The sequence below is a fragment of the Somniosus microcephalus genome, chromosome 4 (genome assembly GCF_052327205.1).
Source record: "Somniosus microcephalus isolate GS21.2 chromosome 4, FLI_Smic_1.0, whole genome shotgun sequence".
In the NCBI taxonomy this organism is placed as follows: Eukaryota; Metazoa; Chordata; class Chondrichthyes; order Squaliformes; family Somniosidae; genus Somniosus; species Somniosus microcephalus.
The window spans coordinates 76,771,265-76,915,443 of record NC_140990.1 but is presented as its reverse complement, the minus strand read 5'-3'; the positions used below and the strand labels follow the sequence as shown (position 1 = coordinate 76,915,443).

At 48.4% G+C, this 144,179-nt stretch overlaps 2 protein-coding genes and 1 long non-coding RNA gene across 4 annotated transcripts; all 3 read right to left on the bottom strand.

Annotated features, from left to right (window-relative positions):
- Positions 1-35,623: 35,623 nt before the first annotated feature.
- On the bottom strand, positions 35,624-48,405 carry LOC147119280 (uncharacterized). The gene is made up of 2 exons (XM_085984948.1): positions 48,090-48,405; positions 35,624-36,935 (listed from the first exon to the last, which is right to left on the bottom strand). The coding sequence occupies exon 2, from the start codon at positions 36,826-36,828 to the stop codon at positions 35,737-35,739; it is 1,092 nt and encodes a 363-aa protein (XP_085841074.1). The 5' UTR covers positions 36,829-36,935; positions 48,090-48,405; the 3' UTR covers positions 35,624-35,736.
- Positions 48,406-57,595: 9,190 nt separating this feature from the next.
- Positions 57,596-63,709, bottom strand: LOC147119279 (uncharacterized). Of its 2 annotated transcripts, none has more exons than XR_015078012.1 (2): positions 63,086-63,709; positions 57,596-59,016 (listed from the first exon to the last, which is right to left on the bottom strand). It is a non-coding gene; the product is annotated as an uncharacterized LOC147119279 (long non-coding RNA). The 2 variants fall into 2 exon arrangements; XR_015078011.1 differs by lacking the exon at positions 63,086-63,709 and adding an exon at positions 60,461-63,078.
- A 14,053-nt stretch (positions 63,710-77,762) lies between these two features.
- LOC147119278 (uncharacterized) lies at positions 77,763-141,124 on the bottom strand. The gene is made up of 3 exons (XM_085984963.1): positions 140,399-141,124; positions 78,631-78,725; positions 77,763-78,545 (listed from the first exon to the last, which is right to left on the bottom strand). The coding sequence occupies exons 1-3, from the start codon at positions 141,065-141,067 to the stop codon at positions 77,879-77,881; spliced, it is 1,431 nt and encodes a 476-aa protein (XP_085841089.1). The 5' UTR covers positions 141,068-141,124; the 3' UTR covers positions 77,763-77,878.
- Positions 141,125-144,179: the final 3,055 nt, after the last annotated feature.

The window sequence follows — 144,179 nt, the reverse complement described above, 5'->3', positions numbered from 1 at the left end:
GAGCAATTCCTGGGTGGGCATGTGTGCTGTGAGGAGGATGCCGAGAAACTCCAGTATGATTTGGACAGGTTGGGCGATTGGGCAGATGCATGGCAGATGCAGTATAATGTGGATAAATGCGAGGTTATCCACTTTGGTGGCAAAAACAGGAAGGCAGATTATTATCTGAATGGCAATAGATTGGGAGAAGGGGAAGTGTAAAGTGACCTGGGTGTCCTTGTGCACCAGTCGCTGAAGGTAAGCATGCAGGTGCAGCAGGCAGTTAAGAAGGCAAATGGTATGTTGGCCTTCGTAGCGAGAGGATTCGAGTACAGGAGCAAGGATGTCTTGCTGCAGTTGTACAAGGCCTTGATGAGACCACACCTTGAGTATTGTGTGCAGTTTTGGTTGCCTTACCTGAGGAAGGATGTTCTTGCCATGGAGGGAGTGCAGCAAAGATTCACCAGACTGATACCTGGGATGGCAGGAATGACGTACGAGGAGAGATTGGGTCGATTGGGCTTACACTCGCTGGAGTTTAGAAAAATGAGAGGGGATCTCATTGAAACTTATAAAATTCTAACAGGACTAGACAGACTAGATGCAGGAAGGATGTTCCCGATGGCGGGGGAGTCCAGAACCAGGGGTCACAGTCTAAGGATAAGGGGTAAGCCATTTGAGACAGAGATGAGTGTGTTGTTTTCTTTTTGGGTTCAATAAAGACTCATTTATTGGAAGAGAAAGTTGTTTTAATCTAAAGTCTATTCAACTCTTTTTAACAGCCTTTTTACAGAACACTCTATACTGTGATGCAGCTAGAATCAAAGTGAAAGTAAAACTCTCTGCCTTGCTTCTCTCGGTCACATGACCTCTGCTGGTCAGGCATAAGTAATCAATACCTGCAATCATGCTATTAAGACATCATAATCGAACAGGCAAATAACATCACTATTTGCTGATATCATTACATCTCCCTTTCTTAAAACAAAAGTATTTTACTTTTAACTAACAACATGTTTTCTTTGTATTAATCTGCATTTTAACTGTAACACTTAATGAACTTACATTATCATTATCATGATCAAGGTTTTTTACCCTTGCTTTGTGTGTTCACATGAAATATGTCAATACACTAGAACTAGAAGAATGAATAAGATAACATTACTTCCTTCTTTAACAATAGTCCTTAAATTTGCTCAATGAGTCTCTCAGGAGGCTTCACGTGTCTTGAGGATTTTCTGATTGATTGTCCTTGAATCTGAGTTGTTGCCTCAGATGATTGGTTCTCAGCTGTGTGAGCAGGTTGTTCACCAATATCAGTCTCTTGACCTGCTGTGGCTGGTCCCATGAGAAGATCTCGACGATTTCTTCTCAGAACAGCACCCTCATCTGTCTGAATGGTGTATGATCTTGGTTGAACTTCACTCAGGACAGTTCCCTTCTGAGTCCATGTGTTTGTTTTGTCTTTCAACCTTACTTGGTCACCAGTGTGGAGTTCAGGTAGGTTTTGTGTTCCTTGGTCATAGTAGTACTTTTGCTTTTCTTTCTGTTGTTCTTTGAACTTCCTCACTTTCCCCCCCTCTTTTGTTTTCAGGAGGTTCTCCGGGATGGGTAGGTTTGACCTTAGCCGACGTCCCATCAGGAGTTGGGCTGGTGACATACCACACTCGAGCGGCGTTGTGCGGTATACAAGCATGCTTTGGTAGAAGTCAGTTCCACTGTCTTTTGCCTTGTACATCAGTCTTTTCACTGTCTGGACTGATTTTTCCACTAGTCCATTGGACTGTGGATCGTGAGGACTTGACGTTGTGTGGACAAAGTCCCACTCTTTGGCAAAGTGTCGGAAATTTGCATTGTTAAACTGGGGTCCATTATTTTATCTAGCTTCATTTTGTCTCCATCAACAGCAAATGTGAAGTTATTATATACCTCCAGCGCTTCATCACCCACGACATGTAAGAACACGGACGATTTTTGTTTATCACTTTTCTCGTCAGCTCCGATTGCCGCTAAATACAACTCTAAACGTTGTTTGAACCTTCTCCAATTTTCAGCCACATTACCTGTTAATTGAAGAATCGCCGGTGGGTGTAAACCTTCCATGTTTTCACTTCGTTAGCTATTCTCTAATGGTAAGCAACGATTTTCTCTTTAGGCTTGCTAATCTGTGGAGAGCTGATTTCGCTTACTTGCCACAACTGCTTGCACTGTCCCATCAAGTTGCTAACTTCAGATTTTTTCTTTCTTTTTCAGCCACTTCTGACATCATGTTTTGTTTTCTTCTTGGGTTCAATAAAGACTCATTTATTGAAAGAGAAAGTTGTTTTAATCTAAAGTCTATTCAACTCTTTTTAACAGCCTTTTTACAAAACACTCTATACTGTGATGCAGCTAGAATCAAAGTGAAAGTAAAACTCTCTGCCTTGCTTCTCTCGGTCACATGACCTCTGCTGGTCAGGCATAAGTAATCAATACCTGCAATCATGCTATTAAGACATCATAATCGAACAGGCAAATAACATCACTATTTGCTGATATCATTACAATGAGGAGGAATTTCTTCACCCAGAGAGTGGTGAACCTGTGGAATTCTCTACCACAGAAGGCAGTGGAGGCCAATTCATTAAATATATTTAAGAAGGAATTAGATATATTTCTTAAGGCTAAAGGGATCAAGGGATATGGGGAGAAGGCAGGGACAGGGTACTGAGTTTGGATGATCAGCCATGATCACATTGAATGGCGGAGCAGACTCAAGGGGCCGAATGGCCTACTCCTGCTCCTATCTTCTATGTTTCTATCATAATCAACACACAGCTGAGCAAATTAACAGAAGTATATCGGTAAGTGCATTGATATTCCTTTGTGTATTTAGTCTCTTTAAGTTTGACTTAGTAAGGATTTATTAGTGCAAGTAAGTGTACCCTTTTTCATGCACACTTAAACAAATAAACTGTAACTAATAAAACTTTATAATGAAACTTAACAAATTAAATTAAAATGTGGTTGTCGGGGGTGATGATGCACTCCAGTCCCCGCGGTGCCCACCGGTCTCGGAAGGCCTCGAGTGTGCCGGCGGACACCGCGTGCTCCATCTCCAGGGCCACCCGGGCGCGAACGTGGCCGCGGTGCAAGTAAGTGTAAGTCAAAGGAAAACGATGTAAGTGATTAAATTCTAACTACTTTTAAAGATGCTCATAACTGATAAATAGCGAAGTAATTAATCACAGTTCAAGAAATAAACTACAGATAACAAAAAATGAATTCATTCATTCATTAATAAAGACCAGGCAGTGTGTGGGGATTGTAGTATGTGGGAGTTTGTGAACAACGAGACTGTCCCAGACTGCCACATCTGCAGCAAATGTCTCTGCCTCATGACATTCCAGCTCAGAGTCAGTGAGCTGGAGTCCGAGCTAGAGACACTCCGACATATAAGGGAGGAGCAGGAATTACTGGATAATTTACTCGAGTACAGTCACACACCAGAAGAAAGCACAGGTGCAGGAAGGGGAGAGTGTGACTGTCAGTCAGCCGGGTAAGGGGAATGTAGGAGAAGTAGTGAAGGAATTCCAGCAGACACTGCTCCTGCCCAACAGGTACAAAGTACTCAATACCTGTGAGGATAAGGAGAAAGACTGGGAAGGACAGCTAGAATGCTGCCTAAGGCACCATGAAACAGGAGGCTGTCCAAGGGGTGGAGGAGCAGAGTGGAAACATTGTAGTATAGGGGAGTCTATAATTAGAAGAATAGATAGTTGTTTTTACAGTCAGGATCGAGAGTCCTGAAGGGTTTGTTGCCTTTCTGGTGTCAGGGTAAGGGACATCTCAAAATGGCTGGAAAAGAATCTGGACACCAAATCCAGGGACCACTTACATTGTGACACCAAATCCAGGGACCACTTACACTGAGACACCAAATCCAGGGACCACTTACATTATGACACCAAATCCAGGGACCACTTACATTGTGACACCAAATCCAGGGACCACTTACATTGTGACACCAAATCCAGGGACAACTTACATTTTCACACCAAATCCAGGGACAACTTACATTCTGACACCAAATCCAGGGACCACTTATGACAGCAAATCCAGGGACCACTTACATTATGACACCAAATCCAGGGACAACTTACATTATGACACCAAATCCAGGGACAACTTACATTATGACACCAAATCCAGAGACCAGTTATGACACCAAATCCAGGGACAACTTACATTATGACACCAAATCCAGGGACCACTTATGACACCAAATCCAGGGACCACTTACATTGTGACACCAAATCCAGGGACAACTTACATTATGACACCAATTCCAGGGACCACTTATGACACCAAATCCAGGGACCACTTACATTGTGACACCAAATCCTGGGACCACTTACATTATGACACCAAATCCAGGGACAACTTACATTATGACACCAAATCCAGGGACCACTTATGACACCAAAGCCAGGGACCACTTACATTGTGACACCAAATCCTGGGACCACTTACATTATGACACCAAATCCAGGGACAACTTACATTGTGACACCAAATCCAGGGACCACCTACATTGTGACACCAAATCCAGGGACCACTTACATTGTGACACCAAATCCAGGGACCACTTACACTGAGACTATAAATGGAAATCAGAGAGCCTCAGTATGGAGAATGGTCATGGTGGTGAAAAGTGCTCTAGTGAGGGCGAAAGGCGGTTACTGGATGAAGATATGACGCTGGAATCAGATGGTGACAAGTTATTTTCAGAAGCACTTTTCAGGCAGGCTGATGATTGGATGTAACCAGCCAAACACCTGGATCCGTTTGTTCTTATCCCCAAATCCCAAAGTCTAATGTCCCTGATGTCTTTTTCCGTGAGAAATGTAGAGATGTGAAAGAAGAGAAAAAATCAGGCTCCAGCCAGAAAGAATGTTCCTTAAATGAACAATTCATGAGGCTGTTTTGTGACTCGTCTGCGTGAGGTTAAAAAAAATGAAATGAAAAAAGATGTTGTTAATAGTGGTTTCGAACCCTAATCACTAAATCCTAAGCCTAACCTCCAATTGACGAGCCCCAACCACTAACCAATAACCACTAGCCCCAACCACTAACCCCAATCCTAATCAATAACCACGAGCCCCAACCACTAACCCCAATCCTAATCAATAACCACGAGCCCCAACCACTAACCCCAATCCTAATCAATAACCACGAGCCCCAACCACTAACCCCAATCCTAATCAATAACCATGAGCCACAAACACTGACTCCTAAGCCTACACCCTAACCCCAGCCCCTAACAAAGGATCATAGACAGGGATCAATGGAGGAGTTAAAGACCTGATAAAGGAAGTATTTGAAATAATTATCTCGATGAAAGAAATAGTGCAAGGTATGTTAGTAACAAGAGATTAAATCATCGAGACCATCAAGCTCAGAAATTACTATTACAAAGATCAGAACCTTTCAAAGGTTATCACATGCAGTACGTGTGGAGGAGTTTTACTAAATCGAATCCACAAAGCGTAATACAGATACAGATACAGATGATAACACATTTCAAAACTTATGCAAGATTATTCTATAAAGCTATGGCTTAAAGGAATTGCAGCTGAGTGTACTCTTTTGTGCAAACAAATAAACTGTAACTTAACTTAAAACATTAAAGGAAACTTAATAAATTAAATTAACATTTAATTACCTGTGGTGATGATGCACTCCAGTCCCTGTGGTGTGAAGATGAGTGTAAGTGAGACACTAGAGTTCAGTCTATGACACCCACAAGTCATGTCCTCAAACGGAGCAAGCTTGGGGTTTGATGTGATAGAAGGTGAACTAGATGAGAACGGAAATAATCTAGAGTAAGGAAAGGCCCAAAAATTAAACAGTCGGTAACAGATCGTTAATTATTCTTCTCTTATCATGGAGAAATCAAATATTTGACACACTGTGTGTTTGAAACAAAGCTGATTTATTCACTATTTACAGAATATTAATCTTCAGTGCAGGTTATTAAGATCAGCAGAAACAAACCATAACTGCGAGAATGAACATGGTTCAGTCCTCAATGCAATCACAGTAAATCATGTTCTGGTCACTAATATGGTCTTTCCGGGGGCTTTTACCCAGCATTCCCCGTGGTGGGCAATGTGCCGCACCCAGAATGCAGGAGCCCAGTGCGCAGGCGCGGTAGGGGAGGGTATATTGAGCATGTGCAGTGTGATACTGGAGACGGACAGATGGAGAGGAACCGAAGCCGGGAACACGATTCCGCAGCGGGTAAGAATCGAGGAGCGCAGAAGAATAATGGTCCGGTAGGTAGGTGAGGCGGCTTTCTAAACAACTGGGGTAGGCCGGAAGCCCTGAATAATAATGTGAAAATCCCATGTTTGCAACTGCGGGGATTTCTTCCGCTAACAGGCCCAGGTTAACGTCGCCTTCTTTGTAAAGGAGTGCGGAAAGTTCTAGTGCGACGCCATTTTGATTCATTGTGTAACAGAGTGCATGCGCGGCCATCTTAGTACAGGAACATAGAGTGGGCGGGGCTTCAGTGTCTGCTTCCATCCGGGTCCCAGTGCCCGGGAGAGACAATCAATGTCTCAGTTATTTTATCCTCACTCTCCACACAGGGCATTTCTCACCATCTCTCCTGAAGGTGCTGGTAAGTGCCAAGCTTAGAGTTTACATGCCATAGAATTGTAAAAGAAGAGTCCCAGAAGGTTGTGGGTTCAATACCCACTCCAGAGACTTGAGCGCAAAAATCTATACTGACTCTCCAGTGCAGTGCTGAGGGAGTGCTGCACTGTCAGCGGTGCCATTTTACAGATACGACGTTAAAACAAGGCCCCGTCTGCCCTCTCAGGTGGGCACAAAAGATCCCAGGACATTATTTCAAAGAAGAGCAGGGGAGTTATCCCCGATGTCCTGGCCAATATTTATCCCTCAATCAACATCATTAAAAAAAAACAGATTATCTGGTCATTATCACATTGCTGTTTGCAGGAGCTTGCTGTGCGCAAACTGGCTGTCACCTGACCTACACTATTATGTTCATTAATAACCAGTAGTTTTTATTAAGAACACAGCTAGCTTCTTAGCTAGTCACTTATTAGTATATGAGAACTTCAGTACATGAGGACTTCTACAGCTTCTTTCTAGAGGCTTCCATCTTGACTACTGCCTTGTGGATAGCCTAGTGCCTTATGGGTAATGTAGTCTTAATATGCATACAGCTGGGTAGTGTAGTCTTATGCATACAGCTATATTAAGCTCTACACAGCTCTACAGCTCCACCTAGTGTCCACTATAGAATGACATGTTATTGATCATTACATCCCCCTTTCTTTGAGGTTTAACAAAATCAATATCAATCAACTTTCAAGAAAACAATAAAGATAATATCAGTAACACTTTTGTTAGTGCTCTATAAACATAAACATTTTCAAAACAGTCAACACATTTTCAAAGCTTTACATTGTACTCAAAGATTAAGTCTATCAGGCTTTTTCACTTCACGTGTGGATCTTCTCAACACGGGTAAGTCTGATGTGTCTTCATGAGATTGTTCTGGCGGTGAATGACAAGATGCAGTTGCGGCATTGTCATCAATCTGCTCTTGTATAGATCGAGGTCTCCTTGCGAACTTTGCTTGGAGAGGGTTTCAGTGTTTCCTTCACTCTTCATGCCATAACTCTCAATGTAGTCAATGCACTCTCGAAAAACTGCTGGCAGCTGGACCCCATCATACAGCATAGTCCTCTCAGCAGCCTCGGCTAATGGAACACCAAAGATTGGCCTGAGGGAAGAAGGAGTATCCACCGGAACTGTTTCCTGCTCTGGTGCAGGCTTCTTCTTTTTCTTTTTCTCTTTCCACTGCTTAACAACATCTGCTGCGGTTATATCTTTGGACTTTTTCTCCTTGTGTTTTTCCTCTTTGTGCTTTTCTTCCTTTGGCTCCTCTTTGACCTTAAAGTCTTTTTCTTTCTTCTTGGAGAAACTAGGCTTTTTGAAGACATGGATACCCTTTGGCCTTTTCATCCTTGATGGGCTCTCTGCTTCATCGCCTGAGTCATCTGGTCTGCTTATGACACAGTTTATACGGTAGACTCTCTTGACCAGTTCCAAGTCCTCACAAGCTTTGTCACCCAGTAGTGAATCAAGTCTTTCAGCCACAACAGAAAACATGAGATGATGCACTTTGTCTTTGACTGTCACTTTAAGCCTGCATACACCTAAGCTATCTATTTTCTGTCCATTATAGTCCTTCAGTAGTACTGACTTTTTCTGTATTTTGGGCTTTTCTTTCATATTTTTTATGTCACTCATACTGATTAAGTTTGCTTTTGCCCCAGTGTCCAGTTTCAATGTAACTAATGCTCCATTTATCTGCAGTGGGATCATCCATTTGTCCACTTTTACTGCATTGACTTTATGTTCAGCATTGACCATTTCTGAGGGCTGCACATTTTCTGTATCTTTTTTGATATCGTCACATGACACCATTCCTACAAAAAATGTCTCACTTAAATCAGTGTCCTCAATTACATTAACTCGTTACCCTTTCTTAGTTTTTACTTTTGAAAAGCATTGTTTGGCAAAGTGATTCTTTCCATTACACTTTGTGCACATTTTTCCAAACGCTGGGCATTGTCTTAACTGGTGTTTGTAACCACAGCATTTACAATTAAAAATTTCATCCTCCGATTGCTTTTCATTTCTGTTCTGCCCATGTTTCTTCCCCTTGTAGGACACAGCACTGACAGCAGCATTATCACTCATTACAATCGCATCATTATTGATTTCACTGAAAGTCTTTGCGTGCTTTCGAGCTAGCTCACTGGCTTGGCATATTTTCACAGCATTTTCCAAATTTAGTTCGGTTTCTCTCAACAGACGTTCCCTGACTTTTTTTATCATGAATACCAAACACAATCTGGTCACGAATCATGGATGCTTTGAGCTCAGAGAAATTACATGTCTGTGCTTTCAGTTTCAGATCAGTTATAAAGCTATCAAAAGTCTAATTTTGTTGCTGTGTCCGAGAACGGAAGATGTATCTTTCATACGTCTCATTCTTTTTGGGAGAGCAATGTGCATCACATTTTTTTAGCACATCTTCTCATTTTTCTCTGTTCTCCTCTGGATTAAATACAAATATATTAAATACCTCTATCGCCTGTGGGCCTGCAACCGTAAGCAGCAATGCTATTTTCCTTGCGTCTGGATTCGTACCGAATCCGATGGCTGCAATGTAGAGTTCGAATTGTTGTTTAAAAATCCGCCAATTGTAGTCGACATTTCCCTCGAGATTCAAACGCTCTGGTGGCTTCAAATTCTCCATGTCGCTTTTCACAATTTTTTAGCAGATATTTACAACTCTTGGTATCCTGGTACCATATTATGTTCATTATTAATAACTAGTAGTTTTTATTAAGAACACAGCTAGCTTCTTAGCTAGTCACTTTATTAGTATATGAGAACTTGAGTACATGAGGACTTCTACAGCTTCTTTCTAGAGGCTTCCATCTTGACTACTGCCTTGTGGGTAGCCTAGTGCCTCATGGGTAATGTAGTCTTAATATACATACAGCTGGGTAGTGTATTCTTATACATAAAGCTATATACAGCTCTACACAGCTCTACAGCTCCACCTAGTGTCCACTATAGAATGACATGTTATTGATCATTACATACACTGAACAGTGACTACACTTCAAAAAGTACTTCATTGGCTATAAATCGCTTTGGGACATCCAAGGTTGTGAAAGGCACCACAGAAATGCAAATCTTTCATTCATGCAGAGCTGCGCCCCCATGTACAGTCCCAGGCTTAAAAGCCCCATGTACAGTCCCGGGGTTAGAATCCCAATGTACAGTCCCAGGGTTAGAATCCCCATGTACAGTCCCAGGGTTAGAATCCCCATGTACAGTCCCAGGGGTAGAATCCCCATGTACAGTCCCAGGGTTAGAATCCCCATGTACAGTCCCAGGGGTAGAATCCCCATGTACAGTCCCAGGGTTAAAATCCCCAAGTACAGTTTCAGGGTTGGAATACCCATGTACAGTCCCAGGGTTAGAATCCACATGTACAGTCACAGGGTTAGAATCCCCATGTACAGTCCCAGGGTTGGAATCCCCATGTACAGTCCCAGGGTTAGAATCCCCATGTACAGTCCCAGGGTTAGAATCCCCATGTACAGTCCCAGGGTTAGAATCCCCATGTGCAGTCCCAGGGTTAGAATCCCCATGTGCAGTCCCAGGGTTAGAATCCCCATGTACAGCCCCAGGGTTAGAATCCCCATGTACAGTCCCAGGGTTAGAATCCCCATGTACAGTCCCAGGGTTAGAATCCCCATGTACAGTCCCAGGGTTAGAAGCCCCATGTACAGTCCCAGGGTTAGAAGCCCCATGTACAGTCCCAGGGTTAGAATCCCCATGTACAGTCTCAGGGTTAGAATCCCCATGTACAGTCCAAGGGTTAGAATCCCTATGTACAGTCCCAGGGTTAGAATCCCCATGTACAGTCCCAGGGTTAGAATCCCCATGTACAGTCCCAATGTTAGAATCCCCATGTACAGTCCCAGGGTTAGAATCCCCATGTACAGTCCCAGGGTTAGAATCCCCATGTACAGTCCCAGGGTCAGAATCCCCATGTACAGTCCCAGGGTCGGAATCCCCATGTACAGTCCCAGGGTTAGAATCCCCATGTACAGTCCCAGGGTTAGAATCCCCATGTACAGTCCCAGGGTTAGAATCCCAATGTACAGTCCCAGGGTTAGAATCCCCATGTACAGTCCCAGGGCTAGAATCCACATGTACAGTCCCAGGGTCAGAATGCCCGTGTACAGTCCCAGGGTTGGAATCCCCATGTACAGTCCCAGGGTTAGAATCCTCATGTACAGTCCCAGATCTAGAATCCACATGTACAGTCCCAGGGTCAGAATCCCCATGTACAGTCCCAGGGTTAGAACCCCCATGTACAGTCCCAGGGCTAGAATCCACATGTACAGTCCCAGGGTTAGAATCCCCATGTACAGTCCCAGGGTTAGAATCCCCATGTACAGTCCCAGGGTTAGAATCCCCATGTACAGTCCCAGGGTTAGAATCCCCATGTACAGTCCCAGGGTTAGAATCACCGTGTACAGTCCCAGGGTTAGAATCCCCGTGTACTGTCCCAGGGTTAGAATCCCCATGTACAGTCCCAGGGTTAGAATCCCCATGTACAGTCCCAGGGTTAGAATCCCCATGTACAGTCCCAGGGTTAGAATCCCCATGTACAGTCCCAGGGTTAGAATCCCCATGTACAGTCCCAGGGTCAGAATCCCCATGCACAGTCCCAGGGTTAGAATCCCCATGTACAGTCCCAGGGTTAGAATCCCCATGTACAGTCCCAGGGTCAGAATCCCCATGCACTGTCCCAGGGTTAGAATCCCCATGTACAGTCCCAGGGTTAGAATCCCCATGTACAGTCCCAGGGTTAGAATCCCCATGTACAGTCCCAGGGTTAGAATCCCCGTGTACAGTCCCAGGGTTAGAATCCCCATGTGCAGTCCCAGGGTTAGATTCCCCATGTACAGTCCCATAAGAACATAAGAAGTAGGAGCAGGAGTAGGTTATACGGCCCCTCGGGCCTGCTCTGCCATTTAATAGGATCATGGCTGATCTGAACCTAGACTCACGTCCACTTCCCTGGCCGTTCCCCGTAACCCCTAATTCCCTTATCTGCTAGGAAACTATCTATCTCCGTTTTAAATTTATTTAATGTCGCAGCTTCCACAGCTCTCTGAGGTAGCAAATTCCATAGATTCACCACCCTCTGAGTGAAGAAGTTTATCCTCATCTCAGTTTTGAAAGGGCAGCCCCTTATTCCAAGATCATGCCCCCTAGTTCTAGTCTCACCCATCAGTGGAAACATCCTCCCCGTATCCACCCGATCAAGCCCCCTCACAATATTATATGTTTCGATAAGATCGCCTCTCATTCTTCTGAATTCCAATGAGTAGAGGCCCAACCTACTCAACCTTTCCTCATAAGTCACCCCCTCATCTCCGGAATCAACCGAGTGAACCTTCTCTGAACTGCCTCGAGAGCAAGTATATCTTTTCTTAAATATGGAAACCAAAACTGTACGCAGTATTTCAGGTGTGGCCTCACCAGTACCCTGTATAACTGAAGCAAGACTTCCCTGCTTTTATACTCCATCCCCCTTGCAATAAAAGCCAAGATTCCATTGGCCTTCCTGATCACCTGCTGTACCTGCATACTAACCTTCTGTGTTTCATGCACCAGGTTCCCCAAATCCCTTTGTACTGTAGCACTTTGCAGTTTCTCTCCATTTAGATAATAACTTGCTCTTTGATTTTTTCTGCCAAAGTGCACAACCTCACACTTTCCAACATTATATTCCGTCTGCCAAATTTCTGCCCACTCACTTAGCATGTCAATGTCCTTTTGCAGGTTTTTTATGTCCTCCTCACTCACTGCTTTCCCTCCCATCTTTGTATCATCGGCAAACTTGGATATATTGCAGTTGGTCCCCTCCTCCAAATCATTAATATAGATTGTAAAGAGTTGGGGTCCCAGCACTGACCCCTGCAGAACACCACTAGTTACTGATTGCCAACCCGAGAATGAACCATTTATCCCAACTCTCTGTTTTCTGTTAGATAGCCAATCTTTCACCCATGCCAGTATATTACCCCCAATCCCGTGATTTTTTATCTTGTGCAGTAATCTTTTGTGTGGCACCTTGTCAAATGCCTTTTGGAAGTCCAAATACACCACATCCACTGGTTCCCCTTTATCCACCCTGTTTGTTACGTCCTCAAAGAATTCGAGCAAATTTGTCAAACATGACTTCCCCTTCATAAAACCATGCTGACTCTGTCCGATTAAATTATGCTTAGCCAAATGTCCTGTCACTGCTTCCTTAGTAATGGACTCCAACATTTTACCAACCACAGATGTTAGGCTAACTGGTCTATAGTTTCCAGCCTTTTGTCTACCTACCTTTTTAAATAACGGCGTTACACTAGCAGTTTTCCAATCTGCTGGGACCTTTCCTGAATCCAGGGAGTTTTGGAAAATTACCACCAATGCATCCGCAATCCCTACCGCCACTTCTCTCAAGACCTTAGGATGTAAGCCATCAGGTCCAGGGGATTTATCCGCCTTAAGTCCCATTATCTTACCGAGTACCATCTCCTTAGTGATTTTAATCATGTTTAGCTCCTCCCCCCCATAGCCCCTGTTTGTCCAGTGTTGGGATATTTTTAGTGTCCTCTACTGTAAAGACTGAGACAAAATATTTGTTCAGCGTTTCTGCCATCTCCGTGTTCCCCACTATTAATTTCCCGGTCTCGTCCTCTAAGGGACCAACATTCACTTTAGCCACCCTTTTTCTTTTTATATAACTGTAGAAATTCTTGCTATCTGTTTTTATATTTTTTGCTAGTTTACTTTCATAATCCATCTTCCCTTTCTTAATTAATCTTTCAGTTATTCTTTGCTGGCTTTTAAATGCTTCCCAATCTTCTATCCTCCCACTAGATTTGGCTACTTTATATGCCCTTGTTTTCAGTTGGATACTATCCTTTATTACTTTACTTAGCCACGGATGGCTGTATTTTCTTTTATGCCCCTTTTTCCTCAGTGGAATATATTTTTCTTGAAAGTTGTGAAAAATCTCCTTGAATGTACACCACTGCTCATGTACCGTCTTACACCTTAATCTAGTTTCCCAGTCCACTTTAGTCAACTCTGCTCTCATACCTTCATAGTCTCCTTTCAGTCCCAGGGTCGGAATCCCCATGTACAGTCCCAGGGTCGGAATCCCCAGGTACAGTCCCGGGATCGGAATCCCCATGTCTAGTCCCAGGGTCAGAATCCCCATGTACAGTCCCAGGGTCAGAATCCCCATGTACAGTCCCGGGGTCAGAATCCCCATGTACAGTCCCAGGGTAAGAATCCCCATGTACAGTCTCGGGGGTCAGAATCCCCATGTACAGTCCCGGGGTCGGAATCCCCATGTACAGTCCCGTGGTCAGAATCCTCATTTACAGTTCCAGGGCTGGAATCCCCATGTACAGTCCCAAAGGTTTGAATCCCCATGTACAGTCCCGGGGTCAAAATCCCCATGTACAGTCCCGGGCTCATAATCCCCATGTACAGTCCCGGGCTCAGAATCCCCATGTACAGTCCCGGGGTCAGAATCCCCATGTACAGTCCCAGGGTAAGAATCCCCATGTACAGTCCCGGGGTCAGAATCCCCATGTACAGTCCCAGGGTAAGAATCCCCATGTACAGTCTCGGGGGTCAGAATCCCCATGTACAGTCCCGGGGTCGGAATCCCCATGTACAGTCCCAGGGTTCGAATCCCCATGTACAGTCCCATGGTCAGAATCCTCCTGTACAGTCCCAAGGTTGGAATCCCCATGTACAGTCCCAAAGGTTGGAATCCCCATGTACAGTCCCAGGGTTCGAATCCCCATGTACAGTCCCAGGGTTGGAATCCCCATGTACAGTCCCAGGGTTCGAATCCCCATGTACAGTCCCAACGTTGGAATCCCCATTTACAGTCCCAGGGTTCGAATCCCCATGTACAATCCCAGGGTTGGAATCCCCATGTACAGTCCCAGGGTTGGAATCCCCATGTACAATCCCAGGGTTGGAATCCCCATGTACAGTCCCAGGGTTAGAATCCCCATGTACAGTCCCAGGGTTACAATCCCCATGTACAATCTCCGGGTTACAATTCCCCTGTGCAGTCCCAGGGTCAGGAGGTGGGGTAGCATTGCTGGTTAAAGAGGAGATTAACACAATAGTAAGGAAGGATATTAGCTCTGATGATGTGGACTCTGTATGGGTAGAGCTGAGAAATACTAAGGGGCAGAAAACGTTAGTGGGAGTTGTATACAGACCCCCAAACAGTAATGCAGAGGTTGGGGATGGCATTAAATGGGAAATTAGAGATGCGTGCAATAAGGGCTCAGCTGTTATCATGGGTGACTTTAATCTACATATAGATTGGGCTAACCAAATTAGTAACAATACTGTGGAGGAGCAATTCCTGGAGTGTATACGGGATGGTTTCCTGGACCAATATGTCGAGGAACCAATTGAGATTAGGCCATCTTAGACTGGGTATTGTGTAATGAGAAAGGATGAATTAGCAATCTTGTTGAGTGAGGCCCCTTGGGGCGTAGCGATCATAATATGATAGAATTCTTCATTAAGATGGAGAGTGAAGTATTTGACTCAGAGACTAGGGTCCTGAATTTAAATAAAGGAAACTACGATGGTATGAGGTGCGAGTGGGTAGGATGGATTGGGGAATGTTACTTAAAGGGTTGACGGTGGATAGGCAATGGCAAACATTTAATGATCGCATGGATGAACTACAGAATTTGTTCATCCCTGTTTGGCATAAAAATAAAACAAAAAAGGTGTCTCAACTGTGGCTAACAAAGGAAATTAGTGATAGCATAAGATCCAAGGAGAGGACATTTAATTGGCCAGAAAAAGCAGCACACCTGAGGATCGGGAGCAGTTTAAGATTCAGCAAAGGAGGACAAAGGGATTAATTAAGAGGGGGAACATAGAGTATGAGAGTAAGCTTGCATGGAACATAAAAACTGACTGTAAAAGCTTCTATAGATATGTGAAGAGAAAAAGATTGGTGAAGTCAAGCGTAGGTCCCTTGCAGTCAGAATCAGGGGAATTTATAATGGGGAACAAAGAAATGGCAGACCAATTAAATACATACTTTGGTTCTGTCTTCACAAAGGAGGACACAAATAACCTCCCAGAGATGTCAGGGGACATAGGGTCTAATGAGAGGGAGGATCTGAATGAAATCAGTATTTGTACGGAAATAGAGTTAGGGAAATTGATGGGATTGAAGACCGATAAATCCCCAGGGCCTGATAATCTACATCCTAGAGTAATTAAGGAAATGGCCCTGGAGATAATAGATGCATGGCCGGTCATCTTCCAAAATTCGATAGACTCTGGAACAGTTCCCATGGATTGGAGGGTAGGTAATGTTACCCCACTATTCAAAAAAGGTGGTAGAGAGTAAATGGGGAACTATAGGGCTAAAAATTGGCCTGAGGTGCCCAAGCGGCACAAAGTTCGCCTGGGCGCTGGAATTTGCGCCGCGATCGCCACATTAGCGATCGCCGCAAATTCAGCTTGAGCACCCCAAGAGGGACACGGGGCGAGGCTCGAGGTGCTCCGCGTCCCTCTTAGGGCGCAGAAACTGAATTTTGCAGCGCAACGTGCTGCGATACTGCAGGCCTTCCTCCCACTGTTAAGGGGGAGGGGCCTGCAACAGCGCGATCCCCGATCACGGGTGCCGGCAGAAGAGCTCGGCACCAAGGAGAAGTGCCGGGCTCTTGGGAAACAGCCGGCATTGCCGCGGCGGGGGGGGGGGCCATGAGGCGGGGGACGGAGGTGCTGGCAGGCGGCCGCTGAAAAAAGCGGCCGCCCCGCACCTCCAGCTTAACTTGCGCCTCTGCCGGCGCAGCAAGTCCCCGGGAACCTGGCGCTGTAGCGCCGTTCGCAAACAAATTTCCCGATCGGTGCGCTAATGGGGTGCTGCGCACACCGATGACGTCATCGGTGGAGGCGCAGCACAGCAGGCTAACACCACCATTAGCGCCCCCGCTGAATATCGCGGAAGGAGCAGCCAGTGGCGCTACAGCCACTGACTGCCTCTTTGGGTGCTAAAATGTGGCGCTAGTCACCCAATTTTTAGCCCATAGACCGGTAAGCCTGACATCGGTAGTGGGGAAAATGTTAGAGTCCATTTTAAAAGATGTAATAGCAGAGCACTTGGAAAACAGTGACAGGATCGGACAAAGTCAACATGGATTTACAAATGGTAAATCATGCTTGACTAATCTACTGGAATTTTTTGAGGTTGTAACTGGTAGAATAGCTAAGGGAGAACCAGTGGATGTGGTGTATTTGGACTTTCAGAAGGCTTTTGATAAGGTCCCGCATAAGAGATTAGCGTGTAAAGTTAAAGCACAAGGGAATGGGGGCAAGGTACTGACTTGGATAGAGAACTGGTTGGCAGACAGGAATCAAAGAGTTGGAATAAACGGGTCTTTTCTGAGTGGCAGGCAGTGACTAGTGGGGTACCGCAGGGATCGGTCCTAGGACCGCAGCTATTACAATATATATTAATGAACTAGACGAGGGAACTAGATGTAATAGCTCCAAGTTTGCAGATGACACAAAGCTGGGTGGGCATGTGTGTTGTGAGGAGCATGCTGAGAAAATCCAGTATGATTTGGACAGGTTGGGTGATTGGGCAGATGCATGGCAGATGCAGTATAATGTGGATAAATGTGAGGTTATCCACTTTGGTGGCAAAAACAGGAAGGCAGATTATTATCTGAATGGCAATAGATTGGGAGAAGGGGAAGTGCAATGAGACCTGGGTGTCCTTGTGCACCAGTTGCTGAAGGTAAGCATGCAGGTGCAGCAGGCGGTTAAGAAGGCAAATGGTATGTTGGCCTTCGTAGCGAGAGGATTCGAGTACAGGAACAAGGATGTCTTGCTGCAGTTGTACAAGGCCTTGATGAGACCACACCTTGAGTATTGTGTGCAGTTTTGGTCACCTTACCTGAGGAAGGATGTTCTTGCCATGGAGGGAGTGCAGCGAAGGTTCACCAGACTGATACCTGGGATGGCAGGAATGACGTACAAGGAGAGATTGGGTCGATTGGGCTTACACTCGCTGGTTTTAGAAGAATGAGAGGGGATCGCATTGAAACTTATAAAATTCTAACAGGACTAGACAGACAAGATGCAGGAAGGATGTTCCCGATGGCGGGGGAGTCCAGAATCAGGGGTCACAGTCTAAAGATAAGGGGTAAGTCAATTTGAGACAGAGATGAGGAGGAATTTCTTCACCCAGAGAGTGGTGAACCTGTGGAATTCTCTACCACAGAAGGCAGTGGAGGCCAATTCATTAAATATATTCAAGAAGGAGTTAGATATATTTCTTAAGGCTAAAGGGATCCAGGGATATGGGGAGAAGGCAGGGACAGGGTACTGAGCTTGGATGATCAGCCATGATCTTATTGAATGGTGGAGCAGGCTCGAGGGGCCGAATGGCCTACTCCTGCTCCTATCTTCTATGTTTCTATCATAATCAACACACAGCTGAGCAAATTAACAGAAGTATATCGGTAAGTGCATTGATATCCCTTTGTGTATTTAGTCTCTTTAGTGGTTAAGCTTGACTTAGTAAGGATTTATTAGTGCAATAAGTGTACCCTTTTTCATGCACACTTAAACAAATAAACTGTAACTAATAAAACTTTATAATGAAACTTAACAAATTAAATTAAAATGTGGTTGTCGGGGGTGATGATGCACTCCAGTCCCCGCGGTGCCCACCGGTCTCGGAAGGCCTCGAGTGTGCCGGTGGACACCGCGTGCTCCATCTCCAGGGCCACCCGGGCGCGAACGTGGCCGCGGTGCAAGTAAGTGTAAGTCAAAGGAAAACGATGTAAGTGATTAAATTCTAACTACTTTTAAAGATGCTCATAACTGATAAATAGCAAAGTAATTGATCACAGTTAATGAAATAAAATACAGATAACAAAAAATGAATTCATTCATTCATTAATAAAGACCAGGCAGTGTGTGGGGATTGTAGTATGTGGGAGTTTGTGAACAACGAGACTGTCCCAGACTGCCACACCTGCAGCAAATGTCTCTGCCTCATGACATTCCAGCTCAGAGTCAGTGAGCTGGAGTCCGAGCTAGAGACACTCCGACATATAAGGGAGGAGCAGGAATTACTGGATAATTTACTCGAGTACAGTCACACACCAGAAGAAAGCACAGGTGCAGGAAGGGGAGAGTGTGACTGTCAGTCAGCCGGGTAAGGGGAATGTAGGAGAAGTAGTGAAGGAAGTCCAGCAGACACTGCTCCTGTCCAACAGGTACAAAGTACTCGATACCTGTGAGGATAAGGAGAAAGACTGGGAAGGACAGCTAGAATGCTGCCCAAGGCACCATGGAACAGGAGGCTGTCCAAGGGGTGGAGGAGCAGAGTGGAAACACTGTCGTATAGGGGATTCTATAATTAGAAGAATAGATAGTAGTCTTTACAGTCAGGATCGAGAGTCCTGAAGGGTTTGTTGCCTTTCTGGTGTCAGGGTGAGGGACATCTCAAAATGGCTGGAAAAGAATCTGGACACCAAATCCAGGGACCACTTACATTATGACACCAAATCCAGGGACAACTTATGATGTGGAGATGCCGGTGTTGGACTGAGGTGGACAAATGTAAGAAGTCACACAACACCAGGTTATAGTCCAACAGCTTTATTTGAAATCACAAACTTTCGGAGCGCTGCTCCTTCGTTAGGTGAAGTGGAGACATGCACAAGAAAGCAGACAAGATCCCGAAAGGACTACAGATCACGAACCCACTCAAGTCGACTTACAACACAGACTACGCTGAGAGGCTCTGCCGTCGTACCTCTCACGCACTCCTCAACCATCTCGTACACCAGCTCTACAGCAGACGCCGCAACCTCGAAACCAAGATAGAGTCCATGTTCTCAGCCTGTGCTCAGGACACAACAGACCAGCTACGAGACACCGCCAAACAGACGAGGCAACGGAACTACGCTGCCTACATGCACACCAAGAACAGGAAGCTTGAGAAACTCGGCATCACCACCAGCAGCAACCAAGCCTCTCCCGGTACCACGGTTGAAACCACAGGGACGTCTATCGTCAACTTGTCCGACCACACCCTTCAACCAGATGAAATCGAAGTTCTCAGCCGAGGGCTCAATTTTCTGCCCCACCACCAAAATGGACCCTATCGGTCTCGCGGCAGACACAGAGGAATTCATCAGGAGAATGAGGCTCCGGGAATTCTTCCACAAATCCCAAGATGTCAACAGTGAACCCAATGAGACAATCAATGATCCGGAACAGCAGGCAGAGGGATCCGCAGTGCAGCAACCGAAGAAGAAAGAGTCAAATTGGACCCCTCCGGACGGTCGCTGCCCTAAGCTTGACATGTATGCTCAAGCTGTCAGGAGATGCATCAATGCCAGATTCATCAGCCGCATTCACAAGACAGTCCAGAATGTCACCCGAGCACAACGCAATGCCATCCATGCTCTCAAGACCAACCGCAACATCGTCATCAAATCAGCAGACAAAGGAGGAGCCATCGTCATACAGAACAGAATGGACTATTGCAAAGAAGCATACCGACAACTGGACAACCAGGAACACTACAGACAGTTACCCGCAGATCCGACCAAAGAACACACCTGCCAGCTCAACAGACTGATCAAAACCTTCGATCCAGACCTTCAAAGCATCCTACGCGCTCTCATCCCACATACTCCCCGCGTGGGAGACTTCTACTGCCTCCCAAAGATACACAAAGCCAACACACCCGGACGTCCTATCGTATCAGGCAACGGAACCCTGTGTGAGAACCTCTCTGGATATGTCGAGGGTATCCTGAAATCCATCATACAGGGAACCCTCAGCTTCTGTCACGACACTACAGACTTCTTACAGAAACTCAGCACCCACGGACCAGTTGAACCAGGAACACTCCTCACCATGATGGACGTCTCGGCACTCTACACCAGTATCCCCCATGATGACGGCATCGCTGCTACAGCCTCAGTACTCAACACCAACAACATCCAATCTCCAGACGCCATCCTGCAACTCATCCGCTTCATCCTTGACAACAGTGTCTTCACCTTCGACAACCAGTTCTTTACCCAAACACACGGAACAGCCATGGGGACCAAATTTGCACCCCAATACACCAACATCTTCATGCACAAGTTCGAGCAAGACTTCTTCGCTGCACAGGACCTCCAACCAATGCTAAACACCAGATACATCGACGATATTTTCTTCCTATGGACCCACAGCGAAGAATCACTGAAAAGAGTACACAATAACATCAACAAGTTCCATCCCACCATCAAACTCACCATGGACTAATCCTCAGAATCGGTTTCATTCTTGGACACACGAATCTCCATCAAAGACGGACACCTCAGCACTTCACTCTACCGCAAGCCCACGGACAACCTCAGGATGCTCCACTTCTCCAGCTTCCACCCTAACCATGTTAAAGATGCCATCCCCTATGGACAAGCCCTGCGAATACACAGGATCTGCTCAGATGAGGAGGAACGCGATGGACACCTACAGACGCTGAAAGACGCCCTCATAAGAACGGGATATGACGCTCGACTCGTCGATCGACAGTTCCGACGGGCCACAGCGAAAAATCGCATAGACCTCCTCAGAAGACAAACACGGGACACAACCAACAGAGTACCCTTCGTCATCCAGTACTTCCCCGGAGCGGAGAAACTACGCCATGTTCTTCGCAGCCTTCAACATGTCATCGATGATGATGAACACCTCGCTAAGGCCATCCTCACGCCTCCACTACTCACCTTCAAACAGCCGCCTAACCTCAAACAGACCACCGTTCACAGCAAATTACCCAGCTTTCAGGAGAACAGCGACCACGACACCACACAACCCTGCCACGGCAACCTCTGCAAGACATGCCAGATCATCAACAGAGATACCATCATCACACGTGAGGACACCACCCACCAGGTACATGGTACATACTCATGTGACTCGGCCAACGTTGTCTACCTCATACGTTGCAGGAAAGGATGCCCCGGAGCATGGTACATCGGCGAGACCATGCAGACACTGTGACAACGGATGAATGGACACCGCACAACAATCGCCAGGCAGGAGTGTTCCCTCCCAGTCGGGGAACACTTCAGCAGCCAAGGACATTCAGCCTCCGATCTTCGGGTAAGCATTCTCCAAGGCGCCCTTCGAGACGCACGACAACGCAAAATCGTCGAGCAGAAACTGATAGCCAAGTTCCGCCTCAACCGGAATCTTGGGTTCATGTCACGCTACATGTAACCCCACCTGACGTAGAGTCATCCAGACTCGAGTCGTCGTTGGCTTGTTCTCTCTACACAGATGTGGCTGGACCTGCTGTGATTTCCAGCAAAAAATTGTTTTTTTTATTATTGTTTTTTGTTTGTTTTTTGTTTTTCATACAGACCCCAGCATCTGTAACATTTGACCCCTTGTGACCCCACCTCATTGTTCTTTGATGTAATGTTTTCCTGACTGACCTGTTTGGACACCATTCACACCTTTGATTGATGTGATTATCTCTCTGCCGAGGTGTGATAAAGGGCAGTTAGAAAGATTACCTGTAATCATCTGGCAGTGTTCTCTGACTATATAAGCTGTGTCTTTATGCATCCCTTCACTTCACCTGACGAAGGAGCAGCGCTCCAAAAGCTTGTGATTTCAAATAAAGCTGTTGGACTATAACCTGGTGTTGTGTGACTTCTCACATCTGCACCAAGTTGGCCGCACAGCGAAGATTCCCACTCTCCTTTACCAGGATGGCGGCCGTTAACCTGGGCCTATTACCGGGAAAAAGCCCCGCAGCAGCAATCGCGGGACCATTAGGTTATTAATCAGGGCTTGCGGCCTACACTAGGTGTTTATGAAGCCTATCCGCCCACATGCCGGGTTCATTACTCCCCCGAGCCCCGCCATCCATTACCCGCTGCCGATGCAACTCTCCAGCCTTTGTCCTTTTCCACCACTCGCACTGCGCATGCCCCATCGCTGTCCGGTGCGGCGCCTGCGCACTGGGCTCCTGCAGTGTGGATAGGGCACATTCGCCCGCGCGGGGAATATTGGGTAAAAGCATCGCCATTGAAAGACCGTATTAGCATGTAGAAAATTATTATCTGTGATAGGCGTGAGATTGGAGCCGGAGGGCCAAGCCATAAAATTAGGAAGCAAATTATACAGAAACCCAAGTGCACGGGCCATCCGCTATAGTTCTGTCCTGGATATGATTAATATCAGCAACAGCAGAATCCAACCCCTGCAGGCACTTGTGAACTCGCTGGTGTTTCAGCAGGTGGGTAAACGGTAATGTATATACCTTTAAGGGGGGAACTACTTTTTACAGCTCATGTATACTGTAGTACCGGCAGTGACCACACCTGTATATAGCACTGAGTAGTAATCTGTACAGTCAGTTCCAGAGTGAGCCACGTTGAGTAAATACCTGTTGTACCGTTCTCCTGCAGTCTGTGTCTTACTACTGACGGACACAACATTGGCGACGAGGCAAATTCGATCCTACCTGCAACTCTGCATCACCTCCCAGGGATTCATTCCTGGAGACCAGTAGATTGGAGGTCAAGGCCAGAGACACGGGCGTCGACCACGGGCAACCACCCAGTCATCCAGCAGAGACTCGAGAATTGCGGGGGAGGCTGTTGAGAGCCAGGCTTGGCTTTCCAGTCGCGGTGGTCCAGCGAAACTGGCTGGCAACAGGTAGTGCGCAGACCCTTCCCGGACAGCGGCGGGCTAGAGCCCGACCGAGCGGCACAGCAAAGGGCCGAGCAGCGTCGACGGGAGAGAGCGAGAGAGAGGGCAGAGCACACAGGACGCAGCCGGTGTTCAGGGGCCGAGCAGCATCGAGGAGAGGGAGAGAGACGTGCAGAAACCCGCGAGGCACCGCCATTGCCACGAGGACCGCCGAGAGCGGCGTTGGCAGCAGCGCAGAAGCGCGCAAAACCTACAGGGCACCGCCATTGCCACGAGGACCACCGAGAGGGGCGTTGGCAGCAGCAGGGGAGGAAGGAAAGCACGGGAGATGCCATTTTAAGCCATTGTAAACCACACCCAAAATGCCGAAGAGTGGCAGTATCACTGCATTTGACAATGAAGTCGAAGATTGGACTACATATGTCGAACGAATAGAGGTATACTGCAAGGCAGATGAGGTGTCAGATGACAAGAAAGCGCAGGTATTGTTAAATTTAATGGGTGCAAAGACGTATGGCTTATTATGAAATCTAGTAACCCCAGCGAAGCCAGTGGAAAAGAGTTTTGGAGACATAGTGACGATACTACAGGAACATTTAAACCCACACCGCTGCTGATAGCAGAAAGATTCAAGTTTCACAAATGGAACCAGCATAAGGATGAAAGCAATGCTGAATATTTAACAGAACTGCGCAAACTATCGAAACACTGCCAGTTTGGAACGGGACTGGCAGATACCTTAAGGGACAAGTTTGTGTGTGGGCTTCAAAGTGAAGGAACCCAGAAATGGCTTTTATCTGAAAAGGACCTTATGCTGGACAAGGCTTTCAGCATTGCAGTATCATATGAAGCAGCAGCACGGGGCGCTGCAGAGATACAACAGAGACCGCAAGAATATGGCACAAACGAAATGTCATACAGAACAGAGAAGTGCTATCGCTGCGGCAGAACAACACATGACCACAATGATTGCTGGTTCAAAGACAAAGTGTGCAGACAGTGTTGAAAAGTAGGACACATAGCATGAGTCTGCAGGTCGGGAAAGAAAACCAGCAATAAGAAATCTCCAAAAGAAAAGTACAAGAAGGTACATAGGGTGATGGAGAATAGTTCAGACGAACAAAAGAGTGACACGGACTCCGAAAACAGGGAGCTGAGTTGTCTGAAACTGCATAATGTGATCAAAACGGAGGATCACCGAACCATTTGGGTCACTCTCAAGATAGCAGGAGTCCAGGTAAAAATGGAATTGGACACAGGATCAGCCCTAACAGTCATAAACCGACGAGACTACGAGCGGCTATTCTCACACATACCCTTGAGAGACACAAAAATTATTTTGAAGACGTACACGGGGCAAAAAGTCTACCCCAAAGGAAAAATAAGGGTGACCGTTATATATAACGGTAAGGAAACACAAAAACTAGACCTGTATGTATTGCAAGATGGAGGACCACCATTACTGGGACGTGAATGGATCCGGAAAATACAGCTGGATTGGCATTCCATACAAGCACTGACTGTGGCTGCCAAAAAGGATGACGACGTCACACCTGGGCAACCGTCAAAGATCCTAACTGACACGCAAGAAGTGTTTCAGCAAGGACTCGGAACACTAAAAGGCATGACAGCAACAATTAAAATCGAAGAAAACGCAAGCCCAAAATTTTTTAAGGCCAGACCGGTGCGTTATGCAATCCGCCCAGCCGTCGAAGCAGAGCTGGAGAGTTTGGAACGTTCAGGAGTACTGTCCAAGGTAGACTGGAGCGAGTGGGCTACACCCATCGTCCCTGTGATGAAAAAGTCGTTGAGCAGCACGCCTGGGGCTGGTAAACTACTACCATAAGTTCTTGCCAAATTTGTCTACAATACTACACCCACTGAACACCCTACTGCAAACTGGAGTGCCATGGAAGTGGAGTGACGAATGTAAACGAGCTTTGCAGAAGAGCAAAACACTAATCACATCGAAAGAGGTATTGGCCCATTTCAACCCAGCACTACCAATTCGGTTGGCGTGTGATGCGTCACCCTACGGTATTGGAGCGGTGCTGTCGCACAAATTCTCAGATGGCTCAGAGAGGCCAATAGCCTTTGCGTCACGATCACTAACCTCAGCCAAGCGTAACTACGCCCAGATTGACAGGAAGGCCCTCAGCCTAGTGTGGGGAGTGAAAAAGTTCAATCACTATCTGCACGGGCAGAAATTCACCTTGCTGACTGACCACCAGCCTCTTGTCTCCATTTTTAATCTGAAGAAGGGCGTTCCGGTGATGACTGCGCAATGACTACAAAGATGGTCACTTTTTCTAGGGGCGCACCACTATGAGATTGAATATAAGGGCACGAAACAGCATGGAAATGCTGATGGGCTATCACGCCTGCCACTGCCTACTGCGGAGGAAGCACCAGCAGTGGATCCTGTCGAAATATTTCATTCGACTATAGTTGAATACCTACCGGTAACTAACGCTCGTATAGAAAAGGAGACCCGAAATGACCCGACACTGTCTCGGGTATATGATTTGATGGTGAAGGGATGGCCAGCACATGGCGACTCACTGTTGCCAGCATTCTCGACAAGAAGAGAACAGCTGTCAGTGTGCCGGTGGACCTTGATGTGTGGATCCCGAGTGGTAATTCCACCCAAGTTAAGGGATAGAGTGCTCAATGAGCTTCATGAGGGTCATCTGGGAGGGGTAAAAATGAAAAGCCTTGCCAGGGCTTATGTGTGGTGGCCGGGAATCAATAAACAAATCAAGGACTTGACCAAGAGCTACTCAGGATGCCAGAAAGTCCAAAATGCACCACCACATGCCCCTCTACACCTATGGGAGTGGCCCTCATCTCCATGGCAACGGGTGCATATTGATTTTGCTGGTCCATTCATGGACTCAATGTTTTTAATAGCCGTGGATGCGCACTCGAAATGGCCTGAGGTCATCAAAATGTCCTCCACCACCACGGAGAAAACTATTGCAGTCCTACGGACCATTTTTGCCAGGAACGGCTTGCCAGAACAGATTTGCTCCGACAACGGACCACAGTTTGTGTCCGAAGAGTTCCGGAGGTTTATGCAGAAGAATGGGGTAAGGCATTACACATCCGCCCTGTATCATCCAGCCACAAATGGATTGGCTGAGAGGTCCGTACAAACCTTTAAGAAGGCAATAAAGGCTATGTACAATGACAACATTCCGCTGCAGCATAAGGTGGACAATTTCCTGTTCGCCTATCGGAATGCGACACATGCAGTCACCAACCAGGCCCTGGCCATGATGTTCTTTAACCAAAGGTTAAGATCTTGCCTGGATTTGCTCAGACCAAACGTACGAAGAGATGTTGAGAGTAAGCAATTCCAGCACATCCATGAGAAGCCAACAAGGAGCTTCAATGTAGGGCAACCAGTCTTGGCCCGCGACTACCGAACAGAAAAATGGCAGTCAGGAACGATATGCACACGGCAGGGCCCACTAATGTACACAGTGGACGTTGGGGAGAACGTCGTGAGACACCATGCTTACCAGATCATAGAGTCACAGGAACAAGTCAACCCCATGCCTCGCCCATACGTACCTGGTGATGATCCCGACGTACAAGTCGCATCTACCCCAGAAACAGTTGCATCGGAAGCTGATGAACCAACCGACGACAGGGGGCCAGAATCACCTCCGCACCAAGAGCAAGACACTCGGGAAAGGCGCTATCCAGAAAGGATCAGGAAGCCTCCCCAAAGACTGAATATATAAATGGACTATTTTCAGCTAACATTGTATGTTAAAAGTGTTAATTGTAATTAGTTTGATATTTAATTGTTAAATGAGTGTTATGGTACTGTTAATCTAAAAGGGGAGGAATTGTAATGTATATACCTTTAAGGGGGGAACTACTTTTTACAGCTCATGTATACTGTAGTACCGGCAGTGACCACACCTGTATGTAGCACTGAGTAGTAATCTGTACAGTCAGTTCCAGAGTGAGCCACATTGAGTAAACACCTGTTGTACCGTTCTCCTACAGTCTGTATCTTACTACTGAATTTCTTCCCACACACACAGTTAAACAGCCTTTCTTCAGTATTGTGTCTCAAATCCTTTGACCTTTTAACGCTGGAGTGTTAATAGGTGGGAAAACTGAGTAAATTCCTTCCCACACGTGAAGTATCTAACTGATCTCTCTCTGGTGTGACTGTGCTGGTGTGTCAGTGAATGGGATGACCAAGTGAATCCCTTTCCACACACACAGCTGCTGAATGGCCTCTCCCCTGTGTGAACATGCTATTGTGTCAGTAGGTGAGATGAGCGAGTGAATCTCTTTTTAAACTCAGCTGGTGTGCGGCCTCTCCCTGGTGTGACTGTATCCATGAGTTTCCACCTCAGACGGGCAACTGAATCCGTTCCCGCTGTCAATAACAACAACAACTTGCATTTATATTGTGCCTATAATGTAGAAAAAACATCCTACGACCTTCGGAGTTATCCCACTGTCCTGGCCAATATTTATCCCTGAATCAACATCACAAAAAATAGATCATCTGGTCATTATCACATTGCTGTTGTGGGAGCTTGCTGTGCGCAATGTGGCTGTTGTGTTTCCAAAAATACTTCATTGGCTGTAAAGTGCTTTGGGATGTCCTGAGGTTGGTAAAGGCGCTATATAAATGCAAGTCTTTCTTTCTTTCACAGGAGCATTAACAGTCCCCACATTAACACTGTAGATTCTTGGCACGTCTGTGCTTCTGTCTGGAATTTGGTCTTCCAATCACTGCTATAATTTCCATGCAATAAACATGGAAATACACATATTTTGCCAACTTAAATCAGTGGCTCTGATAAATGGTCCGTTACATCGTGTAACATCCCTACGGTTGTAAAACAGCAGATCCTCTGGCCCAGGATGAGCCGTGCCTTGGTAGATCTGCTGGTGATGTAATACAAACGGTCATTGTTTGTGTATTCCATGTTTGTTGCATCACACCAATTTATTTTAGTCAATTTTCTCACAGCTGATTGTCTCATAGGTGAACTTATTCCAGCAATCTTAATAATTCGTGTTCCTTTTACCAAGGTGTTTACCAAGAAAGACGACTTCGCCAAAGCCACGGTAAACGAGGAGGTTGCTGGGATACTGGATGATATAAAGGTAGATATAGAGGAGGTACGAGAAAGGCTGGCAGTACTTAAAGTGGATAAGTCACCCGGTCCGGATGGGAGGCATCCCAGGTTGCTGAGGTAAGTGAGGGTAGAAATTGTGGAGGTGCTGGCCACAATTTCCAAATCCTCCTTAGATACCGGGGTGATGGCAGAGGACTGGAGGATTGAAAATGTTACACACTTGTTCAAAAAAGGGGAGAAGGATAAATCTGGCAATTACAGGCCAGTCAGTTTAATGTTGGTGGTGGGGAAGCTTTTAGAAACAATATAATCTGGGAGAAAGTTAACAGCCACTTGGACAAGCATGGACTAAAAGGCGAGCCAGCATGGATTTGTTAAGGGCAAGTCATGTTTGACTAACTGGATTGAGTTTTTTGATGCGGTAACAGAGAGGGTGGATGAGGGCGGAGCAATTGATGTTGTGTATATGGACTTTCAAAAGGCATTTGATAAACTACCACATAATGGGCTTGTTAGCAAAACTGAAGCCCATGGGATAAAAGGGGAAGTAGCAGCATGGATACAAAGGTGGTTACAGGATAGAAAACAGAGAGTTGTGGTGAATGGTTATTTTTCGGACTGGAGGGAGGTATACAGTGGTGTTAGAACATAAGAACATAAGAAATAAGAGCAGGAGTAGGCCATACGGCCCCTCGAGCCTGCTCCACCATTCAATAAGATCATGGCTGATCATCGACCTCAACTCCACTTTCCCGCCCGATCTCCATATCCCTCGATTCCCCTAGAGTCCAAAATCTATCGATCTCAGCCTTGAATATACTCAAAGACTCAGCAATCACAGCCCTCTGGGGCAGAGAATTCCAAAGATTCACAACCCTCTGAGTGAAGAAATTCCTCCACACCTCGGTCTTAAATGGCCGACCCCTTATCCTGAGACTATGCCCCCGTGTTCTGGACACTCCAGCCAGGGGAAACAATCTCTCAGCATCTACCCTGTCAATCCCCATCAGAATCTTGTATGTTTCAATGAGATCACCTCTCATTCTTCTAAACTCCAGAGAGTATCGGCCCATTCTACACAATCTCTCATCATAGGACAGTCCTCTCATCCCAGGAATCAATCTAGTGAACCTTCGTTGCACTGCCTCCAAGGCAAGTATATCCTTCCTTTGACAAGGAGACCAAAACTGTGCCCAGTACTCCAGGTGTGGTCTCACCAAGGCCCTGTACAATTGTAGCAAGACTTCCTTACTCTTATACGCCAACCCCCTTGCAATAAAGGCCAACATGCCATTTGCCTTCCTCATTGCTTGCTGTACCTGTATGCTGGCTTTCTGTGTTTCTTGCACAAGGCCACCCAAATCTCTCTGAACACCAACATTTGAAAGTTTCTCACCATTTAAAAAATATTCTGTTTTTCTATTCTTCCTACCAAAGTGAATAACCTCACATTTCCCCACATTATACTCCATCTGCCACCTTACTGCCCACTCACTTAGTCTATCTATATCTGTTTGCAGACTCTGTGTTCTCCTCACAGCTTACTGTCCCACCTAGCTTTGTAAATCAGCAAACTTGGATACATTACACTCGGTCCCTTCATCTAGGTCATTAATGTAGATTGTAAATAGCTGAGGCCCCAACACTGATCCTTGCGGCACCCCACTAGTTACAGCCTGCCAACCTGAAAAAGGTCCGTTTATCCCTACTCTGTTTTCTGTCCGTTAACCAATCCTCTATCCATGTTACTATATTAACCCCAGGGTTCAGTACTAGGACCACTGCTTTTTGATAGACATTAATGACTTGGACTTGGGCGTACAGGGCACAATTTTGAAATTTGCAGATGACACTAAACTTGGAAGTGTAGTAAACAGTGAGGAAAATAGTAATAAATTTCAAGAGGACATAGACAGGCTGGTGGAATGGGCGGACACACGGCACATGAAATTCAACACAGTAAAGTGTGAGGTGATACATTTTGGTAGGAAGAATGAGGAGAGACCGTACACACAAAATGGTACAATTTTATAGGGGGTGCAAGAACAGAGAGACCTGGGGGTGTTTGTGCACAAATCTTTGAAGGTGGCAGGACAGGTTAACAAAGCATTTGGGATCCTGGGCTTTATAAATAGAGGCAGAGAGGACAAAAGCCAGGAGGTTACGCTGAACCAGTATAAAACACTAGTTCGGCCTCAGCTGGAGTATTGTGTCCAATTCTGGGCCCCACACTTTATGAAGGATGTGACGGCTTTGGAGAGGGTGCAGAAGAGATTTACTAGACTGGTTCCAGGGATGAGGGATTACAGTTACGTGGGGAGACTGGAGGTCTGGGGTTGTTCTCCTTGGAGCAGAGAAGGTTAAGAGGAGATTTGATAGAGGTGTTCAAAATCATGAACGGTTTTAATAGAGTAAATAAGCAGAAACTGCTTCAAGTGGCAGAAGGGTCGGTAACCAGAGAACACAGGTTAAAGTTCTGATGAAGGGTCATCGACCTGAAACGTTAACTCTGTTTCTCTCTCCACAGATGCTGCCTGACCTGCTGAGTATTTCCAGCATTTTCTGTTTTCATTTCAGATTTCCAGCATCCGCAGTATTTTGCTTTTGTAACACAGATTAAACACAGAGGCGACTTGAGGAAAATGTTTTTTTACACAGCGAGTAGTTAGGCCACAGCTCTAGAATACTGTGTGCAGTTCTGGTCACCACATTACAGGAACGATGCGGTTGCGCTCGAGAGGGTAGAGGAGATTTACGAGGATGTTGCCAGGACTGGAGAATTTTAGCTGTGAGGAAAGATTGGATCGGCTGGGGCTGTTTTCTTTGGAACAGTGGAGGCTGAGGAGAGACCTTATTGAGGTGTATAAAAATATGAGGGGCCTAGAATAAGGACATAAGACGTAGGAGCAGGAGTAGGTCATTTGGCCCCTCGAGAGAGTGGACAGGAAGATCCTATTCCCTTAGCAGAGGGGCACAGATTTAAAGTAATTGGTAGGAGGTTTACAGGGGATTTGAGGGGAAATGTCTTCACCCAGAGTGTTGTGGGGGTCTGGAACTCACCGCCTGTAAGGGTGGTAGAGGCAGAGACCCTCACCACATTTAAAAAGTGCTTGGATGTGCACTTGAAGTGCCGTAACCTGCAGGGCTACGGACCAAGAGCTGGAAAGTGGGATTAGGCTGGAGAGCTCTTTGTCGGCCAGCGCGGACACGATGGGGTGAAATGGCCTCCTTCCGTGCTGTAAATTTCTATGATTCTGCTGATGTTAATAACCCCGATAACTGGGCTGGAGTTTAATATTCTGGATATATAGCCGATTGTGTTCTCGGGGCTGCAGTGTCCCTTTAGGAACCGCTCTCTGTGATCTTTCCCCTTAATTCAGGGACTCTCATCAGAAATTATTTCACAATAAAATTATGAACTTTTACTTCAATCCTAAATTGATTTTTGGTACAAAATCTACAATTCAGCATCTGAAAGGTTCCACTGATTAACATCTCCAATTAGAAAGTGCTGATTAATCCTCGCTGACAATTCTTACTGACTTGCACATTACACACAGTGGCACCTGCATTATCCACCAGAAAGAAGGGGAATGGGAATTGGTGGAGAATCGAGAGTCCCCAAATGTTGCCCCTCTCGTCTGGTACAGCAATCCCCTCGGCACGGGAATGGAGACAAGTCCAGTTATAGTGACGGGATGAGTTAAAGGTATTTACTCAGACAGGCGGAAGGCGGGAAGTGGTGTTCCACGGGGATCAGTGCTGGGACCACTGTTGTTCACCATTTACATGAATGATTTGGACTCGGGAATCAGAAGTACAATTTCAAAATTTGCAAACGACACTAAATTGGGGGGTGTAGTTAATACTGAGGAAGACTGCGATAACATCCTTGTAGAATTACTCAGTTGTGTTCAGTAAATAGCAGCATCTTTTAATTTGCTTTGACTGATCACATCACTATATAGTTACGTGAAAAACAGAAATCATTAACAGCTCCCAATTTCAGAATTGTCAGATTCAAACTCAACTTCATCCAAGTACAATCTAACATTTCAAAAATTGTAATGAATGTAGGCGAGATATTAGGACTGTTGTCCAACACAATCCAAACACAGTGACACACAAACAGATGGGCAGGTGTAGCTTCACAGCGAATCCTTTCAAGCCTCACTAAAAAGTGGCAGACTGGCAATCCATTGTTCACTAATGGAGTTGTGATCTTTGTAAATTAAGAAATGGAAATGTGTTAAAGAGTTGATTAACAGAGTGGGGCATCATCTCACTTTGATTTCTATTTCTGACACCAGGCAACAGAAAAAGGTCATTACAACACGACATAAACAGACTCTTCAGGTGTGAGACATCAGACTTCAGAACAACACGTCTGCCAGCTCTGGCCACAAACCTCAGTACAGTCAACCTTTCAGCAGCTGCAGCCCTGATTAAATAACTAGTAGTTTAACATGTCTAGTAGAGCTTTTGTGTCAAAATAGAAGAAATGTATTTGTGACACACACACAATTAATAATTAAATCACAATGTGATCGTGAGGATCGATTGTCGCCTCTTGATACCTTCCGTGCCCACCAGTCGAGGAAGGTATCAAGTGAACCGGTGGACACCGCCTGCTCCCTCTCCAGGGCCACCCGGGCAGGGACAAGACCACGGGAGAGAGGCAGGCAGCCAGAGTGACCCCCCCATGGGCCCCGCCCATCCTGGACCTACAAATTGCTGTTTTCGCCAGGCCCAAGAGCAGGTCCAGGAGAAGATCCTCCGACTTACCCACCCCCCTCCGCACCGGGCGGGCAAAGATTAGGAGCGTGAGGCTAAAGTGTAACCAAGAGTTGAGGAGCAGCCCCTTCAGGTAACTATACAGGGGCTGCAACCTCTCACACTGAATATACACACGGCCCATGGACTCCTCTAGGCCGCAAAAAGCACATCTGGCCTTGGAGTCTGGAAAGGAGCTTAAAAGCTGTTGCACACGACAGCTCCCTGCAACAATCTCCACCCCAGATCCCCAATGGTGCAGGGAAGGACCCCCGCGTAGAGAGCCCTCCATTGGGGAACCTCACCTCCGCCGGACAGCAAGATGACCCGCCAGTCTGATTGAGATTGGGCAATAAACAAAATGAATCAATAAATGATACAGAAACCCGAGTCCCCGGGTCCTCAGCCCTGGTGTGAAGTACGCTGGCCACCAATTTTCCGTTACTAACTCGCACCTCAGGCCCCGCCCAGTCTGGTTTAATTACTAAATGTTTTCTAACTCGGGTTCAGGCCTGTCATTCTGAGGTAAACAAGGCCTCAGTTATTGGTGTGTCCCACCCGAGCGGCTGTTAATGGCTTTAATAAACTGGCAGCAAGGTTTTTTTTAAAGGTGGAAAGTGGTGAAAAACGCCACTAGCGATGCCTCAAAACTCACAGACAGAGAAATCCACTTCATCAGCGCCCCTGCCACAGGACTCAATATCCACCCCCTCCACCACTGGTGCACTGTGTCTGCAGTATGTACGGTCTACAAGATGACCACGGTCAGGCTGTGTGGAGTCAAAGGCCAGGCAGCAGAATGGATGGAAAGATCGCAACAAACTTCCCTTAACTCCAACCCTCTGATTTCTGTTTTGTAGCCATCTTTCCATCCATTCTGCTGCCTGGCCCTTCATTCCACACGGCCTGACCTTGGTCATCTTGTCGATCTTACAATCTGTTTATGGATAGCAAGCTGGTTACAAAACAGGAAACAGAGAGTAGGGGTTGGGAGTAGCTGCTCAGACTGGCAAAAGGTGGGAAGTGGTGTTCCACAGGGATCGGTGCTGGGACCACTGTTATTCACCATTTACAGAAACGATTTCGACTCGGGAATCAGAAGAACAATTTCAAAATTTGTCGATAACACCAAATTGGGAGGTAGAGTTAATACTGAGGAAGACAAAATGCAAAAAGACATTAATAAATTTCAGAATGGGCGTGTAATTGGCAAATGAATGTCACTATAGATCAGTGTGAGGTGGTGTGTTTTGGTGGGAAGAATAAGGAGGCCACACACTGCTTGGACAAGGGGGTGAAATTGGGTTGCTTTGTGCCTCCCGCAATATTCAGCGGGAGGTTAGCGGCGGCGGAAGCCGGTAGCGCCCCGCGGCACTGCACCGCCGGCAATTACGTCATCACCGTGCGCAGCGCCCCGGCTGCCCCCTTGGGTTGCGACCCCTGACCTATCGCCGGACGATATGTCCGACAGGGTCAGGGGTCATTCCTGCAGCCGCCGCGACGCCACTTAAAGGGCAGGTATTGGGCGGCAACTTTTTATTTTGGCCGACTGCCAGCACCTGCCCCCTTCCCCTTTCTTCTTTGGGGTGTTGGCCGTGATCGCTCAGCCCGGCGCTCCTCTTGATCAGACACCCCGCTCCCCAGTGGTCCAGCAGGGCCCCGGTGCGCTCAGTGCTAGGCCCCTCCCCTTTAATCCAGGAGGGATGTCTGCTATGACGCGTTGCTATGAGCCGACGGGCATGGCGCTGTTACACGAAGCACCGTGAAATTCACTGGTAGCACCTCAAGAGGGGAGCGCTTCCAGTAGCACCCCGTCTCCTGCCTGGGGCGCTACCACTGAATTTAATGCACAGGGGCGCTAACTTTTTCGGGGCGCTAAAATTAGCCACAGCGACGTTAGCGACCCAAAGGGGACGCCACCGAATTTTCCCCCTAAGCGTCTAAATGGGCTGGAGGAGCAGAGGGATCCAGGGATACAGATACACAAATCACTAAAAGTAACGGCACAGGTTAGTCAGGCCATTAAAAAAAAAGCACTGGGCTACATTCCTAAAGGAGCCTCCTGTTCCATGCCTAGGAGCTCTGATCTATGGCAGAGAGCGGCTGGGACACTTTTCTCACACGCCTCAAGATTAATCCACACGGAGCCTTTGCTGTCAGTGAAGAGAGACGAGAAAGACCAAAGTGCCGTTTGCCCCTCTCAGTGTGGCCCTGAAGGACTGTGTCCAGGCTGAAGTTCTGTTCCCCCCGTACGATCCTCCCCCAGATTGTCCTTTCTGAGCTCCAGCCAGGTGATGCTAAACACTCAGGTGGGAAAGAAGAAAATCTACAACAATGTGTTTAAAACAAAGCTGATTTATTTGACATCTATCCAGAATATTAAACTCCAGCCCAGTTATAGGGGTTATTAACATCAGCAGAAACAAACCCCAACTGACAGAATGAACATGGTTCAGTCCTGGATGTGATTAACAGCAGCAACAACAGCAGAATCCAACCCCTGCAGTGACTTGTGAACTCGCTGGTGTGTCAGCAGGTTGGATGACTGAGCGAATCCCTTCCCACACACGACGCAGGTGAACGGCCTCTCCCCAGTGTGAGTGCGCTGGTGTCTCAACATGCTGGATGAACGAGTGAATCCTTTCCCACACTCAGAGCACCTGAACGGCCTCTCCCCAGTGTGAACACGTTGATGGCATGTCAGTACCCCGGAACTTTTATAGCACTTCCCACAGTCCGAGCATTTAAAAGGTCTCTCATCAGTGTGAACAAGTTGGTGTTTCAGCAGGTTGGATGACTGAGTGAATCCTTTCCCACACTCGGAGCAGGTGAACGGCCTCTCCCCAGTGTGAACATGCTGGTGTTTCAGCAGGTCGGATGAACTCCTGAATCCTTTCCCACACTCGGAGCAGGTGAATGGCCTCTCCCCAGTGTGAACTCGCTGGTGTACAGTGAGTTCTGATGATTGCTTGAACCCAGTCCCGCAGTTAGAGCATCTGAACGGTCTCTCGTCAGTGTGAACACGTTGATGCTGTGTCAGTTCCCCAGAACTTTTATAGCACTTCCCGCAGTCCGAGCATTTAAAAGGTCTCTCATCAGTGTGAACTTGCTGGTGTTTCAGCAGGCCGGATGACTGAGTGAATCTCTTCCCACACACGGAGCAGGTGAACGGTCTCTCCCCAGTGTGAGCGCGCTGATGATTCAGCAGGGTAGATGACTGAGCGAATCCCTTCCCACATACGGAGCAGGTGAACGGCCTCTCCCCAGTGTGAACTCGCTGGTGTGTCAGCAGGCTGGATGAATCAGTGAATCCCTTCCCACAGTCAGAGCAGGTGAATGGCCTCTCCCCAGTGTGAGTGTGCTGGTGTGTCAGCAGGTTGGATGAACGACTGAATCCCTTCCCACACTCAGAGCAGGTGAATGGCCTCTCCCCGGTGTGAATGCGCTTGTGTGTCGATAGGCCAGAGGATCGGCTGAAGCCTCGTCCACACACAGAACACGTATACGGTTTCTCCCCGCTGTGAGCGGTGCTTTTTGCTTCCATGTTCAGAGGCCGATGATATTCAGTTCCTGATGAATCGAGTGACTGTCAGATCTTGACGTGATGTGTGATTTGAGTTTCCCGTCTGCAAATTCTCCCCTTCTAATACCCTGTAAAATTAATTTAAAACAGGGAGCGTGAGAGAGAACCCACTAAAGAGGCAGGTTGTGAAATTGAGCTCAATTAATCTGGTCATTTGTGGGGCTGGCACCAGAAGAAAGTGACCATGAAAGCTGCCGGATTGTTGTAAAATCCCACTGGTTCACTAATGTCCTTCAGGGAAGGGAATCTGCCACCTGGTCTGGGCCTACACACAACTCTGGCCTCTATGGGAGGAGAGAGAGAGCGAGAGGTGGGAGTGGGAGGGGGAGGGGGCGAAGGAAAGGAACTTTATACATCTGCAACTTGACCAGAACTTTGACAGAACCTCCAAAACCCGCGACCTCCACCACCTAGAAGGACAAAGGCAGAAGGTGCATGGGAGCACCATCACCTCCAAGTTCCCCTCCAAGTCACACACCATCCTGGCTTGGACATATATCGCCATTGCTACATCATCACTGGGTCAAAATCCTGGAACTCCTTACACAACAGCATTGTGGGAGTACCTTCACCACACGGACTGCAGCGGTTCAAGAAGAAGGCTCACCACCCCCTTCTCAACGGGAAGCTGGGGATTGGCAGTATATTCTGGTCTTGTGAGCGACGCCCACATCCCAAGAATGAATTAAAGCAAATCTGTATATGTAAACTGGATTAAAAGCCTCCACAGAAATACTTGTTCCTAAAACAATATTCTTTTACATTGAAGGGACAGTGTCTGTTTAACTACCTAATCTCCCCCAGAATCCATCTCCCTTGACAGTCCCACATTGGAAATTGTTGGGTCCTCCTGGGCTCAGAAGTACTGGGGGTTAAACCCAGCAGCTCCTCCTCCATCTCCACTCCAGCTCAAACTGAAGCAACAAAAAGACCTAAACAGGCGGCCAGGGACCGACTTCCGTCAGCCTGCAATAAAACTCTTCCCGACAGCCGCTGACTAATGGCGGCCGCAGCACCCATAATTCCCCGCACCCCAGAAACCGCTCTATCCAAGAGACGCTGATTTCCCCGCTGAGAGTACACATGCTCCCCGGGGCCGCGGGCTATTCTGGGAGCCTGGCTCCTGTCCTTTGTCCCGATTCAGACTCGGTGGAACCGGCTGAAGAAACCGGGAAGCGGCGGCTCGGATGGGGGAGGCGCTGCACCCTGGGTTTCCTGGTGCCGGGGCCCTGGCCGAACGTCCGCTGGGCCCGGCCGCTCTGATTCTGATTGAGTTTTTGATGAGGTAACAGAGACAGTTGATGAGGGCAATGTGGTTAACGTGGTGTACATGGATTTCCAAAAGGCGTTCGACAAAGTGCCACATAATAGGCTTGCCAGCAAAGTTGAAGCCCATGGAATAAAAGGGACAGTGGCAGCATGGATATGAAATTGGCTAAGTGACAGAAAACAGAGAATAGTGGTGAACGGTTGTTTTTTGGACTGGAGTAAGGTACACAGTGGTGTTCCCCAGGGGTCGGTACTAGGACCACTGCTTTTCTTGATATATATATATATATATTAATGACTTGGCATGGATGAACTACAAAATTTGTTCATCCCAGTTTGGCATAAAAATAAAACAAAAAGGTGACTCAACCGTGGCTAACAAGGGAAATTAGGGATAGCATAAGATCCAAGGAGAGGACATATAAATTGGCCAGAAAAAGCAGTAAACCTGAGGATTGGGAGCAGTTTAGGATTCAACAAAGGAGGACAAAGGGATTAATTAAGAAGGGGAAAATAGAATATGAGAGTAAGCTTGCAGGGAACATAAAAACTGACTGTAAAAGCTTTTATAGATATGTGAAGAGAAAAAGATTGGTGAAGTCAAGCGTAGGTCCCTTGCAGTCAGAATCAGGGGAATTTATAATGGGGAACAAAGAAATGGCAGACCAATTAAATACATATTTTGGTTCTGTCTTCACAAAGAAGGACACAAATAACCTCCCAGAGATGTCGGGAATCAAAAGGGAATTGGATAAATACCTGAAGTAAAGAAATTTGCAGGGTTACGGGGAAAGGGCGGGGCAGTGGGACTCGCTGAAGTGGTCTTGCAGAGAGCCAGCATGGGCTCGATGGGCCGAATGGCCTCCTTCTGTGCTGTAACCATTCTATGATTCTATAAAATATTAGAAAATTTGTTCCACAGAAGCACGGGGTTTATCTACTTTTATTGATGAATTTAAAAAGTCTCTATTAAAACCTGAGCCAGTGTGTTGTGAGACAAAGAGCCTTGTGTACAATAAGGGGAATAAAGGCCCACAGCATCCCCTGGCCCCGGGCCCTGAACAAGGGACTGGAGAAACTCGCTGCCCTGCGGATCAGACAATCAGCCGGTGCTAGTCCCACCCCTCGGGCTCCCCGATTGGTTGGAGGACCCGCCGCCGGCTCGCTCCTCCAGCCCCGCCCCGCTCGCTCCCTATTGGTCAGAAGCTCCAGTCAATCAGGCCGTGGGCCCGGGTCCCGTGTCCCCGAGGAGATCACGTTCCCGTCCAACTGACGCCGCTCGGTCCGGGGCCTCGCGGACTCTCAGGTTTTTCTATTTCTCTTTATTCTCTCCCGATCCACCCCTCCCCCCACCCCGCGCGATTCTCCACCCAATCGGAGCGCAGAAAACTCACTTTGCATCACCGATCGCGACTCTGGAACCGACACCAAGGCCTTTCCCCGGAATGCCCCGCGCCGACTCCGTCCGGCAGGATCCGAGTGCGCAGGCGCAGCTCCGAGTGGGGTAGGGGGGTTGGTGTCCTCTGGGCATGCGCGGTTATTACCCTTGGTGACCGGGAGGGGTCGCCGTGCCGGACTCGACCCAAACCGCCGCCCCGCGTGAGCATGCGCGGACTCTCGGCTGTCAATCAATTAACAGCCAGAAGAGGTCGCTGGTGAGACCAGTGAAGAAAGAAAGACTTGCATTTATATAGCGCCTTATACCACCACCGGACGACCCAAAGCGCTTTGCAGTCAATGAAGTACTTTTTCAAGTGTAGTCACTGTTGTAATGTAGGAAAGGCGGAAGTCAATAAGCGCACAGCAAGCTCCCACAAACAGCAATGTGATAATAGAAACATAGAAGATAGGAGCAGGAGTAGGGCATTCGGCCCCTCGAGCCTGCTCCGCCATTCAATGCGATCATGGCTGATCATCCAAATTCAGTACCCTGTTCCTGCCATCTCCCCATATCCCTTGATCCCTTTAGCTTTAAGAAATATATCCAACTCCTTCTTGAATATATTTAATGAATTGGCCTCCACTGCCTTCTGTGGTAGAGAATTCCACAGTTCACCACTCTCTGGGTGAAGTAATTCCTCCTCATCTCTGTCCTAAATGGCTTACCCCTTATCCTTAGACTGTGACCCCTGGTTCTCGACTCCTCGGCCATCGGGAACATCCTTCCTGCATCGAGTCTGTCTAGTCCTGTTAGAATTTTATAAGTTTCAATGAGATCCCCTCTCATTCTTCTAAACTCCAGCGAATATAAGCTCAATCGACCCAATCTCTCCTCACACGTCATTCCTGCCATCCCAGGTATCAGCCTGGTGAATCTTCGCTGCACTCCCTCCATGGCAAGAACATCCTTCCTCAGATAAGGCGACCAAAACTGCACACAATACTCAAGGTGTGGTCTCACCAAGGCCCTGTACAACTGCAGCAAGACATCCTTGTTCCTGTACTCGAACCCTCTCGCTACGAAGGCCAACATACCATTTGCCTTCTTAACCGCCTGCTGCACCTGCATGCTTACCTTCAGCGACTGGTGCACAAGGACACCCAGTTCTCGTTGCACTTCCCCTTCTCCCAATCTATTGCCGTTCAGATAATAATCTGCCTTCCTGTTTTTGCCACCAAAGTGGATAACCTCGCATTTATCCACATTATACTGCATCTGCCATGCTTCTGCCCAATTACCCAACCTGTCCAAATCATACTGGAGTTTCTCGGCATCCTCCTCACAGCACACACGCCCACCCAGCTTTGTGTCGTCTGCAAACTTGGAGATATTACATCTAGTTCCCTCGTCTAGATCATTAATATATTTTGTGAATAGCTGGGGTCCAGTGGCTCAGTGGGTAGCACTCTCGCCTCTGAGTCAGAAAGTTGTGGGTTTAAGTCCCACTCCAGGGACTTGAGCACAAAATTCCAGGCTGGCACTCCAGTGCAGTACTGAGGGAGTGCAGAGGTGTCGATTTTTGCATGAGACGTTAAACTGAGGCCCTGTATAATGACCAGATAATCTATCTTTTTGTTATGTTAATTGAGGGATAAACATTGGCTAGGACACTGGGGGATAATTCCCCTGCTCATTCCCACATTACAGCAGTGACTACACCTCAAAAGTACTTCATTGGGTGTAAAGCACTTCAAGACGTCTGGTGGTCCTGAAAGGCACTATATAAATGCAAGCCTATCTTTCTCGAAATAGTGCCATGGGATCTTTTATATCTACCTGAGAGGGCAGACAGGGTCTCAGTTTAACGTCTCATCCAAAAGACGCCACCTCCAACCGTGCCGCACTCCCTCAGCACTGCACTGGAGTGTCAGCCTGGATTTTTGTGCTCAAGTCTCTGGAGTGGGACTTGAACCCACAACTTTCTGACTCAGAGGCGAGAGTGCTACCCACTGAGTCACTGGCTGACACTAAAGAATAAGCAGCTCTGACGAAAGGTCATCGACCTGAAACGTTAACTCTGTTTCTCTCTCCACAGATGCTGCCTGACCTGCTGAGTATTTCCAGCATTTTCTGTTTTTATTAAAGAAACGAGGGAGTGATTGCTGACAGGAAGAATGTTGGATCGTCCTGCACATGCGCACCTCCCTGGCGGCTGAGGCGAAACACCGACTCGCCCCCACCTGAGCCGCGCATGCATACCAGATGTTGCGGCTCCGCATGCGCGCCCGATGTTCCAACCACGGGGTTTTGTGCGCTGAGCATGCGCGTTGCGGACCGATCGGGACGGGCGATTGTGGAGCAGGAGGGAGAGCGCGGGGGCCATGAGCACATGTGCGGGATTCAGAGTCAACAGAGCGCTTTCTGGAGCGCCGGGTCTTGTGGGTATTACAGCCGCCATTACTGTTGATCCTTTCAACCAACCTGTGCAGCAGCTGGGGCCTGAAAATCAGCTTCACTGCCCCTAGGATCGGAAAGGGGAAAATTAAACAACAGTTTGCATCTGATCCTTTTCTGAACTCATTTTACAGGGTTATAGAAGTGGAGCAGTTACAGGCGGGAAGCTCAGACCAAACATCACGTCACGAACTGGCAGAGTCGCTCGATTCATCAGGACATGAATATCATCGGCCTTTGCACATGGAAGGAGAAAGCAGCGATCGCAGCGATGACAAACCGCACACGTGTTCGGTGTGTGGACGAGGATTTAGCCGATCGCCTGACCTGGTGAGACACATGCACCGTCACACCGGGGAGAAACCGGGTAAAGGTGGGGACGGTGGGAAGGGATTCAGTTCCCCGTCTGCAATAGAAGTTCAACGGCGCAGTCACATCAGGGACAGTCCGTTCACATGCTCTGTGTGGAAAGGGATTTGTTTGTTTATCCCACGTGCAAACACACCAGCGAGTTCACACTGGGGAGAGACCGTTTAACTGTTCTGACTGTGGGAAGAGCTTTAAAAGCCCCGGGGAACTGAAGGGACACCAGCTTGTTCACAATGATGAGAGACCATTTCAATGTTCTTACTGTGGGAAGATCTTTAAAAGCTCCAGGGATCTGAAGGAACACCAGCTTGTTCACACTGCGGAGATGCCATTCACCTGCTCCGTGTGTGGGAAGGGATTCGCTCAGCCCTCCAGCCTGCTGGTACACCAGCAAGTTCACACTGACGAGAGACCCTTTAAATGTTCTGACTGTGGGAAGAACTTTAAAAGCTCTAAGATCCTTAAGAGACACCAGCGTGTTCACACTGATCATAGAATCTAACAGCACAGAAGGAGGTGATTCGGCCCATCGTGTCTCTTTGAAACCCCAGCTTTATCCCCAGAACTCTGCAAACTAGTCCTCTTCAAGGACATGTCCAATTACCGTTGGAAAGTTCCTGTGGAACCTGATTCCAGCATCCTTTCAGATGGTGCGTTCCAGATCTTAACAACCCTCTGTGTGAAAACAATTCTCCTCATTCCCCTCTAGTTCTTTTAGCAACTATTTTAAATCTGTGACCTTTGGTTACCGACCCACCTGCCAGAGTGAACAGTTTCTCCCTACTTGCTCGATCAGAACCCCCCATCATTTTGAACACCTCTATTAGGTCTCCTCTTAACCTTCTCTGCTCTAAGGAGAACAATCCCAGCTTCTCCAATCTCTCCACATAACTGAAGTCCCTCATCCCTGGTACCATCCTGGTCAACCTCCTCTGTACCCTCTCCAAGGCCTTGACATCCTTCCTAAAGTGTGGTGCCGAGAACTGTACACAAGACTCCAGCTGAGGCCAAAACCCTGCAGCTGTACAAAACCCTGGTTAGGCCACACCTGGAGTACTGTGAGCAGTTCTGGGCACCACACCTTAGGAAGGATATATTGGCCTTGGAGGGAGTGCAGCGTAGGTTTACCAGAATGATACCCGGACTCCAAGGATTAAGTTACGGGGAGAGATTACACAAATTAGGGTTGTATTCCCTGGAATTTAGAAGGTTAAGGTGTGATCTGATCGAAGTTTTCAGGATATTAAGGGGAACAGATAGGGTAGATAGAGAGAAACTATTTCCACTGGTTGGGGATTCTAGGACTGGGGGCATAGTCTAAAAATTAGAGCCAGACCTTTCAGGAGTGAAATTAGGAAACACTTCTACACACAAAGGGTGGTAGAAGTTTGGAACTCTCTTCCGCAATCGGTCATTGATGCGAGATCAATTGTTAATTTTAAATCTGAGATTGATAGGTTTTTGTTAACCAAAGGTATTAAGGGATATGGGCCAAAGGCAGGTGTATGGAGTTAGATCACAGATCAGCCATGATCTCATTGAATGGTGGAACAGGCTCGAGGGGCTGAATGGCCTCCTCCTGTCCTATGTTCCTAACTAGTGATTTGTAAAGGTTTAGTGTAACTTCCTTGTTTTTGTGTTCAATGGCCCTATTGACAAAGCCAAGTATCCCATACGCTTTCTGAACCGCCTCACCAACTTGCCGTGGCACTTTCAAAGATTGGTGAATATGGACCCCCAGGTCCCTCTGCTCTTGCACCCCCTCAAAATAGTCCCATTTAGATTATACGGCCTCTCCCTGTTGTTTCTCCCAAAGTGCATCACTTCACACTTATCCTCATTTAATTTCATCTGCCTTGTGTCTGCTCATTTCACAGTCTGTCTTTGTCCTCCTGAAGTCTGCTACTACTATGCTCACTATTTACTACGTTGCCAAGTTTTGTATCATCCGTAAACTTCAAACTGGTACACCTATACCCAAGTCCAGGTCAGTTATATATAACAAGAAAAGCAATGGTCCTAATCCCGACCCCTGGGGGAACCCACTGCATACTTCCCTCCAGTCAGAAAATCATCCCTCAGCACTGCTCACTGCCTCCTCTCCCTTAGCCAATTATACCCAAATTACCATCAGCCCTGTAATTCCCTGTACTTCTATTTTCCGAGTAAGTCTCTTATGTGGTACTTTATCAAAAGCCTTTTGAAAGTCCGTATATACATCTGCTGCACTACCTTCATCAACCCTCTACAAAGAATTCAATCAGTTTAGTCAGACACGATTTACCTTTAACAAATCCATACTGGCTGCCCCTTATTAACCCATGCTTCTCCAAGTGAGAATTAATTTTGTCCTTGACAATGGTCTCTAGTCATATGCCCATCACTGACATTAGACTGATTGGCCTGTAGTTACCAGGTTTATCCCTCTCCCCTTTTTTAAACAGGGTGTAACATTTGCAATCCTCCAGTCTTCTGGCACCACTCCCATATATCTGAGGGAGATTGAAAGATTGTGGTCGGAGCTTCTGCTATCTCCACCCTAGCTTCCCTCAGCAATCTAGGATACATCCCACCTGGACCGGGTGACTTGTTAACTTTGAGTGATGACAACCTATTTAGCACCTCCTTTCTATCTATTTTTATCCAATTTCTCTACTCCCCCCTCCTCTACTGCGACATTAACTTCATCCTCTTCTTTTGTGGAGACAGATGCTAAGTACTCATTCAGTACCTCAGCCACGCCCTCTGCCTCCGTATGATGAGCTCCTATTTGGTCCCTAATCGGCCCCACCATTCCTTTAACTATCCTTTTACTTTTCATATGTGTATAAAAGATTTTTGGGTTCCCTTTTACGTTACCCACTAATCTTTTCTTGTACTCTCTCCCTTGTGTCAGCTGTGTCTCAGTGGGTAGCACACTCGCCTTTGAGTCAGAAGGTTGTGGGTTCTAGTTCCACTCCAGGGACTTGAGCACATAAAGCTAGGCTGACGTTCCAGTGCAGGGCTGAGGGAATGCTGCACTGTCGGAGGTGCTGTCTTTCTGATGAGACTTTAAACTGAGGTCCCGTCTGCTCTCTCAGGTGGATGTAAAAGATCCCATGGCACTATTTTGAAGAAGAGTAGGGGAGTTATCCCTGGTGTCCTGGCCAATATTTATCCCTCAACCAACAGAACAAAAACAGATAATCTGGTTATTATCACATTGCTGTTTGTGGGAGCTTGCTGAGCACAAATTGGCTGCCGTGTTTCCCACATTACAACAGTGACTCCACTTCAAAAGTACTTCATTGGCTGTAAAGAGCTTTGAGATGTCTGGTGGTCGTGAAAGGCACTATATAAATGCAAGTCTTTCTTTCATATATCCTTTTTCAATTTCCCCCACAGTCTCTGTATTCTCCTGGTTTTTGACCGTATTCTACTGGAATTTTTTGAGGATGTAACTGGTAAAATAGATAAGGGAGAACCAGTGGATGTGGTATATTTGGACTTTCAGAAGGCTTTCGATAAGGTCCCGCATAAGAGATTAGCGTGCAAAATTAAGGCACATGGGATTGGGGGCAAGGTATTGACTTGGATAGAAAACTGGTTGGCGGACAGAAAGCAAAGAGTTGGAATAAACGGGTCATTTTCTGAGTGGCAGGCAGTGACTAGTGGGGTACCGCAAGGATCGGTCCTAGGACCCCAGCTGTTCACAATATATATTAATGATGATCTGGACGAGGGAATTGGATGTAATATCTCCAAATTTGCAGACGACACAAAGCTGGGGGAGAGGATATGCTGTGAGGAGGATGTCGTGAAACTCCAGCACGATTTGGACAGGTTGGGTGATTGGGCAGAAACATGGCAAATGCACTATAATGCAGGGCAGCACGGTGGCATAGTGGTTAGCACTGTTGCCTCACAGCGCCAGGGACCCGGGTTCGAATCCGGCCTCGGGTGACTGTGTGGAGTTTGCACATTCTCCCCGTGTTTGCGTGGGTTTCCTCCGGGTGCTCCGGTTTCCTCCCACAGTCCAAAAGATGTGCGGGTTAGGTTGATTGGCTATGATAAATTGACCCTTAGTGTTAGGGGGATTAAATACGTGGGGTTACAGGGATAGGGTGGGATATGTGTCGGTGCAGGCTCGATGGGCCGAAATGGCCTCTATCTGCACTGTGGGGTTTCTGTGATTTCTGTGAATGTGGATAAATGTGAGGTTATCCACTTTGGTGGCAAAAACAGGAGGGCAGATTACTATTTGAATGGCAATAGATTGGGAGAAGGGGAAGTGCAAAGAGACCTGGGTGTTCTTGTGCACCAGTCGCTGAAGGTGAGCATGCAGGTGCAGCAGGTGGTTAAGAAGGCAAATGGTATGTTGGCCTTCGTAGCAAGAGGGTTCGAGTACAAGAACAAGGATGTCTTGCTGCAGTTGTACAGGGCCTTGGTGAGACCACACCTTGAGTATTGTGTGCAGTTTTGGTCACCTTAGCTGAGGAAGGACGTTCTTGCCATGGAAGGAGTGCAGCGAAGATTCACCAGGCTGATACCTGGGATGGCAGGAATGACGTATGAGGAGAGATTGTGTCGATTGGGCTTATACTCACTGGAGTTTAGAAGATTGAGAGGGGATCTCATCGAAACCTATAAAATTCTGTCAGGCCTGGACAGACTAGATGCAGGAAGGATGTTTCTGATGGCCGGGGAGTCCAGAACCAGGGGTCATAGTCTAAGGATAAGGGGTAAGCCATTTAGGACTGAAATGAGGAGGAATTTCTTCACCCAGAGAGTGGTGAACCTGTGGAATTCTCTGCCACAGAGGGCGGTGGAGGCCAGTTCATTAAGTATATTCAAGAAAGAGTTGGATATATTTCTTAAGGCTAAAGGGATCAAGGGATATGGGGAGAAGGCAGGGACCGGGTACTGAATTTGGATGATCAGCCATGATCTCATTGAATGGCGGAGCAGGCTCGAAGGGCCGAATGGCCTACTCCTGCTCCTATCTTCTATGTATCTATGTATCTATGTACCTGACATTTGTCGTAAACCTCCTTTTTCTGCTTTATTCTAACCTCTACATCCTTTGTCATCCAGGGAGCTCGAGCTTTGGATGCCCCATCTTTCCTCCTTATGGGAATATGATTGGTTTGTACCCGGTGTCAAATTTTGTTTTATAACGTTCCCGTGAAGCGCGTTGGGACATTTTATTACATTAAAGATGTTATATAAATACAAATAGTTGTTACTGTCTGAAACTAACAAATTCCACAGAGGAAAAATAACAGTATTTTTACTCCCAAATATTAAATATTTTGTTCCACGGGGTTTATCTGTTTTCATTCATGAATTTAAAAAGTCTCCATTGAAACCTGAGCCTTGTGTCCAATAAGGGGAATAAAGGCCCACAGCCTCCCCTGGTCCTGAACAAGGGACTGGAGAAACTCGCTGCCCTGCGGATCAGACAATCAGCCGGCGCTAGTCCCGCCCCTCGGGCTCCCCGATTGGTTGGAGGATCCGCCGCACCGCTCGCTCCCTATTGGTCGGAAGCTCCCGTCAATCAGGCCGCGGGCGGCCCTCGCGGACTCTCAGGTTTTTCTATTTCTCTTTATTCTCTCCCGATCCACCCCTCCCCCACCCCGCGCGATTCTCCACCCAATCGGAGCGGAGAAAACTCACAATAACAACAGAAAATGCTGGAAAAACTCAGCAGGCCAGGCAACATTCGTGGAGAGAAATTAGAGTTGAAATTAGAGTTCCGGAGAAAACTCACTTTCCGTCACCGATCGCGACTCTGGAACCAACACCAAGGTCTTTCCCCGGAATGCCCCGCGCCGACTCCGTCCGACAGCATCCGAGTGCGCAGGCGCAGCTCCGAGTGGGGGGGAAAGAGAGTTTGGTCTCCTCTGGGCAAGCGCGGTTATTACCCTTGGTGACCAGCAGGGGTCGCTGTGCCGGATTGGTTGGAGGACCCGCCGCCCGCTCGGTCCTCCAGATCCGTCAATCACCAGGACAGTGTGAGCTGAGCATGCGCGGACCTTGGCAGCAGCCGCTGACACATCAGGTGATAGAGCTCAGGGAGCGGGTTCATGAACCCCGGGGGGACGCGGGCCGCTCACACCCCGAGCTCAGGGAGCGGGTTCATGAACCCCGGGGGGACGCGGGCTGCTCACACCCCGAGTGGGGCCCCAGGCCCCATTATTAAAACACTCAACATTATCAGCCCGCCGCTTCCCGGTTTCTCCCGATTTGCTCATCAAAGGGGCCCCGCGCCAAACGCCGGGACGGACAGGAAGTCAGGGAGCGTCTGTAAATGGAGGAGAAATGGCGACTGGTCAGGGAGCGTCTGTAAATGAAGGCGAAATAGTGACTGGTCAGGGAGCGTCTGTAAATGATGAAGTTACTATTTTTAATTAACAAATATATATGACTGATTTTAATTAGACTCTTTTCCATGTCCCAGCTCCTGTAAATACTGGCTGTAAAGGGGCCGGACTCTCAGGAGGCGCCACACCACTGCCTGCTCGTGTGAAAGAGATCGCGCATCAGATTAATGTGCTTCTGCTGTGTGTGTGTTTAACAATGTGCCCGCAGCTGTTTACGAAATGTGGGGAATCAGTGAGTGTAGAACTGAACCCAGCCAGAGTCAGCACCTTCAGGGGAGGAGAGGGAGGGGAACCAGTGAATGTAGAACTGAACCCAGCAGAGATAGCACCTTCAGGGGAGGTGAGGGAGGGGAACCAGTGAGTGTAGAACTGAACCCAGCCAGAGTCAGCACCTTCAGAGGAGGAGAGGGAGAGGAACCAGTGAATGTGGAACTGAACCCAGCCAGAGTCAGCACCTTCAGGGGAGGAGAGAGAGGGGAACCAGTGAGTGTAGAACTGAACCCAGCCAGACTCAGCACCTTCAGGGGAGGAGAGGGAGGGGAACCAGTGAATGTGGAACTGAACCCAGCCAGAGTCAGCACCTTCAGGGGAGGAGAGGGAGGGGAACCAGTGAGTGTAGAACTGAACCCAGCCAGAGTCAGCACCTTCAGGGGAGGAGAGGTATCCTGTAGATCGAGCTTTACTCTGTATCTAACCCGTGCTGCACCAGCCCTGGGGGTGTTTGATGGGACAGTGTAGAGGGAGCTTTACTCTGTATCTAACCCGTGCTAATCAGCCACTCAATTTGTTGTACTGAATAATAAACTATTTCAGTTCGGTATTGATTTTCTGAAGCTGTGTATAATTGTAATGGTGGGCCTGTGCTGTGAGTGTATTGATTTTCTGAAGCTGTGTATAATTGTAATGGTGGGCCTGTGCTGTGAGTGTATTGATTTTCTGAAGCTGTGTATAATTGTAATGGTGGGCCTGTGCTGTGAGTGTATTGATTTTCTAAAGCTGTGTATAATTGTAATGATGGGCCTGTGCTGTGAGTGTATTGATTTTCTGAAGCTGTGTATAATTGTAATGGTGGGCCTGTGCTGTGAGTGTATTGATTTTCTAAAGCTGTGTATAATTGTAATAAATAGAACACCAGGTTATCGTCCAACAGTTTTATTTGAAATCACAAGCTTTCGGAGCACTGCTCCTTCGTCAGGTGAAGTGGAGAGATGCATAAAAACACAGCTTATATAGTCAGAGAATAATGTTAGATGTTTACAGGTAATCTTTCTAACTGCCATTTATCACACCTCGGCAGAGAGATAATCACAGCAATCAAAGGTGTAAATGGTGTCCAAACAGGTCAGTCAGGAAAACATTACATCAAAGCAATCGAGCAGAAATTGATAGCCAAGTTCCGCACTCATGAGGACAGCCTGAACCGGGATCTTGGGTTCATGTCACGCTACATGTAACCCCACCTGACGTAGGGTCATCCAGACTCGAGTCGTCGTTGGCTTGTTCTCTCCACACAGATGCGGCCGGACCTGCTGTGATTTCCAGCAAAAAAAATGTTTTTTGTCTTTTTTTGTTTTTCATACAGACCCCAGCATCTGCAACATTTGACCCCTTGTGACCCCACCTCATTGCTCTTTGATGTAATGTTTTCCTGACTGACCTGTTTGGACACCATTCACACCTTTGATTGCTGTGATTATCTCTCTGCTGAGGTGTGATAAATGGCAGTTAGAAAGATTACCTGTAAACATCTGACATTATTCTCTGACTATATAAGCTGTGTCTTTATGCATCTCTCCACTTCACCTGAAGAAGGAGCAGCGCTCCGAAAGCTTGTGATTTCAAATAAAGCTGTTGGACTATAACCTGGTGTTGTGTGATTTCTTACATTTGTCCACCCCAGTCCAACACCGGCATCTCCACACTATAATTGTAATGGTGGGCCTGCGCTGTGAGTGTATTGATTTTCTGAAGCTGTGTATAATTGTAATGCTGGGCCTGCGCTGTGAGTGTATTGATTTTCTGAAGCTGTGTATAATTGTAATGGTGGGCCTGCGCTGTGAGTGTATTGATTTTCTGAAGCTGTGTATAATTGTAATGGTGGGCCTGTGCTGTGAGTGTATCCGAGTGTTGCTCCTGAGGATCCCAGAGTGCGCGGCTCCAGCTGTCTGGGGCCTGGAATCACAGGGTTGAAGTTTCATTGACTTTAGTGATCGAATGACATGGAATATACAGTCCAGATACAGGCCATTCGGCCCCACTAGTCTCTGGTGCTGCTGTTTATCCTCCACACGAGTCTCCTCCCATTCTGTCTGCCTCATCTCAGCCTTTCAGCATATCTTTCTATTCCCTTCTCTCTCCTGGACTCGTCTCGTTTCCTTTTGAAAGTATCTGAGCTATTTACCACTTCCTGCGGCAGCGAGTTCCACATTCTAACCACTCTCTGAGTAAAGACATTTCACCTTATTTCCCTGTTGGATTTATTAGTAACTCTCTTGTATTTATGGCCCTAATTTTAGATTCTCCCACAAGTGTAAATATTCTTTCCACATCTCCCCTGTCCAACCCATTCATCATTTTAAAGACTTCTATCAGGTCACCTCTAAGTCTTCAGTTTTCTCAGGAAGTCCCAACATGTTTAATCTTTCCCGATAGCTGTAATCTCTCAGTCCTGGTCCCATCCTTGTAAATCTTTTTTGCACTTTCTCCCGTCCCTTGATCACTTTCTTATAGTATGGAGACCGGAACTGTGCACAGTACGCCTGTGGGAAGTGTGGCCTGACCAGGTCCTATACAAGTTTAACATAACTTTACTACTTTTGAATTCTATACACCTAGAAATAAATCCCACTGCTTTGTTAACATTGTTAATTGCTTTTCTGACCTGTGATGCTGCTTTTAAATGATTTGTTCGCCTGTATCCCTCGATTCCTTTGCTCTTTTATCCCATTCAGTTTGTTATTTTCTAAGGTGTCGGTGATATTTCTGTTTTTCCAACCAAAGTGCATCACCTCACATTTATCGATGTTAAAGTTCATTTGCCACTTAACTGCCCAGTCTGCAAGTTTTTTAATATCTTCTTGTAATATGTTGCATTCTTCCTCAGTGTTAGCTATACCCCCTAGTTTGGTATCATCTGCAAATTGAGTTCATTAATCCTAAGTCCAAATCATCAATGCAAGGGAAAATGCTAGAATCTATTATTCGGGACATGGTAACTTCTCTTATCTGGAAGGAGGAGAGCATGCCAGGGGATCTCAGACACCGTAATTCTGACCATCTTCAAGAAAAGTGACAAGTCCGATTGCGGTAATTACAGAGGAGTTTCCCTGCTGTCTGCCACAGGGAAAAACATCGCAAGAATCCTCCTCAATCGCCTTCTCCCAGTGGCTGAAGAGCTCCTCCCAGAGTCACAATGCGGATTCCACCCACTAAGGGACACAATGGACATGATCTTCACCGCGTGTCAACTACAAGAGAAATGCAGGGAACAGCACCAACCGCTGTACATGGCCTTACATAGAAACATAGAAGATAGGAGCAGGAGTAGGCCATTCGGCCCTTCGAGCCTGCTCCGCCATTCAACGAGATCATGGCTGATCATCCAAACCTTAGCACCCGGTCCCTACACCGACAGCCATCCCACCCAAGCCCTATCCCCGTAACCCCACATATTTAATCCCCTCTAACACTAAGGGCCAATTTTTATCATGGCCAATCAACCTAACCTGCACATCTTTGGACTGTGGGAGGAAACTGGAGCACCCGGAGGAAACCCACGCAAACACGGGGAGAATGTGCAAACTCCACACAGACAGTCACCCGAGGCCGGATTTGAACCCGGGTCCCTGGCGCTGTGAGGCAACAGTGCTAACCACTCACAAAGTTCTCACAAAGGCCTTCGACACTGTGAACCGTGAGGGATTATGGAGTGTCCTCCTCAAATTCGGCTGCCCTCAAAAGTTTGTCACTATCCTCCACCTGCTTCACGACAATATGCAAGCCGTGATCCTGACCAACGGTTCCACCACAGACCCAATTCACGTAGGGACCGGGGTCAAGCAAGGCTGTGTCATCGCACCAACGCTCTTCTCCATCTCACCCTCAGTAAGCTCCCCGCTGGAGTGGAGCTAATTTACAGAACAAACGGGAAACTGTTCAACCTCTGTCACTTCCAGTCCAGGTCCAAGGTCATCCCATCCTCTGTTGTCAAATTACAGTATGCAGACGACGCTTGCGTCTGTGCACACTGAGGTCGAACTCCAAACCATCGTCGACGCTTTCACCAAAGCCTACGAGAGCATAGGCCTTACACTAAACATTCCATAAGACAAAGGTCCTCTACCAACCTGCCCCCGCCACACAGTACTGCCCCCCGATTATCAAAATCCACGACAAGGCCTTGAACAACGTGGACCACTTTCCATACCTCGGGAGCCTACTGTCAACAAGGGCAGACATCGATGACGAAGTCCAACACCGCTTTCAGTGTGCCAGTGCAGCCTTCGGTCGCCTGAGGAAGAGAGTGTTTGAAGACCAGGACCTCAAACCCGGCACTAAGCTCATGGTCTACAGAGCAGCAGTGATACCCGCCCTGCTGTATGCCTCAGAGACATGGACCATGTACAGCAGGCACCTCAAAGCACTGGAGAGGTACCACCAACGCTGCCTGCACAAGATCCTGCAAATTAATTGGCAGGATAGGCACACCAACGTCAGTGTTCTCGCTCAGGCCAACATCCCCAGCATCGAAGCTTTGACCACGGTCAATCAGCTCCGATGGACGGGTCACATCGTCCACATGCCCGATACGAGACTCCCAAAACAAGTGCTCTACTCGGAGCTCCGGCACGGCAAGAGAGCACCAGGTGGGCAGAGGAAACGCTTCAAGGACACCCTCAAAGCCTCCTTGGGAAAAAGTGCAACATCCCCACCGACACCTGGGAATCCCTGGCCCAAGACCGCACAAAGTGGAGGAGAAGCATCCAGGAAGGCGCCGAACACCTCGAGTCTCTTCGCCGGGAGCAAGCGGAAACCAAGCGCAAGGAGCGCACGTTAACCCAAGCACCCCACCCACCCACCCGCTCCTTCAACCACCATCTACCCCACCTGTGACAGAGACTGTAGGTCCCGCATTGGACTCATCAGTCACCTGAGAACTCATTGTTAGTGGAAACGTCATCCTCGGTTCCGAGGGACTGTCTAAGAAGAAGCTGTCTCGCCCAAAGTCACCACCGCCGCCCGTACATGCTCAGCTCACACTGCCCGAGTGATTGACAGGAGCTCCGGACCAATAGGAAGAGTGGGGCGGGGCTGGAGGACTGAGTTGGCGGTTGGTCTTCCAGCCAATTGGAGTCTGAGGGGCGGGGCTTGCGGCACCTAGTGGGTGCGGCTCAGCCCGGAGCTCTCTCATTGGCTGAAACTCTGCATCATTTTCAAACCTGATTTCTCTCAAACTCCAGGAGAAAACTGGGCCTTTCTGTTGTGGCTTTAAACAGATGAAACCCTGTGGGGTGGAGCAAACATCGCAACATTTGGTAGTGAAATGGATTCATTCAGGACAGACAGCAGGGATTATTTCAGGAAATAACACAGTGTAGTGAGGGAGGAAATGCAGTGGATGTTGTGGAGATGGATTGTCCAAAGGTGTTTGATAAGGTGCCGGACAGGAGGCTTGTTGATCAAATTAAGGCTCACAGTGTTAAAGGGAGTGGGGCAGCGTGGATAGGAAGTTGGGTAAAGGGCAGAAAACAGAGAGTAGTGGTTAATGGATGTTCAGACTGGAGGGATGTAAACAGTGGTGTCCCCCAGGGTCAGTGTTGGCACCATTGCTCTTAATATAAAGAAATGATCTGGGCTTGGGTTTAGGGTCAAAAGATCAAAATCTCCAGATGAGACCAAAACAGGGAGCGTGGGGAACTGTGAAAAGCACTGCAAGTGACTTCAGTGTGAATACACAGGTTAGTAAATGGGGCATGTAGGTGATAGATGACATTTAACACAGAGAAATGTGAGGTTATACATTTTGGGAGGAAGATAATCGTAGGAAATGTAGATTAAATGGTAAAATAACATAAAAGTGTAAGATTTGAGCTAACGCCTTGTCTTATTAATTAGCAGGTTCGAGAGTCTAGTGTCAGCAACATTAATACTGTACTAAGAAATATAAGGTCAACAGATTCTCTGTCCTCTACCGTACCTTACATTGATCCATCTATCAGAGTAAACATGCAAGTCCCGCGTGTCCACAGTAACTTACACGAGGTCAGCCCGCTGGATGAATCCTCGGGCGCCCTGAGCTTGATCTCCGGTGTCTCCAGTCCCGACTGCCCCCTTACATCAGGATCCCCTCACTTTTATACCCTGCAGTGATCCATCTCTGGCATCGGAATCATCTTTGCTGGGTTTTGGCAGGAAGTGAGGAAAAGACAGCTGGAATTTCTCTAATCTGTGAATTACAAGGACACATTCCCTGGTTCCCAGCAGTTACTTTTCTTGAGTAATGTTCTCATTTTCCCGAAAGTACACTGCCTGCTGTTAATTGTTATTTCTTATAGTTTCACAATTATAGGTATAAACATTACACATTATAATCGAATCTATTCTATTACTCACTCTGCTTTAAGGTTATATTGTGGTTAGTAACAGACAAAACCTCTTTCCCCTGATCTGATTACAGATTCCAACCAGTCGATTCAGTGAATGGAATGTCTTATCAGTGTTGCCATGGTGACCTGTCTGCAGTGAAACGCCTGTTTGAGTTTCTAACTCAGACTAATCTTCTCTTTCCCATAATACACGTTATATCAGACATTTGATGTCAATGTATTTTAGCCATATTATGTTAATATCTCTAAAATCTACAGGGAGATCAGATACACAAATCTTTAAAAGTGGGAGGACAAGTTTATAAAGTGGTTTAAAAATGTTACCCGAGGTTTTTTATAAATGGGGCGTAGAAAACAAACTCATCGGTTCGGCTGCAGTTAGAATAAGTGTTGGGCGAAGGACGTCAGGGCCACAGAGAGGCTGCAGAATAAATTAACTGGGGTTATACCACGGATGTGAGGCTTTAGTAATCAGAGAATGAAACAGCACAAAAGGCAGCCATTTGGCCCATCGTGCTTGTGCCAGCTCTTTGGGAGAGCTATCCAATTAGTCCCACTCCCTTGCTCTTTCCCCATATCCCGGTAAATGTTTTCCCTTCAAATATTTATCCAATTCTCTTTTGAAAGTTACTATTGAATCTGCTTCCTCCACCCTTTCAGGCAGTGCATTTCAGATCATAATAACTCGCTGGGTAAAGAAATGTTTCCTCATGATGACCTGTCTGCAGTGAAGCGCCTGTTTGAGTTTCTAACTGAGGCGAACTTCTCTTTCCCAGGAGGAGAGACGAGAGAAACTGGGGCACTTCTCATTAGAACAAAGCAGGGTGAGAGGAGATGTGAGCGAGCTGTTTAAACTTCAACGACACCGACCAAAATATCAGAGACACTCCCTGCCCTTCAGGACCTGTGTCCAGGGGAGAAGCTGATGGGTTTATCAGATCATCTTTGGGTTAAATGTTGTGCTCGTGGAGCTGAGCCCCTAGTGTCAGCATCAATCACTCTCCAGTCGGGTACAGCGCGGGTTAGATACAGAGTAAACCCATCAGCCGCTCCCCGACACAGATACCGAGGGACAGGGAGTGTCCGGGGCAATGACATTTCTCACTCAATAAGGTATAAATTGATCCTGTACCTCTCCCCATTAATCCTGGGCTCCACACGGGGTGAATCCTGCTCCTGTTTCCCTTCCTGTAACAGCACTGAGCTAAACCCAGCCCATAATGAGCAGGGCTCAGGGAGGCTGGTTGCTAGGCACTGCAGTGATGTCATAAAGCAGGGCCATTCAGCCCAGCTGGTCGTCTCCTTGTCCCTTTAAAGGTGGAGAGCTGGGACACCCTGTCTCCAAACACATCCCACCTGTTCATACTGAGAATCCCCAGGCAAGGCCCAAGGCCCAGAGTGTGGAACACAACCAAGGGGGAAAGAGGAGGAGAGAAGGGGAGGTAAATCAAAGACTCGGGACTGAGGGACACCAAGCTTCAGTTTTAGAGCCTGTAGACTTCAGGAGGGGAAGACTGAGTTCAGTAGTTTTCGGATCCAGGGAGAGAACAAGGAGCAGATGGGGAGACTGGTGTGGATTCCAGCACAGTGAGGATGTCGGGGGAGGGAGATTGTGTCGGGCCGTGTATTAGGGGTGTAGGAGGGACAAGAGAGGAAAGGTCAGAGGAGCAATTACTGCAACAGTGCCCATAAATAGTGAGAGAGAGAGAAGGTGGGGGTTCGAGTGGGCCAGGGACAGTCTGTTAAACTCTCTGTTTGCTGTGACCAGTTTTCCTTTGGTTAAAAATGGCCTCCTGTAGCCCAGTGACACAAACAGCCCATTAAACTCCACCAATGGCCTTTGGTCTGGTGAGGTCTCCCTTTGTGAAACATCGGCTGTTGTTAAAGCTTTTCATTCTGACACACTCACACTGTGAAATGAGCTGCAGAACTGCCAACACCATTAGCTTTAAGGAGACGTTTCCCTTTGGAGATCGGATTGTCCATTGAGTCTGATTAAACTGATGTTAAAGTAACAAGGCTGCTTTGCCCCGTGACAATAACAAATTATCAGAATATTTCCCATAGGTTAAAATCCAATGTTACAGGGACTCACTGCCCTGGAGGGTTGAAGTGGACCCTGTGATATAATAGAATTTTCTGTCCTGTCAGACTTGGACATCTTGTAGATCCATCTTTTAACAAGTTGTGGGATCGCAGTTCTCAGGTGGATTCCACTCAGTTTGTAACAAGTCCTCAATCAGCTCGTCTTATTGTCGAGATATCAAGGACTTGACACACTGCGTGTGTGGGAAACAAAGCTCATTTATTTGACATTGATACAGATTAAACTCCAGCCAGTTATAGGGGTTACTAACATCAGCTGAAACAAACCCCAACTGTCAGAATGAACATGGTTCAGTCCTGGATGTGATTAACAGCAGCAATAACAGCAGAATCCAAACCCTGCAGTCACTTGTGAACTCGCTGGTGTGTCCGCAGGTTGGGTGACTGAGTGAATCCCTTCCCACACACGGAGCAGGTGAACGGCCTCTCCCCAGTGTGAACTCACTGGTGTGTCAGCAGATCCTTTGTGCATTTAAAGCTCTTCTCACACTCAGAACATTTAAAAGGTCTCTTATTAGTGTGAACAAGTTCGTGTGTCCGGAAGTTGGATGACTGAGTGAATCTCATCCCACACACAGGTGAAAGGCTTCTCCTCAGTGTGAACTCGCTGGTGTGTCTGCAGGTGCGAAGAATGAGCAAATCCTTTCCCACACAGAGCAGGTGAACGGCCTCTCCCCAGTGTGAACTCGCTTGTGTGTCAGCAGGTTGGATGAAGCACTGAATTCTTACCCACATACGGAGCAGAAGAATAACCTCTCCCTGGTGTGAGCTCGCTGGTGTGCCAGCAGGTTGGATGAACGAGTGAATTCTTTCCCACATACGGAGCAGGAGAATAACCTCTCCCCAGTGTGAACTCGCTGGTGTTTCAGCAGGTTGGATGAGTGGGCAAATGTCTTTGCGCAGTGAGAGCACCTGAACGGTCTCGCGTCACTGTGAACTCGCTGGTGTGTCAGCAACTGGTTCGACTGAGAAAATCCCTTCCCCCACACAGAGCAGGTGAACGGCCTCTCCCCAGTGTGAATTTGCTGGTGTTTCAGCAGGTTTGATGATTCTTTGAAAGTCTTCAGGCAGTGAGAACAACTGAACGGCCTCTCCCCAGTGTGACTGCGTCAATGAATTTCCAGCTGGGATGGGGAATTGAATCCCATCCCACACACAGAGCAGGTGAACGGCCTCCCCCCAGTGTGACTGCGTTGATGAGTTTCCAGTTGGGACGGGTAATTGAATCCCTTCCCACAGTCTCGACATTTCCAGGGTTTCTCTGTGGTGCGGGTATCCTTGTGTCTCTCCAGGTTGGACTATCAGTTGAAGCCTCGTCCACACACAGAACACGTGTACAGTTTCTCCCCGCTGTGAATGGTGCGATGTTTTTTCAGGCTGTGTAACTGGTTAAAACTCTTTCTACAGTCAGTGCACTGGAACACTCTCACTCAGGTGTGTGTGTCTCGGTGCTTTTCCAGTCACACTGATGGTTGAAATCTTTTCCCACAGACAAACATTTCTCCTTCCACATTCAAAGGCCGATGATATTCAGGTCCTGATGAATGAAGTGACTCTGTCAGATCTTGACGTGATATTTGGTTTGAGTTTGCGGTCTTACAGACTGTAAAAGGAGTTTACAAAAGTCATCAATGCAAAGCAAGCATAGATCATCAGAACAGACAACTCTAGGTGCTGACTCTGGCTGGGTTCAGTTCTACACTCACTGGTTCCCCTCCCTCTCCTCCCCTGAAGGTGCTGACTCTGGCTGGGTTCAGTTCTACACTCCCTGGTTCCCCTCCCTCTCTTCCCCTGAAGGTGCTGACTTTGGCTGGGTTCAGTTCTACACTCACTGGTTCCCCTCCCTCTCCTCCCCTGAAGGTGCTGACTATGCCTGTGTTCAGTTCTACACTCACTGGTTCATAAGAACATAAGAAAGAGGATCAGGAGTGGGCCATTCGGCCCTTTGAGCCTGCTCCGCCAGTCAATAAGATCATGGCTGACCTTCTACCTCATCTCCACTTTCCTGCATCCCCGTATCCCTTGATTCTCCTAATATTCAAATATCTATCGATCTCTGTCTTGAATATACTCAATGACTGAGCCCCCACAGCCCTCTGGGGTAGAGAATTCCAAAGATTCACCACCCTCTGTGTGAAGAAATTTCTTCCCATCTCAGTCTTAAATGGCCGACCCCTTATTCGGAAACTGTGACCCCTGGTTCTAGACTCCCCAGCCAGAGGAAACATCCTCCCTGCATCTACCCTGTCAAGCCCTGTAAGAATTTTTTATGTTTCAAAGAGATCACCTCTCATTCTTCTAAACACTACAGAATATAGGCCTAGTCTACTCAATCTGTCCTCATAGGACAATCCCCCCATCCCGGGAATCAATCTCGTGAACCTTCATTGCACTCACTCTATGGCTAGTATATCCTTCCTTAGGTAAGGAGACCAAAATTGTACACAGTACTCCAGGTGTGGTCTCACCAAGGCCCTATATAATTGAAATAAGACTTCTTTACTCCTGTACTCAAATCCTCTTGTAATGAAGGCCAGCATACCATTTGCCTTCCTAATGGCTTGCTGCACCTGCACTATCACTTTCAGTGACTCATGTACAAGGACACCCAGGTCCCTCTGAGCATCTGCATTCCCCAATCTTTCACCATTTAGGAAATACTCTGCCTTTCTGTTTTTTCTACCAAAGTGGATAACTTCACATTTATCCACATTATATTCCATCTGCCATGTTCTCGCCCACTCACTGAGCCTGTCGAGATCCCCTTGAAGCCTCTTCACATCCTCTTCGCAACTGACACTGCCACCTAGCTTTGTATCATCAGCAAATTTGGAAATGTTACATTTAGTCCCCTCATCCAAATCATTGATATAGATTGTGAATAGCTGGGTCCCAAGCACCAATCCTTGCGGTACCCCACTAGTCACAGCCTGCCATCCTGAAAAAGACCTGTTTATCTCTACTCTTTGTTTTGTCTGTTAACCAATTCTCAATCCATGCTAGTATATTACCCCCAATTACATGTGCCCTAATTTTTGTTCACCAACCTCTTGTGTGGGACCTTATCGAAGGCCTTCTGAAAATCCAGATACACCACATCTACCGGTTCCCCTTTGTCTACTCCACTAGTTACATCCTCAAAAAACTCCAATAGGTTTGTCAAACAGGATTTCCCTTTCATAAATCCATGTTAACTCTGTCCAATCTTACTATTAGTTTCTAAGTGCCCAGTTATTGCATCCTTTATAATAGATTCCAGCATTTTCCCAACTACTGATGTGAGGCCAACAGGTCTATAGTTCCCCGTTTTCTCTCTTCCCTCCTTTCTTAAATAGCGGGATTATATTTGCTATCCTCCAATCTGCAGGAACCGTTCCAGAATCTATAGAATTTTGGAAGATGACAACCAATGCGTCCACTATTCCAATGGCCACCTCTTTTAAAACCCTAGGATGTAGATCATCCGGTCCTTGGGATTTATCGACTTTTAGTCCCATTAATTTTGCTAGTACTGTTTTTATTACTAATAATCTCTTTTAAGTTCCTCATTTTCGAAACACCCTTGGTTTTCTCGTATTTCTGGGAGGTTTTTTGTGTCTTCCTCCGTGAAGACAGAAACAAAGTATTTACTTAAATTTCTCTTCCATTTCCTCATTCCCCATTATAAATTCCCCCGTCTCTGACTGTAAAGGATCTACATTTACCTTCGCCAGTCTTTTCCTTTTTACATACCTATAGAAGCTTTTACAATCTGTTTTTATATTTTTTGCTAGTTTGTGCTCATATTCCATTTTCCCTTTCTTTATCAATTTCTTGGTCCCCCTTTGCTGATTTCTAAAATGATCTTTTTCTGGCAACTTTATAAGCTTCCTCCTTTGACTTAATACTAGCTTTAATTTCTTTTGTTAGCCATGGTTGGATCACTTTTCCTTTTGGGTTTTTATGCCCGAGAGGAATATATGTTTGTTGCAAATTATGCACTATTATCTTGAATGTTAGCCATTGTATGTCCACCTTCATACCTTTTAGTGTAGTCTCCCAATCTACCATGGCCAACTTGTCCCTCATACCCTTGTAGTTTCCTCCATTTAGATTGAAGACCTTAGTTTCAGATTGGACTACATCACTCTCAAACTTAATGTAAACTTCAATCATATTATGGTCACTTGTCCCTAAAGGCCCCCATATTATGGTCACTTGTCCCTAAAGGCCCCTTTACCACAAGATTATTGATTAGCCCTTTCTCATTACACAGTACCAGATCCAGAATAGCCTGTTCCCTGATTGTTTCCTCCACATTCTGATCCAGGAAACCATCTTGCATGCATTCCAAGAATTCGTCCTCCATTAGTGGTAATTTGATTTGCCCAGTCAATGTGTAGATTAAAGTCCCCCATGATTACTGTATTGCCCTTGTTACATGCACTTCTAATCTCTTGATTGATACTGTGCCCTACTGTTTGGTGGCCTATACACAACTCCCACCAATGTTTTTCAGCCTTTGCTGTTTCTTAGCTCCACCCAAACTGATTCCGGTTCTACATCACAATCTGCCAAGCCAAGATCTTTTATCTCTACCGTACCGATCTCATCCCTTATCAACAGCGCTATGCCACCTCCTTTTCCTTTTTGTCTGTCCTTCCTAAATGTTGAGTACCCTGAAACATTCAGTTCCCAGCTTACCCTGCAACCGTGTCTCTGTAATGGCAATTACATCATACCCATTTAATGTACTTCTATTAGTGCCATTAATTTATCCACCTTGTTGCAAATGCGATGGCAATTTAGATAAAGTGCCTTCACCTTTGCCTGTTTAATATTTTTCTGCACTTTGACCCTCTTTACTGTTGGCCTTTGTTTCTGCTCCCTACTAGTTTTACAGCCAGTATTTACAGAGGCTGGGACACAGAAAAGCGTCTCATTAAAATCACTGATATATTTGTTCACACAAACCAATAGCCACAAAATACTGAGTAATTTCTCCTTCATTTAAGGACTTTCCCTGACCAGTCTCCATTTCTCCTTCATTTACAGACTCTCCCTGACCAGTCCCCATTTCTCCTTCATTTACAGACGCTCCCTGACCAGTCACCTTTGCTGCTCCATTTACAGACGCTCCCTGACCAGTCCCCATTTCTCCTCCATTTACAGACACTCCCTGACCAGTCCCCATTTCTCCTCCGTTTACAGACGCTCCCTGATGAGTCCCCATTTCTCCTCCATTTACAGACGCTCCCTGAACAGTCACCATTTCTCCTTCATTTACAGACGCTCCCTGACCAGTCACCTTTTCTGCTCCATTTACAGACGCTCCCTGACCAGTCCCCATTTCTCCTCCATTTACAGACGCTCCCTGACCAGTCCCCATTTCTCCTTCATTTAGACGCTCCCTGACCAGTCCCCATTTCTCCTCCATTTACAGACGCTCCCTGAACAGTCACCATTTCTCCTCCATTTACAGACGCTCCCTGACCAGTCACCTTTTCTGCTCCATTTACAGACACTCCCTGACCAGTCCCCATTTCTCCTCCATTTACAGATGCTCCCTGACCAGTCCCCATTTCTCCTCCATTTACAGATGCTCCCTGACCAGTCACCATTTCTCCTCCATTTACAGACGCTCCCTGACCAGACTCCATTTCTCCTCCATTTACAGACGCTCCCTGACTCACTTCCTCTCTGTCCCGGAGTTTGGCGCTTTGTTGAGATTCGGGCCGGAGTGAAACGGGAACCCGCGGGTGGGGGCGGATAATGTTCACTGCTCTTATAATCGGGCCTGGGGCCGCACTCGGGGTGTGTGAAGCCCGCGTCCCCCCAGGGTTCATGAACCCGCCTCCCTCTGACCTGCTGCAGCCTCGCCACCCGCGCATGCTCAGCTCACACTGCCCAACAATCAGCCTCTCCCGCGCATGCTCAGCTCACCTGTTGTTCCGGTTTAAATGTCAAGCCCCGCCCCTCACACACTCCGATTGGTCATCCAGCCCCGCCCCGCTCTTCCTATTGCTCCAGAGCTCCCGTCAATCACCCGGGCAGTGTGAGCTGAGCATGCGCGGACCTTGGCAGAGAGCTCAGGGAGCGGGTTCATGAACCCCGGGGGAACGCGGGCTGCTAACACCCCGAGTGTGGCCCCAGGCCCCATTATTAAAACACTCAACATTATTTGCTTCACACACGCCCGGGGTGGGCCTCAGGTCCCGAACAAGTGCCTCCGGGCCGGGCGTTTGCCCCGAGCGGGGCGGCAGCTGCGGGGCTTTCTCCCGGTGACAGGCCCGGGTTAACGGCCGCCATCTTGAGAGGCTCAGGGGGCAGCAGGGCGCATGCGCGGCCCCCTTGGCCAGGATCCAGGAGAGAATCTTGTCAATTTCTATCCTGGACTCTCAATGATGGCTTTTGTAAACTCCTTTTACAGGCTGTGAGAAGGGCAGCATTTACACACCGCAAACTCACACCAACAACAACAACTATAGCACTTTTAAAGCGTGTCAGAACCAGTGGATGTGGTGTATTTGGACTTTCAGAAGATAAGGTCCCGCATAAGAGATTAGCGTGTAAAGTTAAGACACATGGGATTGGGGGCAAGGTATTGACTTGAATAGAGAACTGGTTGGCAGACAGAAAGCAAAGAGTTGGAATAAACGGGCCTTTTTCCGAGTGGCAGGCAGTGACTAGTGGGGTACCGCAGGGATTGGTCCTAGGACCCCAGCTATTCACAATAATGATCTAGACAAGGGAATTAGATGTAATATCTCCAAGTTTGCAGACGACACAAAGCTGGGTGGGCGTGTGTGCTGTGAGGAGGATGCTGAGAAACTCCAGTATGATTTGGACAGGTTGGGTGATTGGGCAGATGCAATATAACGTGGATAAATGTGAGGTTATCCACTTTGGTGTCAAAAACAGGAAGGCAGATTATTATCTGAATGGCAATAGATTGGGAGAAGGGGAAATGCAACGAGACCTGGGTGCCCTTGTGCACCAGTCGCTGAAGGTAAGCATGCAGGTGCAGCAGGCGGTTAAGAAGGCAAATGGTATGTTGGCCTTCGTATCGAGAGGGTTCGAGTACAGGAACAAGGATGTCTTGCTGCAGTTGTACAGGGCCTTGGTGAGACCACATCTTGAGTATTGTGTGCAGTTTTGGTCGCTTTATCTGAGGAAGGATGTTCTTGCCATGGAGGGAGTGCAGTGAAGATTAACCAGGCTGATACCTGGGATGGCAGGAATGACATATGAGGAGAGATTGGGTCGATTGGGCTTATACTCGCTGGAGTTTAGAAGAATGAGAGGGGACCTCATTGAAACTTATAAAATTTGAACAGGACTAGACAGACTAGATGCAGGAAGTATGTTCCCGATGGCCAGGGAGTTCAGAACCAGGGGTCTAAGGATAAGGGGTAAGCCATTTAGGACAGAGATGAGGAGGAATTTCTTCACCCAGAGAGTGGTGAACCTGTGAAATTCTCTACCACAGAAGGCAGTAGAGGCCAATTCATTCAATATATATTCAAGAAGGAGTTAGACATATTTCTTAAGGCTAAAGGGATCAAGGGATATGGGGAGAAGGCAGGGACAGGGTACTGAATTTGGATGATCAGCCATGATCTCATTGAATGGCGGAGCAGGCTCGAGGGGCCGAATGGCCTACTCCTGCTCCTATCTTCTATGTTTCTATGTAGTGCAGTCAGACAATAATCGACACACATACTTTGTTTGTGGTCCAGTGCACTTACACAAGGTTCCTTCACAACTGTAACAATTTTATTGCGGTTGCTATGAAGGCTGTGCTCACTCTGCTCATACACCTGGTCTCCAAAAGGAGGCAAAACAGGACTAATGCTGCCGAGCTCAGCTATTTTTGATCAGAAAATATCAACTGTTTAGCCTCGCCAGGAAATGCACAGAAGAGGCAGCAGTGCTCATTGGCTGCCCAGGAAAGTCCTATTTAGATTAAACCCCTTCACCCAGAGAGTGCTGAGAATGTGGAACTTGCTGCCACAGGGAGTAGTTGATGCGAAGAGCAGGGATGCATTTAAGGGGAAGCTGGATAAACACATGGGAGAAAGGAATAGAAGGAGATGCTGATAGGGTGAGATCAAGAGAGATGGGAGGAGGCTCGTGTGGAGCATAAACACCACATGGACCAGTTGGGCCGAATGGCCTGTTTCTGTGCTGTACAATCTATGTAATAAGAGAGGAAAGAATGTTCCATAGAAACTAGAATTATCTGTTCTGCATTTTTATCCTGAACTTACAGTGATGTCTTTTGTAAACTGCTTTTACAGGGAATATCAGCAGCCTTTGAATGTGGAAGGAGAAATGTTTGTCTGTTCTGTCAGTGGGAAAAGATTTCAAATATCAGTGCGACTGGAAAAGCACCGAGACACACACACTCGAGTGAGAGTGTTCCAGTGCACTGACTGTGGAAAGAGCTTTAACCAGTTACACAGCCTGAAAAATCATTGCACCGTTCACAGCGGGGAGAAACCGTACACTTGTTCTGTGTGTGGACAAGGCTTCAACTGATCGTCCAACCTGGAGAGACACGAGGACACCCGCGCCACGGAGAAACCGTGGAAATGTGGGGACTGTGGGAAGGGATTCAATTACCCATCCCTGCTGCAAACTCATCGACGCAGTCACACTGGGGAGAGGCCATTTACCTGCTCATTGTGTGGGAAGGGATTCACTCAGTCATCCAGCCACCAGACACACCAGCGAGTTCACACTGGGGAGAGGCCGTTCACCTGTTCCATGTGTGGGAAGAGATTCGCTCAGTCCTCCCAACTGGTAACACATCAGCGAGTTCACACTGATGAGAGACCGTTCACTTGCCCCGTGTGTTGGAAGGGTTTCACTTATTCAGCCAGCTTTATTGAACATCAAGTTGTTCACTCTGATAAGAGACCATTTAAATGTTTTGACTGTGAGAAAAGCTTTAAACGCACAAGGGATCTGCTAAAACACCAACGCATTCACACAGGGGAGAGGCCGTTCACTTGCTCTGTGTGTGGGGATTCACTAATTCATCCCATCTCACTGCACATCAACTTGTTCACTCTGATAAGAGACCTTTTAAATGTTCTGACTGTGACAAAAGCTTTAAAAGCACAAAGGATCTGTTGAGACACCAACGCACACACACTGGGGAGAGACCGTTCACTTGCTCTTTGTGTGGGAAGGGATTCACTGATTCATCCAACCTACTGATACACCAGTGAGTTCACACTGGGGAGAGGCCGTTCACCTGCTCCATCTGTGGGAAGGGATTCAGTCAGTCATCCAACCTGCTGACACACCAGCGAGTTCACAAGTGACTGCAAAGGTTGGATTCTGCTGTTAGTCACATCTGGGACTGAACCATGTTCATTCTGTCAGTTGGGGTTTGTTTCTGCTGATGTTAATAAACTCCATCCCAGTTATAGGGGTTAATATTCTGTATAAATTTCAAATAAATCAGATGTTTCAGACACACTTTGTGTCGAGTCTGTGATGTCTCCATGATAAGAGGAGACTAATTGATGTCCTGGTACTGACTGCTCCATTTTTGGGCCGTTTCTCCTTTCTTACTCTGGATTATTTCGGTTCTGATCTAATTGGCCTTCTACCATCCTGGGAGTCCCATGATACAAAGATAATGGAGTTGTTGACTAATCACAGCGATCAATCTCTATCAATGAGTCTACAACAGACCCAGACATGAGGTGAGGAAAACCCCAGTGGTGGAGAGCTTTAGGAGCCATCGGACCAAAGTCACCTCTTCCTCCCGAGCATTCTACACTGACCCCACATCATGTCTCAAATTACTCACACACTGTGTTCCAAAATCTTATTCTATGAATGAAATCGGTCCAATTTACATTTGAATGAATCAACACTAACTGCTTCCACCGTCTCCCTAGGGAGCCTGTCCCATAGATTAACCACTCACTGAAATATTGTTTCCACAGATTGGATTTGAATTTACCCCCTTCAAGCGCAGGCCATGTCCTCTGGTTCTACTGTTCTGGACAGGGTGAAATAACTTGTCGTGCTCTACATTATCCAGTCCCTTTCGAATCCTAAAAACAGCAATCCTATCACCTCTCGACCTTCTCTTTCCAGTGTGAACAGGCCCAGTTTACATAACCTGGACATGTTGGCTCGATACTCAGTTAAATTCTGACACAAACCATGTGATGCTTCTTAAATTGCATTAACCGACACTTCACAGAATCCTAGAATGATACAGCACAGAAGGAGGCCATTCGGCCCATCGTGCCTGTGCCAACTCTTTGGTCGAGCAATCCAATTAGTTCCACTCCCCTGCTCTTTCTCCTTAGCCCTGTAAATGTTTCCCTCCGAATATTTATCCAATTCCCTTTTGAAAGTTACTGTTGAATCTGCTTCCACCATCCTTTCAGGCAGGAATGACATATGAGGAGAGATTGGGTTGATTGGGCTTATATTCGCTGGAGTTTAGAAGAATGAGAGGTGATCTCATTGAAACTTATAAAATTCTAACAGGACTAGACAGACTAGATGCTGGAAGGATGTTCCTGATGGTCAAGGAGTCCAGAACCAGGGGTCACAGTCTAAGGATAAGGGGTAAGCATTTAGGACAGAGATGAGGAGGAATTTCTTCACCCAGAGAGTGGTGAACCTGTGGAATTCTCTACCACAGAAGGCAGTTGAGGCCAATTCATTAAATATATTCAAGAAAGAGTTGGATATATTTCTTAAGGCTAAAGGGATCAAGGGATATGGGGAGAAGGCAGGGACAGGGTACTGAATTTGGATGATCAGCCATGATCTCATTGAATGGCAGAGCAGGCTCGAAGGGCCGAATGGCCTACTCCTGCTCCTATCTTCTATGTTTCTATTCCAGATCACAACAACTCGCTGCGTAAAAACAATTCTCCTGTCGCCTCTGCTTCTTTGACCAATCACATTAAATCTGTCTCCTCTGGAAACCAACCCTTCCACCACTGGAAACACTTTCTCCTTATTTACTCCATCAAACCCCTCATGATTTTGAACACCTCTATCAAATCTTCTCTTAACCTTCTCTGCTCCAAGGAGAGCAACACCAGCTTCTCCAGTCTCCCCATGTAACTGCAATCCCTCATCCCTGGAACCATTCCAGTAAATCTCTTCTGCACCCTCTCTAAGGTCTTGACATCTTTCCTAAATTGTGGTGCCAGAATGGAACAAAATACTCCAGCTGAGGCCTAACCAGTGTTTTATAAAGGTTTAGTCTAACTTGCTTTTGTACTCAATGCCTCTATTTATAAAGCTTAGGATCCCATATGGTTCTTGAACAGCCTTCTCAACGTGTCCTACCACCTTCAAAGATTTGTGTGCAGACACTCCCAGGTCTCTCTGTTCCTGCACCGCCATTACAATTGTATCATTTAGTTTATATTGTTTCTCCTTTCTTCATACCAAACATCGCCCATCTCCATCCCTGCTTCCCCACCTGCTGCTGAAACCCTCATCCATGCCTCTGTTACCTCCAGACTCGACTATTCGAATGATCTCCTGCCCATCTTCCACCTCCATAAACTTCAGCTCATCCAAATCTCTTCTGCCCATATCTTAACTCACAACAAGTCCTGTTCACCCATCATCTCTGTGCTCGCTGACCTACATTGGCTTCCGGTCTGGCAACACAAGATGCACTGCAGCAACTCACCAAGGCTTCTTCGGCAGCACCTCCCAAACCCGCCACCTCCACCACCTAGAAGGACAAGGGCAGCAGGTGCATAGGAACACCATCACCTCCAAGTTCCCATCTAAGTCATATACCATCCTGACTTAGAAATATATCGCCGATCCTTCATCGTCGCTGGGTCAAAATCCTGGAATTGGCTCCCTAACAGCACTGTGGGAGCACCTTCACCACACGGACTGCAGAGGTTCAAGAAGGCGGCTCACCACCACCTTCTCAAGGGGCAATTAGGGATGGTCAATAAATGCTGGCCTTACCAGCAACACCCACATCCCATAAGCGAAAAAAAAGCGTGAAGTTTAAAATTCTCATCCTGGTTTTCCAAACCCTCCATGGCCTTGCCCCTCCCTATCTCTGTCACCTCCTCCAGCTCTACAACTCTCTGAAAATTCCTTTTACTTGGTCCGTGTGGGAAGGGAGTCACGTGTGCACATATCAACTTGTTCACACTGATAAGAGACCTTTCAAATGTTCTGATGAAAGTTCATCGACCTGAAACGTTAGCTCTGTTTCTCTCTCCACAGTTGCTGCCTGACCGGCTGAATATTTCCAGCATTTTCTGTTTTGATTTCAGATTTCCAGCATCCGCAATATGTTGCTTTTGTTTTAAATGATCTGACTGTGAAAAGAGCTTTAAATTACAAGGGATCTGCTGAATCACCAACATACTCACACTGGGGAGAGACCGTTCACCTGCTTCATGTGTGGGAAGGGATTTAATCAGGAATCCAGCTGGTTAACTCACCAGCGAGTTCACAAGTGACAGCAGGGGTTGGATTCTGCTGTTAATAACATCCAACAACAATAAAAACTTGCATTTATATAGCACCTTTAACATAATAAATTGTCCTAAGACAAGCCACAGGAGCATGAGCAAACAAAGTTTGATACTGAGCCAAATATGGAGATATTAGGACAAGGGTAAATAAATCCAGGGACCACTTACACTGTGACACAAAATTACATAGACATACCAAATCCAGGGACCTCTAACACTGAGACACCAAATCCAGGGACCACTTACACAGAGACACCAAATCCAGGGACACTTACACTGAGACACCAAATCCAGGGACCACTTACACTGAGACACCAAATCCAGGGACCACTTACACAGACAGAGAGACACAAATCCAGGGACCTCTAACACTGAGACACCACTTCCAGGGACCACTTACACTGAGACACCAAATCCAGGGACCACTTACACTGAGACACCAAATCCATGGACCACTTATACAGAGTGTGGTAAACCACTGTTTGTATTCCTGTTTGTCCTGTTTGTATTCCACTGTGTACATGCCTGGACATGCCTCGGCTGACTCCTCCCACAGGTCCTAGTATAAAGGTGACTGCTCCCCAGCCCTTAGTATCATGGACCGGTCGACCACGCGAGGCAGACCTCCATTCTGTTGTTAATAAAAGCCTTTGGTTACTCTTCTAACTCTCAGTCTTTTATGAGTAATTGATAGCGCATCAATTTTATTAACAACATTTTTATAATGGAGAAGATCCTCACACCAGCATGCCTGGACTTAGATCATTGGGAGGCGGACTCATCCACCAAGTTGACTCACTGGCTTAAGTGTTTCGAAAAATTCCTGACCGCCTCCGCAGCAATCAAATCGGACGAGGACAAACTGGATGTCCTGACCTCCAAAGTGAACCACCGAGTGTACTCGGTCATCCAAGACGCGACCTCGTATGCGGACGCTATCAAGCTCCTCAAGGACCAGTACACGCGCCCAGTGAACGAAGTGTACGCCAGGCACCTCCTGGGGAGTCGTAAACAACAACCTGGGGAATCGACCGTGGAATACCTTCAGGCACTGTCTGTGCTTGGCCGGGCCTGTGGTTGTAAGGATGTAAAGGCCGCCGTGTACACAGAGGAACTTATCCGGGACGCTTTTGTAGCGGGCCACAGATCCAATTACACCCGACAGCGACTGTTGGAGCAGAGTAACCTCGACCTCAACAAGGCCTCTGAACTCGCACTATCGTTGGATGCAGCCTACCAGGGCATGGATGCCTACTCCTCTGCACCGTGGACGCCGCGGGGAATGACAGCCTGGGACACGGTAGGACCGCCTCATAGCGCCGTGCCACCCCAGCCACACCCCAACAACGGCCCAACTACCGCAGCAGTGTCCCAAGGCCAGACAGCAGTGCCCCAAGGCCAGAAATGCTACTTCTGTGGCCAGGCAAAACACCCCAGAGCGCGCTGCCCGGCGAAAAACGCGATCTGCTCGGGCTGCGGGAAGAAGGGACACTACGCTAGCGTCTGCAGGGCCAAAGCCACCCCGAACCCCAGCAGCGCCGCATGTGGGCCATGCGGGCCGCCATCTTGGACCTCCCCGGCCATGTGCGAATCACCGGTACAGCAGCCATTTTGGACGCCTCCAGCCACATGGGGATCATGGACGCCGCCATCTTGGACGACAGCCGGGACGCAGCAGGCCCCCGACACCGCCTCATCTGATACCCGCAGCGACACATCGACCCCTACGCTGGCATCCGTTACACTGGACCAAGCGAGACCGCACCAACTGGCCAGTTCCACAATGGACATTAAGGTAAATGGTCACGATACAATCTGCCTTTTTGACTCTGGGAGCACGGAGAGCTTCATCCACCCCGACACGGTGCGGCGTTGCTCTCTCCCAGTCCTGCCTGCGCAACAGCGGATTTCTATGGCCTCCGAGTCCCAGTCGGCGGACATCGGCGGCTACTGCGTGGTGACACTCGTAGTAGACGGGACCGTGTACGATCATTTTAAACTTCTGGTCCTGCCTGACCTCTGCGCTGCCGTCCTGCTGGGGTTAGATTTTCAGTGCCACCTTAAAAGTGTTACGATGGCGTACAGTGGACCCCTACCCCCACTCACAGTCCGCAGCCAGCAGCTTCCAAACTGCCCGCCGCGCACCAGGTGCAACCTCTCCACACTCAGAGTCACCCCCCCCCAACTGTTTGCTAACCTCACCCCCGACTATAAGCCCATCGCCACAAAGAGCAGGCGATACAGTGCCGGGGACAGGGTTTTCATTAAAACCGAAGTGGAGCGGCTCCTGAAAGAAGGGATTATTGAGGGCAGCACCAGCCCCTGGCGAGCCCAGGTTGTGGTCGTTAAGACCGGCGAGAAGCAGCGCCTGGTCATCGACTACAGCCAGACAATAAATCGCTACACCCTGCTGGACGCCTACCCACTCCCCCGTATAGCTGATATGGTCAACCAGATCGCGCAGTACCGCGTCTTCTCGACCATTGACCTGAAATCAGCGTACCACCAGCTCCCCATCCGCCCTGAGGACCGCCAGTACACTGCCTTTGAGGCAAACGGCCGCCTCTATCACTTCCTTAGGGTTCCCTTTGGCGTCACCAACGGGGTCTCCGTCTTCCAAAGGGAGATGGACCGGATGGTAGATCAAAATGCGTTGCAGGCCACTTTCCCATATCTGGACAATGTGACCATCTGCGGCCGTGACTTGCAGGACCATGACGCAAACCTCGAAAAATTCCTCCGCACCGCCCAACTCCTAAACCTGACATATAACAAGGAGAAGTGCATATTCCGCACAAACCGCCTCGCCATCCTTGGCTGTGTTGTGGAACACGGAGTCATCGGCCCCGACCCCGACCGGATGCGTCCCCTTATGGAACTTCCACTGCCCCACTGCCTCAAGGCCCTGAAGAGGTGCCTAGGGTTTTTCTCCTATTACGCCCAGTGGGTCCCCTACTATGCGGACAAGGCCCGTCCGCTGATCAAGTCCACCTCTTTTCCCTTGACGGCAGAGGGCCGCTTAGCCTTCCACCGTATCAAGGAGGACATTGCCAAAGCCACCATGCACGCAGTGGACGAATCCATCCCCTTCCAGGTGGAAAGCGACGCGTCTGACTTTGCCCTGGCCGCTACCCTCAATCAGGCGGGGAGACCCGTGGCCTTCTTTTCACGAACCCTCCAAGGCCCGGAGACCAGACACTCCGCTGTTGAGAAGGAGGCCCAGGCGATTGTGGAGGCTGTGCGTCATTGGAGGCACTACCTGGCCGGAAAACGATTTACCCTGCTCACTGACCAGCGTTCAGTTGCTTTTATGTTTAACAACAAGCAGAGGGGCAAAATCAAAAATGACAAGATCTTGAGGTGGAGAATCGAACTTTCCACCTACAACTACGAGATCTTGTACCGGCCCGGGAAGCTAAATGAACCCCCGGATGCGCTATCGCGTGGCACCTGCGCCAGCGCGCAGATCGATAGACTGCGGGCCCTCCACAATGACCTCTGCCACCCGGGGGTCACCAGGTTCTTCCACTTCATCAAGGCCCGCAACCTGCCTTACTCTATTGAGGAGGTCAGGACCATGACCAGGAACTGCCAAGTCTGCGCTGAGTGCAAACCGCACTTTTATAGACCAGACAGGGCCCACCTGATAAAAGCCACTCGCCCCTTCGAGCGCCTGAGCGTCGATTTTAAAGGGCCTCTCCCCTCCTCCGACCGCAATGTGTACTTCCTCAATATTATTGATGAGTACTCCCGTTTCCCGTTCGCCTTCCCCTGCCCGGACATGACCAGTGCCACGGTCATTAAATGTCTGAACAACCTCTTCACCCTGTTCGGCTTCCCCAGCTATATCCATAGCGACCGGGGCTCATCGTTTATGAGCGACGAACTCCGTCAGTACCTGCTAACTAGGGGTATTGCCACAAGCAGGACCACCAGTTACAACCCCCGGGGGAACGGACAGGTGGAAAGAGAAAATGCGACAGTTTGGAAGGCCGTCCTGCTAGCCTTAAAGTCTAGGGGCCTTCCAACCTCCCGCTGGCAGGATGTGCTCCCCGATGCGCTCCACTCTATTCGGTCACTGCTCTGCACTGCCACTAACGCCACCCCTCATGAGAAAATGTTTGTCTTCCCAAGGAAGTCCACATCGGGGACATCGCTACCGCCATGGCTGACGTCCCCAGGGCCGGTCCTACTGAGAAGACACGTGAGGACCCATAAAACGGACCCCCTGGTCGAGAGGGTCGACCTCCTCCACGCCAACCCCCAGTATGCTTACATCGCATACCCGGACGGGCGGGAGGACACAGTCTCCATAAGAGACCTTGCACCCTCGGGGGCCGCAGTAACCCACTACCCACTACCACCCCCCCCCACGATCCGATATCCAGCCCCAGCAGACGGCAGGCCTGGGCCCCGCGACCCGCTCGACATCTACGAGGACGACACGCCTGTGCCACAGCCTACGCTGGACTCGACGCCGGAAACTTCACTACCCCTGCCGTCGCCACGCAGATCACAGCGGCAGACAAGACCTCCGGAGAGACTCCAATACACTAACTTTTAATACACTTCACCCCGCCGGACTCAATTTTAAACAAGGGGTGAATGTGGTAAACCACTGTTTGTATTCCTGTTTGTCCTGTTTGTATTCCACTGTGTACATGCCTGGACATGCCTCGGCTGACTCCTCCCACAGGTCCTAGTATAAAGGTGACTGCTCCCCAGCCCTTAGTATCATGGACCGGTCGACCACACGAGGCAGACCTCCATTCTGTTGTTAATAAAAGCCTTTGGTTACTCTTCTAACTCTCAGTCTTTTATGAGTAATTGATAGCGCATCACAGAGACAGAGAGACACAAATCCAGGGACACTTACACTGAGACACCAAATCCAGGGACCACTTACACTGAGACACCAAATCCAGGGACCACTTATACAGAGACAGAGAGACACAAATCCAGGACCACTTACACTGAGACACTAAATCCAGGGACCACTTACACTGAGACACCAATTCCAGGGACCACTTACACTGAGACTGCAAATGGGAATCAGAGAGCCTCAGTGTGGGGAATGGTCATGGTGGTGAAACTAGCTCTAGTGAGGGTGAAAGGCGGGTAATGGATGAAGATATGATGGTGGAATCAGATGGCGACTGGTGGGGCCTGGTGACAGGTTGTCAGAAACACTTTTCAGGCAGGCCAACGATTGGATGTAACCAGAGCAACACCTGGATCTGCCTGTTCTTGTCCCAAAAAACCCAAAGTCTAATGTCCCGGATGTCTGTTTCTGTGAGAATTGTAGAGATGTGAAAGGAGAGAGGAAATCAGGCTCAGGCCGGAAAGAAGGTTCCTTGAATGAACAATTCATGAGGCTGTTTTGTGACTCATTTGCATGAGGTTAAAAACATGAAATGAAGGACGCGTCCAGTGACACTGGCATTGTCAATAGTGCTTTCTAACCTTAATCACTATCTCCTAAGCCTAATATCCTATCGACTAGCCCCAACCACTAACCCCAACCAAGAGCCCCAACCACTACCCCTAAACCTACACCCTAACCCGAGCCCCTAACCAAGGATTATTGACAGGGATCAATGGAGGAGCTAAAGACCTGATAAAGGAAGTATTTGAAACAATTATCTCAATTAAAGAAATAGTGCAAGGTATGTTAGTAACAAGAGATTAAATCAACGAGATCATCAAAATCAGCAATGACAATTACAAAGATCAGAACATTTCAAAGGCTGTCACATGCAGTATGTGTGGAGTTTTACTCAATCGGTTCCAAAAAGTGTCAAATGATACAGAAAATAACTGATTTCAAATCTTATGCAAGATATTTCTATAAAGGGTGGTTCAAAGGAATTTCAGATGAGTGTAAAGTGAGACACTACAGTTCAGTCGATGACACCCACAAGCCGTGTACACAAATGGAGCAAGCTTGGGGTTTGATGTGGTAGAAGGGGAACTAGATGAGAACTGAAATAATCTAGAGTAAGAAAAGGCCCAAAAAATGGAGCAGTCGGTAACAGAACATCAAATAGTCTCTTATCATGGAGAAATCAAATATTCAACACACTGTGTTTGAAACAAAGCTGATTTATTCAATATTTAAACAGAATATGAATCTCCAGCCCAGTTATAGGGGTTATTAACATCAGCAGAAACAGACTCCAACTGTCAGAGTGAACACGGTTCAGTCCTGGATGTGATTAACAGTAGTCATAACAGCAGAATCCAACCCCTGCATTCACTTGTGAACTCACTGGTGTTTCAGCAGCTGGGAAGACTGAGTGAATCCCTTCCCACACACTGAGCAGGTGAACGTCCTCTCCCCAGTGTGACTGTGTCGATGAGTTTCCAGCTCAGACGGGTAATTGAATCCCTTCCCAGTCCCCACATTGCCACGGTTTCTCCATGGTGCGGGTGTCCTTGTGTCTCTCCGGGTTGGACAATCAGTTGAAGCCTCGTCCACACACAGAACACATGTACGGTTTCTCCCCGCTGTGAATGGTGCAATGTTTTTTCAGGCTGTGTAACTGGTTAAAGTTCTTTCCAGTCAGTGCACTGGAACACTCTCACTCGGGTGTGTGTGTCTCAGTGCTTTTCCAGTCGCACTGATGTTGGAAATCTTTTTCCACAGACAAACATTTCTCTTTCCACATTCAGAGGCCGATGATGTTCAGGTCCTGATGAATGGAGTGACTGTCAGATGTTGATGTGATGTTTGGTTTGAGTTTGTGGTGTGTAAATGCTGCCCTTCTCACAGCCTGTAAAAGGAGTTTACAAAAGCCATCACTGAGTGTCCAGGATAGAAATTGACAAGATTCTCTCCTCCTGGTTCCTGGCCAAGGGGGCCGCGCATGCGCACTGCTGCCCCCTGAGCCTCTCAAGATGGCGGCCGTTAACCCGGGCCTGTCACTGGGAGAAAGCTCCGCAGCTGCCGCCCCGCTCGGGGCAAACGCCTGGCCCGGAGGCTCTTGTTCGGGGCCTGAGTGACGCGGATAATGTTGAGTGTTTTCTCCGGGCCGGGCCTGGGACCGACTTGTCCATGAGAGTAACCGAAGGTATGAAAACCCAAACAATCTCAAGTTAGAAAGGAAAAAATGTCCAACAATGGAACAGTCGGTAACAGGACATCAATTAGTCTCCTCTTATCTTAAAGAAATCAAATATTCGTCACACTGTGTGAAACAAAACTGATTTATTTGACAGATATCCAGAATATTAAACTGCAGCCCAGTTATAGGGTTATTAACATCAGCAGAAACAAACCCCAACAGAATGAACGTGGTTCAGTCCCGGATGTGATTAACAGCAGCAACAACCACTTGTATTTCTGTAGCACCTTTAATGTAGTAACACGACCCATGGTGCTTCACAGGAGTGTTAACAAACAAACTTTGACACCAAGCCACACGAAGAAATACTTATTAGGACAGGTGACCAAACGCGTGGTCACCTGCTTTAAGGGGCCTATAAAGGGAGGAGAGAGAAGGGAGGCGGAGATGTTTAGGGAGGGAATCCAGAGCTTAGGCAGGTGAAGATACAGCAAGCACTGGTGGAGCGATGAAAATCGGGGACGCACAAGAGGCCAGAATTGGAGGAGCGGAGAGATCTCGGAGGATTGTGGGCAATGTTCCCCCTAATGTTTCTGGGGGGTGCGGGGTCCCTTTAACGGACAGCAGCGTTTTGGATGAGCTGAAGTTTACAGAGGGTGCAAGGTGGGAGGCCGGTCGGGGAACCTTTGGAGTCGTCGCCTCTGGAGATAACAAAGACATTGGTGAGGGTTTCAGCAGCATATAGGCTGAAGCAGGAGAGGAGAGGGGCGATGTTACAGAGGTGGAAGGAGGCGATGTAGGTGATGGAGCGGATATGGGTTGGAAGCTCAGTTTGGGGTCAATAGGAGGCCGAGGTGGCGAACAGTCTGGTTCCACCTCTGACAGTGGCCAGGATAACAACAGAGTCCAACCAATGTCATCACATGTGAACTCGCTGGTGTTGCAGCAGGTTGAATGACTGAGTGAATCCCTTCCCACACACGGAGCAGGTGAACGAACTCTCCCCAGTGTGAACGCGCCGGTGTTTCATCAGATCATTTCTGCTTTTAAAGCTCTTCTCACAGTCAGAGCATTTAAACGGTCTCTTACCAGAGTGAACAAGTTGATGTGCAGTGAGGCTGGATGCACGAGTGAATCCCTTCCCACACACGGAGCAGGTGAACGGCCTCTCCCCAGTGTGAACTCGCTGGTGTCTCAGAAGGTCAGATGATTTAGTGAATCCCTTCCCACACATGGAACAGGTGAAGGGCCTCTCCCCAGTGTGAATTAGCTGGTGTGCAATGAGATGGGATGACTGTCTGAAACTCTTCCCACAGTAAGTGCAACTGAATGGTCTCTCCCCAGTGTGAAAACGCTGGTGTGTCAGGAGGTGGGATGACTTAATGAATCCCTTCCCACACACAGTGCAGGTGAACGGCCTCTCCCCGGTGTGAACTTGTTGGTGTGTTCGCAGGCTGGATGACTCAGCGAAGCCCTTTCCACACACACAGCAGGTGAAACGCCTCTCCCCAGTGTGAACTCGCTGGTGTCTCAGAAGCTGGGATGACTGAGTGAATCCCTTCCCACACACGGAGCAGGTGAACGGCCTTCTCCCCAGTGTGAATCCACTGGTGCTTCTGGAGGCTGGAAGATTCGGTGAAACCCTTCTCACACATGGAGCACGTGAATGGCCTCTCCCCGGTGTGAATGCGCCAATGAATTTCCAGCTCAAACGGATAACTGAATCCTTTCCCACAGGCCCGACATTTACACGGTTTCTCCCCGGTGTGGCTGCTTGTGTCTCGACAGGCCAGATGATCGGCTGAAGCTTCGACCACACACAAAACACGTGTACGGTTTCTCCCCAATTTTTACATCCATGTTGAAAGGCCGATGATATTCAGGTCCTGATCAATCAAGTGACTGTCGGACCTTGATGTGATGTTTGGTTTGAGCTTCCCGTCTGCAAATCCTCCCTTTCTAACACCCTGTAAAATGAATTTAAAACGGGAGAAAAGGAGCGTGAGAGAGAACCCACAAAAAGAGGCAGGTTAATGAATCTGGTCATTTGTGGGGCCGGCACTAGAAAAAGTGACCATGAAAGCTGCTGGATTGTCGGAAAAACCCAACTGGTTCACTGGTCCTTCATGGAAGGGAATCTGCCACTCAGTCTGGGCCTACACAAGAATCTGGCCTCTATGGGAGGAGAGAAGGTGGATTTTATACATCTGCAACTCGACAAGAGCTTTGACAGAACCTCCCAAATCCACGACCTCCACCACCTAGAAGGACCAGGGTAGCAGGTGCATGGGAACACCACCCTCTAGGTAATACACCATCCTGACTTGGACATATATTGCCGTTCCTTCATCATCAATGGGTGAAAATCCTGTAAATCATTCACCACACGGACTGCAGCGGTTCAAGAAGAAGGCCCACCCTCACCTTCTCAAGGGGAAACTGGGGATTGGCAATATATGCCATTGGCAACATATTCTAGAATGGACCCAGCGTATTGGAAGGTCGCAAATGTAACCCCGCTATTCAAGAAAGGAGGGAGAGATAAAACAGGGAACTACAGGCCAGTTAGCCTGACATCAGTCATCGGGAAATTGCTGGAATCCATTGTTAAGGAAGTGGTATCAGGGCACTTAGAAAATCATAACATGATTAGGCAGGGTCAACATGGTTTTATGAAAGGGAAATCGTGTGACAAATTTATTAGAGTTTTTTGAGGATGTATCTAGCAGGGTAGATAAAGGGGAACCAGCGGATGTAGTTTATTTGGATTTCCAAAAAGCATTCGATAAGGTGCCACATAAAAGGTTATTACACAAGATTAGGGCTCATGGGGTTGGAGGTAATATAGTAGCATGGATAGAGGATTGGTTAACGGACAGAAAAGAGATTTTTAGAAATCACACTTAGTAGAAGCATAGCATTATGGGTAAGAATAAGTAGTCAAGGCATTTCTGCCTGACAACAGCAAGTTAAAAACATATAGGCTTTGCACACAGCCCAGCACGCAACCACGAAAAGGGACAAAAATAGAAAATGCAGAAGATGTGCTGAGACACAGAAGAGGTAGCGACTTGACAACAATAGGTCAAAAGGACTTGCTTGACTGAAACTAGCCGTTGGGAGATTAGGGAAGTCACCAGGTGGGCAACTGATGATTCAACCGCCACCTAGACTGTTAGGAAAATGTGGCAAGAAATAACTTGAATAACAAGTGACGCGAAAACATGTGATGTCACACGAAAGTATGAATCACTGTGGTTTTAAGACAAATACGGAAAGCTGTAAGCGTTCGGAGAGTCAGCCAAGAACGAGTTGCAGGAACTCTAAGCTGTTCTCCCTGATCAGCCCTTAGGTACCTCTGCGGACTGTTTGTATCGTACTGTTGAATAATTTTGTGTTTTCTGTGTTTTAAATAAACTGCTTGGCTATTTACCATTTACAGACTAGTGTGCGGATTTAATTAATTTAATTTCGCCACAACAATTTGGCGTAGTCGGCAGGATACGTCAGAACGTAGACGGACGATGGCCAAGAGGACACAAGGGGGTGAGTAGACTTGGAATACCACCCGGAAATTACGTGATCCAGGCGGTCACCCGTCTGTCTGTGGATTGAGTATTCGAATTGTGATGAGTCTGTAAAGCAGTAAAAGAACGGACGTGCAGTGAGTATGATCTTGATATATTACGCATAAATATTAGTATTGGAAGGAACATTGTCGTTGCGATAAAAGACGGTCAGACTAAGAGATCAATTGTGCGAATTTTTGACATTAAGTCTTCGTTAGGACGAGACAGACTAGATGCTGGAAGGATGTTCCCGATGGTCGGGGAGTCCAGAACCAGGGGTCACAGTCTAAGGATAAGGGGTAAGCCATTTAGGGCAGAGATGAGGAGGAATTTTTTCACCCAGAGAGTGGTGAACCTGTGGAATTCTCTACCACAGAAGGCAGTAGAGGCCAATTCATTAAATGTATTCAAGAAGGAGTTGGATATATTTCTTAAGGCTAAAGGGATCAAGGGATATGGAGAGAAGGCAGGGACAGGGTACTGAATTTGAATGATCAGTCATGATCTCATTGAATGGCGGAGCAGGCTTGAGGGGCCAAATGGCCTACTCCTGCTCCTATCTTCTATGTTTCTATGTTAGGTATTGCGTAGATACATTTTGGGATAGGATATACGTCGCGTGGAGAGGCCGAACGGACATAGCTGAAGTAGAAGTTGTATGTAAAGCCAGGAAAGGTCAGACCACAGAATGGCGTCGGGGAAAGAATTAGACTGGGGTGAAGAAGGAACCCTTACTAAATTCTATGCAGACGACCGGAAGGGCTTAATTGACAAAATGTTAAAAGACGGATGGGATCCAAGCCAGGACCCCACCGTCCAAAAGACTTGGTGGCAAAAAGAGAAAACTAAACATACCCAAAAGGCCGGTGTAATAATAGTACGACAACTTTTAGTGTACCCTCAAATTGAAACCAAAAATAGAGGAATTAAAAACAGCCAGAGCAGAAATAAAAAGTTGAGAAATTCAGGAGAGTCGGAATGATAAGGGGCTCTTCGGCCCCCAATCAGGTATACCTACCGCTCCACCACCTCCCCCGTATAATAGAACAGAGGAAGGGGAGGATGATAATGATAGTGAAGAGGAAGAAGTCCTCGCCGCCGCACCTTTGACGGTGACACAAGGAGCACAGGTAGGGAATAATAAACAGATATAAAGCATTCAGTCCCCTAGAAAAACAAGACATCTTGAAATCTCTGGGCACCCTGAAGACCCAGAGTTAAAATATTGAATTTTGGAAAAATTTGCAGGAAATGTATGACACCCACGACATGCATGAAAAAGATGTCCACCAACTGGTACGGGCTAAATGTCCCCGAGACAAGTGGAATAATCTGCCAGATGGGACAAAGGACGGGACATGGTGTCCCGTCAATAATGCAGATCGGGATGCCCGACAAACTGCGTATGACCAATTTAAAATGCAGATACAAGATGCACTAGGATTCTCTCAGCCCAACTGGGGATTAATTTATGTTGATAAAACAGAAGCCAGGGAAGAAGCAGTGAGTAGTATAATAACGGAAGAGGACATTAATTAATATAGTAAAATTACACAGGGATGTACGGGACATGGAGAAGAAAGAATGGGAAAAGTGGGGAGCTGCGCCAGACCAGGACTCCATATGGAGAAAAGAGGGAGGGGTGGCGGCCCCCACGTGTATACGAAAAACACTCATGGAATTACATCACGGCATTAGCCATGCGGGGCGAAATGCCATGATCAGCAATATCTCTAGGGATTGGTGGTGGCCAGGTTTGGGCCGAGACATTGCTAAATAGTCAGCAATGCATTACATGTTCCCAACATAATCCAGGAAAGGCCATTAAAATAAGAATGGCTCTTCAACCACGGCCGCGAGGGCCATGGGAGAATATCCAAATTGATTTCACGGGGCCACTACCAAGCTCTCGAGGAAGAAAATACTGTTTAGTGATAATAGATTTGTTCACCCGGTGGGTGGAAGCATTCACCACCCGAAACTGCACTGCAAACACAGTAGCCCGAATTTTAGCCGAGGAGGTGATTCCCCGATGGGGCATCCCCACTTCACTGGGCAGGTGATGAAAGTACTATGCACTATATTGGGCATTAAACAAAAATTTCACATCCCCTACCACCCGCAGAGCTCGGGAATGGTAGAACGGATGAATCGGACAATAAAGACAGCCCTGTCAAAAGCCATGCAAGAAACTGGGCCGGCTTGGGCTGAACTATTACCTGCTATCCCGATGAGGCAAAGGGCAACCCCTAACCAGACGACAGCATTAACTCCGTATGAACTTATGACCGGTCGGGCGATGCGACTGCCCGAAGTTATAATCACCGCGGGGTCCGATGTGGGCCCGCTACGGGATCAAATAAAAAGATATGTAATGGAATTAAGCAAACAACTTAAGGATATGAGAGAGGAAGTAAGAGAATGACAGGCAGGTAGAGATGAGCAAGAGGAAGTAGAGTTCCGGCAGATCTTCCCCAAGTGCGGGAGAAGTTAATGGTTAAGGGATTACCGGGCGGACCCGGCCAAGATGGCGGCGCTTAACCCGGGCCTGTCACCGAGAAAAAGTCTCACCGCTGCCGTCCGACGAAACACATTCGGCCGCGGGATCTCATTTGAACCTGAGGCCGTCCCCAACTTTATAAACCCTGCGGCGCGGCCGACCCGGAGTTTATTAATCTCCCGCTCCCGCCGACCTGCAGCTCCGCCCGGAGAGGGACACGTGACTCGGGCCCGCGGCCTGATTGACGGGAGCTTCCGACCAATAGGGAGCGGGCGGGGCTGGAGGAGCGAGCCGGCGGCGGGTCCTCCAACCAATCGGGGAGCCCGAGGGGCGGGACTAGCGCCGGCTGATTGTCTGATCCGCAGCCCGGGGCCAGGGGAGGCTGTGGGCCTTTATTCCCCTTATTGGACACAAGGCTCTTTGTCTCACAACTGGCTCAGGTTTTAAAAATGTTTCATTCGCCAGAAAATGACGAAGCGCAGGGCGGGGCTGGAGGACCGAGCGGGTGGCGGGTCCTCCAACCAATCGGAGTGTGAGAGGGGCGGGGCTTGCGGCACCCAGTGGGCTGGGCTCAGCCCGGAGCTCCCTCATTGGCTGAAACTCTGCATCACTTTCAAACCTGATTTCTCTCAAACTCCAGGAGAAAACTGGACCTTTCTGTTGTGGCTTTAAACAGATGAAACCCTGTGGTGTGGAGCAAACATCGCAACATTTGGTAGTGAAATGGATTCATTCAGGAGAGACAGCAGGGATTATTTCAGGAAATAACAGTGTAGTGAGAAAGGAAATGCAGTGGATGTTGTGGAGATGGATTGTCTAAAGGTGTTTGATAAGGTGCCGGACCCGGCCAAGATGGCGGCGCGTAACCCGGGCCTGTCACCGAGAAAAAGTCTCACCGCTGCCGTCCGGCTTGTTGATCAAATTAAGGCTCACAGTGTTAAAGGGAGTGGGGCAGCGTGGATAGGAAGTTGGGTAAAGGGCAGAAAACAGAGTCGTGGTTAATGGATGTTCAGACTGGAGGGATGTAAACAAACAGTGGTGTCCCCCAGGGTCAGTGTTTGTCGTGCTCTCCTTAATATGTCTTTGTAACTTCATGCTTCCATCTGCACTACTTACTGTCGCCCCTAATTTAGTGTCATCTGCAAACTTGGATATACAACTCTGTTTCTTCATCCAAGCCATTAATAAATATGGTGATAAGTTGAGGCTCTAGAACAGATCCCTGGGGGATACCACTTGTCACATCGATCCAATCTGAGTACGTACCTTTCACCCCACTCTCTGTCCCGTCCCTCCTGACCAATTCCTTACCGATCAAAAGGTTGCCTCCAGTTATGAGCACTCTCATTTTGGCCAATAATATTTTGTGTGAAACGTTATAGAAAGCCTTCTGGAAGTCCCTATAGACTACACCCATTGACACTCCCTTATCTATGTTATTAATGACTTAGAATAATAGAATCATGCAGCAGAGGCCATTCAGCCCATCGTTTCTGTGCCAGCTCTTTGTAAGAGCTATCCTATTGGTAGCCCAACAGATTTCTGCTTTTCAAGTATTTATCCAATTCCCTTTTGAAAGTTACTATTGAATCTGCTTACAACAGCCTTTCAGGCAGTGAATCCCAGGTCTTCACACCTTGTTGCCTAAAAAAAATGCTTCTCATTTCCCCTTGGATTTTTTGCCAATTATCTGAAATTACTTCCTCACTAAATTCAACTAGATTACGCAGATATGACTTACTTTTAACAAAGCCATGTTGGCCCTCTCTGCTCAGCTCATATTTCTTCAAGTGCCCAGGCACTCTATCCCCAATGACAGATTCTAGTAACTTCCCCAAACTGACGTTAAACTGATCGGCCTGCAGCTACCTGGTTTCTCTCCGCAGTCTTATAATGGAGTGATGTTAGACTGATCGGCCTGTAGTTACCTGGTTTCTCTCCGCAGTCTTATAATGGAGTGATGTTAGACTGATCGGTCTGTAGTTACCTGGTTTCTCTCCACACTCTTATAATGGAGTGATGTTAGACTGATCAGCCTGTAGTTACCTGGTTTCTCTCCCCACTCTTATAATGGAGTGATGTTAGACTGATCGGCCTGTAGTTACCTGGTTTCTCTCCCCACTCTTATAATGGAGTGATGTTAGACTGATCGGCCTGTAGTTACCTGGTTTCTCTCCCCACTCTTATAATGAAGTGATGTTAGACTGATCGGCCTGTAGTTACCGGGTTTCTCTCCCCACTCTTATAATGGAGTGATGTTAGACTGATCGGCCTGTCGTTACCTGGTTTCTCTCCCCACTCTTATAATGGAGTGATGTTAGACTGATCGGCCTGTAGTTACCTGGTTTCTCTCCACACTCTTATAATGGAGTGATGTTACACTGATCGGCCTGTAGTTACCTGGTTTCTCTCCACACTCTTATAATGGAGTGATGTTAGACTGATCGGCCTGTAGTTACCTGGTTTCTCTCCCCACTCTTATAATGGAGTGATGTTAGACTGATCGGCCTGTAGTTACCGGGTTTCTCTCCCCACTCTTATAATGGAGTGATGTTACACTGATCGGCCTGTAGTTACCTGGGTTCTCTCCACACTCTTATAATGGAGTGACGTTACACTGATCAGCCTGTAGTTACCTGGTTTCTCTCCCCACTCTTATAATAGAGTGATGTTAGACTGATCGGCCTGTAGTTACCTGGTTTCTCTCTCCACACTCTTATAATGGAGTGATGTTACACTGATCGGCCTGTAGTTACCTGGTTTCTCTCCCCACTCTTATAATGGAGTGATGTTACACTGATCGGCCTGTAGTTACCTGGTTCTCTCCACACTCTTATAATGGAGTGATGTTAGACTGATCGGCCTGTAGTTACCGGGTTTCTCTCCCCACTCTTATAATGGAGTGATGTTAGACTGATCGGCCTGTAGCTACCTGGTTTCTCTCCCCACTCTTATAATGGAGTGATGTTACACTGATCAGCCTGTAGTTACCTGGTTCTCTCCACACTCTTATAATGGAGTGACGTTACACTGATCGGCCTGTAGTTACCTGTTTTCTCTCCCCACTCTTATAATAGAGTGATGTTAGACTGATCGGCCTGTCGTTACCTGGTTTCTCTCCCCACTCTTATAATGGAGTGATGTTAGACTGATCGGCCTGTAGTTACCTGGTTTCTCTCTCCACACTCTTATAATGGAGTGATGTTACACTGATCGGCCTGTAGTTACCTGGTTTCTCTCCACACTCTTATAATGGAGTGATGTTAGACTGATCGGCCTGTAGTTACCTGGTTTCTCTCCCCACTCTTATAATGGAGTGATGTTAGACTGATCGGCCTGTAGTTACCTGGTTTCTCTCCACACTCTTATAATGGAGTGATGTTAGACTGATCGGCCTGTTGTTACCGGGTTTCTCTCCCCACTCTTATAATGGAGTGATGTTAGACTGATCGGCCTGTAGTTACCTGGTTTCTCTCCCCACTCTTATAATGGAGTGATGTTACACTGATCGGCCTGTAGTTACCTGGTTTCTCTCCACACTTTTATAATGGAGTGATGTTAGACTGATCGGCCTGTAGTTACCTGGTTTCTCTACACACTCTTATAATGGAGTGATGTTAGACTGATCGGCCTGTCGTTACCTGGTTTCTCTCCCCACTCTTATGATGGAGTGACGTTAGACTGATCGGCCTGTCGTTACCTGGTTTCTCTCCCCACTCTTATAATAGAGTGATGTTAGACTGATTGGCCTGTAGTTACCTGGTTTCTCTCCACACTCTTATAATAGAGTGATGTTAGACTGATCGGCCTGTCGTTACCTGGTTTCTCTCCACACTCTTATAATGGAGTGATGTTAGACTGATCGGCCAGTAGTTACCTGGTTTCTCTCCCCACTCTTATAATGGAGTGATGTTCGACTGATCGGCCTGTAGTTACCTGGTTTCTCTCCCCACTCTTATAATGGAGTGATGTTAGACTGATCGGCCTGTAGTTACCTGGTTTCTCTCCCCACTCTTATAATGGAGTGATGCTAGACTGATCGGCCTGTAGTTACCTGGTTTCTCTCCCCACTCTTAAAATGGAGTGATGCTAGACTGATCGGCCTGTCGTTACCTGGTTTCTCTCCACACTCTTATAATGGAGTGATGTTAGACTGATCGGCCTGAAGTTACCTGGTTTCTCTCCCCACTCTTATAATAGAGTGATGTTAGACTGATTGGCCTGTAGTTACCTGGTTTCTCTCCACACTCTTATAATAGAGTGATGTTAGACTGATCGGCCTGTAGTTACCTGGTTTCTCTCTGTTGTGTCTGTGTATAATAAGACACAGACTGCGGAGAACGGTACAATAGGTGTTTACTAAACGTGGCTCACACGGGAACTGATCTGTACAGATCACTACTCAGTGCTATATACAGGTGTGATCACTGCCGGTACTGCAGTATACATGAGCTGTAAAAGATAGTTCCCCTCTTAAAGGTATATACATTACAATTCCTCCCCTTTTAGATTAACAGTACCATAACACTCATTTAACAATTAAATATCAAACTAATTACAATTAACACTTTTAACATGCAACATTAGCTGAAAATAGTCTATTTATATATTCAGTCTTTGGGGAGGCTTCCTAATCCTTTCTGGATAGCACCTTTCTCGAGTGTCTTGCTCTTGGTGCGGAGGTGATTCTGTCCCCCTGTCGTCGGTTGGTTCATCAGCTTCCGATGCTACTGTTTCTGGGGTAGATGCGACTTGTACGTCGGGTTCATCACCAGGTACGTATGGGCGAGGCATGGGGTTGACTTGTTCCTGTGACTCTAGGATCTGGTCAGCATGCCGTCTCACGATGCTCTCCCCAACGTCCACTGTGTACATTAGTGGGCCCTGCCGTGTGCATATCGTTCCTGGCTGCCATTTTTCTGTTCGGTAGTCGCGGGCCAAGACTGGTTGCCCTACATTGAAGCTCCTTGTTGGCTTCTCATGGATGTGCTGGAATTGCTTACTCCCAAGATCTCTTCATAGGTTTGGTCTGAGCAAATCCAGGCGAGATCTTAACCTTCGGTTAAAGAACATCATGGCTGGGGCCTGGTTGGTGACTGCATGTGTCGCATTCCAGTAGGCGAACAGGAAATTGTTCACCTTGTGCTGCAGCGGAATGTTGTCATTGTACATAGCCTTTATTGCCTTCTTAAAGGTTTGTACGAACCTCTCAGCCAATCCATTTGTGGCTGGATGATACAGGGCGGATGTGTAATGCCTTACCCCATTTTTTTTTCAAGAACCTCCGGAACTCTTCGGGCACAAACTGTGGTCCGTTGTCGGAGCAAATCTTTTCTGGCAAGCCTTTCCTGGCAAAAATGGTCCGTAGGACTGCAATAGTTTTCTCTGTGGTGGTGGAGGACATTTTGATGAGCTCAGGCCATTTCTAGTGCGCATCCACGGCTATTAAAAACATTGAGTCCATGAATGGACCAGCAAAATCAATATGCACCCATTGCCATGGAGATGAGGGCCACTCCCATGGGTGTAGAGGGGCCTGTGGTGGTGCATTTTGGACTTTCTGGCATCCTGAGCAGCTCTTGGTCAGGTCCTCAATTTGTTTATCGATTCCCGGCCACCACACATAAGCCCTGGCTAGGCTTTTCATTTTTACCCCTCCCAGATGACCATCATGAAGCTCATTGAGCACTCTCTCCCTTAACTTGGGTGGAATTACCACTTGGGATCCACACATCAAGGTCCCCCGGCACACTGACAGCTGTTCTCTCCTTGTCGAGAATGCTGGCAACAGTGAGTCGCCATGTGCTGGCTATCCCTTCACCGTCAAATCATATACCCGATCTTATGTTCATTAATAAATAGACTGTTGAGATACCGCGGCAAACGTGGGAGTCGAGACCAGAGTTGATGGAACACAACTGCTTTAATTTACATCATGGCAAAACAAGTGCTTAAAAAGCCCGCGCAACCACTTAAATACTCCCCAGACAGGAAGTGCTCCCGGCAGCCTGTCCCTGTGGGAAACAAGTTGCCGGAGGAAAGGGCCCACGGCTGGGAGCGGCTGCTGCCGGCAGTGCGCCTGCTTAAACTGTCCGTGCCGCCATGAGCGGATTATGTCCAATGGTGGCGTGTCGCCACAGAGCTCCCCCCAGAATCCGCTTAGGAGGAGTGGACGAGTCGTGACGGTGGTCTAATGGTTCTGCCGGAGCGGCTCTGAGTGGCCGCCGGTCTAGTTGGTGGGGCCGGGTGGTTCGCCGCTGGCTGTGCTAGCTTGCTGGTGGGACGGACTCTAGTTGGAGGTCGGGCCACGGGGACCTGTTCCCCTGGTTGTGTGTGTCGGTCGATGGAGACCATTTCAACCCTGTCACCGAGTCGCAGCTTGAAGACCTTGTCCCCGGTTTGTAGTACCTCGTACGGTCCATCGTACGGGGGTCGCAGGGGTCCGCGGTGTGCGTCGTGTCGCACGAAGACGAAGCGTGCCTGCTGTAAGTTTGGCGGAACGTGAGGTGTGAGTTCACCGTGTCGGTTGACCGGAAGTGGGGCGAACTGTTGAGCAGAAGAGAAAGAGTTGAGCCGCTGCTGTTCGACCGACCAAGGTGTGGTAGCCTCCGGGAGGAATTCGCCTGGTACGCGCAGCGGTTGTCCGTAGACTAACTCCGCTGCTGAGGACTGGAGGTCTTCCTTGACCGTGGTGCGTAGGCCTAGTAGCACCCACGGCAGGCGGTCAGTCCAGGTACTGTCCTGCAGGCTGGCGCGGAGTGAGGCCTTGAGTGACCTGTGGAAGCGTTCACACAACCCGTTGGCCTGCGGGTGGTATGCCGTGGTTCGGTGGAGCGTCACCCCGAGGTTGCGTGCCGTGGCCGTCCAGAGTTCGGAGGTGAACTGGGCGCCTCTGTCGGAGGTTATATCGGCCGGTACGCCAAACCTCGCGACCCAGGTGTTAACGAATGCCCTGGCGATGTCAGCTGTGGTGGTGGAGGTCAGCGGCACTGCCTCAGGCCAGCGTGTGTAGCGGTCGACCATTGTGAGAAGATAAGTTTGGCCTTGCGATGGCGGCAGAGGACCGACGATGTCGACGTGTACGTGGTCGAAGCGGCGGCTGGGTACCTCCAAGTCTTCCGGGGTGCTTTTGTGTGCAGCTGCACCTTAGCCCGTTGACAGGCGAGGCAGGAGTTGGTCCAAGTCCGAACATCTTTGCTGAGGCCGCGCCAGACGAAGCGCTGGGAGAGGAGTTTAACAGATGCGCGGGAACCCAGATGGGAGAGCCTGTGGAGCGTGTCGAAGATGCGGCGGCGCCAGGTTGCAGGGACGACCGGCCTGAGTTGGCCGAGTGAGACATCGCAAGTGACTGCTGTGGCTTCGGGCCCGTGCGCGACCTTGGCTAGGCGTAGCCCTGGCAGGCTGGTAGCCGCCGAGAGGAGGTCTGGGTCCGTGAGCTGGGCCACTGCTAGTTGCGCGTAGTCGACCGCTAGGTGATTCGCGCAGATGGCGGGACGGGAAAGGCAGTCGGCGACAACGTTGTCTCTACCGGAGATGTGCTGGATGTCCGTGGTAAACTCAGACACAGCCGCGAGCTGGCGTTGCTGCCTAGCGGACCAGGGGTCGGTGTTCTTGGCCATCGCGTATGTGAGCGGCTTGTGGTCCACGTACGCGGTAAAGGAGCGGCCCTCCAGGAGGAACCTGAAATGGCGGACCGACAGGTGGAGTGTGAGGAGCTCACGGTCGAAAGTAGAGAATTTGACCTCCGGGGGGCGCAGTTGGTGGCTGTAGAAGGCAAGTGGCTGCCACGCGCCATTGACCCACTGCTCGAACACGGCTCCGGCCGCATGGTCGGAGGCGTCGGTGGTGAGCGCGACCCGGGCATCAGCCCTCGGGTGCGCGAGCAGGGTGGCGTCAGCGAGCGCGTTTTTGGTGGCGTCGAAGGCGGCTGACGTGTCAGCGGTCCAGGCTACGGCCATCTTGCCGGATTTACCTCGAAGGGAATCGTATAGGGGCTTCATGAGGGCTGCAGCTCTGGGGATGAACCTGTTGTAAAAGTTCACCATCCCGAGGAACTCCTGGAGGCCCTTGATGGTTTTAGGGCGGGGGAATTGCTGGACGGCCTGCACCTTGTTGGGCAGGGGGACGGCCCCAGCAGGGGTGATGTGGTGGCCGAGAAAATCGATCTCGGCTAGGCCGAATTGGCACTTCGCCGGGCTGAGGATAAGCCCGTGTTGGGCTAGGCGCCCGAACAAGATGAGGAGGTGTTCGAGGTGTTCCTGTTTGGAGGAGCTGGCCACAAGAATGTCGTCTAGATAGGCGAATAGAAAGTTCAGGTCCCGGAGGACTGAGTCCATAAGGCGCTGGAAAGCCTGGGCTGCATTCTTGAGGCCGAAGGGCATCCTCAGGAACTCGAACAGGCCGAATGGGGTGATGACAGCCGTTTTGGTGATGTCCGCGGGGTGTACGGGGACCTGGTGGTAACCGCGCACCAGGTCGACCTTGGAGAAGACGGTTCGTCTGGCCAGTCGGGCCGAGAAGTCCTGGATGTGCGGCATCGGGTATCGGTCGGGGGTGGTTGCGTCGTTGAGGCGGCGGTAGTCCCCGCAGGGGCGCCAGCCTCCGCCGGGCTTGGGGGCGATGTGGAGGGGCGAAGCCCAAGGGCTGCTGGAGCGGCGGATGATGCCGAGTTGCTCCATGGTGGTGAACTCGGCCCGCGCGATTTCCAGCTTGGCTGGGTCGAGTCTGCGGGCGTGGGCAGAGACCGGGGGTCCAGTGGTGGGGATATAGTGCTCCACACCGTGTTTGGCGGCTTTGGCCGAAAAGGTCGGGTTAGTGAGGGCGGGAAACTCGGCTAGTAGTGCCGAGTAGTCATCCGTGGCTCTGGCGAGGCAGTAGGTCGTCAGGCCGGCCGAACGGACCGGGGTGACTGCGCCAGGGATGGGGGCCATAGTGTTGATGTCGATGAGGCGGTGCCTCAGAATGTCGACAAGAAGGCCGTGGGCGCGTAGGAAGTCGGCGCCGATGAGTGGGCAGAGGACCTTGGCTGTGAGGAACTCCCAGCGGTAGCGGCGACCTGCGAGGTCGAGCGTGACCATGCGGGTGCCGTATGTGCAGATGTCAGAGCCATTGGCTGCAGCCAGCGTGACACCCCGTGCGCCACGTTGGATTTCGAGGGCGGAGGCGGGGGTGATGCTGTGCTGGGCTCCTGTGTCGCACAGAAATCGGCGGTTGGTGCTGTTGTCGGTGATGTACAGTAGGGGCCCCTTTTGCCCCGCGGCCATCGTGGGTGCCGGTGCAGGGGAGTGTTTAAAAGTGCACGGTGGCGTGCAACGTTGGGCCCTAGTGCCAAAACGGGTGTGGTAGTAGCAGTGACCCGGAGTGGAAGGGCGGTCGGGCCTAGTGAGCCGGGAGGACCGCGTGGTCATTGCCGTGAGGTCGGGCGCGACGTTGCGGGCGGTCTGTGCAGAGAGCAGCCGGTCGGCCTTTTCGGCTATCTCGTTCAGGTCGGTGGAGCCAGACTCCACAATGAGCGGGCAGATCACACACAGAAACACACAGAAACCCCACAGTGCAGATAGAGGCCATTTCGGCCCATCGAGCCTGCACCGACACATATCCCACCCGATCCCCGTAACCCCTACACCAACACATATCCCACCCTATCCCCGTAACCCCACATATTTAATCCCCCTAACACTAAGGGTCAATTTATCATAGCCAATCATCCTAACCTGCACACCTTTGGACTGTGGGAGGAAACCGGAGCACCCGGAGGAAACCCACGCAAACACGGGGAGAATGTGCAAACTCCACACAGACAGTCACCCGAGGCCGGATTCGAACCCGGGTCCCTGGCGCTGTGAGGCAACAGTGCTAACCACTATGCCACCGTGCGGGCTGGCGGGGAGCTGCCGAATGAAAAGCGTGCGAAAGAGGGCGCCAGGTTTTTTGTCGTCCGAGAAGGACAGCATGTGGGAAAGCAGGTCTGATGGTGAAGCATCACCAAGGCCTGGGAGGTCGAGGAGTTGGCAGTTGCGCTGGTAGGAGGACGCCTGAAATTTTTTAAGGAGCGCGGCCTTCAGATGTTCGTACTTGCCTTCCTCTGGTGGATCCTGCAGCGCTGCCCAAACCTTAGGGACTGTGGCGCAGGTGAGAGAGGTGATGAGGTAGTCGTACTTCGTGGCGTTGAATGTAATGCTTCTCAGCCGGAATCTGGACTCGGCTTGAACGAACCAGGCCTCGGCCAGGTTCTCCCAAAAGTCCGGTAGTTTAACCGTGACTGCGTTTGTATCCACCATGCTAGCTTAGGATTTGTCCTGAGCGTCGGGGTCACCAGTGTTGAGATACCGCGGCAAACGTGGGAGTCGAGACCAGAGTTGATGGAACACAACTGCTTTAATTTACATCATGGCAAAACAAGTGCTTAAAAAGCCCGTGCAACCACTTAAATACTCCCCAGACAGGAAGTGCTCCCAGCAGCCTGTCCCTGCGGGAAACAAGTTGCCGGAGGAAAGGGCCCACAGCTGGGAGCGGCTGCTGCTGGCAGTGCGCCTGCATAAACTGTCCGTGCCGCCGTGAGCGGATTATGTCCAATGGTGGCGTGTCGCCACAAGACATTCTTATTATGAACACAGCTAGCTTTTGCTAGACACTGTTATTGAGCACATGTGGACTAGGTACAGTATCTGTAGAGGCATCCATCTTGACTGCTGCCTTGTGGGTAGCCTAGTGCCTCATGGGTAATGTAGTCTTAATATACATACAGCTGGGTAGTGTAGTCTTATACATACAGCTATATACAGCTGTACGGCTCCACCTAGTGTCCACTATAGAATGACATGTTATTGATCATTACATCCCCCTTTCTTTGAGGTTTAACAAAATCAATATCAATCAATGTTCAAGAAAACAATAAAGATAATATCAGTAACACTTTTGTTAGTGCTCTATAAACATAAACATTTTCAAAACAGTCAACACATTTTCAAAGCTTTACATTGTACTCAAAGATTAAGCCTATCAGGCTTTTTTACTTCACGTGTGGATCTTCTCAACACGGGTAAGTCTGATGTGTCTTCATGAGATTGTTCTGGTGGTGAATGACAAGATGCAGTGGCGGTATTGTCATCAATCTGGTCTTGAATAGTCTCTTGTGTTTTTAGGAGGGAACGGCGGTTCCTCCTGAGAATCTGTCCTTCCTCAGTTCTAACAGTGTATGACATTGGTCCTACTTCCTCAAGAACTGTAGCTTTCCTGTTCCATGCATCTGGATCCTCAATCCTGACAACATCATCCCTTGTCAATGGTTTTAGAGTTTTGGATGACTTGTCATAGTATGATTTCTGTTTCAGCTTTAACAGTTGAAGTCTCTGTCTCAGTTCCTCACTTTGCTGTTCTTTTGCACAGCAGGGTAGCGTAGTGCGCAACTTGTGACCCATTAGTGGTTCAGCAGGTGAAGAACCACAGTTTAAAGGTGAGGCTCGGTAGCTCAGCAGGGCGAGATAAGGATCAGACTTGCTTTCTGTCGCTTTCTTCAGTAGCTGCTTGAGAACTTGAACACCTTTCTCTGCCTTACCATTTGACTGAGCATACAAAGGACTGGATGTGATGTGCTGAAAGTCATAATGTGCTGCAAACTGTTGCCACTCCTTACAGTTCAAGCACGGACCATTGTTGCTAATGGCAATCCTGGGAATTCCATGTCTGGCGAAGATGGATTTCACATGCATTATGACACTGCTTGCTGTGGTACTTGAGAGCAGCGCCATCTCAGGATAGTTAGAATAGTAGTCAATCACTATTAGATAGTCTTTACCATTTAAATGAAAAAGGTCCATACCAACCTTTTGCCATGGTGCTGTTGGTATGTCAGCTACTATCATTGGTTCCTTTGCTTGTTTGTTTTGGTGTTTCTGACATGTCTCACATTTGCCTATCATGTTCTCAATGTCCTTATTTATGCCAGGCCAATAAACAGTGTCTCTTGCCCTCCTTTTGCATTTTTCAATTCCGAGGTGTCCCTCATGAATCCTTTTGAGCATGTCTTGATGTAGAGCCTGTGGAATGACTATTCTGTTCTGTTTTAGTAATAGCCCACTTGCGACACTCAATTCTGACCTTATGTGAAAATATTTTGGACAGGAACCTTTTGGCCAACCATGATGAATGTTCCCTATTACTGTTTGTAGTACTGTATCTTTTACTGTTTCTTCTGCTATTTGCTTTGATTTTGTGTCTGACACGGGCAGCGCAGCAGTGACCATACTCACATGAACATCCACGTCTTCTTCAGTAGAGCTCACATGACTCATTGTGGGTGCTCGGGATAGTGCATCTGCTAACACTATGTATTTGCCTGGTGTGTAGATCAGTTCAAAGTCATATTTTTGCAGCTTCATCATGAGTCGTTGAATCCTTGGAGACATCTCATTCAGGTTTTTTTTAATGATGGCAACCAGAGGGCTGTGGTCTGTCTCAACTGTGAAGGTGGGAAGTCCATATATGTAGCCATGAAACTTTTCTAGTCCAACTACCAAGCCTAGACATTCCTTTTCAATCTGGGCGTATCGACACTCAGTATCAGTCATAGACCTGGAGGCATAGGCAACAGGCTTCCAATCTTTAATAGACATTCTTATTATGAACACAGCTAGCTTTTGCTAGACACTTTTATTGAGCACATGTGGACTAGGTACAGTACCTGCAGAGGCATCCATCTTGACTGCTGCCTTGTGGGTAGCCTAGTGCCTCATGGGTAATGTAGTCTTAATATACATACTGCTGGGTAGTGTAGTCTTATACATACAGCTATATACAGCTCTACACAGCTCTACGGCTCCACCTAGTGTCCACTATAGAATGACATGTTATTGATCATTACACCCGAGACAGTGTTGGGTCATTTCGGGTTTCCTTTTTGATACAAGCGTTAGTTACCGGTAGGTATTCAACTATAGTCGAATGGAATATTTCGACAGGATCCACTGCAGGTGCTCCCTCCGCAGTAGTCAGTGGCAGGCGTGATAGCCCATCAGCATTTCCATGCTGTTTCGTGCCCTTATATTCAATCTCATAGTGGTGCGCCCCTAGAAAAAGTGACCATCTTTGTAGTCGTTGCGCAGTCATCACCGGAACGCCCTTCTTCGGATTAAAAATGGAGACAAGAGGCTGGTGATCAGTCAGCAAGGTGAATTTCTGCCCGTGCAGATAGTGATTGAACTTTTTCACTCCCCACACTAGGCTGAGGGCCTCCCTGTCAATCTGGGCGTAGTTACGCTCGGCTGAGGTTAGTGATCATGACGCAAAGGCTATTGGCCTCTCTGAGCCGTCCGAGAATTTGTGCGACAGCACCGCTCCAATGCCGTAGGGTGACGCATCACATGCCAACCGAATTGGTAATGCTGGGTTGTAATGGGCCAATACATCTTTCGATGTGATTAGTGTTTTGCTCTTCTGGTAAGCTCATCTACATTCGTCACTCCACTTCCATGGCACCCCAGTTTGCAGTAGGGTGTTCAGTGGGTGTAGTATTGTAGACAAATTTGGCAAGAACTTATGGTAGTTGTTTACCAGCCCGAGGAACGACCTCAGTTGTGACACATTTTCCGGTGCTGGAGCCTTGACTACTGCCTCAATCTTCTCTGGGGACTTATGTAACCCCTCTTTATCGATAACGTGGCCACAATACGAGACCTGTTTTCTAAAAAACTCGCATTTGGGGCGGTTAGCTCAGAGCCCATATTCCTGCAATCTAGTGAGCACCTGCTCCAGGTTGGCAAGGTGATCACTGTCATTTTCACCTGTGACCAGGATGTCGTCCAAATAACACTGGGTCCCTGGGATCCCTTGCAGGATTTGTTCCATTGCCCTCTGCCAAGTAGCCGGAGCTGATGCTACCCCGAATACCAACCGGTTGTATTGGTAGAGACCTTTATGGGTGTTGATTGTGAGGTATTTTTTTGATGCTTCTACCTCCATTTGCAGATACGCCTGGGCCAGATCAATCTTAGTGAAGCGTTTCCCTCCAGATAGCGAGGCGAAAATATCTTCAATCCGCGGAAGTGGATATTGTACGGTGTGAAGGAACGGGTTCACTGTTACCTTAAAGTCCCCACGGATGTGAACCTTCCTTGGTTCCCCAGGCGTGCTGCTCAATGACTTTTTCATCACAGGGACGATGGGTGTAGCCCACTCGCTCCAGTCTACCTTTGACAGTACACCTGAACGTTCCAGACTCTCCAGCTCTGCTTCGACGGCTGGGTGGATCGCATAAGGTATCGGTCTGGCCCTAAAAAATTTTGGGCTTGCGTTTTCTTCAATTTTAATCGTCGCTGTCATGCCTTTTAGTGTTCCGAGTCCTTGCTGGAACACTTCTTTCGTGTCAGTTAGGATCTTTGACAGTCGCCCAGGTTTGACGTCGTCATCCTTTTTGTCAGCCACAGTCAGTGCCTGTATGGAATGCCAATCCAGTTGTATTTTCCGGATCCATTCACGTCCCAGTAATGGTGGTCCTCCATCTTGCAATACATACAGGTCTAGTTTTGCTGTTTCCTTACCGTTATATATAACGGTCACCCTTATTTTTCCTTTGGGGTAGACTTTTTGCCCCGTGTACGTCTCCAAAATAATTTTTGTATCTCTCAAGGGTATGTGTGAGAATAGCCGCTCATAGTCCCATCGGTTTATGACTGTTAGGGCTGATCCTGTGTCCAGTCCCATCTTTACCTGGACTCCTGCTATCTTGAGAGTGACCCAAATGGTTCAGTGATCCTCCGTTGTGATCACATTATGTAGTTTCAGACAACTCAGTTCCCTGCTTTCGGAGTCGTTATCACTCTTTTGTTCGTCTGAACTATTCTCCGTCATCTTATGTACCTTCTTGTACTTTCCTTTGGTAGGTTTCTTATTGCTGGTTTTCTTTTCCGACCTGCAGACTTGTGCTATGTGTCCTAATTTTCCACACTGTCTGCACACTTTGTCTTTGAACCAGCAATCATTCTGGTCGTGTGTTCTGCCGCAGCGATAGCACTTCTCTGTTCCATATGACATTTTGTTTGTGCCATATTCTTGCGGTCTCTGTTGTATCTCTGCAGCGCCCCGTGCTGCTGCTTCATATGATACCGCAATGTTGAAAGCTTTTTCCAGCGTAAGGTCCTTTTCAGATAAAAGCCGTTTCTGGGTTCCTTCACTTTGAAGCCCACACAAAAACTTGTCCCTTAAGGTATCTGCCAGTCCCACTCCAAACTGGCAGTGTTTCGATAGTTTGCGCAGTTCTGTTAAATAATCAGCATTGCTTTCATCCTTATGCTGGTTCCGTTTGTGAAACTTGAATCTTTCTGCTATCAGCAGCGGTGTGGGGTTTAAATGTTCCTGTAGTATTGTTACTATGTCTTCAAAACTCTTTTCCATTGGCTTCGTTGGGGTTATTGATTTCGTAATAAACCATACATCTTTGCACCCATTAAATTTAACAATACCGACGCTTTCTTGTCATCTGACACCTCATTTGCCTTGCAGTATACCTCTATTCATTCGACATATGTAGTCCAATCTTCGACTTCATTGTCAAATGCGGTGATACTGCCACTCTTTGGCATTTAGGGTGTGGTTTAAAATGGCATCTCCCAATGACTTAAAATGGCATCTCCCGCGCTTTCCTTAGTCCCCCGCTGCTGCCAACGCCACTCCCGGCGGTTCTCGTGGCAATGGCGGCACCCTGTAAGTTTCGCACTCTTCTCCTGCGCTGCTGCCAACGCCGCTCTCGGCGGTCCTTGTGGCAATGGCGGTGCCTCGCGGGTTTCTGTGCGTCTCTCTCTCCCCCTCTCCGACGCTGCTCGGCCCCTGAACACCGGCTGTGCCCTGTGCACTCTGCCCTCTCTGTCTCTCCCCTGTCGACGCTGCTCGGCCCTTTGCTGTGCCGCTCGGTCGGGCTCTAGCCTGCTGCTGTCCGGGAAGGGTCTTCGCACTACCTGTTGCCAACCCGTTTCGCTGGATCACCTCGACTGGAAAGCCAAGCCTGGCTCTCGACAGCCTCCCCCACAATTCTCGAGTCTCTGCTGGATGACTGGGCGGTTGCCCGTAATCGACGCCTGAGTCTCTGTCCTTGACCTCCAATCCACTGATCTCCAGGAACGAATCCACGGGAGGTGATGCAGAGTTGCAGGTAGGTTCGAACTTGCCTTGTCGCCAATGTTGTGTCTGTGTATAATAAGACACAGACTGCAGGAGAAGGGTACAACAGGTGTTTATTAAACGTGGCTCACACGGGAACTGATCTGTACAGATTAATACTCAGTGCTATATAGAGGTGTGATCACTGCCGGTACTGCAGTATACATGAGCTGTAAAAGATAGTTCCCCCCTTAAAGGTATATACATTACACTCTCCCCACTCTTATAATGGAGTGATGTTAGACTGATCGGCCTGTAGTTACCTGGTTTCTCTCCACACTCTTATAATGGAGTGATGTTAGACTGATCGGCCTGTAGTTACCTGGTTTCTCTCCCCGCTCTTATAATGGAGTGATGTTAGACTGATCGGCCTGTAGTTACCTGGTTTCTCTCCACACTCTTATAATGGAGTGATGTTAGACTGATCGGCCTGCAGTTACCTGGTTTCTCTCCCCGCTCTTATAATGGAGTGATGTTCGACTGATCAGCCTGTAGTTACCTGGTTTCTCTCCCCACTCTTATAATGGAGTGATGTTAGACTGATCGGCCTGTAGTTACCTGGGTTCTCTCCCCACTCTTATAATGGAGTGACGTTAGACTGATCGGCCTGTAGTTACCTGGTTTCTCTCCCCACTCTTATAATGGAGTGACGTTAGACTGATCGGCCTGTAGTTACCTGGTTTCTCTCCCCACTCTTATAATGGAGTGACGTTAGACTGATCGGCCTGTAGTTCCTGGTTTCTCTCCCCACTCTTATAATGGAGTGATGTTAGACTGATCGGCCTGTAGTTCCCTGGTTTCTCTCCCCACTCTTATAATGCAGTGATGTTAGACTGATCAGCCTGTAGTTACCTGGTTTCTCTCCCCACTCTTATAATGGAGTGATGTTAGACTGATCGGCCTGTAGTTACCTGGTTTCTCTCCCCACTCTTATAGGGAGTGACGTTATACTGATCGGCCTGTAGTTACCTGGTTTCCCTCCCCACTCTTATAATGGAGTGTGTAGTGTATGTGCCTTTAAGAGCCCCATGTGTACTGTAATGCCGGTAATGGCCACTCGGGCTATATATTGTGTTGTATCAGTTTGTTCCCCTCCAGACTTTGTTTAGTAAACACCTGTGAAACCAACTCCTGTCTTCAGTGTCTCTATCAACACACGGACACAACAGTGGTGACGAATTGGAAACGGACTTACCTGCAATTCGGCAACACCTCAAGGACATCGATTCCTCTGGCGTCCAAAGTTGAAAAGAAATCAAGAAAAAGAAAAAGCTGTGGTTTCACCAGCTAGCCAAGCTGGTGGCAGGTACTGCAATAATCCTTCCTGGGCGTTGGGCTGGGGCTCCAGCGGCTGGCTCTGCAGCTAGGCCAAGCAGCGAAAGTGGAGGCAAGCATTAACAGACGGGGAGGGAGCCCTCGGGAGACGGCCGGCGCTGCAAGCAGGTCGGCGTTCAGACCTAGAGAGAGAGTCCGGCGGGAACGAGTCTCCAACTGTAAATAAATAAATAAAAAGAACGGAAACCGTGGGAAATAGCGTTGTCATCGGCAGCAGTGGCGGGGAAGTGCGGGAAGTGCCATATCTTTTCTGCAGAAAAGAAAGAAAAGTGCGGGAAGCGCCATTTTTTTTCTAGGATGCCTAATTATGGCAATATTGATGCTTTTGATAACAAGATAGAGGATTGGAGCACATATGTGGAAAGAGTGGAGGTATATTGCACCGCAAATGGAATAGAAGATGAAAAAAAAGCTTCAGTACTTCTAAATCTAATGGGCGCAAAGACATACAAGCTGTTACGAAACTTAATCACTCCAGCCGAACTGATGGACAAGAATTTTAAGGAGATTGTTGATACCCTACACTGTCAATTCGGGGCAGGACTGGACAGGACTGATTCTCTACAAGACAAATTCGTCTGCGGTCTCCTAAGTGAAGGAGCACAAAAAAGGCTACTTTCTGAGAAAGATTTGACACTGGACAATGCTTTCAGTGCAAGAGGAGCTACAGAGATACAGCAAAAGCCACAGGACTTCGGCACCCATGAAATGACACGGGGTTTCGAGAGATGTTATTGCTGCGGCAGATCCACCCATGACCAGAGGGACTGCTGGTTCAAGGACAAAGCATGCAGGCAATGCGGAAAGATGGGACACATTACACGTGTATGCCGATCTGGAAACAAAAAATCCACTAACAGAAAAAAAATCAATAAGGAAAAGCACAGAAAGGTGCAAATGATGACGGACAGTAGCTCCAAAGACCAGAAGAGCGATAGCGACTCCGGAAACAAGAGACTAAGCTCTCTCAAATTACATAATGTAATTGCCAAAGAAGATTACCAGACCATTTGGGTTACCCTCACAATAACAGGGTCCCCAGTTAAAATGGAGCTAGATACAGGATCAGCTCTGACCGTCATAAATCGATGGGATTACAAGCGGCTATTTCCGCATATACCTTTAAAAGACACATCCATTATCTTGAAAACATATACGGGGCAGAAAGTATACCCCAAAGGAAAAATAAGGGTGCCTGTTGTATACAACGGCAAGGAAATACAGAAGTTGTATTTATACGTTCTACAAGAAGGTGGTCCACTGCTGTTGGGACGTGAATGGATCAGGAAAATACGTTTAGACTGGCACTCCATTCAGGCACTGACGGTGACCAGTAAGGAAAAAAATGATGATGACGTCATACCTGAACGATTAAAAGACATCTTGGCCAACGCCAAGGAAGTGTTTCAAGAGAAACTAGGAACCTTGAAAGGCATCACCGCCTCAATAAAAGTGGAAGATGCGGCAATTCCCAAGTTTTTTAAGGCAAGACCGGTGCCATACGCAATTCGTCCAGCAGTCGAGGCAGAGCTGGAGAATTTGGAAAAGGCAGGCGTATTATTCAAAATAGATTGGAGCGAGTGGGCAACACCCATTGTCCCGGTCATGAAGAAAATGTTGAATAATGATAAATCTGAAGAACAAAGAAAAATTCGCATCTGTGGAGACTTCAAGGTGACTGTAAGCCCAGTCCTTCACACGGTACAGTATCCTCTTCCGAGGATAGAAGATATTTTCGCCTCACTATCCGGAGGGAAACGTTTCACCAAAATTGACTTGGCACAGGCATATCTACAGATGGAGGTTGAAGAGGCCTCTAAAAAGTATCTCACGATAAATACACACAAAGGCCTGTACCAGTACAATCGACTGGTTTTCGGAGTAGCATCCGCTCCAGCTATCTGGCAAAGAGCTATGGAGCAAGTCCTCCAAGGGATTCCGGGGACTCAATGCTACCTAGACGACATCCTTGTAACAGGAGAAAATGACAACGAGCACCTTGCCAATTTGGAGCAGGTGCTCACTAGGCTGAGAGAACGGGGCCTACGAGCAAATCGCCCCAAGTGCGAATTTTTCCAGAATCAAATATCATATTGTGGCCACATAATTAATAAGGAAGGGTTGCATAAGTCACCTGAAAAAATTGAAGCGGTCATAAAAGCCCCAGCACCTGAAAATGTTTCATAATTAAGGTCGTTCCTGGGATTAATAAATTACTATCATAAATTTTTACCGAACTTATCAACTCTTCTACACCCTCTTAATGAACTGCTACAAACAGGAGTAATTTCGAAATGGAGCGAAGACTGTAAACGTGCCTTCCATAAATGCAAAGACTTAATCACGTCCAAAGAAGTTTTGGCTCATTACAACCCATCACTGCCAATCAGACTGGCGTGCGATGCATCCCCTTATGGCGTAGGAGCAGTATTATCGCATAAATTCCCTGATGGCTCAGAACGGCCGACAGCTTTTGCGTCACGCTCATTGAACTCAGTTGAGCGTAACTATGCCCAAATCGACAGGGAAGCACTCAGCCTGGTATGGGGAGTGAAAAAATTCAACCATTACCTACACGGACAAAAATTTACCTTGTTGACTGACCATCAACCCCTCATCTCCATATTCAACCCTAAAAAGGGTGTTCCCATTATGACAGCAGAAAGGCTACAGAGGTGGTCCCTTTTTCTAGGGGCACACCAATACAACATAGAATACAAAGGATCAAAACAGCATGGGAATGCTGACGGGTTATCACGCCTACCGTTGCCAACGGTAGAAGAAGCACCTACCGTAGACCCAGTGGAGATTTTCCACTCTACCATAGTCGAATGTCTACCAGTAACAAATTCTGCCATTGAAAGGGAAACTAGAAATGACCCGACTCTCTCACGAGTCTATGATTTGACGGTGAAGGGATGGCCAGCACATGGCGAACCACTGTTGCCAGCATTCTCGCAAAGAAGAGAACAGCTGTCAGTGTGCCGAGGAACCTTGATGTGTGGATCCAGAGTGGTGATTCCACCCAAACTCCAGGATAAAGTTCTAAAGGAGCTTCATGAGGGGCATCTGGGTGGAGTGAAAATGAAGAACCTAGCCAGGGCGTTTGTATGGTGGCCAGGTATCGACGGAGCCATCGAAGAAATGACCAAGAGCTGCCTAGTATGACAGAAGGTCCAAAACGCTCCACCACAAGCCCCTCTACATCCATGGGAGTGGCCTTCATCTCCCTGGCAAAGGGTACACATCGACTTTGCTGGTCCATTTATGGACTCAATGTTCTTAATAGCGGTTGATGCACACTCCAAGTGGCCGGAGGTAATAAAGATGTCCTCCACCACCACGGAAAAAACCATCACAGTATTAAGGACCATATTTGCCAGGAATGTGCTGCCGGAACAGATCTGTTCTGATAATGGACCGCAATTTGTGTCCGAAGAATTCAGGAAGTTCTTAAAAAACAATGGGGTTAAACACTACACGTCCGCCCCATACCATCCCGCCACCAATGGATTGGCTGAAAGGTTTGTCCAGACCTTCAAGAAGGCCATAAAGGCCATGGGTAATGAAGACATAGAACTTCAGCACAAGGTGGATAACTTCTTGTTCGCATACAGGAATGCAACTGATATGGTTACAAACCAAACTCCCGCCATGATGTTCTTCAATAGAAACCTAAGATGCCGGCTGGATTTGATCAAGCCAAACATCAGAAGGGACATGGAGAACCGGCAATTTCAAGGCATGAATGAAAGGCCAACTGGAACCTTCCAGATAGGTCAACAAGTTTTGGCCCGGGACTACCGTACCGAGAAATGGCAGCCTGGAACTATCTGCACACGACTAGGACCGCTGATGTATACCGTAGACATTGGAGAAAGCATAATAAGGCGCCATGCTGACCAAATCATAGAGTCATCCAAAAAGGGACAACCTACACCACAACTCTATACACCTAATGATGAAGTAGAGATACCCATATCTACCTCCGATTCGGTGATACTGGAACCCGATGAACCCGACACTGGCATTCAAGCTGAATCAGCCTTGCCAAAAGAACCTACTACACCACCAGAAACTACTACACCACTGAGGCGTTATCCGGACCGAGTCAGGAAGCCTCCAGAGAGACTGACTTATAATTAATTAACAGCAGCAATGTGTAGATTATTTTCCTTGTAACATGTAATTAATGATTACTTAAAATATTATGTACTGGTTGGCTAAAAGGGGAGGAATTGTAGTGTATGTGCCTTTAAGAGCCCCATGTGTACTGTAATGCCGGTAATGGCCACTCGGGCTATATAAGCCTGTATATTGTGTTGTATCAGTTAGTTCCCCTCCAGACTTTGTTTAGTAAACACCTGTGAAACCAACTCCTGTCTTCAGTGTCTCTATCAACACACAGACACAACAGAGTGATGTTAGACTGATCGGCCTGTAGTTACCTGGTTTCTCTCCCCACTCTTATAATGGAGTGATGTTAGACTGATCGGCCTGTAGTTACCTGGTTTCTCTCCCCTCTCTTATAATGGAGTGATGTTAGACTGATCGGCCTGTAGTTACCTGGTTTCTCTCCCCACTCTTATAATGGAGTGATGTTCGACTGATCGGCCTGTAGTTACCTGGTTTCTCTCCCCACTCTTATAATGGAGTGATGTTAGACTGATCGGCCTGTAGTTACCTGGTTTCTCTCCCCACTCTGATAATGGAGTGATGTTAGACTGATCGGCCTGTAGTTACCTGGTTTCTCTCCACACTCTTATAATGGAGTGATGCTAGACTGATCGGCCTGTAGTTACCTGGTTTCTCTCCACACTTTTATAATGGAGTGATTGTTATGTCTGACATTGGTGATGTCCTCTGTGCTCGCGGGCATTCCTGGGGTGGCCATCTGCCTGGATGACATCGTCGTGCATGGGCCCTCGACCTCCACTCACAGCTCTAGCAAAACACAAGCTCACACTGAATGGCGAAAAGTGTGTGTTTGCTGTTTCAGAGATCGAATTTGTGGGGTTTCGGTTGTCGGCTGACGGTACCACTCCAGTCAAACGTGGATGCCATTCACAGCATCCCAGAACCCAGCTCTGCAGCACAGGTTGCCTCCTTCCTTGGCATGACTGGGTACTACCTGAAGTGTTTGCCCCAGTACTCAGCCACCACGGCCCCACTGCGCCAGCTCCTGCGAAAGGATCAGCCCTGGGTGTGGTCACAAGCCTGTACCGAAGCTGTTCGCCTCCTCAAATCGCAGCTCACGTCGCCTCCAGTGTTAGCTCACTTTGACGTCGCCAGCCCCACCCTCATCACCTGTGACGCGTCTGCTGCAGCTGTGGGGGCGGTGTTATCGCAGATACAGAATGGAGTGGAGAAACCAATCGCCTTTGCCTCCCGAGCCCTTAGCCCCACCGAGCAGAAGTACTCAGTAGGCGAGCGTGAGGCGCTGGCGTGCATCTGGGCATGTGAGCGGTGGTATCTGTACACGAATGGCCGTGCCTTCACCCTGCGAACTGATCACCAGGCTCTCACTGCCCTGCTGTCGACATCTGGCACGGGGCACAGGCCACTGCGTCTACACCGCTGGTCTGACCACCTCCGCCAATACAATTTCAGTCTCCAGTTCACACCAGGACGTGACAATGTTGTTGCAGATCTGCTCTCCCGCACTGTCTCTGCCCCAGCCCCACTCGTCGGATCTGAACATGTGGAACAGGATATCATCCAGATGCTGCACACGCCTCTCCAAACCACAGTCTCTCTCCAGGAGTTCAAAGAGGCCTCTGAACAGGATCTGGCCCTCTCCCACTTGTGCACCTTCATCAGAGATGGCTGGCCTCGCAAGGTGCCTGAGGAACTGTCTGCCTACTCCAGAGTTAAAGAGGAGCTCTCCTGCTGGAATGACTCCTGTGTTGCACGTGGGCTCTGCACTGTGGTCCCAAGTGCCCTTCGTGCGCGTGTTTTATCCATGGCGCATGAGGGCCACTTGGGCATAGTGAAGCTCAAACAACGATGCCGAGACCTAGTGTGGTGGCCGGGTATCGACAGGGAAATTGAGGCCCTGGTTAAGGACTGTGCAGCCTGCCTTGTAAGTGGCAAGACTGGCCACCAAGCTCCCCCACCACTGCAACCCCTTGCCTGGCCCTCTCAGCCCTGGGAGTACCTGCAGCTGGACGTCTGCGGGGAGATCCATGGTGTCCCCCACCGTCAACGGTTCCTAGTGGTGACCTATGACCTGCACTCAAAATGGCTAGAGGTCACTGCCGTGGGCTCTGTCACCTCTCGGGTCATCATTGATATCCTTGAGTCCCTCTTTATTGTGTCAGTACCTTTCTACCTAGACACAATTTAGGACTCAGAACTCAGAGATTCAAACATGAAGTGCTTTATTGGAAGGAAAGGAAGTTCTGGCAAGTTCCGAACAAAGAGAGCTAAACTTAACAGAGAACACCCAACCATTTATCTCCTGTGACAGCGTCACCACAGGTGGGAGGAGAACACACAATAGAACACACAATACATAACATTTCCTCCCCTCTTAAATGGAAGGTCCACATTATTCCTCAACAGGTAAGTTACTTTCAATGCACTCAACGAACCTAGGGTAGAGGTAGACTGCCTCAACCCCTGACTTTACCCTGGGGTTTATTCTGCCCCACTCTTGTGGGTAAGTCACTAAGCCTACAGTGCCAAGCGTCTTGGAGGCCGCCGCTCTCTGACAGGATACTGGCGGTCATCGCTGGCTTCCACAGCAGTAGGCATTGACACAGGCCTGGATGGAGAAGGTGCCTGTGTCAGTCGAAAGTCAGGAGTTTGCACAGGTGGAACAGTCTCTTTGACTTCCTGTGTTGGAGAAGAGCACTGTGGCAAAGGATGCTGGTGTGCGGTATCATCCGGAAACAGTTCAGGCCAACCAGCCGTTGGAGCCTCTGTGGCTGTCTCTGCTCCTAGCAACAGTTGATCTGTGTGTCTTCTCCAGACGACGTCCTCAGCAGTCTCAACCATGTAAGACACAGGGCCCATCTGCGTGATCACCGTAGCAGGAACCCATTTCGGCCCAGTGTTGTAGTTTCGAGCTAGGACGTGCTCTCCAGGGTGAAACCGTCTCTCCTTGGCTCTTTTCTCTCTCTTTTCAACTTGAGCTTGTTGTTGACGATGGACAACTTGCTCTGTCCTTGGAGGTTTGAGTAAGTCAAAACTTGTCCACAACTGCCTCTTCATCATGTGCGAAGCGGGGAAAGTTTTGGTTGTGGCATGCGGCTCGTTCCTGTAGGACAACAGGAAGCTGTTCAGACATTGGTGGATTGAGCCCTGACCTTGCGATGCCTTCAAGGCATGCTTCAAAGTTTGCACGAACCTTTCTGCCTGGCCATTAGTAGAGGGATGATAGGGCGCAGACCTGATGTGTTGGACACCATTCACATGCAGGAAGGTTGCAAACTCCTGTGATACAAATTGTGGACCGTTGTCACTTCCGAGTTGTTCCGGTGAGCCATAACGGCTGAACATCTCACCAAGTTTCTCAATTGTTTTCTCTGCCGTGGTAGACCTCATCACAGCGACCTCCGGCCACTTGCTACGAGCGTCCACAACCACCATAAACATCTTCTCTTCGAAAGGACCGGCGAAGTCCACATGTACTCGCTGCCACACTTCTGCAGGCCAATCCCAGGGGTGTAGGGTTGCCAGCTGTGGAACATTCCGGACCCTTTGACATGGGGAACATGTTTTGGCTTTCTCCTCAATATTCCCATCGAGACCTGGCCACCAGAAGTAGCTTCTTGCCATTTCCTTCATCCGAACCATCCCACTGTGGCCTGTATGAAGTTGTTGCAGTATAGGTTCCCTCAGAGGTGGCGGAATGATGACACGGCGTCCCCAAAGAAGACAACCTGCCTGGATGGAGAGCTCATTTCTTTTTGAAATGTAAGGTTTCAAACTAGGAGAATCTCCTATAGCTCTCCCTCGAATGACATCGTCCATTACCTCAGACAGGACTGGATCGTTGCGGGTGTACCTTCGCACCTGAACTGCAGTGACAGGTGCTCCCTCCACTTGTCTAAAGTAGAAGATGTCTATCTGACGAGGCTCTGGGGGAGTAACAGGCAAGGGTAGCCTCGAGACACCGTCTGCGTTGCCGTGCAAGTCTGATTTGCGATATTTGATGTCGTATGTGTGTCCTGACAACAGTAAAGCCCACCTTTGCATCCTGCTTTCAGCGAGAGATGGAATTCCGGTGTGGGGCCCGAAGATTGAAGTCAATGGACGGTGGTCCATCAGGAGTGTAAACCTTCTCCCAAACAGGTACTGATGAAATTTTCGAATTCCAAAAACAATTCCCAAGGCCTCGCGCTCGATCTGCGCATAGTTACTCTCGGCCTTGTTCAAGGTGCGTGATGCGAAGGCGATAGGTTTCTCTTCACCCGAAGGCATGATGTGGGATATGACTGCTCCCACACCATATGGTGATGCATCACATGCTAGCTGCACGGGTAGCTTTGGGTCGAAGTGTGTCAGGACCTCTGATTTCAGCAATGCTTTCTTTGCTTGGGCGAAAGCTTCGTTGCACAGTTTAGTCCATTTCCATGTTTTGCCTTGATATAGCAACTGATGTAATGGCTTCAGCAATGTTGCTAAGCCTGGAATAAACTTCCCATAGTAGTTAAGTAGCCCCAGAAATGAATGTAACTGGCTCACATTCTGGGGTGCTGGGGCCTCCACGATCGCCTTGACCTTTGACGGCGCCTTATGCAGGCCAGTAGCGTCAATCACATGCCCCAGGTACTCAACTGAAGACTGAAAGAATTCACATTTGTCTTTACGAACTCTGAGTCCGTACTCTTTCAGTCGTTGTAGTGTCGCATCCAAGTTCAGAAGATGATCCTCCTCATTTGTCCCAGTGACAAGGATGTCATCCAGGTAGCACTGGACTCCTGGCAGTCCACTCAAAATCTGATCCATTGCCCTTTGGAATAGAGCAGGGGCTGACATAATTCCAAACGGAAGGCGGCAGTACCTGTATAGCCCCTTGTGTGTCACAATTGTCAGCAGCTCCTTTGATTTGTCATCGACATGCATTTGTAGATAAGTCTATTTTGCTGAACTTTTGCCCTCCGGCCAGGCCCGTAAAAAGATCATCAATGAGGGGAAGAGGGTACTGTTCCACAGACAGCACCGGGTTAATAGTCACTTTAAAATCCCCGCAGATTCGAACAGATCCATCCTTTTTCAGGACAGGAACAATGGGTGTGGCCCATTTGCTCACGCTCACAGGCTCCAGGACTCCATTCTCGACTAAGGCCTCGAAGTTAGCCTCAACTTTTGGCCTAATTGTATAGGGTACAGGTCGGGCTTTGTGAAACTTCGGCTTGCTGTCAGGTTTAATGTCCAGTCTCACGCTGATCTTTTTCATGCTCCCAAGTTCCCCATTGAAGAGTTCTGCATGTTTGTTAAACACTGCAGTCAGACCTGACTCCCCTTTTGACATCATGCGGACTGCAGGCCAGTCCAGCGTGATTTTCTCTAGCCACACACGTCCCAGTAGTGATGGGTAATTTCCCTTTACCACATATTGTGGCAGTTTTGCAGTCTGTCCATTCAATTTAACTGCCACCTCAATGACGCCTCTCATGGCCACAGGTGCGCCGGTATATGTCTTTAGCACAATGTTTGTTGGCTGAAGGGTAAGATGCTTTAGCATTTTGTTGTAGACAGTGCCTGGAACAAGGGACACAGCCACGCCTGTGTCCACCTCCATCCGCACTGATTGTCCCTCCACCAGTGGTGACACCCAGTAGCCATTTGAATCACCTGCAACCGTCAGTATGTGCACCTCTTCCTCCTCAGAGGTGTCGCTCCCCTCTGTTTTGCTTGTTCCATCATACTGCACTGAATGAACACTCTTTTTCCTCTCTTGTCCAAGTAAAGACATTTTGTTTCCATGCTTCCCAGCTCTGTCTGTTCTTTTTTTACCTCTACAGGCGCGTTCAATGTGACCCTTTTTGCCACAATTTCGGCATTCCAGCTCCGTACACCAGCAGTCATTAGCGTGATGGCCCGTTTTCCCACAACGGTAACATGTGCCGTTCCACGCACCTTTAGGCTCAGATGACACCTTGTGAACTCTCCCTGTTGAACTCAACTGGTGAGCCTCCTTTCCCACCATCTCCATGGAGACACTAACTTCAATGGCCTTTTCAAGAGTAAGGTTGTCCTCAGTAAGAAGGCGCTTCTGTGTGGCTGCATTTTGCAGACCACACACGAGTCTGTCTCTAATGGTGTCCTTCAGCACCTCCTTGAACTCGCAGTGTTCTGATAACCTTTTTAAAGCAGCAATAAACATCATCACTGATTCCCCCTCCTCTTGATTCCGTTTATGAAATCTAAATCTCTCAGCAATAACCAGAGGTTTTGGTGAAAAATGTGCTCCAAGAATTTCCACTAGTTGCTTATATGTTTTAGTTCCTGGCTTATCTGGCTGCACGAGGCTGCGAAGTAAATTGAATGTCTTCGGCCCGATTACACTCAAAAAGGTAGGCACGACATTTTCATTTGCCACCGCATTCGCCAATACAAAATAGTCAAAACATTCCGTATATGCGCTCCATTGCTCCACATTTTCATCAAAATCACCGATGTTTCCTAATATAGTAGCCATCTCACGTTTCAAATTAAAATTTCTGTTTACTCACTGCACCCGTAACGTACACAGATTCATCCGCTCCTCGTTGCCACTTATTGTGTCGGTACCTTTCTACCTAGACACAATTTAGGACTCAGAACTCAGAGATTCAAACATGAAGTGCTTTATTGGAAGGAAAGGAAGTTCTGGCAAGTTCTGAACAAAGAGAGCTAAACTTAACAGAGAACACCCAACCATTTATCGCCTGTGACAGCGCCACCACAGGTGGGAGGAGAACACACAATAGAACACACAATACATAACACTCTTCTCCCGCTGGGGGCATCCAAAGGCCATCACCACAGAAAAAAATCAAGCTTTATTAACTAAAAGAAACTACAATCACAATATCAAACTATCCCACACGAACACAGTAAAATTGTCACAATATCAAACTATCCCACACGAACACAGTAAAATTGTAAAACTATATATCAAGGGGGTACACACGGCAAAAACGAGGGATACAATGGCTACAATGTTCCTTGTTCCTGGGGCTAGGGACAGGGTCACTGGCAAGGCTTGGAAGCTAAACAGAGCCAGGCCTGGTTAGTACCTGGAGGGGTGACCATCGGGGAAGACCAGGTGCAGAAGGTCACGGAAGGAGCCCCGAGGAGGGGCGGTTGGTGAGAAGGTCACGGAAGGAGCCACGGGAGGAGCGGCTGGTGAGCAGGCCCGGGCGGTGGGCTGAAGATTGTTGGACAGGAGGAATGGTGGAAATGGAATGGCGGCGCGCACCGATGCAGCGGCTTTGCTTCTCCCAGTCATGGGAGCTTGCAAGATCACATTTCGTTGTTCATGTACTTGTGCAATGACAATAAAGTTATTATTATTATAAATGATCTCTTCAGAACTCTCCTCTTACCTTGAGAGCAAGGGCATCCATCACATTCGCACAGCGTACTACCACCCTGAGTCAAATGGGGGGGGGGGGTGGAGCGTTTTAACCAGACACTGAAAAATGGCCTCAGAGCACACCTATCCCAGGGGTGTGCGTTTGACAAGGCCCTCCTCCACACACTACTGCACTACAGAGCCTCCCAGCATTCCACTACAGGGGTCTCACTCGCATCCCTCATGCTAGGCCGTGAGCTCATGCTGCCCCTTGGCAGGCTCCGCCCCTCGCAAGCTCAGAGCCCTGCTCCACCGGCTCAAGCCACAGTCGCTAGACAGCAGGAGAAGATGAAACTCCGCTTCGACCAGTCGAAGAGGGCCAAGGCGCCCAACATCTCAGTCTCTGATTGGGTCAGAGTCCGCAGGCCTCACCGCAATAATAAGATGGCGTCATTCTGGTCCTCCCCTCTCCAAATCAGCCGCCAACTTGGACCAGTCACTTTCTGCCTCACTGACAGCTCTCGGTGGCATGCCAGCCGCCTTCAGAAGGTGCCAGCACCCACTGATGCGGGATTATACGGACCTAACCCCCAAGCCCAGAGTGGCGGGATGCACATGTGACTCAGCCAGCCAACCCCCAAGCAGATGTTGTGCCTCAGCCTGCTCCTCAGCAGTCCCCACTTCGGCCTGCTCTTCACCAGTCCACACCTCGGCCTGTTCGTACACGTTCTCGCCCTGGCCACCTACAGGACTTTGTCACTACATTTCATGTTTGAAATTCTGTGAGGGGGGAGGAAATGTTATGTCTGACATTGGTGATAGGTACTCGATTGCCTTGGCCTGAGCACATGGAGTTTGATGATGCTGTTATCATTGTATTGTGTATAGGTATTCGATTGCTTGTGCCTGGAAGTGTGTGTGTGTGGCAGCCATTATAAAAGCACCGTGAACTGGACTCTGCTGACGGTCTCTGGATTATCTTTGCAAATGCAACAGTGATGTTAGACTGATCGGCCTGTAGTTACCTGGTTTCTCTCCCCACTCTTATAATGGAGTGATGTTAGACTGATCGGCCTGTAGTTACCTGGTTTCTCTCCACACTCTTATAATGGAGTGACGTTAGACTGATCGGCCTGTAATTACCTGGTTTCTGTCCCCACTCTTATTGTAGTAACCTGGGAGGTTATGAGTAACCTGATCCACCAGGTGGTGCTGTGGCAATTGGTCTCCTGAGTTAAGTCTGGTCTGTACTGGTGGTACTCTTTGTTTTTGCTGCCTCATGGCAGAAGCTTTTATGTGCAAGTGTTGATTAAACCATGTTACGGAGTTAACCTGTGTCTGTCTTCATCTATGGCCACCTCAAGATACCACATATGGCGACGAGAATAAAGGATGGAGAAGTTTTGGTGGATCAGTCATAGTTAGGGAGTATTTGGAAGAGGTGCTCAGGTTGGTTAGCAAACTAGTCAGAAAAGCACGAGGCTAGGCCGCGGGAGTCGAAATGGAGTTTGATTTTTTGGCTGAAGTGACCGGACTCCAAGGATGGCAGGAACGGTAGGCTCTGTGGCGCCTTTTGACAGCAACCGCAACTGTCTCTCCATATCACCCAGCCTCAAATGGATTAGCCGAGCAAGCCATGCAGACTTTTAAGGAGCTCATGAGGAAGAGCTCAGGTGACACCCTGGAGACCAAGCTCAATAGAGCCTTGTTTAGTTATCGTATAACACCCCAAGCTACCACGGGGCTTTCTCCGGCTGAGTTGATGATGGGGAGAAAGTTGCGGTGCACGTTAGACCTGATACACCTAGATCTCAAAAGCAAGGTTGAGACAAAACAAACAAACCAAAAAGCGTACCATGACAAACATACTAAAGCTCGCCATTTCACCATAGGGGACTCTGTGTACACCCGGAACTTCGGCTATGGACCTAAATGGATACCAGGACTAATCCAGGACATTACAGGACCTGTGTTGTACTCCGTGTTACTAGGGGTTGGTCGAGGGGTTTGTCGGCATGTGGATCAGCTTTTCAGCCGGCAGCAGGGGGAACTGCCTCAGATGGAACAAAGGGCAGTAGAGGAGGCTGTTCCAGGACCCAGCACGGTTTATAAGGTGCCAGTGGACACTGGTACTGCCAGGCCACAGCGGGGCAGAGTAAAACCAACATCAGAGACTATTCCAATCTCAAGTGCGAGTGAATCTGAGAATCCACCACAAGTGGAATTAAGACGTTCACAAAGGATTCGCAAGCAACCAGAATGACTTATACAAACCTGTTAAATTAGTCAGGGGTTAACCATGGTTAGAGCATACTGGTTAATTAAAATGTAGTACCTAGTAAGGGTTATTGTTTAAGAATTGCATACGGCAATCTTAAGGGGGGAGGAGTGTAGTAACCTGGGAGGTTCTGAGTAACCTGATCCACCAGGTGGTGCTGTGGCAATTGGTCTCCTGAGTTAAGTTTGGTCTGTACTGGTGGTACTCAAATTCAAATTCAAATTCAAATCAAATTCAAATGCTTTATTGGCATGAAAGTTTACAGAGAACCATATTGCCAAAGCTTACATAGCAAAAAGGTACATTTTCAAACATTCTGTAGGTGTCAATCGATTTGACATTTGTTGGGTACATACAATATTACTTTTAAACAATATTAATTTTAAACAGTCTATGTTCTTCATTTGGTACGTTCAATATTAATTTTAAACAGTCTTAATTTTAAACAGTCCTCAGGTTGTGACATGTTGTTACATATTTGGCCCCAAGGTATGGTCTGTCTCCTTCTCCCAGGACTAATCTCAATTTTGACAGGTCATCCAATTCCTTGAAATCTGGGGTTGTTTGGCTTAGCTTGTTGAATAATATGTTTCTTGATGTGTTGAATTTTTCGCATTTTAGGAGGAAATGCATTTCTGTTTCAACCTCGCCGGCCAGACATTGATCGCATATTCTATTCTCTCTAGGCTGCCAGGATTTCTTGTATCTGCCTTTTTCAATTTCCAGTTGGTGGTTGCTTAGTCTGTACCTGGTGAGGGTCTGTCTCTGTTTTGTGTCTCTGATGGTCATGAGGTAGTCTGCCAGTTTATATTCTCTTTTTAGGGCCCGGTAACATTCTAATCTGCTTTGGCTTTCGGTTATTTTGTTCCAATGTTCCAGGTAGGTTTCTTTGCATTGTTTAATGATTTGGTTCACTCGGATTGGTGTTTGGACGGCTGTGTTGGTCTGGGGCTGGTCAGGGTCCGGCTGAGTACTTAGTTTCAGTAGCAGCTGACTCAGGGGACTCTTATCTGGGTTTAGCTCTTGGGTCTGAAAGGCTTTGAAATGAAGGGTGTCTGGGGAGCTAGATTTGAGGTGATTTAGGAAGTTTAGTGCTCGTTTTTGGATGTTTATTATCAGTGGGTATCTGCCTAGTTCGGCTCTGCATGCATTTGTTGGCGTTTTTCTTTGGATGCGAAGGATGCTTCGGCAGAATTCTGCATGTAGGGCTTCTATTGTGTGTTTTTCCCATTTAGTGTAGCTTTGGTGATTTAGCGGGCCCCATACTTCACTACCGTACAGTGCAATGGGCAGGATTATGCTGTCAAATATTTTGAGCCAGATTTTGATTGGGATTTGGATGTTGTAGAATTTTCTTTTTATTGCATATAGGGCTCTTCGGGCTTTTTCTTTTAGTGCATTCACTGCTATGTTGAAGCTCCCTGATGCTGTAATAGTTAGACCAAGGTAGGTGTAGCTCATAGTGTGTACTCTTTGTTTTGGCTGCCTCATGGCAGAAGCTTTTATGTGCAAGTGTTGAATAAACCATGTGACAGAGTTAACCTGTGTCCGTCTCCATCTATGGCCACCTCAAGATACCACACTTATAATGGAGTGATGTTAGACCGATCGGTCTGTAGTTACCTGGTTTCTCTCCACACTCTTATTATGGAGTGATGTTAGACTGATCGGCCTGTAGTTACCTGGTTTCTCTCCCCACTCTTATAATGGAGTGGCGTTAGATTGATCGGTCTGTAGTTACCTGGTTTCTCTCCACACTCTTATTATGGAGTGATGTTAGACTGATCGGCCTGTAGTTACCTGGTTTCTCTCCCCACTCTTATAATGGAGTGATGTTAGACTGATCGGCCTGTAGTTACCTGTAGGATTTGCAAAATTGGACTTTCTATTAATAAGGGTCAAATGGCAGAAGAGGCCGTGATTTTAAAGACTGTTTTAAAAGAAGCCCAGAAAAAGGGACATACAAAATGGCCACCATACCATGTGACCGGCTTATTGGGACATTTTAAAATGGTTCCTGCGCAACCTCAGACAGCTTTGTGGATTCAACCCACAGTAAGTTCTGGAAGCCGTTTCTGAGAGAACAAAACCAGACCCACACATATACATATGGATTAGATGCAGATCCAGCCAAGATCGGCCTGGAGACAGAGGCCATCTAAATGTTGACCCAGACAAAAGGGGACAATTTCATATTCATGAGAACAACACCAAGGACTAGATAACGAGATCAGCAGGACATTAAAAACAATGAAGGTCATTCCAGACCAGAGATGGGCCTTTACCGGCCATCGAAAACATTTTAAAATATAATAACTACCCCGCTGTGCTCCCAGCCCACCAAAAGTTAAACAAAGACTAACCGGATTTTGGGCGGGAAGTGGAAGCGCCTGGGGGAAAAGTATAACTGGAGGAGTTGGAGTTGTACAGACTCTGAGACACGGGGGAAACTCTGAAGGAGACACCGGAGTTGTAGTTGCGGAGACAGCGGTGGGTGAAGAGGAGTCGCTTCGGGAGAAGATCAGCAAACTCCTCTCCACCACCGGAGGAGGAAGAAGAATTAAGCCAACATCAAGTAGGCCACTCAAGCCGGCGTCCCGCCCCGGGGAAACACATCGGGAGATCATCGACCATCCCCTGGCTGTTGCTGAAAGGAGAGGCCATCGACCCAACTTGGGAGAAGAAACAAAAAAATAAAGCCCCAAGAGAAGAAACCTTCCAGCCACTCCGGCTCGAAAAGAGACAATAACGAACCAAGGAAATCTATGGGAGCCAGCCCAAGGCTCCTCTGACCAGGGTCAAGCCGACGATCATCAACCCCGCCGACATCCAGGCCCGCCGGTGTCCAACCGCCCCCGACCCCCACCTCAGGAGAGAGGTGTGGCGCAGCTCGCAGGAGCTCCACGTTCCACGTGGAGACGGAACGCCTGAAAGGATCAAAACACAGACTCGATTTCAAAACCTTGCACTTCCTAGTTGGATTGGTGAGCATGTTTCTGGCCCGTCACAATCAGACCTAGATAGGTTTAATAAGGGGGTGGATTTAAGCGTACAATTAACATGAGTTGTTGTCCCTCGATGTTCCGTGTGTTTCCTTATTTCATGATGATCTTTGTAGAGTATAAGATGCCTGTATTTGCCTCAGTTAGTACTGTGTCGTTATGATTTGTTTGTGTTTTTCCCTCCCATGTACTCTCTTATCTGCTTGCATTTGATTTGATATTTTTCCTTATGCAATAAAATTTCATTTTGTTTCATCAAACTTGGTCTACAAGAGTTTTCTCTACATTGTAGTTCCTGCCCCAAAGTCCAGAGTATAGAATCTAAGGGGCGAGTGGGTCGAACCACTCAAGGTTTTACTGTGCAAGGGAGAGAGGCCTCTAGAGAGAGTAACCTCGGAGACATCTCTCAAGGAAAACCCCTTACAGGAAATGGCGACCACGGCAGGACTCTGGCAGCAGGATTGCAATGCAGTAGATCCAAGTTTGAATGGTTGAAATGCAATGGATGAGAGGATAGCGGATTAGTCTTTGGCAAGGTAAATCTCACTAAACAGTGGATTTCCGATCTCTTGCTGGATGGGCGTCCAGTGGATACAGCCATCAGGTGGACAGAGAGCAAAGAGCATAAGAAGTCAGTGGAGAAGGCAGTGTGGCTGATGTGTTACAAGAAGCAGGTCCAGATCTTGGACCGGGTCGTTGCAGCACAGGCGGCCAAGATCACAACCCAGGCAGCAGAGATAGGGGAAAAGGCCATGGGTGGGGAAAAACTCATCACAGCGCTTCACGCGCTGAATCAGGAATGCCAAGTGGTAGCTAGTCAACATCAGACTAGGATAGAGTACCTGGAGTGCCAGGTTACTGAGGCAAAGATGAATGAAACGAGGATACTGGAGAAAAACACCCGCCTCGCACAACAGCTAAGAGCGCAGGAAGAGAGAGTAGTGGAGGTTAAGGCAGCTTACAAGCTAGCCCTCGAGCACAGGTTTGACAGCACAGACCACGGCCCCTGCCAAAAGACCATAGAGGACCTAAGAACGGCCCTGGTTAAGGCAAAAGGCATGGTGTGTCTCGTCAGCCCGAAAGCTAGTCACATGAACTTTTGAAAGGAATCAAAACAGCCAATTCCAGCTGAGGTAATTGTGGTACCAGCCACCGAGCCCTCAGCACCACCGAGCTATAGTGAGACTTGGCCGGAAAAGGAGGGGGTAGTGAAAGAGGAGGTAGCTGAGGTGCAGTGTGAGGAAGAACCACTGGTACCAAAGCCGGGACCGGCACCAATGTGTCCCGCTCGGCACCAGAGGTTCGGTCCCAACGCTGCCGATGGCGGTATCGGACCCCACCAGAACCAACTCGTGGTGCCCTACGATGGCCCACAATTAAGGTCCATGGTGAGCCACCTCGCACGACTCACCGTAAAGGGAGATCCCTCGATTCATTTCAGGGAGATAGAGGAAACAGCAGCCATTAATCATTGTGATGATCAGGAACAGGTGAAACTGTTGCTTTTCTCCCTGGATTGCACGATCCTTCAGTGCCTCTCAGAGGACAGTAAGAGGGGACGGAAAGGGTATGCGGATCTCAGAGAGGAAGTTTTAGAAGTAATTGGAGTGGACGATGGTAGTCCATTCGACCGTGTGGAAGGGACCGTGCAGCTATCTGGAGAACCCCCATGGGTTTTCGCAGAAAGGCTGTGGCCAGTATATCGACACAGCTGTCCGGGTATGCCTGAACGGGCTGCAATGAGCGATGTTCAGCGGGTTAATTGGCTCCGTTGCTTGGTCACCAACAGCTTGCCAGAGATACGGGCCCTAGCCAGGTCATGGTTTGATCCCCAAGGTCCCGGCGTCATAGAGGAGACGGTGCTCCGTCAGCTCAATGTTGCGTACAAGAATTGTAGAGGTCAGGAAACACCTCCCCAGAAGGGAAAGGTGCATGAGGCAAAACCCACAGCCCCAAGCAAGAAGGAGTGGCGTCAGGAGGGGAATCGCCCTGTCCACGCCAAGCTCAATTGCTACGGGTGTGGGAAGGATGGACATTGGCGCAAGGACTGTAGAAATCCGTGGAAGGATAATAAAGGGAGATTTCCCACAGCCCAAGCCCAAGCCCAGACCGCCGCCCCAGCACCAGCTAAAACCCAAGCTGTAGCTCCTGCCCCAGCACAAGGAGCTGGTGCAGTTATGGATCCCGCTGCGATTGAATCAATCATAGAGACAATGCGGTCTCGGATGATTTCGCAGGGGAAGATAGCCGTCACCACTGGTCTTGTCGTTCCCGAAACCCCGACTGCTGTGCCCAAATGACTAGAGCCAGCGCAACCTGTCGACCTGTGTCCCCCAGAAAGACATGCACAGGAAGAGACCTCCTGTAAAATGGAGGAATACCTGCGGTGCCAGGTTGGGGAGGCTAAGTTAGTTGAGCAGGCTTTAAGGGAGGAGAACGCTAGGTTAACAGCGAGGGCTGGCAGTTTAGAGGGTCAGCTAAGGGCTTGTAAATGGTTTCACATCAATCAGTGCAAACTGTTTAAGCCGGGTGCAAGAGTACCAGCAACTGAAGCCAGGTCTGAGGGTAAAAATCCTCAGCCTGAGGCACGCGATGAGTCACAGCCCACACAAGCTGGCATCGTAGCCTGCTTGGAAGGAGAAGCTGCCCCGCCCACCTGGGGGGAGGCTTCCCCTATGGCCTGGGACTCAGACGAGGAGGGGCCCGAACAACAAGGTCCCGCCCTCGACACGATTCTGGAGGAGGTGGAGTTGGAGGACGGAGGTCCCGCCCTCGACTCGAGCGTGGGGGAGGTAGAAATTGGGGGCAGAGATCCTCCACCTGTAGGGACAGGTGAGGAGGAGTCGTCTGCCGCAGACCCAAATCCCGAAGGGGCGGAGCCCGAGGGGAGGGAGCCGAAGCCCACAGCCATGGAAGAGCCATGGGCTGTGAGAGCTAAAGTCCCACCCAAAGGTCCACTCGCCAAGGGAGCCTGCCCGAATCCCAAATGGGCGGAGCCTGACGGAAGGGAGCCGAAGCGCACAGTCGTGGAAGAGCCACGGACTGTGAGAGCTAAGGTCCCACCCGAAGGTCCACTCGCTAAGGGAGCCACTCCTAAAGTACCTTTTCGCAGGTCGACTCATACACCTCAGCCAGTAAAACCTTGGCCCCAGTCCCCCGCTCCCAGTAAACGCCAACTTGAGAAATCCTTGACAAAACGCAGTCCCCAATTAACAGCAAAAGGCTGCGGGGAGCCCGAGCCACAGGTCACTGCAGCCCCGCCACAGGGAGCGGCAAGCTGGAGTCCAATCAGGGATTAGGCAAGCCGCCCGGGGACGGGCGGTGCTGTACATAAGTTTAGGTTTAAGTTTAAGGTGTGTAAATATTAAGGGGATTAGAGTTTAAGTAGTTTTAAATCTGCCCAGTATGTGTGTGTTTTTGGATCGAGGTCGAAATACCCGATCATACCGTCACCTAAGCCAGAATCTCTCGGGAGCCCGGCTATATTGTTTGATTTATTACAGAAGCCAGTAAAGATGAGAGGGATCCTCGTCGCGTTCATGACGATCGGGTGGAGCTGGGCCTATCGGGGCCGCACTAAGGAATCTACCATCTACGGGTGCTCTGGCAACAGAGGCCCCATTGTGACTGATGGAACCGGCCCACGGGACGCTGAAGAGACTGCTGTCTACTTCCATGAAGGAAGGTGGCCAGGCTGGCTGGGGTCGAACTCTACTGAATACTCCAGCCAGACGGGGTTTGCGTACAGAGAAACGCCTCTGATGTGCCCCAGGGTGCGGATCATTGCACCCAGGATCAGCGTCACCGTGGGCAAGAAGATTTGCTTGAACTGTCTGGGACATGTGTAAGGGTTTGGGGGCTTCTCTAAACTGGTTTAAAGTAATTTTCCTGGTCTTGCAGCCTTTGCCTGCACTCAGACCAATTCCAATAAAACCAATTTTAAAACCACGGTTTCGAATCGCTACCCCACCTTCCAGTTCTGACTGCAGGGCTTATAATTATTGATATTAAAACAGACACGTAGTTTGGATGAGAGAAAAAAATCAAGTTTTATTAACTAAAAGAAACTATAATCAAAATATCAAACTATCCCACACGAACACAGTAATTACAGTAAAATTGCTTAAAATGGGGTAAGGCAGATGGCAAAAACGAGGGGTAAGTGACCACAATGTTGATTAAACAATCTTAGCAATATCCCCTTAAATTACCATCCCCCAAACTCCTTAACTAGGTTGCTTTGTTGAGGAGTCAGAAACTCTGCTCACCTGTGGTCCAGCGAAGTGAGAGAGAGAGAGAGAGAGAGAGAGAGAGAGAGAGAGAGAGAGAGAGAGAGAGAGAGAGAGAGAGAGAGAGGCTCACCTATGGTCCCAGGAAGTAAAAGCGCGAGATAGCTTCTCAGCAGCTATCTTTTATACCTGGTGAGGTCCTGCCGTTCTGCCCTGCAAGGGCTGTGTGCAAAATTCCCCACCCAAAGGGTCCAATACACAAGAGAAAGCTGTGATTGGCTAACTCAAAGTGGTTAGACTGGGTTAATGTGTCTTCCGGAGCTCCCTGGGCTGAAACAAGAGAATGCAACAGCCCTATTGTCCAGTGCTGGGTGATTTAAAACCCATTCAATTCTTAAACGTTTCCCATTCAAGGTACAAAAGTCTCTTCTGCAGTTTAGATGTATCCACTCGATATACAAACAAATGCTAATAGCATTCAATTGCTTTGTAAACAAAGCATTGTCCTTTGTCTTCGGCCATGTGGTGACAGCCATTTTTATCCCTGGAAATTTAAAAGCACAACGCCCAGGGATTCTTTAATCAAAAAAATTGATCTTCAGAACTGTAAATTATTGCAAATTCTTACAGTCCACCCTTGGATACTTCCAGCTTGCTTGTAGTATCCTCTTGAAGAAATGAGCAATAATTTCTGTCCCCTCACAAACAACCATCCCCTGTATTTACCTAATAGCTATCTGCCACTGATCCCCGTCCCATCTATTCCCCTTAAATTCAAGAAAAAAACCATGGTACGGTAGGCATCTTTCAGATACTTCAGTTTTCAATAAGGGGTCTCATACCCCTACACGCTTGTAAAATTATACAGTGTAAACCAAATTTACAATCACTTTTTTTTTACATCATAACCTATTACAAAATGTTGCAATCTTAGTTACACAATGTAATCAAAATGATCCCAAGCACGAAGAGGGTCCTACGCCTCTGCTCAACTTGGAGTTGTCACAAACTGGTCCCAAGCAGGGAGAGGATCCTACGCCTCGGCTCAACTTGGGGCTGCAACACAAAATACAAAAAATCATTAAGCAACATGCTTAAATGAACCCCGATCATCACGTGCCGATGATGGGTCATGAAATTCGAGTGGGCATTGCTCCTCCCACTCAGGCAGTAAAAGCACCTTGCACCCCCCTTTGATTGTCTTAAACTTTAAAACAGGCAGAATGGATTTTCAGACCAGCCTGCTCCGCCAGCCCCAAACCGTTCCTTTGTCCCTTTGTGGAGGCGGGGTACACCTCACGTTTAAAATTACCTTGGCACAGACCGAGACCGGGGAGTATGGGATCTCATTACTCCCAGTCCCTCCCCCTCCCGTCTTCCCTCGACTGGCTGCAGAAAATGATGGGTGCCTGTGTGGCGGCTCTCCCTGGCCCCACACTGATCCGGCCACCCAATCATCCTTCCCAGCCACACTTATCCTCTTTGCCCGTGGGCCCCCGGGTGAGTTCCTCCCTCCCCCGACCACACCCACGTGACTCTTGGGTCTCCCCCTCCTCTATACAATCTTCCCGGGCCATCACCACCCACCCCCGGGGAACGCGTCCCTATCAGAAGGCGCCCGCGCTTCCCCATCGTGACTCCTCAACAGCGAGGTCTCCCGCAAGTGTACTTCGGTCAGGATAGTGCTGGGTTGGGGGCCGTGCCCCACCCAGCTGGGGCCATCTCCTCCCCGTAGGAGGAGTAGGCAAATTCCTCTGGACGCTGTCCGGTTTTTCCCAAAGATCGCTGCGGGGTCTCCTGGATTCGTCCAGTGGCGAGGTGATCCCCAACATCCTGTCTCCATAACTTCATTCGATGCCCAGCTCGGGCTGGGCGAACATGGCTGCTTCATTTTCCAATCTCCTGCAAAAACTTAAAAGGGACATGCAGCCAGGTCTCACTGACCTGCTGCCTTAGGTGGAGACATGGTCGGGTCCCTCGACCTCGGACCAAAACACAAACATTCGGCACACATGTAAACTTAAACTCTTTAAACTTAAACTTAAAACTAGTTTTATGAACAAAACTTAAAATACACCTTAAAGCAAGCTATATACACACACATAGCTATAATACAAATGCCGCCCGTCTCCGGACGGCCATACTAATTTCTGGCACTGTCACAGGTTACTGCTGGCTGCAGCGAAGCTGGACTGCCTCCTGTCTCTGGTCCCTCGCAGCTTATGGCTTTTGAGTGGGGGCCTCTGTTCTTTGGCTTCTCCCCAGTTCGGGAGACCGCCTTACTCCACTGTAAAGTGGGTGACCATGCTTTCTTAGGCTGGGGCACCCGCTGAGACCTTCTGAGGGGTGCCTCTATGGGGGAAACTTTGGCTGGCGGACCCTGAGCTTGGGTCACAGCCCCAGCTGGCTGGGAGCCTTCTCCCCCATGTCCAAATAGCCCGCACTGTATAATGTACCTGGCAGCCTGCCGGTGCAAATCTCTCTCTGGGTTTGTCTGCTCTTCCCTGCCCACTCCTGTGCTGGGGGCAGGTATACTCTCACCACCCGCTGCTGGTGGCTGGGAATTTTCCTCCCCACGTTTAAAACCTGGTGTTAGCTCCCTCCCTATGTTTCCTGCATGAGGGATTGCTATCCCTGCCCCCGCAGGGTCCCACATCATGGGGGGGACCACTCTAGAAGCGAGCTGGGAAGCTGGTCCCTTTAAACAGGCCACAGTGCCTGTCTTTACAGGCGGGGAACTTGAACTTGCATGGACAGCAAACTCATGTTCCCTCACCTAGGTGGCTTTAACTGGGGAATTTTGGACCTGCCTTTTTTCTGGGGCCAAAACTATCCCCTGTGTGCCTCCCTTGTCCCGGATTTCTGCTACTGGACCTGCTCTACAGGGGTCCCAGAACTCTCCTTCCCTGTTCCCCTGCTTAAACAGCTTACTCTGAACATGGATGGCTCCTCCCCCCACACAAGCCACAGTGCTTGCCTGTGAACTCGAACTTGCTGTGGGCTGAGGATCCCTATTCTCAGGCTCACTCCTCACGGGCGGACCGTACCTCCATTGTTGGAGGGGGTACACTGATCCTGGTCCCCGCCTGCCTAGCGGGACCTGCTGGTGTTCTTCTACCACTCCATTGTCCACCCCTCCTCGCTGCCAGAGCTCCTCAAGACTCGGAGCTGCGGGCTGCGGCCTTGGGGTCTCTAATTCCCAATCCAGCACCGTTCTGGGTGCTGCCTGTGGGATGGTTCTACTTGGGCTGCCAGTAAAGTCCAGCTGACCTGCCTTCGGGCTGATCACGCAAATCATTCCCCTTGCTATCTTTAAAGCCATGTTAAGGCTTTCTATCTCTGCCCTACAGGGGCCATGATCTGCTTCCTCAAACCTTAGGGCGCAGGCCAGTTTATAAGCTGCCTTTGCTTCCCTAAACCTTTCCTCCTGCTCTCTCTTCACACCCTTCCTAACCCAGCCACCTATACCCCGATAGGTCAGCCTACACACTGCTGCTAACATCCGCAGGGCTACCCACATACTGAAAACGAGAGAAACTACAGCTGATGCTTTCTCCAGATCCAGACCACTCATCATATCGAAAACGGGCTGCAGTCCTGCCCGTGGTCACCATTGTAAGGGTTTGGGGGCTTCTCTAAACTGGTTTAAAGTAATTTCCTGGTCTTGCAGCCTTTGCCTGCACTCAGACCAATTCCGATAAAACCAATTTTAAAACAGCGGTTTCGAATCGCTACCCCACCTTCCAGTTCTGACTGCAGGGCTTATAATTATTGATATTAAAACAGACACGTAGTTTGGATGAGAGAAAAAAATCAAGTTTTATTAACTAAAAGAAACTATAATCAAAATATCAAACTATCCCACACGAACACAGTAATTACAGTAAAATTGCTTAAAATGGGGTAAGGCAGATGGCAAAAACGAGGGGTAAGTGACTACAATGTTGGTTAAACAATCTTAGCAATATCCCCTTAAATTACCATCCCCCAAACTCCTTAACTAGGTTGCTTTGCTGAGGAGTCAGAAACTCTGCTCACCTGTGGTCCAGCGAAGTGAGAGAGAGCGAGAGAGAGAGAGGCTCACCTGTGGTCCCAGGAAGTAAAAGCGCGAGATAGCTTCTCAGCAGCTATCTTTTATACCTGGTCAGGTCCTGCTGTTCTGCCCTGCAAGGGCTGTGTGCAAAATTCCCCACCCAAAGGGTCCAATACACAAGAGAAAGCTGTGATTGGCTAACTCAAAGTGGTTAGACTGGGTTAATGTGTCTTCCGGAGCTCCCTGGGCTGAAACAAGAGAATGCAACAGCCCTATTGTCCAGTGCTGGGTGATTTAAAACCCATTCAATTCTTAAACGTTTCCCATTCAAGGTACAAAAGTCTCTTCTGCAGTTTAGATGTATCCACTCGATATACAAAAAAATAAAGCATTGTCCTTTGTCTTCGGCCATGTGGTGACAGCCATTTTTATCCCTGGAAATTTAAAAGCACAACACCCAGGGATTCTTTAATCAAAAAAATTGATCTTCAGAACTGTAAATTATTGCAATTTCTTACACATGTACCTTTGGATCGTTGATGGTGGCTGCGCAAGTTAAGCAGCACCATGAAGAACTCCACTGTGGAGTGGGAGAGACTGGGTAATAACACCCATCGGACAATTACGGGAACTCACGGGGGGTTGAGTGTCTGTTGGGACAAATGGTGGGAACCAGATGAGGGGATCTACATCTGTATGTGGGGTTCAGAACGCGCTTGCCCCACAGGCGTCTCCATCTTTTTCCAAAGATAGTGGCAGGATGCTGGACAAGGAATGAGGTGGGACGTCAGCACATGGGCGTGCGGAGTCCCATACTCTCAGATCCCAGTAAATGCCACCGAGCTCATCACTCGACCCCACAAGCCCCTGCCCACAGTTCCAGTAGCTAAAGCCCTCAAGGAAGGTGTAATGATCATTAACCTGTCATTCTGGAATGGTACACTAGGTGGTGCTAGTGGTTAGCACTGTTGCCTCACAGCGCCAGGGACCCGGGTTCGAATCCGGCCTCGGGTGACTGTCTGTGTGGAGTTTGCACATTCTCCCCGTGTTTGCGTGGGTTTTCTCCGGGTGCTCCGGTTTCCTCCCACAGTCCAAAGATATGCGGGGTTAGGTTGATTGGCTATGATAAAAATTGACCCTTAGTGTGTTAGGGGGATTAAATACGTGGGGTTACGGGGATCGGGTGGGATATGTGTCGGTGCAGGCTCGATGGGCCGAAATGGCCTCTATCTGTACTGTGAGGTTTCTGTGATTTCTGTGATTTCTGTGATTTGGAGTTCTACCATTCACTTACAAGATCCAGCTAAAGGAGGGTGCTCAGCCAGTGGTACATGCTCCACGAAGAGTTCCAGCACCCCTGCGTGACTGGCTCAAGAGTGAACTGGACAGAATGACCACACTAGGAGTCATCAGGAAAGTCGAAGAGCCAACAGACTGGGTTAACTCCATGGTATGTGTAAAGAAAAAGAACAATGATCTAAGAGTATGCATGGATCCAAAGGACTTAAATGCAAACATAAAACGTGAACACTACCAGATTCCCAAGCGAGAAGAAATCACCAGTGAAATGTCAGGTGCCAGATACTTTACAAAGCTCGATGCCTCACAAGGATTTTGGCAACTAAAACTGGATGAAGAGAGCACCAAATACTGTACCTTCAACACAACATTTGGCAGGTATTGTTTCCTCAGCATGCCTTTCGGGATAATATCTGCATCTGAAACCTTTCATAGAGCGATGGAACACATAATTGAAGGTCTGGAAGGAGTTCGGGCCTATGTTGATGACATCATCATCTGGGGCTCCACACTGAAAGAACACAATGCGAGACTGACTAAAGTGCTACAGAGCATACGCCGGAATGGACTGAAGCTCAACAAAGCCAAGTGTCAGTTTGGCGTCCAGGAAGTCACTTTCCTAGGAGATAATCTATCTGGTAAAGGAATAGAGCCAGATATGGAAAAAGTAAACGCCATACTCAAAATGCCCCGACCCACTGACAAAAAAGGAGTGCTATGCATCATGGGGATGATAAACTTCATTGGAAAGTTCATTCCTAACTTGTCAGCCAAGACAGCCTGTCTGCGAGACCTGCTACGTAAAACAAATGAGTTCGGATGGACAGAAAGACATGAACAAGAGTGGATAAACCTCAAAACAGTGCTGACAACCATACCTGTACTCACTTTCTTTGACCCAACAAAAAGAATCAAAGTGTCAACGGATGCATCAAAAGATGGCCTAGGTGCGGTCTTGCTACAAGCAGAGGGTGAAGATTGGAAGCCTGTTGCCTATGCCTCCAGGTCGATGACTGATACTGAGTGTCGATACGCCCAGATTGAAAAGGAATGTCTAGGCTTGGTAGTTGGACTAGAAAAGTTTCATGGCTACATATATGGACTTCCCACCTTCATAGTTGAGACAGACCACAGCCCACTGGTTGTCATCATAAAAAAGAACCTGAATGAGATGTCTCCAAGGATTCAACGACTCATGATAAAGCTGCAAAGATATGACTTTGAACTGATCTACACACCAGGCAAATACATAGTGTTAGCAGATGCACTATCCCGAGCACCCACAATGAGTCATGTGAGCTCTACTGAAGAAGACGTGGATGTTCATGTGAGTATGGTCACTGCTGCGCTGCCCGTGTCAGACACAAAATCAAAGCAAATAGCAGAAGAAACAGTAAAAGATACAGTGTTACAAACAGTAATAGAGAACATTCATTATGGTTGGCCAAAAGGTTCCTGCCCAAAATATTTTCACATAAGGTCAGAATTGAGTGTCGCAAGTGGACTATTACTAAAACAGAACAGAATAGTCATTCCACAGGCTCTATGTCAAGACATGCTCAAAAGGATTCATGAGGGACACCTCGGAATTGAAAAATGCAAAAGGAGGGCAAGAGACACTGGTTATTGGCCTGGCATAAATAAGGACATTGAGAACATGATAGGCAAATGTGAGACATGTCAGAAACACCAAAACAAACAAGCAAAGGAACCAATGATAGTAGCTGACATACCAACAGCACCATGGCAAAAGGTTGGTATGGACTGTTTTCATTTAAATGGTAAAGACTATCTAATAGTGATTGACTACTATTCTAACTATCCTGAGATGGCGCTGCTCTCAAGCACCACAGCAAGCAGTGTCATAATGCATGTGAAATCCATCTTTGCCAGACATGGAATTCCCAGGATTGCCGTTAGTGACAATGGTCTGTGCTTCAACTGTAAGGAGTGGCAACAGTTTGCAGCACATTATGACTTTCAACACATCACATCCAGTCCTTTGTATGCTCAGTCGAATGGTAAGGCAGAGAAAGGTGTTCAAGTTCTCAAGCAGCTGCTGAAGAAAGCGACAGAAAGCAAGTCTGATCCTTATCTCGCCCTGCTGAACTACCGAGCCTCACCTTTAGACTCTGGTTCTTCACCTGCTGAACTCCTAATGGGTCGCAAGTTGCGTACTACGCTACCCTGCTGTGCAAAAGAAAAGCAGAGTAAGGAACTGAGACAGAGACTTCAACTGTTAAAGCTGAAACAGAAATCATACCATGACAAGTCATCCAAAACTCTGAAACCATTGACAAGGGATGATGTTGTCAGGATTGAGGATCCAGATACATGGAACAGGAAAGCTACAGTTCTTGAGGAAGTAGGACCAAGGTCATACACTGTTAGAAATGAAGAAGGACAGATTCTCAGGAGGAACCGCCGTTCCCTCCTAAAAACACAAGAGACTATTGAAGAGCAAATCGATGAAAATGCTGCAACTGCATCTTGTCACTCACCACCAGAACAATCTAACACAAATACACATACAGGCTCTCATGAAAACACATCAGACTTACCTGTGCTGAGAAGATCCACACATGAAGTAAAAAAAGCCTGATAGACTTAATCTTTGAGTACAAAGAAAACTACATTGAAAATGTATTGACTGTTGAAGATGTTTATGTTGTTATTGATTGATATTGATTGATACTGATTTTGTTTAACCTCAAAGAAAGGGGGATGTAATGATCAGTAACCTGTCATTCTGGAATGGTACACTAGGTGGTGCTGTATGTATATAAGAGTGGGCTACCCACAATGCACTAGGCTACCCACAAGGCAGCAGTCAAGATGGATGCCTCTACAGATACAGGCCTAGAAATTCAGTATAGCCACTTTTGGGGCGGTAAAGTCGGGCGGCCGCTAAAGTTTGCACCCACCGGAAAGTGGAGGGCAGTTCGCCGAAATTCAGTAGCTTTGGCCAAGGAGTTTGCTCGAGCGCTAAAACTGGCGATGCACGGCTATCTTTAGGCGCTAAGCCGGCGGTGCAGACTGATACCGCCGAGGCCGGGCGCAGCGCAGGTGCGGTCATGTTTTGATTGACAGCAGACACCCTGGCGCCGGCCAGCTCTTAAAGGGGGAAGGGTCAACTTGGTCTGCTGCCACGCCCTGGATAATGCAGCCCTCCAGCTAGGCCTAAACACTGCTGCTGGAGAGAAATAGCACCAGGAAGGATGCAGAGGGCCCGTGAGCGAGCGCAGCGCTTCTCTGGCCATGATTTAAAGGTGCTGGTTAGGGCTTTGGAGAAGAGAAGCCATATATTGTTCCCGGACAGTGGCAAGAAGCCTCCCAACAGGGTGTACAGGAGAGCCTGGAGGGATATTATAGACCAGTAAGCCTTACATCGGTTGTGGGCAAAATGCTAGAGTCCATTATTAAGGATAAAATAGCGGAGCACTTGACAAATGGGGAAAGGATCGGATAGAGTCAACATGGATTTACAAAGGGTAAATCGTGTTTGACTAATCTGCTGGAATTTTTTGAGGAGGTAACTGGTAGAATAGATGGGGGAGAGCCAGTGGATGTGGTGTACCTTGACTTCCAGAAAGCCTTCGATAAGGTTCCACACAAAAGATTATCATGCAAAATTAAGGCTCATGGGATTGGGGGCAAAGTATTAACGTGGATAGAGAACTGGCTGGCAGATAGAAAACAGAGAGTTGGAATAAATGGCTCGTTTTCGGAGTGGCAGGCAGTGACCAGCGGGGTGCCGCAAGGATCTGTCCTGGGACCCCAGCTGTTCACAATATATATAAATGATCTGGATCAGGGAATTGGATGCAATATTTCCAAATTCGCTGACGACACTAAACTAGGAGGAGGGGTGGGCTCTGATCAGGATGTCAGGAGGCTACAGTGCGATTTGGACAGGTTGGGGGAATGGGCGCATACGTGGCAGATGCACTATAATGTGGATAAATGCGAGGTTATCCACTTTGGGGGTAAAAACAGGAGGGTAGATTATTATCTAAATGGCAATAGATTGGGAGATGGGGAAGTGCAGAGGGACCTGGGTGTTCTTGTGCACCAGTCACTGAAGGAGAGCATGCAGGTGCAACAGGCGATTAAGAAGGCAAATGGTATGTTGGCCTTCATATCAAGGGGGTTCGAGTATAGGAATAGGGATACCTTACTACAGCTGTACAAGGTGCTGGTGAGACCGCATCTGGAGTATTGTGTACAGTTTTGGTCGCCCCATCTGCGGAAGGATGTTCTTGCCATGGAAAGAGTGCAACGGCGATTCACCAGGCTGATACCTGGAATGGCGGGAATGACCTACGAAGAGAGATTAAATAGTTTGGGCTTGTACTCACTGGAGTTTAGAAGATTGAGAGGGGATCTCATCGAAACATATAAAATTATGGCAGGCCTGGACAGGCTGAATTCAGAGAGAATGTTTCCAATGGCCGGGGAGCACAGAACCAGGGGCCACAGTCTAAAAATAGCGTGCAAATCATTTAAAACAGAGATGAGGAAGAATTTCTTCACTCAAAGAGTGGTGAGCCTGTGGAATTCCCTGCCACAGAGGGCTGTGAAGGCTAATTCAATAAATATTTTCAAAAGAGAATTGGATATATTTCTGAAGGCTAAGGGGATTAAGGGTTACGGAGAAAAGGCGGGGACGGGGTACTGAACTGGTAAGATCAGCTATGATCTCAGACGAAGATCAGCCATGATCTCATTGAATGGCGGAGCAGGCTCGAAGGGCCGAATGGCCTACTCTTGTTCCTATCTCTATGTATCTATGTATCTATGATATCGCCCAGAGGGTCACAGCCACCTGCGATGTCCCCCGGACTGTTGTCCAATGCCAGAAAAAGTTTAACGACCTCACTCGGATTATCAGGGTGAGTACCCTTTCCAGTGTCCTCCTCATCCTTGCATGTGCACCTCACATTATGGGCAAAGGGACCTCAAAGGCCTAATGGCCAACCCTCATCCAGCAGCTATGGCACTGGCATGAACATCAATTGCACTTTCTGCGCTTTACACACTGGCCAAGCTATTCGACCATGGGAGGCAGTGCACACAACAACAGGGCACCACACTGGCCAAGCTATTCGACCATGGGAGGCAGCGCACACAACAACAGGGCACCACACTGGCCAAGCTATTCGACCATGGGAGGCAGTGCACACAACAACAGGGCACCACACTGTACTTAGAGGCCGTCCTTTCTCTTGCAGGCCAAGCTGGCCCAGAATCTGAAGAGCCGGACTGTCACCGGGGGAGGCCGTCCCCAGTTCCAGCAGCTCAGTGACCTTGAGGAACGCGTGGGTCGACTCATGGGTGCCCGGGTGATTGGCCCCGTTGCAATTGGAGATGCCGACCCTGTACTGGGCCCCAATGGTAAGGACATGACCTTTTGGACCTCTCTCGTTCCCCTTGCGCTTCAGATCTACATCCTTTGCCACTGTCCGACCAATGCGCAGAATGCCACCACTCATGCCTTCCTCGCTGACGCCCTGTCCTCACTCTAAAGCTACCCTTGTGCCTTCCTGCTTTCAGCTGGTGAGGAGGAGGTCCCTGAAGCTGCGAGTGTCAGTCCCTCGGAAGAGGAGGACGAGGAGGAGCAAGAGGAAGGTGGCCCATCGGGGGAACCCTCATCCGCGCCAGGGGATGGCAATGGAGGGGGCACGTCTTCCCTGGAGGAGAGCCAGGGGGAAGTGTTGCAGGGGGGTGTAGCTCCTGTGCCCAGTGGCGTCCAGCCACGCGGGAAGGGTCGGGCAGCTCGGCTGCCTTCTCCCCAGAGGGGGGAAGCATTGCAGGGGAGTGTAGCTCCTGTGCCCAGTGGCGTCCAGCCACGCGGGAAGGGTCGGCCAGCTCGGCTGCCTTCTCCCCAGAGGGGGGAAGTGTTGCAGGGGAGTGTAGTTGCTGGGCCCAGTGGCGTGCAGCCATGCGGGAAGGGTCGGGCAGCTCGGCGGCCTTCTCCCCAGAGGGAGAGTCCGGCCTCCAGTCTGGAGACGGTCCTCGCCCAGGAGGTGCGCCTCCTTGATCAAATGTCCGCGGACTCGGATCATCGGCACACCGAGTTCATGGGGGTTGTGGAACGGTTGCCTGAGGCCATTGAGTCCCTGGCTCATAGTGTGTCCGATTTCGGGGCCTCACAGGCCAGGGGTTTCGAACAACTCGCGGCAGCACAGGCCAGGGGTCTCGAACAATTCAGGGCATCACAGGACGCGAGTCGGGCCGAATTCGGGGCATCACAGGATGCGAGTCAGACCGAATTGAGGGCAGCACAGGGCGCGAGTCGGGCCGAATTCAGGGCAGCACAGGACGCGAGTCGGGACGAATTCAGGGCAGCACAGGCAGCGAGTGGACAGTTGATCAGTGGTGCTGTGCAGTCACTGGCTGGTCTGATGCGGGCACAGACCAGGGCAGTACGGGCACTCACTGCTGCCACACTCGCTGTGTCAGGCAGGCATCGCCAGGGCACCCGCCGTGCTGCAGCAGCACAGCGGTCTGGCCTTCACCAGATTGCTGCGCTTGCTGCAGTGCCAGCCCGGCCCAGTGCCAGTGTCTCAGGTGAGCAGCGAGCGCCTGGCATCAGCCAGCTTGCCCCCATTGCTGCAGCCGCCACTGCCACTCCCCCAGCAAAGCTGCGACGAGCTGTTGGAGGGACTGATGCTGCCCAGCCACAGCTGCAGCAGTCAGCAGCCGGCCCCTCGAGGGCCAGAGCTCGTCTTGGCCGACCCCCAAGGGCATCTGCCGTCACACAATGTGCCCCTCAGGAGCCTTCCCCCAGCCTTGCAGCACCCACAGGGCTCAGGTTGAGGCGGAGCAGCAGGTCGGCCAGGGGCCGGAAAAGCCTGGACAAGGACTCGCCCTCTCGGCACACAAAGTAGAGTGTGTTGGCAAATGTTTTTTTATATGGGGGTGGTTGTGTTGTCTATTGGGGGGGGTTCTTTTGGTAAGGCCGAGGATGAAGGCCATTTGGATGGACAAGTTTTGTTATTCCTCCCCAGGTTGTGGGAGTGAGATATGTTTTTGACTGTTTTTTGGGGGTGCTGTCTGTTTTTGGGTTTCATGTGGGAAGGGCCCTGAGTTTGTTCAATAAAGCTTTTTCTTTATTCAGCTTGTCCATGTGTGATGTTTCAAGTGGTTGTTGCGTTAACCGGCTGAGGGCTTGCGGAGCGGCTGCATTCATGTCCCTTCATTGCCACAAGCCATTCCCTGACAGGGGGCCTAGAAGTGTCGTTCAATAAGCCACCGACGGACGGCCCTTGGACCTTGTGGCTCCCTCCTGGGCTGGTACTCCTCCTCCTCCTCCTCGTCCTCCTCATGGTCCTCCTGCTCGTCCTCCTGAGGTGGTGGTCCAACGTGAGGTGGCAGTGCCTGAGTCCTGCGGATAGCCAGGTTGTGCAGCATGCAGCAAACGATGACGAACTGGGAGGCTCTATCCGGCGAATACTGCAGAGATCCGCCGGAGCGATCCAGGCAGCGGAACCATTGCTTCAGGATGCCAATCGTTTGCTCTATGATGTTCCTTGTGGCTTGATGGCTTTCATTGTATGCCTCCTCAGCAGGGGTCCTGGGCGCGCGGAGCGGGGTCATGAGCCATGTACACAAAGGATAGCCTTTGTCCCCGATAAGCCATCCTCTTGGGGGAGGCTGTGCCTGGAACATGTCAGCCACAGTAGTCTGGCGCAGGATAAATGCATCATGGCTGCTGCCTGGAAAGCGGGCATTGACAGCTAGGATGCGCTGCCTGTGGTCACACACCAGCTGTACATTGAGGGAATGGTAGCCCTTCCGGTTGCGGTAATCCTCGGCATTGTCGATAGGTGCCCGCAAAGCCACATGCGTGCAGTCAATGGCGCCCTGCACCATGGGGAAGTCGGCAATCCTCGCAAATCCGACTGCACACTGCTCCTGCCTCTCTAGGGTCATGGGGAAGGAGATGAATTGGTGTCTCCTTGTGAAAAGGGCATCGGTGACCTGCCGGATGCAGTGATGCACGGTGAACTGGGAGATGTTAGCTATGTCCCCAGCAGCGGCTTGGAAGGAGCCGCTTGCATAAAAGTTCAGAGCCACCGTGACCTTCACTTCCACCGACAGAGACGTCCTGCACATCAGCTGTGGATGCAGATCTCTGTGAAGCAGCTGGCAGATCTCTGCAACCACCTCCCTTCTGAAGCACAGCCTCTTAACACACTGCGCAGCAGTCATGGTGAGATAGGACACCTGCTGGAGGTATTCCCTGAGTGGGTAAGGCCTACGTTGCCGACGCCTGATGCCCCCTCTGCGTCTAGGCATGGCTGCCCCTCTCACACAGCGTCTGCGAGCCCTTCGCACATAATGCTGGAACTGAGGGTTGGAACCCCATGCGGCCCCCATAATATACTTGCAAACAATGAAATCACAATGAGGCAAATTTCCAAGCTCTGGCCAGAAGCCAAAAATACCTCTCCTATGTTGGGCCAAATCAGTAAGGTCTCTTCCTTGGTCTCTGTCCAGAAATCCGTTGCAGAAAAGTCATTGCAGCAAAATGGCTGGCCTTTATAGTTCAGTGTAAGTGCCCTTTAATTAGCGCTCCCCGAGGCCCGCAGGGCCTCTGCTGCATTCCACTTCACAGTTCTTAACACCGCCACGCCCACATTGGGCGGGCGCAACTGAAGTTCCGGTTTGGGGTGCACAAAGGGCGTTGCACGATGAAATGACGTCATAAGTTGCGTGCGCAGCTGAGCGCGCGCAAACACTTTGCGCCGGCGCTAAATGTCTACTGAAGTTGGGCGTAGGCGCAGATCATCCTGCGCCCGGGTGCTAAGTGCCTAGCGCTCGAGATCTACCCCTCCTAAGGCGCTAACGGCTGGTGAACGCAACTGAATTTCTAGGCCACTGTACCTAGTCCACATGTGCTCAATAAAGTGTCTAGCAAAAGCTAGCTGTTCTTAATAAAAACGACTAGTTATTAATGAACATAACAGAAGGGTGCCCCACCATGACAAAGGGACCCGGGAACGGATTGGTATTGGTACCCACAGGCCAGGTACTGTACCAAGGGGTCCACTACGCGGTGGCTTCGGTGATTTTAAACCTCACCGAGGTACAATTGCCAGAGTGGTGCCCCAGGGAAAGGAGCAATTATACCAGGTCCTGTTAACAAACATGTTTAAACATTTTTACGAATTCGACTTTGCCGATGTCGACAGAGCCGAATTGTACACCACACCACATGAGGTCTTGAACAAAATAGAGAGGCAAAGAAGGGGTGCAGTAAAGTATATTTTCACAGCTTTTAATACAGGAACTTCCGTCATCAACACACTGGATGACGTGGAGCTGCACACCCAAATTAATGGTTTAAAAACACAGTTAAGAAAGATACTGACTGATGAGAATAAGGTAGTGGGTTCTGAGTTACACGAGGACCAGGCCATGACACTACACTTAAAAGAGATAATAGCTGAGCTGGAGAATCACGCCAAAACGGTAAATGCTCTCATCAGGGAGGATCGGAATGCGTCCAATCAGGCGGCGTAGAACGAAGCTTGTGTGCTATATGGGGCGTGGTTACTGGGCGAGGGCCGCAGTAATCTGGAGGATTTAAAGCAAGGTTTAGTCCCCTCCTGGATCAGCAACAAGCACCTCGCAGCCCTCCACCCTTTTGAGAATACATTGAGTTCATGCCAGCTCAGACTAGCTTCAGAGGCCTACCCAGTCCCAGTGGACTGTGGACGGTCTAATCACACCATTATGGGTATAGTGGTAAGAATGCCGGTGATGGGAAAGACAGCAAAACCCGCCCCGGTATACAGGGTGGAGAACATTGGAGTCATTCAGCGGGGTGTGCACATTCGCTACACGGGGGTCCCACCTTACGTCATTCGATGGGAGCATGCAATGATGGGTACCGACCTCTCGGGGTGCCGGAGCCGGGGAGTACACATCATCCTGTGTCCCCAGCACTTGAATGCCCATTCAAAACCACAGTGCGGGTTCAGAACTGCTGGCGCAGAGCCTATAAATTGCACCATGGAGGCAATTGCACAAGGCCATGTGCCCCCACAGGTGGCATATATAGGAGGTGGGACATACTGTGTCACCACTGCAGCGCCCCACTACCAACATGGACAGCATGGTTGGTGTCCGGTTAGTGACAGCAACTTCTGTTTCAAGCCCAGGGCAGAAGTTCAAGTGGCCCAAGAGTGAATTGTCCCCATTCCTGAACCTTCCACTGTTCACATCACTGTGAAAGAGAATTTCACCGATTTTCAGCGATTCGTTGCACATTTTGGATGTATCATTCTCCCTCTCCCTGAACACCTCACCAAGATATTAAAAGCCGTTGTTGTTTCACAGAAACACTTCTACACACTGGAGCAAAAGACTTTAGAGATAGGGGCAGACATATTGGATATAGTGACCCCACCATGGTGGGACCTGTTCACTAATATAGAAGTCCCTTCTTGGATTAGGATAGCCTCCCACATTCTTGTAGTGTGCCAGGTTGTCATTGTAGTTTATTTACTGTTTGTACACTGTAAAAAGGTCAAACATTCACAAAGGTATGAGAATAGAGGGGAATGGAGGAAGCATTATGTGCGGGTAGAAGAAGAGACGCCCATTTAGATTTTGCTGCTTTGTATAAAGTTAAAGTTTTCCCGCCCTCCTCTGTATTATTTTTGATATGTATTCATGTGCATTTGATTTTTCGTGTGTATTTTATTTTATTATTGAAGTTTTATTAGATGTGTTGTTATTATTAGAAGGTAATGTGTATGCACTAGGTGATGTAGGGGTATAAGGCCCCCCTCCACATCTGGAAGTAAGTTGTTAGATTTTTAACTCCAAGGTATTGCCATCTATAGATGCTTAAAGTACACTAGATTTTTTCTGAAATGGGAAATGCATGTGTCGTGGGGTCATAGATAGGTAAATACTGGGGATGGTTAGATTGTGGAAAGTCAGAAAATTTTGCTCACCAAGAATTATGATACTTCAAGCAAGTTACAGTATCATCAGGGGGAAGTGTAGGATTCGCAAAATTGGACTTTGTATTAATAAGGGTCAAATGGCAGAAGAGGCCGTGATTTTAAAGACTGTTTTAAAAGAAGCCCAGAAAAAGGGGCATACAAAATGGCTGCCATACCATGCGACTGGCTTATTGGGACATTTTAAAATGGTTCCTGCGAAACCTCAGACAGCTTTATGGATTCAACCCACAGTAAGTTCTGGAAGCCGTTTCTGAGAGAACAAAACCAGACCCACACATATACATATGGATTGGATGCAGATCCAGCCAAGATCGGCCTGGAGACAGAGGCCATCTAAATGTTGACCCAGATGAAAGGGGACAATTTCATATCCATGAGAACAACACCAAGGACTAGATAACGAGATCAGCAGGACATTAAAAACAATGAAGGTCATTCCAGACCAGAGATGGGCCTTTACCGGCCATCGAAAACATTAAAAAATATAATAACTACGCCGCTGCACTCCCAGCCCACCAAAAGTTAAACAAAGACTAACCTGATTTTGGGCGGGAAGTGGAAGCTTCTGGGGGAAAAGTATAACTGGAGGAGTTGGAGTTGTACAGACTCTGAGACACGGGGGAAACTCTGAAGGAGACACTGGAGTTGTAGTTGCGGAGACAGCAGTGGGTGAAGAGGAGTCGCTTCGGGAGAAGATCAGCAAACTCCTCTCCACCACCGGAGGAGGAAGAAGAAATAAGCCAATATCAAGAAGGCCGCTCGAGCCAGCGTCCCACCCCAGGGAAACACATCGGGAGATCATCGACCATCCCTGGGCTGTTGCCGAAAGGAGAGGCCATCGACCCAACTTGGGAGAAGAAACCAAAAAATAAAACCCCAAGAGAAGAAACCTTGCAGCCACACCGGCTCGAAAAGAGACAATAACGAACCAAGGAAATCTATGGGAGCCAGCCCAAGGCTCCTCTGACCAGGGTCGAGCCGACGATCCTTGACCCTGCCGACATCCAGGCCCGCCGGTGTCCAGCCGCCCCCGGCCCCCACCTCAGGAGAGAGGTGTGGCGCAGCTCGCAGGAGCTCCACGTTCCACGTGGAGACGGAACGCCTGAAAGGATCAAAACACAGGCTCGATTTCAAAACCTTGCACTTCCTAGTTGGATTGCTGAACATGTTTCTGGCCCGTCACAATCAGATCTAGATAGGTTTAATAAGGGGGTGGATTTAAGGGTACAATTAACATGAGTTGTTGTCCCTCGATGTTCCGTGTGTTTCCTTATTTCATGATGATCTTTGTAGAGTATAAGATGCCTGTATTTGCCTTAGTTAGTATTGTGTCGTTATGATTTGTTTGTGTTTTTCCCTCCCATGTACTCTCTTATCTGCTTGCATTTGATTTGATATTTTTCCTTATGCAATAAAATTTCATTTTGTTTCATCAAACTTGGTCTACAAGAGTTTTCTCTACACTGTAGTTCCTGCCCCAAAGTCCAGAGTATAGAATCTAAGGGGCGAGTGGGTCGAACCTCTCAAGGTTTTACTGTGCAAGAGAGAGAGGCCTCTAGAGAGAGGAGATATCTCTCAAGGAAAACCCCTTACAGACCTGGTTTCTCTCCCCACTCTTATAATGGAGTGATGTTAGACTGATCGGCCTGTAGTTACCTGGTTTCTCTCCCCACTCTGATAATGGAGTGACGTTAGACTGATCGGCCTGTAGTTACTTGGTTTCTCTCCCCACTCTTATAATGGAGTGATGTTAGACTGATCAGCCTGTAGTTACCTGGTTTCTCTCCACACTCTTATAATGGAGTGATGTTAGACTGATCCGACTGTAGTTACCTGGTTTCTCACCCCACTCTAATAATGGAGTGACGTTAGACTGATCGGCCTGTAGTTACCTGGTTTCTCTCCCCACTCTTATAATGGAGTGCTGGTGGCAATTTTGCGGTCTAGCAGCAGTTTCCAAATTCAGAGACCGTTGAAAGATTATGAATAACTCTCCTGCAATTCCCTCATTTACTTACTTTAATACCCTGGGGTGGAATCCATAAGGCCCTGGAGATTTATCTATCCTCAGTCCCACTACTTTACCCATTACCATTATGTAAAATACTAATATCGAATGATTTCTCCCCTTGACTTATTGATCGTTTCCCTTCGATCACTGGTATTTCACCGATACTTTCCCTGGATAACAAGGCTAGGAGCGGCACTCTGGAAGGGATGGGGAGCTCAGAGTTGTCCATGAGAGTAACCGAAGGCATCAGAACTGAAATAAACTATAGTGAGAAAGGAGAAAAGTCCGAAACATGGAACTGTCAGTAACAGGACATCAATTAGTCTCCTCATATCTTGGAGACATCAAGCATTTGATCCACTATGCATCTGAAACAAAGCTGATTTATTTGACATCTATCCAGAATATTAAACTCCAGCCCAGTTACAGGGGTTATTAACATCAGCAGGAACAAACCCCAACTGTCAGAATGAACACTCTGCAGTCCTGGATGTGATTAACAGCAGCAGTAACAGCAGAATCCAACCCCCGCAGTCACATGTGAACTCGCTGGTGTGTCAGTAGGCTGGATGACCGAGTGAATCCCTTCCCACACACGGTGCAGGTGAACGGCCTCTCCCCAGTGTGAACTCGCTGGTGTCTCAGTAGGCTGCATGACTGAGTGAATCCCTTCCCACACACGGAGCAGGTGAACGGCCTCTCCCCAGTGTGAGTATGATGGTGTCTCAGCAGGTCCGTTTTGCTTTTAAAGCTCTTCTCACAATCAGAACATTTAAAAGGTCTCTTGTCAGTGTGAACACGTTGGTGTGTTAGAAGGTTGGATGAACAAGTGAATCCCTTCCCACACACGGAGCAGATGAACGGTCTCTCCCCAGTGTGAGTGTGTTGATGTGTCAGCAGGTCCTTTGTGCGCTTAAAGCTCTTCTCACAGTCAGAACATTTAAAAGATCTCTCCTCAGTGTGAACGCGCTGGTGTGTCAGGAGGTTTGATAAAACATTAAATCCCTTCCCACACTCAATGCAGGTGAACGGTCTCTCCCCAGTGTGAACTCGCTGATGTGTCACAAGGCCGGATGATTTAGTGAATCCCTTCCCACACTCGGAGCAGGTGAACGGCCTCTCCCCAGTGTGACTGCGTCGATGAGTTTCCAGCTGGGACGGGGAAATGAATCCCTTCCCACAGTCCCCACATTTCCACGGTTTCTCCATGGTGCGGGTGTCCTTTTGTCTCTCCAGGTTGGACGATCGGTTGAAGCCTCGCCCACACACAGAACACGTGTACGGTTTCTCCCCGTTGTGAATGGTGCGATGCTTTTTCAGGCTGTGTAACTGGTTAAAGCTCTTTCCACAGCCAGTGCACTGGAACACTCTCACTCGGGTATGTGTGTCTCGGTGCTTTTCCAGTCACACTGATGTTTGAAATCTTTTCCCACAGACAGGACAGACAAACATTTCTCCTTCCACATTCAAAGGCTGATGATATTCGGGTCCTGATGAATGGAGTGACTGTCAGATCTTGATGTGATGTTTGGTTTGAGTTTCCCGTCTGTAAATCCTCCCCTTCTAACACCCTGTAAAAGGAGTTTACAAAAGTCATCGCTGTAAGTACAGGATAGAAATTCAAAACAGACAATTCTAGTTCCTATTGAACATTCTTTCCTCTCTTGCTCCCCCAAAGCTGTAAATCCCCGTCCCACACACTCTCCTTCCTCCCTGTGCTGAAATCCAAACCCATCGCACCATCTCCAACATTTCTTTCCTCCACTCCCAGTTTTCCCCCTCCCTCTACTCTGGTTGGGTTCAGTTCTCCACCCGCTATGTGCAGAGTGAGAATAAAATCAATGAGTCAATGATTGTCTCTCCTGGTCACTCGGACCCTGAAGCCCCGCCCACTCTCTGTTCCTGGCCAAGATGGCCGCGCATGCGTCCTGCTGCAGGGGGAACCGGTCTGTCTTTCCTCCACCAAGTTGGCGGCGTGTAACCCGGGCCTATCAACGAGAAAAAGCCTCACCGCTGCCATCCGGCAGAACACAGACCGGGCCGTTGGATCTCATTCAGGCCTGAGGCCATTCTCCAACTTTATAAACCCTGCGGCACGGCCTACTCGCAGTTTATTAATTTCCTGACCTCGCTCCCGCTGACCTGCAGCTCCGCCCGGCGACCGTGCGAGGCTTTCTTTGTAAAGTCGGCGAGGGACACGTGACCTGGGCCTGCAGCCTGATTGACGGGAGCTTCCGACCAATAGGGAGCGAGTGGGGCGGGGCTGGAGGAGCGAGCCGGCGGCGGGTCTTCTAACCAATCGGGGAGCCTGAGGGGCGGGACTAGCGCCGGCTGATTGTCTGATCCGCAGGGCAGCGAGTTTCTCCAGTCCCTTGTTAAGGGCCCGGGGCCAGGGGAGGCTGTGGGCCTTTATTCCCCTTATTGGTCTCAGAACACACTGGCTCAGATTTTAAAAATTGGTTTACAGGAAATAGTGAATTGAAAATTGCAAAACTGAGATTGTTAGTTGTACACAGGATATGCATCACAGAAACAGGCCATTCGGCCCAACCAGTCCATGCTGGTGATCCTGCTCCACACAAGGCTCCTCCCATCTTTCCTCATCTAAATCTATCAGCATAACCCTCTATTCCCTTCTCCACCTTCTCCATCATATGCTTGTCCAGCCTCCCCTTAAATGCATCGATACTATTCATAGAAACATAGAAGATAGGAGCAGGAGTAGGCCATTCAGCCCCTCGAGCCTGCTCCGCCATTCAACGAGATCATGGCTGATCATCCAAACCCTAGCACCCGGTCCCTAGACCGACAGCCATCCCACCCAAGCCCTATCCCCGTAACCCCGTAACCCCACGTATTTAATCCCCCCTAACACTAAGGGCCAATTTTTATCATGGCCAATCAACCTAACCCGCACATCTTTGGACTGTGGGAGGAAACCGGAGCACCCGGAGGAAACCCATGCAAACACGGGGAGAATGTGCAAACTCCACACAGACAGTCACCCGAGGCCGGATTTGAACCCGGGTCCCTGGCGCTGTGAGGCAACAGTGCTAACCACTATGCCACCGTGCTGCACTTCAACCACTCCCTGTGGTAGCGAGTTCCACATTCTCACCACTCTCTGGGTAAAGAAGTTTCTTCTGAATTCCCTATTGGATTTCTTGGTGACTATCTTATATTGAGGCCTCTAGTTATGCTCTTCCCCACAAGTGGAAACATTCTCTCTGTATCCACTCTATCAAAAAATTTTCATAATTTTAAGGACCTCTATTAGGTCACCCCTCAGCCTTTTTTCAAGAGAACAGAGACCCAGCCTATTCATCCTTTCCTGATATGTATACCCTCGCATTTCTGGTATCATCCTTCTAAATCTTCTCTGCACTCTCTCCAGTGCCTCTATATCCTATTTATAATATGGTGACCAGAACTGGATGCAGTTCTCTAAGGGCTGAATTTTGCCGGCACTCAGAATGCGGGTTTGGAGGCGAGTCTGCTGTCAAAATCACAAAAACTGACAGCACGTCGGTATCCTGCTCTGAACTGCCTTCTTGTGAGTTTCCTAAGTGTCGGGTCTGTCATCCCTGAACAGACCCGACACCAAGCGGCAGGTCAGCCAATTTAGATACTTTAAAGCTTGTTAAAAGGTAGTTGAGCACCATTTTCCCATGTACTTACCATTTCCCCAGGTTTTTAACAAGGTTCCCGGAGAGCGGCTATCACGTCAGGTAAGTATGTCGGGTTCTCAATGACTGTGGATTGCTGTGAATAGGTGAAAGCTGCAGAAGTGGTCTAAAACCTACCATTTCCCAGCTTTCACTTCCCAATCTTAGAAGCTGGAGCATTAATGGTTTGGAACCCACTTTTGAGCTTTATGCAAAAATGATTTCCCTTTCATAAAACCATGTTGACTGTTAGGGAATATATATATTTTAATAACATAGATTTTACTAGGTTTAAACTAATTCCCTAAAGTAACTTGAGAACATCTGGTTTCAATTACTGTGTACGTGCAGGCAGCCAACTTCACTCTCTAACATCTGGTTTCACTTATTGTGCACCTGTAGGTCAGCAAGTTTCAAATTGCTGAAGAGAACAAAGGAATGATAGACAGCACCAGAGAGCCAATCACAGTGTAGCTACCGAGCCAATGGTAGCAAGGGGGAGGGTGCATTTGCTTACTGTGAGCTGTAATATAAAACCGGCCATTTTCAAAGCATGCTGTTAGTACACAAAGGAACTGGAACAGTGCCAAGATATGCTGCAATAAATCCGATTACTGAAACTACTAACCGACTCGAAATTTTATTTGGAAGCATAC

Excerpts from the sequence above, each read along its gene's own strand:
- LOC147119280 (XM_085984948.1), bottom strand. The coding sequence starts at position 36,828 with ATGGAAGCAAAAAGCACCGCTCACAGCGGGGAGAAACCGTATACGTGT.
- LOC147119278 (XM_085984963.1), bottom strand. The coding sequence starts at position 141,067 with ATGGAGAAACCGTGGAAATGTGGGGACTGTGGGAAGGGATTCATTTCC. Across the intron at positions 78,726-140,398 it reads TGACACACCAGCGAGTTCAC|ACCGGGGAGAAACCGTGTAA; the intron begins ATGTGACTGCGG and ends ACAAGCAGCCAC. Across the intron at positions 78,546-78,630 it reads CGCATTCACACCGGGGAGAG|GCCGTTCACCTGCTCCGTGT; the intron begins GCCATTCACGTG and ends ACTGGGGAGAAG.